General features: G+C 37.6%; 1 protein-coding gene across 1 annotated transcript; it reads right to left on the minus strand.

The window, feature by feature from the left end:
• Positions 1-12,063: 12,063 nt before the first annotated feature.
• SLC15A5 (solute carrier family 15 member 5) lies at positions 12,064-104,834 on the minus strand. Its single transcript, XM_036867045.1, has 9 exons — positions 104,474-104,834; positions 99,911-100,133; positions 87,678-87,847; positions 78,803-79,023; positions 66,794-66,980; positions 49,723-49,911; positions 40,266-40,397; positions 18,552-18,657; positions 12,064-12,196 (listed from the first exon to the last, which is right to left on the minus strand). The coding sequence occupies exons 1-9, from the start codon at positions 104,832-104,834 to the stop codon at positions 12,064-12,066; spliced, it is 1,722 nt and encodes a 573-aa protein (XP_036722940.1).
• Between the last annotated feature and the right edge of the window lie 39,345 nt (positions 104,835-144,179).

The following is a 144,179-nucleotide window of genomic DNA, read 5'->3' on the forward strand; positions in this document are numbered from 1 at the left end:
CCTTCTGCAGTCTCTCCAGAAATGTAGTATTTCTTTTGGTTTACTGTTTTCCTATGTGGAGGCAGTTCTAATGTGTTCCACTGGCCTTTCCAACCATAATAATCCTCAATCTATAGGAGAGAGAGCCAATGTGGAAATTGTGCCAGCTGCTAAGTATGTCTATTCCAATTATGCATTCTGGAACTGGGTAAATAACCACAGGGTGGGTTTGGGAACACACTGGACCCACTGTGAATTAGACTTGAGCTAAAACTCCATTGATCACCTGGCCTTCATAAGTCCCTACTCTGACTTGTGGGCCATAGTGATGTTTTGGGTCTCCTGGAATCAGTGTCAGTTCAGAGCCTGTATTCAGTAGTTCCCAAAAGGTTTGATCATTTCCTTATCCCCAGTGTACAAGTACTCTGATAAAAGGCAGTAGGTACCTTTTGGGGGGACCTAGGAGGAAAATTAACAGTATATTTCTGTAGTGTACTGGGGTCCTTTCTCAAGGGGACCTGCCCCGCACCCACTTAATCCAAGTGGTCTGGGTCTGTAAGGTGGCTCAAGCCTGAAAATTGTTCAGATGGCTGTGACTCTCTGTTTTTATGATTCAGATTAAATTTGTGTCCACTTGACCTAGAACTTTTCTGCCGATACACATTAAGTAAGAATTTAGCATCTTATGTCTGGGAACACAATGATCAACTAACCAGTGCCATAGGTCTGCATGAGTCAAGCTATGCTGATTGCTACTTTGACTCTGCTGTCCATTATGGTAAGAAGGCTCACCCTGCCTTTGGTGGTGGAGTGCTGTCGCTTGGCCTCTGTCACCCTGGGATCCAATCACTCCCATTGCATTTAGGTTTCCCAATTCAGTGACTGCAGTTCCCAGTGTAAGGTCTGGCCTACACAGAAGAGTGATCACAGAGTTCTTCAAGGATGCTGGGGCTCCATCACTAACTTATTTCTCATAGTATTGGTGAAAGGTATGTCTTCCGGGCCCTTCTAGTGTGGGTGAGTAGGTCTTAAATGACAAATCCACACTAACATTCCAACCTCTCTAAGCCTTTGAATCCCTTCCTATACTTTAAACCAAGGCAGGTTGGGATTTTCCAGTTTGCTCACTGTGGGCCACTCTTTGGTCCATGTTTCAGCCAACCAACTGAACAAACTGTTAGAACCCTTTCTAACTCCCTTAGCTGTAATATTTAATGTATAATCTTGATTTAGTGAAACCATATTAATAAATTCTGCCTGATCCAACTTTGTATTTCTTCTACCTTTATCTCATATTCCTAATATTCATACCCACCCATGTTCCCTGTTTTCCTGACTGTATAAATGAGAAAACTCATGTCGTTCTTCTAGAGTGTAGTCCATCACCTCCCCTTTAGGAGTCTACTAGGACTTGAGTCCAGTTACAGGTCTAGAGGCGAAGAAGGATGTAGGGGTGGGTCCTGAGGATACTCAGCATTGTCTTGCTTGGCAGCTGCCTCAGGGAAAGACTCTAACAGTTTCCTCAGGCTATGCAGGGTGAATCCCCTCAGACCGAGATGGAAAGGTCTGGAGAGGCTAGTTCCACTGGGGGGGGTGGGGAGACCTCTTCCACTGACAAAGATTCATCAGAATTTAGAGGCTCCATGTCTCCAGCTCCCTCAGGGTCTTCCCACATGACTCCACCCCAGCTTCCAGGATCAATGCCCTGACGTTAACAGTAGACACCGTGAGAGGCTTGGAGTTCAACTTGCATTGTAATTCATTCACAGGATGGTCCTGCATTGATTTTCAAATTTTCAGCCCTGCAGCTACAGGAAACAAGAGTCTCCTTCAGGGCGCACAAAGAAACTCTTAGGTTATTTATGTGGTGCTTGAACTGGGAATTCAGACCCCTGAGTTCATCCTTTTCTTACACTACTTTGTCCAGCAACATTAGAAGCAACCAGTCATTCATCCTTTTCTTACACTGCTTTGTCCAGCAACATTAGAAGCAACCAGTCAGTGTCATTATATTCATTCGCTTTTAAAAAATGAAAGTATCATATGTAGTACACAGAGTTACCTAGCTTCTTGATTCTTATAAGTGGTTGATTAGGAGTGCCCAATGAAGATGTTTTGCATATGTCTATTGCCAGATCATGCTATGGATTGTCAGCCCTCTCTTTACTACCAGAAAGAGTCATTAGCAACTTTAAATCTAATCACATTAGAGAGCCAATTCCGTAAACTCCGGAACCAATTCAGAAAACTCATTTTTTTTTTATTTTTTTTTATTTTATTTTATTTTTTTAATTTTTTTTAATAAATTTTTTTTTTAAAGCACTTTTCTTTTTTATAGCTACTTTATTTATTTATTTTATTATTTTTATTTTTGGCTGTGTTGGGTCCTCGGTTCAGAAAACTCATTTTTAATATTCTGTTCTTCTAGAACCACACTCAGTACCAAAACCTGTATTAGTCAGGGTTCTCCAGAGAAAAAGAACCATTAAGATACACATGTGAAGATTTATTATGAAGAATTGGCTCACACAATTATGAAGGCTGAGAAGTCCCATGACCTACTGTTTGCAAGTTGGAGACCCAGGAAAGCCAGTGGTATAATTCCAGTCCAAGTCTGAAGGCCCGATAACCAGGGGAGCAATGATGTAAGTCTCAGTCCAAGGGCAGGAGACCAGTGTCCCAGATCAGTAGGCAGGTAGGGAGGGAATGAATCATCCCTTCTTCTACTTTTTGTTCTATTCAGGCCCTCAGTAGATTGAATGATGTCCACCCCCATCGTGGGGGGACAATCTACTGAGTCTACTGATTCAAATACTAATCTCATCTGGAAACATCCTCATAGACATCCATAGAAATAATGTTTAATCTGGGCACCCCATGGCCCAGTCAAGTTGACATATAAAATTAACCATCACAGTTTCTTTCCATCTTATATAGTGTTTATCTGTATGAAGCTCTAACTCATTTATAATTCAATTATGAGTACCAAGGAAGAGGAAACTTGTTAACTGCGTATCTGGAGAAATTCCAAATTCCATGAAGACTTGTTACGATGAATCAAGGGTCTTTTTCTTCTCATAAATGAGATTTCTACTTCTCCATCTCTTCTAGTGCCCAAATTGGAAGAATTTAGGGTCTGGCATCAAGGTGATTGGTATTAATGCATAAACATTTTATTTAGAGTAAAACAAATAGGAAAGACTAGATGCTTTTTATTTTTCTAAGAGTGAGAAATAGAATATTAAATAATATATATTTGAGAGTAGTTTGGGGAATATAGAAGATATCCAATGAGTATTTGCTGATTGAAGAGGAGGTAAAAATAGCAGGTGACTAATTTACATTGACTATCATCATGTCTCAGGGTTTTTGCCACATGCATTATATATGTTGATGTACAAAGTCCTGTGAAGTATATGTTCTTACTCTATTTTGCAGATGTAGAAACTAACCCTCAAGGAGATTAAATAGTATGTCAAAGGCTGCCCAGTTACTGCCTGATGGATACTTAGTTCAAATCCAATTTTGCTTGATCTCAAAGCCTATGTATTTTCTACCCTACCAGCATCTCCAACATATAGCAAAGAATACCAGTGCTGAGAAGTATTCTCTGAGCAAAGGACTGAGTGGCCACATGAATTTAGAAAACACTAAATAGCAAATCCATTTCTTAGCAATTCCCAATATATATAATAAAGCTTCTGAGAAGTCATGAAGACATTGAACTAAATTGTTTGTTAAATCCAGCATTTGACTACGGAGGCTTCTTCCCTAATAATTCTTTGGCGAATCCATACTCCACTGAGCCAGAGTGAGTGTCAGAACTCCTGGAAGCTTTACCAGCTAAATAGGTGTTTCTCTGTGGGCAAATTGCATCACCTCTCTGGGCCTAGATTTCCTCATTTATAAAATAAAAATTTGGTTAGAAGTTCCTTAAGGTCCTTTTAAGTATAAATGTTTGATGACTTAGATTCATTTCTTTTTTTAAAAAATAGAACAGTAATAAACATTTACTGGTGCTTACTATGTTCTTGTTGCTTTACATATATTATCTTACTTAATCCTCATAAAAACCTTGAGGTTGTAACTGAAATACCCATTTTACAGTCGGGGTCACTGAGACTCAGTGAGGCAGCATATCTTGCCCCTCAGATTAGAACTCTGGCATTCTGGTGTCGATTTCCTATATTGCCTTCGAAGCTTTCCCTTGTAAAATACTTGCACTGTGGGCTATGAGTTTTTCTCTGGCTTCTTCCAAAACCTTTGTATTATTCCATTTTCTCTTTTCTTTGTCCAAATCCTTGTCCATTTTTGAAGATCCAGGTTATACCTCCTCAGTAAAACATTGTCCTATCACCCCAACCTATCAAGATTTCTTCCTCTTCTGGATCCTTATTTTACTTTCAATTAAGATGGAAATTAATTGTGTGCTGACCTATGACATCTTTCATAGTATTGTGTCGAGTTGCTATTAAAATATTTGTTTAATTTTACTTGTTCACATCTAATGTCTCCAACTAGATTCTTAAACATTGGATTCATTTCTATATGAACAAAACCATCATGCCTTGTGTAGATCACCAACAGGGTGTTAGAAATCTCCACTTAACTCCCTACAGACACCTCAAATTCATTATGTACAAACATGTTTACAGCCTTTCCACCATCCCAGTCCCCCATCCTCCTGTATTTCTTTCTTTAGTCGAGTGGCATTAACAGTCACTTTGTTGCTTGACTCAGAAACCTGGTGATGATCTTGGGCACTTTTTCCTTTGTCAACACCACATGCAATCAGTACAGCTTAGTGATTAAATGTGTGGGATTCCACGTTGGACTCTATGAATCCTAGTTCAAATTGTGGGGGAAATGGGTAAGTACCTTGCCTTCTCTCTGTTTCAGTTTCCTAACGTACAAAATAAAGACAATAATAATTCCCAGATCATAGAGTTACTGTGAGAGCTACCTGAGATAATTAAATGCCCAGTGGAAATCCAATAAATGGTTTCTTCCTATTATTCTGCCTTTGAAGCTCCTATGTTCTTCCCCTTCCCATCCCCATCCTGCTATCCTAACCTCAGACCTCATTATCTCTTACCAATATTCACTTACACACAGTCACCATCCTGAGCTAACTTCTGTCTAGCCCCTACCAATGTATCCTCTACATTTTTAAACTGAGTGTTCTTTTTGAAACACAAATCTGTCATATTATTCTGCCCTTGAATCTTGTGCTCCAGTCAAACAACTGCTCCTGTCAAAAGTCCAAACAACTTGCAGTTTGCAGAATAAGCTGTTCTGTTTCACACTTTGCCATGTTGCCTGTGCTCCTTCCTAACGTTACCTGAAATGCTGCTGCCTCTGCCCTTTGTTTGTCTAACAGACATCTGTTCCTCTTTAGACTAAAAATGTCCACAGCAACATTTGGGGTCCCAAGTGAATTTCTAGAACCTTGCTATTTCTCACGAAGAGATGGAGCCGGTTTCCCCTCTTTAAATCTAAACAGGACTCTCTGACTGCCTCAACAGATAGAATGCAGTAGAAGTGATTCTGCATAGCCCCTGGCTAGGTCACAAAAGACAGTATTGTTTCTGCCTGGCTTTATTTCTTTTGGGGGATACTTGCCCTGGGGTACCAGCCGTCAAGCTTCCAAGAAGCCCAGAGTAGCCCATATAGAGAGACAACATGAAGAAGTGTTTATGGAGAAGCACATGGAGAAGCACAGTAGCATCAGCTACTGACTCTCCTTCTGTACATGTAAGTATACGTATATGTATATGTAAGTACATATGTGGAGATGTAGATCTCCACAAAAATCTCTGTCTTCATGGACCACATATTCTCTATTACCTTGTGGCCACATGTAGGAAATAAAGATCCTGTAGTAAAAGAGGTATCTTCAGTGAAGCAAGAAGAGAGGAAAGTATCCTTGTAGCTAGACTAACTCATCAATGTGAAAAATCATTTACGATGTAGCGTGAATCAGCAGAGAAAGCTGGAAGGAGAGAACCCCTTGGATTTTTTCCACCTGCTCATCTAGCCAGTGATCTTCGGGGACAGTTATGCAGTCAAGCGTCCTGGTAATTTAAGCCTTCTCTTGTGAGCTGCATATGGTGATCTGGGCCGGCCGTCTGGGATGTGACTCCTGCTTCGAGAGTAACGATAAAGTTTCCAGCACTCACTGTCATTGTGAGAGGCAGACTGTTGTCGAAGTGTTATTATTAATGAGAATTACTACTGGACAGCTTGAGCTAGAGGATAATTTATTCTCCGTGAACTTCCAATTGCAGTAAAATGGTTCATTCACTGCCACACTTGTCCGTCTTGTTTGTTCCTGTCTTTCAGGCGTGATTGGCTGCAAAGAAGTAAGGCAGAACTGTACAAGCTGCATGAAGACAGAAGTCTGCATTTCTGGAGATACCGTAGAAACTGGTCAGGAAGGTTTCACTCGTGTAAGAGAAGCGTGGGAATGTGGTAAGAAGCATAGGGTCTGCTCTAGGGGGGTCCTAATCAATTCATGGGAATCCAGGCACCTACGCTGTGCCGTGTATCACACCAAAATGGGAAATCAGTGTTTCCAGATGGCCTCTCACTGCTCTGGCTTCTGAAGCTCACACTTCCTCTCTGGCATTTCTGACAGAGAGCTCTTTCTCTTATTTTAAAATTTAGCATATTCTCTCGACTTGCCTTCTCGTTTTGCTTCCAGAGATTGCTTTGGGCAAATGAAAACTGACATGATGACGACATGTGTGCTTTCTTGGTAGTTTCTTCAATGTTATGGTGACTTCCCCCTGATTTTTGCCAAATTTCTGCCTCCCGTTGATTCCATTTTTCTCCTTCTTTTATCCCTGGTAGGAGTGTTACCTTGCTCTTTGCGTAAATGTCATTAAATGTGCTCCTGACTTGCTGCTACCATGGTAATAGACACTTGTCATAGGCTCTTGACTCATTACTGTATTTATATGAGACTTGGTCACTTGTGGTTTAGCAAGCTTAAGCAACAACCGGATTCCCAGCCAGTAAATGGATTCAAGCCTGTCTAAGATGGGTGATAGATTAAGGTTTGGTTGCTATTATTATTTAATAATTAGTAAAGTCTCTGAGTAGACTAGTGACGATGTATCACTTGGGGAAAAGATCTTGGCTGTCAAATAGCATCCATTCTACTGTAGACTACCTCAGTGGGACACAGAGCCAGAGAGAGAGCGCACGAGAGAAAAAGAGAATGAGACAGAGAGACAGAGATAGGCAGAGAGAGACAGAGAGACTGGTGTTGTCATCACGATCCTTGATTATCTTTGACACTTCCACTAAGCTCACTGGAGAACAAGGCTGGAGGAATCCCAGGAATGTCTGTGGAGAGGCTAAGGAAGTGGAGAGACTAGTTGACCTACGGTTCCATCTTGATCTAATGATGACTGTCATTTGAGGAACAGACAGCTTACGTTGTGATTTAAGGAACACCCTACAAGGATTCCTACAACAGCTTTGAGATAGAAGTACCCACTCACTACCATAGAGTCTGAAATTCTGCCCTTAGAGTCATGACTTTGGGTGAAAGCAGGAGAACAATAATTATTCACAAAAAGAGAGGGAGGAGGCACTACCTAGGGGTGTTAAAAGTACCTGTTGTTTCCATCAGCAACAACTGATGGAAGAAGTCACGTTCTTTTTTGTTGGGACAGAAAGAGACTGAAATCCCTTGGGCTAAGGCATTGTCTTCCATGGAATTGCCGTGAGAATATGTAAAAATCTATTGTAGACAACAGCTTTACTGAGAGGCAGTTGTATAGAGAGTGCTAGCCCCTGGAATTTGTAATCAGGATCCCTAGGTCCAAATTTTTACTCTGTCCATGCTGCATGTATAACCTTTGGAAAATTATTTATTTTTTATTTTTTTATTTTTTGGCCACACCGCATGGCATGTGGGATCTTAGTTCCCCGACCAGGGATAGAACCCGTGCCCCTGGCACTGGAAGCACAGAGTCTCAATCACTGGACCACCAGGGAAGTCCTGGAAAGTTATTAACTCCTTTGTGCTTCATGTTTCGTATCTGTAAAATGGGGTCTACAATTGTACTTATAGAGTTACTGTGATGATTAATGAGTTAATATTAAATAAAAACACTTAGAACAGTGTCTTGTACTCAGCAAGTACTATAGGAGTCTTCACAAATATTAGTCACATTTTGGGGGGTGAATGTGTTTTTCTTAACCCGTTCTTTCCTAAGCAGTTTGGAATTGACTATAGTACATCTGAGGGTATTTTGTTGAAAGGGGAAGGAAAGGATGCTTTTGAGCCCAAGACCCTCCTTCCCAACCCCAGTGTGGTCAGTCTGCGCAGGTCTTTTCAGTTTGGTGCTTCTGACAGCCTAAAGTCCACATGAGGTTAGTGCCTGGCAACACAGAGGAAGCTGAGGGCAGGGGAAGAGATGTTAGAAACATGCTGTTTTGGGTAACCATTTTGTCAGAGTCTCTGACCCCAACGTGGTCTTTCTTTTCATTCTTGTTCCCTTGTGGATTATTTAGAGAGCATTTCACCTAAGTGGCTGGGGATGATCCAGTGTTGGTGACATTATGAGTGTCATTTGTAGAAGGGGCTGGCTCTTTAGAGACAGAGGGACCAAGCTTCTAGTCCTGTGACATCCAGTATCTCTGTGACTCTTGATAACTCAATGTCTCAGAGCTGCAATGTCTCATGTACAAAATGGGCATGCCAAAATGTGTCTACTTCCCAGGAGTGGTGCCAACCACTCAGATGACGATCAATGTGACAGCAACTTGTAAACTGTAAAGGGTTGTTATTATGAGTGGGTCCTTTCATTTCCCTGTTCTCTACAAGCAGACCTGAATGTTAGCAGCACCTGTGTGCTGTCATCACTTGGCTGTTGATTTCACTTAAGAACCTTACCCATAAGCCTGTGACCGGTAATTGTATGTCAGCTTCTCTAGCAGTGGCGAGGGGCTATGCCCACCGCCAGACTGGTTCACGGTCCTAATGCTGAAGCTCTTTGCTCATCCAACAAGGGATCCTGACAGTTTTCAGAAGGGGTGATTCTCCCTCCTTCAATTTGTAAATCACATAATATTAGTAGGAGACTTTTTGGAATCATGAGCTGTATTTTGGTGATACTGTTACTCTGATAGTCGACAAAACACTTTCAGAAACCAAGAGAATTAGAGGTGGGCCAGAGTGGAATGAATGCTGTGGAATGAATGCTATATATCAAGATTACCTAAAGGAGATATGAGAGAGAAGGGATTAAGCCAAGTCAAGAGATGAGGGGTAATATCCCAGAAGCTTGAAAAAATTTACCAACTCCCAGGAGCAGATTTCTGAGTGTTACTAAAAAAAGTCCCTCTGATGGAAACATTTTCACTAGCAAATTTACATAATAAGAATATGGTTTTCTTGGGGCTTCCCTGGTGGTGCAGTGGTTGAGAATCAGCCTGCCAATGCAGGGGACACGGGTTCGAGCCCTGGTCTGCGAGGATCCCACATGCTGCGGAGCAACTGGGCCCGTGAGCCACAACTACTGAGCCTGCGCCTCTGGAGCCTGTGCTCCGCAACAAGAGAGGCCGTGATAGTGAGAGGCCTGCGCACCGCGATGAAGAGTGGCCCCCACTCGCCACAACTAGAGAAAGCCCTCGCACAGAAACGAAGACCCAACACAGCCAAAAATAAATAAATTAATTAATTTTAAAAAATATATATATATGGTTTTCTTAATTTTGTATACAGGCTCAATGCAGTGACTTTTGGCTGCATTGGATTGAAGCGTTACAAGAAAAAAAGAAAGAGGAAAGAGATGTGGACATCAGTTATGGGCAGAATCAGCTGGGGTCAGATCTGTGCTCTGCAGGTCACAGAAAACATTTTCAAGTGCCTTGCCTTTCAGGTCTCCACCGTGGACAGAAATAGAGCACAGAAGATGCTTCTTAGGGAAGACTTCATTTTCCCAATCTTTTACAACTGAAAAATGGAGCAAATGAGTGGCTGGGTACAGACCCTTGACACCAAGTGACTGGGAGTCAATGGAACACTGCAGGGACACAGAACTTCGCCAGCCAGTGAGCACATTACTGGAGAAATACAGTACAGAACCCAGCAGTCTCCGGCAAACAACGCATCCCTTTAAGTTAATTGGTGTTAGAGAGAAGCTGAAATGCTCCGCTTATTTACAAAGCTACAGATTTATGTAAAGCAAAACCAATTACACTTAATGCCTAAACTATTCCAGGTGCTCAGTGATAATGTTGCTAAGCACTAGACAAGAAACTAGTGCGTGAATGCATCCTGTTTCCAGTGGAAGCGCGTGTAGTTCCTGCAATTCAGCTAATCATGAGCGTCAGCCCCGATGTGAGAATTCTAAGCTCTTTTGGTGTTCGCTTAGGGTCATCTTTATAATTCTGTAGCTCTCTTATCATCTCTAAGGACGAGTGAAAGCGTAATGAGCACCTTTTTCTATTATGATGTAGAAATTAAGGAGAGGAAGGCAAATTTGGGGCAGGGGGGAGACAACCAGATAAGGCAAACCCTTTTTCTAATGGTGAGAGGGACCGTTGGAGCTTCTGACTTGTACTGCGACGAGATGTTTAAAGGTTTCTTGCTCTTTGGGGTGTTCATTAAACCCAAATCGCAAACTTGGCATTTAACGTTTTGCAGCAAAGAAGGATTCTAAAGCAGATCAAGGATTGGCCTCACTGTTTCATCAGAGAACAAATGCTGAAAAAAGAAGGATTTGAAAAAGTTACAGGGCAAGAATTTTTGTCTATAAGAGTTTGTCTTTTCATTTGTCCTCAGAACAAACAAACAAAAAATAGTTTGAGTAAGAGAAACACCTGGTGCTTTACAGCTGTTCTTTTGCAATTAAAAATGCATATCACACCTAATCAAGATGTGTAAATCTTTTATTCTACAGATCTAAAATATTTTAGGTCACAAGGGAGGTGCTTAACTTCAGAATCATTTGCAATCAGCTGATTAAACTCCCCTCTCCTATCCAGTTTGAACTGTCCCGGAAAGCAGCGGTACTGAGATTTCAGGGAGAGTAAGAAGACTTGGGAAGGTTTGTTAGAACTGCCGATTCCTGGAAAAAGGTTTGGGTTAAAGCAGTCTGTGGTAGGGGCCAGAAAGAGTTGCCTGAAGCAGGGGGTCTTTAGCAAAACTTTGACAAGCACTGCTACAAAGATTTGGGACACTAGTTGTATTTGACTTTTTTTTTTTTTTTTGGTTTAAATGAGTTTTTTCACATTTCTTTGCTTATACGGGAAAAATCTCTTTTGGAAGATAATTTTCTGAGTGCGTCTGAACTGGGAGCAGTGGAGACTAAAAGACGTCCTTTGGACTAGGGAATCTCTTTAAGCATCTCTGACTGATTTGATCACTTGCCCTTCCCCCAACACTCATTTAACCTTCCTTAATTTTCTTCTTTCCTTCAATCGCGATAACTCCATCATTTACATTTATTTTACAGTTTCTTCAGTATGTGAATATTCTCTTTTTGTTAAGGACCTCTATTTTAGTAATGCTGCTGTTTGATTCAGAGAAAATTTCCTTAATTCATAACTTGATAGTGTAGTAGCAAGATGAAGTATAGTGAAATTGTGTATAGGTTTATTATTTACTCTGACATAGACAATATATGATCACTATGGCTGGCATGCAGTAAGTACTCAATAAATGCATTGAAAGAAAGAATGTTAACATACTGTTATTTTGATTCTAAGGACACATGAAAACTAAAAAATGTCATATAGGTTGCTTTTAACGGCCAAACCATTGTAAAAAGTTATAAAATATTGTAATGTATAGGAAATATTAACTTTTTGTTGTCATAATTACTTAGACTTTGAAATTACTTCATTAATTCAAAGGCACAACATGTTAATGCAAAAGTGTAATAGTCATAATTATGACTAGAAGAGTCATCGTTAGTCTTTGTAAAGTACACAGATAATATTCATAAGGCCACTCTCATACATATTAGCTCTAAAACTAAAATGCATAGTGTCTAGCCGAAGAAAACAGTGAATACTCTGCTCATAAGACAGGTTGAGTCAAACAGAGTTTCATAGGGCTGTTTCTCAAAGATCAATACTCGAAGAAAATTCCTGTGTACTGCCATAAAATTTCAGAGACTTTTCATGGAGGGGAAGTGTTTCTTCAAGATTACTTCCACTGATGTTCTGGGCATTAAAATGATTTAGATTACAATATCTAAAAAAGAAAGAAAGAAAGCTTCTTTTAGGACCAGATGTAGACGACTTGATAAATCATTTGCCTTCCCCCTGTGTTTGTCTTCCTTTTATTATAGGCCCATAGATACTGGCACAACAGTGATGATTATTTAAGAGCACTGCTCACCAGAACAGTCTTTATAAAACGACAAAAGGAGCTTTAGGACATACTCAGGTGTCTCATGAGGACCTTTAGATGGCGCTCTTTTACAACCTGCAGTGAGTCTGACAGTGAGAGAACTGGAAAGTCTGGAATTATCAACCTTGTAGATTTCATGGCGGCAGGACTCGAAAGATTTATCAGATGCACTGAGGGTTTGTAACTTCGGTGCTGAGACTGTGTGGAAAACACCACTGTCAAAGAAAAAATCCATGAACATATTTCTAAAATGTGTGCCCTCTCTCCTTGACTCAAGAAAAATCTGGATTTCCCATCTTCTAAGTGCCAGGCAGCATGCTAGGGCCTAGTGCTTACCCTAACTTACCGAATTCTCACTGTAACCCTGGAAGGGTGGAACCATCCCCATTTCACAGACAGAAATACTGAACTTCTAGGAGGTTAAATAAGTTGCTTAAGGTTTGTATGAGTAATAGTTGGCAGAGCCTGGGTTTGAAACCAGAACTCTCTTATTCAAAGTCCTGGCCTTTTCCCTCTATGGCATGCTGCCTCTAAAGGCAACTTATTTCTTAAACATTTTTGAAGAAGTTCCAGGAAGAGAGGAATTTCAGACTGCTTTATTTACTGCTGTATTCCTAGTACCTTGACCAGTGCCTGGTACATAGCAGATGTACAATAAATATTGGTTAAATGAACAAATGGTCAAGGGCCATAAGTTCAATTTTATCAAATGCACCTAAGTCTCTGAGGTCAGACGTTGTTTCTTTTTTCTGATTTGTGAAAGTTTCCAATGCTAGAGAGTTTTACCTTCTTTTCCTTCTTAATATATTGCTAGAGATAACTGTAAGAAAAGGATATGCTTGAATGACTGGTCATTTTTCTCTGATTTATGTCTCTTTCAGTAATCATTGCAGGTTGTGCACAAAAGATTACTGGTATCATTAACAAAATAAGCACAATGATATCAACTTTATAAGATGTGTTTTACAACATTGGAGGGACAGTGGTGTCAAGTTGTAATAACAAATACGCTTCTGCTCTCTCCCCCCATAAACATCTGTAATATCCTTTATTTTAGCATTTGATGTAGGATGCGTAGTTATAGTAAGGACTGTAGAGGTGTTTGTATAATACTTTTCAGCAAGGAAAGACATTTCATCCACCTACTTCCTTCACCCCCAACCTGGAGAACCTCAGGTGTGTCATGTCACCATTGCCCTATTTCAGATTTGATTGAGGAGGACTCTAATACAGACAGAGGCAGAGGCAGGGGATTGTTTGCCTTTTTTTTTTTTTTTTTTGTAGTAATGGAAGGTACATCTGGACTGACATTCATGGAATATTCCTAATTATACTCAGTTAAGTGATATCCTACTGACCCCTACAAGATTAGTTTGGTTCTAGGTCTTACACCAGGATTGTCACACACTAATATAAACTTGATGGTAGGGTGCCCTCAGGTGCTAACACAAACCTAATTCCACGTGTATGTTAGTGAGGCTGCTGCTTCATCATTAATCCACTGGTCTCAAGATCTTGGGGACAGGAATAACTTGGGACTGTCCTATTCTTGATAGATTTGTCACCAGTATCTGGCTCTGAACAAATACACCTTTGGGTTTGGTAAAAATTGGATTGTGATTGGAAGTATATTAAGATCAAACACCATCTGCCTCATAAATAATATGTTTCAATAATGCTGTCCCTGGGATGTCTGTGTTTTCTCCTGTTTCTTTGCATCCTTATTGTTCGTTAGTGTTTGACAGAAACAATCAGTATAGAAATAAGCTGGAATCATGCACTTCTCACTGCAGTGATCCGATGCCTTGGATTCCAGAGAGTTTCTTGGTTAACCCTTTTGGTTTGGCCCCTTGGATCCCAGTGGGAAATAGCTACCCAAGGTAATGTGTGCCTTTGAACTAATGTAGTTGGTTCTAGCTACTTAATCTCTGCAGGCAAATTTTCCAGATTCTCCTTTCTTCTGAAACATGACACACATTCTTTTCTTGTGAAGGCTGATCAACAGGTGGTGGTGGGTATAGTTAGTTGACCTGAAGGGACTGGGTTCCTCCCCCACGAGAGTTAAGGGGCCGTCAGGGAGCAGGAAAAGGGCTCCTCTATGGCACTTAGAAGCAGCATAGTCTAGGAGAAAGTGTATGGGCTTTGGAGACAAACAAACTAGGATTTGAATCCTACTTGTGTGAACTTAGTCAATTTACTTAGATTTTCACTTTAGTTTTCTTACTTATAAAGTGGAATGGTATGATCTCCATAACAGGGAGGGGGACAAACCTGCTGCTTAAGACAGAAATGCTCAACACATGGAAAATTAATTTCTTTCCTTCCTGCTTTGTTTCACCCTCTCTTTTTTACCTTCCCTCAAAAAGTATGCAGGAGAAAAGAAAGTATACAGGAGATGGAGAAGGTTTGGTAAGAATCCAATTTCTTTCGGAATAAACCCTACATTATCCCTTAGTTCCTTTCATCTTTGGTTCCTCCAATCTCTGGTTCTTTATATTTTTTATTTTTGCCTCCTTCTCTGAACCCCAACTCCACCATCTCTCACTTTACAGTAACTCACTTGCTCGACAATCACAGAAGAACCATACTTAAATATTTTGAGTACTAGATGCCAGCTCCATGTAGACCAGTACTTTGTTTCCTTTGGTTTTATTTTTCTAGTGCTTGGAACAATGCTTAACATGTTGGTTAAATGAATGGATAAATGAATAAATGAATCAGTCCCTGAGCTAGTAGGTTTTTGGTTCCAGCACTAGTTCTACCTGAATTCAGCCCACAATCATGGTCATATTAGCCATATCTCAGCATGAGTCTAGGTAAAGAATAAAAAGAAGGGAGCATAAGACAACATATGAGGCCATTATTACTGCTAACACTTTGGCCATTTACTCATCCTCACAGCAACCTTATGACACAGTTACCATTCTTATTATTTCCTTTTTACAAAGTAGAAATTGAGGCTTAGCAAGGTTAAACAGCTTAAAGTTTGTGCAGCTAAGTTGTAGGACTGGATTCAACTGGGTTGCCTCTGGAGACTGCCTTTTAAACTACTTCATGAAAGACAGGGTCAACTCTTACAGTGGGAGAGTAACTGAAATTGAGAAACAACGCAGTTTTGTGAGAATTAGTGGATGGGCACCACTCGTGTTTGGAGGCGATGGACAGAGGGGAGAAAGGTCTTGCCTTCAATTTCAGTTTTTGTTGCCGACACTTTTTGCTGCAAAGCTGGGGACATTTCTGTTGAATCCTTCTGCAAGAATTGACTTTCTAATTTGGTTTTCAATCTAAGAATGAGACAGGCATTTTAGGGAAATTATGCATCCTGGAGGGTCACTTCGATAATATACACTTTGGAAGGTAAGAAACTTTAAAATTCAGGGAGCCATTAAGACTTTTGATTTTGTCATTAATTCTGTCTTGCATGAGGTTTAAGTGCCTCTCTTATATTGGACCATAAGCTCCATGAAAGCAGGGACATCGGTGACACTAAATATTTACTGATACTGACTTTATGTCCTTCTAACTTATTACAGTGCCTATCACATGACTGATGTTCCAAAAGAGATTTATTAGATGAACAAAAGAATGATTCAGGCAAGGACTAAGTGGCAATAGATGAGATACTAAATAGATAAATGAATGACAAGAAGTGAGGAAGATAAAAATCTGTTTAGTTCCTGCTATGTGGCAGACATCGCACTTGGTCCTTTATCAAAATTCATCTCCCTACAAAGCCCACAGAAGGTTGGAATTACTGTCCTTATTTTACATGTGTGAAAACAGAGGCTCAGAGAGGTTAGAGAATTTGCTCAAAAGAACACAGCCATCCAAGAATACGTCAGTGAGAGGGAGACAGGCTGGCAATGGATGGATGGTAGATAATACATATTAAGCCACTGAATGGTCTCAGGTGACTGACTGGCTAAATGATTTTGCATAGTTTGTTATTGACCTTGAAATGGTCACTGCTGATTTAAAGGCCTGAATGGAATCCAAATCTTAAGCATCATTAGATTTCTAGCTATTTGTTTAATGATATTTGCTTTTAATGATAATGACTCATTCGTTCTTATTATCGATATGGTTATTTCTAATTCTAAAATGGTACTATATGGTGGAGAAAAAAATCTTGTTTTAGAATTGAGCAAAGAACTATTTTATTATAAGGACCAAAGGAAAAAATAAAGTCTGTACTGGCACAGAAACAGAAATATAGATCAATGGAACAGGATAGAAAGCCCAGAGATAAACCCACACACATATGGTCACCTTATTTTTGATAAAGGTCGCAAAAATATACAATGGAGAAAAGACAGCCTCTTCAATAAGTGGTGCTGGGAAAACTGGACAGCTACCTGTAAAAGAATGGAATTAGAACACTCCCTAACACCATACACAAAAATAAACCCCAAATGGATTAAAGACCTAAATGTCAGGCCAGACACTATAAAACTCTTAGAGGAAAACATACGCACATCACTCTATGACTTAAATCACAGCAAGATCCTTTTTGACCCACCTCCTAGACAAATGGAAATAAAAACAAAAATAAACAAATGGGACCTAATGAAACCTAAAAGCTTTTGCACAGCAAAGGAAACCATAAACAAGACCAAAAGACAACCCTCAGAATGGGAGAAAATATTTGCAAATGAAGCAACTGACAGAGGATTAATCTCCAAAATTTACAAGCAGCTCATGCAGCTCAATATCAAAAAAACGAACAACCCAATCCAAAAATGGGCAGAAGACCTAAATAGACATCTCTCCAAAGAAGATATATAGATTGCCAACAAACACATGAAAGGATGCTCAACATCACTAATCATTAGAGAAATGAAAATCAAAACTACAATGAGGTATATCACCTCATACCAGTCAGAATGGCCATCCTCAAAAAATCTACAAACGATATATGCTGGAGAGGGTGTGGAGAAAAGGGAACCCCCTTGCACTGTTGGTGGGAATGTAAATTGATACAGCCACTATGGAGAACAGTATGGAGGTTCCTTAAAAAACTAAAAATAGAACTACCATACGACCCAGCAATCCCACTACTGAGCATATACCCTGAGAAAACCATAATTCAAAAGGAGACATGTACTGCAATGTTCATTTCAGCTCTATTTGCCATAGCCAGGACATGGAAGCAACCTAAGTGTCCATTGACAGATGAATGGATAAAGAAGATGTGACACATATATACAATGGACTATTACTCAGCCATAAGAAGAAACAAAATTGAGTTATTTGTAGTGAGGTGGATGGACCTAGAGTCTGTCATACAGAGTGAAGTGAGTCAGAAAGAGAAAAACAAGGGCTTCCCTGGTGGCGCAGTGGTTAAGAATCTGTCTGCCAGCGCAGGGGTTCGAGCCCTGGTCTGGGAAGATCCCACATGCCGTGGAGCAGCTAAGCCCATGAACCACAACTACTGAGCCTGCGCGTCTGGAGCCTGTGCTCCGCAACGGGAGAGGCCGCGATAGTGAGAGGCCCGCTCACCGCGATGAAGAGTGGCCCCCGCTCGCCACAGCTGGAGAAAGCCCTTGCACAGAAACGAAGACCCAACACAGCCAAAAATAAATAAATAAATAAACAAATATAAATTTAAAAAAAGAAAAAGAAAGAGAAAAACAAATACCGTATGCTAACACATATATATGGAATTAAAAAAAAAAAAAGGTTCTGAAGAACCTAGGGGCAGGACAGGAATAAAGACGCAGACGTAGAGAATGGACTTGAGGACACGGGGAGGGGGAAGGGTAAGCTGGGACGAAGTGAGAGAGTGGCATGGACATATATACACTACCAAATGTAAAATAGCTAGTGGGAAGCAGCTGCATAGCACAGGGAGATCAGCTCGGTGCTTTGTGACCACCTAGAGGGGTGGGATAGGGAGGGTGGGAGGGAGATGCAAGACGGAGGAGATATGGGGATATATGTATACGTATAGCTGATTCACTTTGTTATACAGCAGAAACTAACACACCAATGTAAAGCAATTATGCTCCAATAAAGATGTTAAAAAAGAAAAAGTGAAGTCTAAATGGAAATTTCGTGCTCTGAATATCTGTTAAATTTCTCTAATATGCTAATTGGTCCAGTCATGGAATACAGGATTCCCATTGGCTCAGTGATGGCTCCCAGATCACTGTTTCATGGACTCAGAAATTGTTCATCTTACCACACACTTACTTACCTTTGTGAAACACTCCAGAATCCCAGGACGTTCAACAACGTTAATGATGCCAAGAAGAAGAAGCTTTCTAAATTGCCTTTGTTTAATGTGTTTGGAAACCAATTGCCTGTTTGGAACAAATGTAATTGTTATTCAACTGTGGAGTTATAAGTTTCTGTGAATATTTTATCATGCCACAATTCATAGAGCTTTATTCGCTTGAATAATATCTACAAAGCAAAAAAGCACATCTGAAACTCATAGTTAAAATTCATTTAATTCTGTAATTAACAGTAAAATAATAAGCAAGGCAGGCCAAATGTTTTGAAGGTCAAAAAAACTTGATTTGCATAACACAACATAGGTGTCAGAAGAACTGGGTTATAAAAGTAACCCTGATTATGCTATTAATTTGCAGGAACCACATTTGTCTTTTTCATCCTTATATGTCTAATCTCTAGAACAGTGCTTGGCACCCCCATAGGGATTGTTTGATAAACATACATTCAATGTATGAAAAGTATTTACCATCACCGGATAGCTGGTTGCATGTGCTAATTGTAAGGCTAGTGAGATAATAATATATGTAGATGTCAGATATTACTTTATTTTGATAACTTAGATAAGATAATCCAGTGTTACCTTATTATAATATCACAGACCCTATCGGTCAAATACTTGCAGTCTCTGGTTGATGTGAAGATTTTCTTTTAACCTGATGAGTAATCCCTTCAGTTTAATACCCCTAAGTAAGGAATCCTCACTTCCTTTTGATGTCCAACTGAGTATATATGAAACTATTAGGATTCAGGTAATTTCTTTTACTTTACTCCTAAATTGTGACTTTTGCTTTGATCTTTGCTAGAATTCTCTTTTCATATCTACACCTATGTATCTATATCCATATTATCTCTATGTGTTACACACACATTCAATTTTTCTTCAGTTGGGTTTGAGATATTATTAAATACATTATATGAAATACGATGTATTATATCATATATATTATACATGCAGCACTTATTTTTTACACAATACTTTAGAAACAGCAATGGAATCTTAGTATTAACAAATATATCACACATATATAGCATTACAGAAGTTTAAAAGATTGATTAAAAGGTAAAATCTATCTTCAGAGAGAGAACTTACATTCAATTGCTGTTCTGAATGGGCAGAATATTTCCCCTCAAAATGTTATGCGTTATGAGAGCAGGAATGGATCATATGTGAGCAGTCAGATGCCAAGGTTCTTGGCATTTCCTTGCTTTTTTACAGGAGCAGCTCCTACATTGGGTTGTGAGCAATCCGTCTACATTCCAATAGACTTGATCTTCAGTGTCATCTTTTGCACATGGGTTATGGGTTGCTTCCTGGACTAGAATATGGTTCTTGGCCTCTCCCTTGACAGTGTATACTTTTAAATGGGGTTTGAATTAAATGCTCTGTTCAAGGTTGATAGTCAGCAAGTGCATAAGCATGACAGCTGTGAATAATTGTGCCATTTCCCATTTAAAGCTGCTTCTCTTCTGTCATTTAACTTCCCAATGACTATTATTATGGACAACCATGAAAATTAGCTTGTGTCCATTATAGTCTGGGACCTATAATGAAATCTGGTATTGAGTTTAAAGCTATTTTGTAAGTTCTACTTCCCCATTTTATTAATTTGTGTTCCACTACAATAGAAATTTATGGTTTTATTGCTATATTGACATGCTGCCTTTATCTGATATTTAGGAGAAATTTCCCTGAATGTTTCCCTCTATGTCCGTCTGTCGGGTATTGTGTAACCCTCTTAATGTGTGTGTGTGTGTACAGAAACTAAACATTTGATTGTACTTGAGCGGGGGAGTCAGGGTAGAAAGGTCAAGGTAAGGTGAGATAGCGTCACACTTATTTTCAGGAAGAACTAAGCCATCCTGCTAAGCCTATTCAAACAGTCCTGTTTCCTTATTTCTCTTGAATTAATATCCCACTCATATTTTTGTCCTTTTCATTTCACATAAGCACTTTGCATGTCATGCAATTATACCATTTTATCACCGTGTTTCTCTGGCTAGAGTAAGAGGAGTTTGCACAGAGTATGCAAAGCCTCAGAATTAACATGGCATTAATTCTTCCCAGAGCATGCATTTTGGTCCATAACAAGTAATTGGAAAGACTATCTTTATTCTATAACAAAGTCAGCTGAGGGAGAAGAATATCAATTTTGTAAGATCTTTAAAGGTAAAACATAATATTTCCAAGAAATTGTGCAATTACAGCGAATACCAGCCTATCAGGAGATGGTGCTAGATCCCCCGGGCATGCCGGTGTGCTTGTGTCTCTGTCACTGGGGATGCTGGGGTGGGCACACATGAGAAGCACTGTGACTTGGCATTATGTGCATGTGGGGTGACAGGAGGATGTCCTACTAGAAAAGTTAAAGGCAGTGGAAATTTACGAGTAACACAAGATATTTTGTGAGCGGAATTATTTTAAAAATAAAATGAAAGAGTGCCATACCACCTGGTCAGACTCCTGATAATACTCCTCTATTTTTTCTTTATTTCCTTTTTAAAAATTTCTATTGGGGTATAGTTGATTTACAATGTTGCATTAGTTTCAGGTGTACAGCAAAGTGAATGTTATACATATAGCCACTCTTTTTTAGATTCTTTTCCCATGTAGGCCATTACAGAGTATCAAGTAGAGTTCCCTGTGCTATACAGTAGATCCTTATTAGCTATCTATTTTATATATAGTAGTATTCTTTCTTAAATACCATTTTTGTGTTCGGCTTTCTTCCTAATGCTGAGCTCATTCCAGCCCCATATTTTGGCCTCTTTGCTATAATTTAATATTGACTGTATAGCTAATTTACATGGTGAGCTTTGTGGTAAAGAGAACCGCCACCTAAATTGATAACATGGAACAAACACTAGCATCAAGTTGGAGAGAGAGATTCTTCATGAAGCTTAAATTTGTTTTATATGTATAGAGAGATTGTGTCTATGTAAAGAGATAGCATTGGGTATAAAAAGATATACCCAATGGAAATAGTATGGGCTTTGGAATCAGAGAGACTTTTGAAGTCTCTATTATTTAATAGTTTTGTTGTTGGGCATTTGCTCCACTGGACCCCTTCAACCTTGGTTTCTCCTCTCTAAAATGACAGCAGTACCTCTCTCACTGAGCTGTTATGAGAAGTAAAAGAGATAATAGAAGTCAAGGGTTAGGCACAAAGGAGGCACCCATAAGCATTAGGCTATCACCTCTCCCCTCTTTAGAGATGCTCATATAAAATCACGTAGCCTGAGCTTGATCTTGGGCCCATTTCCTGTTAGATATTTCTTCATGTTCTGTGTGCCTTTTCTTTTTTTTTTTTTTTTAATCATTATCCCAGGACTGGTTGTAAAATGTTCCATTTAACATTGTCAGTTGACTCAGCTCTTAGGTACTATAACTTTATTTTAGGAGCTTATAAACTTTTATTGTCATAATTCACATTTGTGCCAGTTTTCATCTGACGTTTCTAGTACCTGATTGAAATCAGGAGTATCCTTGCAAAAGGAGACAAAGTGAAGACTTTAGGTCTCGAATGGGACTAACTAGACTTCTCTAGATCTTAGCTGGGGTGGGCGGGAAGGTGAACAACATGAGAAGAAAATAGCCACGTAAAGAGTCCAAGGAATGACAAAGTGCTATTTGTTAATGCTGACAGTGAGCCCTAGTTACGTACTTTAATTGTATAACCAGCTAGTTAGTAATGAGTGTTAGGCTGTTGAGGTAATAGAACACTCACAAAATGTTTGGCATTGTTCACAGTTTCCTCAAATATCTCTTGCTCAGCTAGATTTATTTGTTCATTTGAAAATCATTTGTTAAGAAATTTTTATGTGCCAGGAAATGGGCATTCCAAATTGCTTAAGAAAAGGAGCTCATGGATTCGTAAGGGAGACACGCACACCTTGTTTTATTGCACTTCACAGATACTTCATGTTTTACAAACTGAAGGTTTGTGGCCACTCTTGTCAAGCAAGCCTATCAGTGCCATTTTCCCAACGGAATTATTTTTTAATTACCGTATGTACATTGTTTTTTTAGACATAATGCTATTGCGCACTTAATAGACTACAGTACAAGGAATGTACAGTGTAAACATAACTTTTATATGCACTCGAAACCAAAAAAATTCACATGACTTGTTATTGCTTTATTTGCTTTACGAACCTGCAGTGTCTCCGAGGTATGCCTGTAATTATTCTCAAGCATTAGACTTTATAGATACTAAATAAAATGTTTCTATTTATCTTAAATGATCACGGTCATTTTAGAGATAAACAGACTATAGACTTATCTAAGCTAGTTCTTGTATGTTATTGACTAAAGGGTGAAGGCACAGAGCGGTAAAGGGAATCATCACTCAGCAGAACCCTCATTTCTTACCCTCACCACTGCACGAATACAGCGCCCTACTGGCGCTAACAGAGCTACTAATTTTAGGACTTTCCTCAGCATCTCAACAGTTTAAAAACGTCTGGACAGCAGTCTTTGACATAGCTTACCCCAAATACCGTTTAAAATTCCTAAGACGACATTTCCACCTAAATCCTGGGATTGACCTATCGTGAGACTCAACCTATCGTGAGACTCTTGGGGTAATTTACACTAAATTTAAGGCTTTTGGAACGGGATTGAGAAATACATACGGTGACCCACACATGCTCTGAGGCTATAAACAGCACAAAGCTGCTGATGTAAAAGAGGAACATACTTTATTCCTGTCCCATCTTATGCCCTGTATTATAAGGCCTAACATTTCATGTGCTGCCTTTATGTCTTGAGTGTCACAGGGCCCCAAAGGCCTGACCGCACATTCCCCTGCTTCCTTTGTCAGATATGTTCCCCACAGGGGGATATTGTCCTCCTGGCTAATTCCCTATTAGCCAGACCAGCTGCACTCTGCCCGGTCCTCAACCTAACAGATTTCACTTCCTTACTAGCTTTCAACATTATTCAGACCAGCAATCACATCCTCCTGTAGGAACCAGAGATCACCTCACTGCTTTGTTGCTACAGACCCTGCTTGTTCCCTCTCTTCCTCAGTGCAACCCCACAGGGCCAGGCATGGCATGCTCTGGTCCCCTGGGCTGTGAGCACAGGTGATGACTAAACTGCTGTCCGTCTCATCTGCCCACGTATTCAGCCTTCTTATGCTATTTAGGGGGAGGATTCTTCCCGCCCCAATGGGGTGAATAAGAGGTGATCAGGAAGTGCCCCGACCACAGAAATCAAGGTCAATTCTAGACAGAATTATAGTATTTGCTGTTGACCTAATGCATAAGTACTGTTTTGGGGAGGAGAAGTCCTCCCCTACATGCCTCTAACCAGTACCCAGCGCCAAGTATCTCTGCTGCTAAACTATTGATACATCGGGGAGTGGAACTTCCGTAAACCCTGAGACAAGAAGTAATGGGAGCACAGTATTGTAGTTCTCAGAAGGAAAGCATTACAGATGAACGTGAGCGAGTCAAGTATGCTTGAGACTGCAAATTATAATCACACTGTCTGATCAGAGTGTTGGAGAACCAGAAAATGGTATAGATAACGTTCTCACTTTAGCTCAGCAGTCTGCTTGTTGCAGTAACTTGGGTTTTAATGGGGCACCTTAACAGAAGATTTTGGCAAAAATATGGAATGTGACCAGAGGTAAGGAAATCCATATACATTCTCAGTTAGTAGATACTACCTCTCAGTAAATCTCTGCCTTGGAGATGAGTAATTAGATCCATGTGAGGGAGGAAATGTGATGATAATATATATTATTACTGTTGCTTACAAAACACCCCAACACAAAATGACAAAGGTTAAAATAATAATAATAATAAAAGTGAGAAACTCATAAGGCAAAGATGAAAATAAAATAGCAGAAAATACTGATTTCAGGAAAAATTGAATTCAAAGGAAAAACTTTGTCAAAGGGACATCAAGGATCTTTTTATATTGGTAAAAAGCACAATTCAAATTGAAGATATGTCAATGAATATCCCTTAGGTAATGAAACATAACAAAATCTGTTGGAAACACAGAAATAAATAACAGGTAGATAATTCTTGTGAATGATTACATACATCACACTGTGATCAATTTTTGATAGAATAGGCAAAAAGGAAAATAATGTAGAGAATTAGAATAATGTGATTGGCACTTTGCTGTACACCCAAAACTAACACAATATTGTAAATCAACTATACTTGAATAAAAAAAGAATAATACAATCGGTAAGAATTTAATTAAGACCACCACATTGTTTAGTAGAAAGAAAAAAGTTATAGAACTTACAGAAGTTTAGGTAACATCAACAACAAACCAAATTCCTATAAATTGAAGATTCTGCTCCCAAATAACTAGCTGGTCAAAGAGTAAATGAAAACCACAATCACAATGTATTTAGAAAATAAAGAAAATGAGAAAATTGCATTTACAAATTTAGGCATACAGATTTAAATCCTGTTAAGAGACAGATTTAAAGGCACACTGTTTTCATTTTTAGAGTAAGAATGAGCATACATGAATTAAACATTCAACACACAAAAAAATCAGAAAATAAATTTTTAAAAATCTACGGAAAGTAAGAGGAAGGAAATAGAACAGAAAGTCAATATCTTAAAGTATATTAAATAGTTCTAAGAGCTGATTCATTGCAGGAAAATGTAACAACAGTAACAACAAAAACCCTGACAAATCCAATCAAAATACACAACAAAAGAATCAAAAGAGATAACAATGTTTAGTTATGAGTATGCTATGTTAGTGTCAAAAAATCTTATGCAAGGAGGATGATTATCTAGGAAAACATTAATTGCCAAAATAGAACTAAGAAGAGATGAAAAATCTTAATGGCAGCAAATAGCAGGAAAACATTACAAAGAATGATTCTCAAAAGAGATATTAGGTCCTGAATGCACCTTTTAATTTTCATGGAAGAAGTGAATCTTTCCCCTGGATCTTCCAGAGCAAAAGATCATCAAGTATTGATGTTATTGAGGATTGTTTATCCCATGTATGTTAAGATGACTTCATGTTGAAAAATCTATTAATTAAATATACCATAATGTCAGGAGCAGTAAGAAAAATCAAAAGGTGATCTCAAGAGCTGTTTAACAAGCATTCAATAAAATTTAACCTGATTTATTTAAATCTTAGAGAACAAGAAATAGAAATTTTCTTATGATAAAAAACATCATTTAAGATTATCTTTATAAACCTACAAATATGCTTAATAGAAAACTGAGAAAAATTCATATTAAGATCATGAGCAAGATAAAATGTGACTGTCTTCTGGTATTAACATTGCCCTGGAAGTTCTGTGTCCTGATGAGGATGCAAAGCATAGGAGTTAATATTGAAAATAAGGATAAAAATTATATTTATCTTAAGATTAGAGAATACTGCTGTAAACTTAAAAGGATCAACTAAAATATTCTCATAAATTTACTAAGAAAGTTTAAGAAGTTGGATGCAAGATGAAGACATAAACATTAATAATCTCCCTATATAATAGTGATTATCTCAGTGAGCTGTAATGAGGGAAAATGATTCAGTTCATAACAGCAAAAAGATAAAGAGCATAAAATGCCTACAATAACTCTAACAAGAAATGTTAAGGATATATATGAAGAAAATCTTACTGAACTAAATTTTTAAACATTGAATAAATTAAAAATGTTATACACTTAGACGGACCACTATTGTAAAAGCTTTTATTTTTTCCCCTAAAATTAGCTAACAACTTCTACTTATTTTATTAAATAAAAACAGGAATTGGGGAAAACTAAAAGAATGATTTTAAAATTCATATGGAGGTATAAACCATAGGGAATATGATTCTTATATTTATTATATTTTTATAAATGAAGAATGACCATAAGAAGTATGATTAGTAATACCTAATATGTATTATATATCATAAAACTGTAATAATTGAAAAGAGGGTGATACTAAGCTAAAATCAAGAGGCAGCTAAAAGGAACAAGATGCAAAGATAGCCCTGAAACAGTCCTAAGATCACCTGAGCACTAAGGCTATATTAAAGTACACATCACGGGACTTCCCTGGCGGTCCAGTGGTTAAGACTTCACCTTCCAATGTAGGGGGTGCAGCTTTGATCCCTGATTGGGGAGCTAAGATCCCACATGCCTCGTGGCCAAAAAACCAAAACATAAAACACAAGCAATATTGTAAGGAAAATTCAATAAAGACTTTAAAAATGGTCCACATCAAAAAATATCTAAAAAAAAAAAAAAAACAAATAAAAATAAAGTACACATCATTGACTAACCAGAATCATTTCACTTATCCTATGGTTGTGGAATATTTCTGGTTTAACTAACCTTTCTCAACATATATCAAACTATGTTGTGCAATTTTTTTATTTGAATCAAATAAGTGTTATTTTACTTAACACGAAAATTAAGTCCACATGAATGAGAAAATTCTATTCAAACTATTAATCTACTGAAATTCCATAACTATAGCTAAATGCAATGAAATTAATCACAGTGATAAAGGTTGATAGACTTGATTACATATATCAGCAAAACACATGTAAAAAAAACTCATCTATAAAATTAAATGTTTCGTTAAAACCGGGAAAATATTAGCAATAAATGACGATAATAATATCTCTAAAGTTTCAAAGACATAGAAAGCAATAAGAAAAAACACAAATAGACCAAAAGAAGAATGGGCAAAGAATATATGTCATTTTATGAATGAAGAAAAGATAGCAATGTTCATAACATTAAAAATTTCAATTTCCTGTTCTTAAAAACACAAATTAAAGTAACAATGGAATATGATTTTTGCTAATCAGATTAACAAAGATTAAAATAGTAATATTCTCAGGGCTGAAATTAATACATTGAGACAAGTAATATCCTACCACACTGGCAGCATAATTGATGTAGCCTTTTAGAAAACAATTTGGCTTTACTTCTCAGGAGTCTTTAAAATATTTAACTTCATTGAAAGCAATCACATTTCCAGGATTCTATTCCACGGAGACAATAAGTTGATGTACTTTAATATTATATAAAAGATGCTCACCTTAGTAATATTTGTAGCATTAGAAAATGGGAAACAACCTAAACATTCCTCAAGAAGGGAAAGGCAAATTAAATTAAGATATATATTCATCCATGCAATGAAATATATCAAGTAATTGTTAAAAGTGAGCTTTTATTCTTTTGGAGAGACATGGAAGTATGCTCTCAATATTTTTAAAGAAAGAACAAAAGGTGGGTGCTTGATACATATTTATTTATTGAGCTTTCAGCAGGATTAATTTGGACACTAATTTTGCTTAAAATATATACCCATATAAATTTAATACCTACACACACAAATAAAAATAAATTTGGAAGAAAATTTACCCAAATAATAATTGCTATTATCTTTTCAAAGTCTTTTTTTCTCCCTTCTTATATACTTTGGATTTATTTCATCATTTATTACCTTTATGGCAGAAAAATAATATTTTAAAACCACTTCATCAAGCATACTTTTGAAAAACTTTGACTTCTAAAAATCATTTCTGATTTATTATAAAAGATCAGAATTGGCTGGGTTTCAATCACAACCAACTCTTCTTCAGCAGTCAAAGTACAGGATAACAGCCTCAATATTGTAACCTGCAAGTTACGTGCTATTTACGAACCTGTCCTAAGATTTTATTTTGGAAATTATAATACCCCAAGTGACAAAAACTGGTCGATTCTGAACCCTTCAGTGACATTTCACTGTATTCTCTATTGAAATCCTAGATTTACCCAATACCTCAAGTATACATGGCATTATTTTAAGTGCTAAAGCATATTGTTTTTGATTCAAGGCGGACTTTGGCTGTCTCTTTTTGGAGGAAGAGGCAGTATTTCCCCTTTTTACTAACTACTGTTTTATTCTGAAGGTAATGGAACTGTGAGAAATCTTTATTTTTTTATTTTTAAATTTTTTTATTGAAGTATAATTGATTTACAATGTTGCGTTAATGACTGCTGTGCAGCAAAGTGATTCAGTTATACATATGTATACATTCTTTTTTTAATATTCTTTTCCATTATGGTTTATCATAGGATAGTGAACATAGTTCCCTGTGCTCTACAGTAGGACCTTGTTGCTTATCCATTCTATGTATAAAAGCCTACATCTGCTAACCCCAGCCTCCCACTCCATCCCTCCCCCAAACCCCTCCCCCTTGGCAACCACAAGTCTGTTCTCAATGTCCATGATTCTGTTTCTGTTTCATAGATAGGTTCATGTGTGTCATATTTTAGCTTCCACATGTAAGTTGTATGGTATTTGTCCTTCTCCTTCTGACTTACTTCACTTAGTATGATAATCTCTAGTTGCATCCATGTTGCTGCAAATGGCATTATTTCATTCTTTTTTATGGCTGAGTAGTATTCCATTGTATATATGTATCACATCTTCTTTATCCATTCATCTGTCATTGGACATTTAGGTTGTTTCCATGTCTTGGCTATTGTGAATAGTGCTACTATGAACATAGAGGTGCAGGTATCTTTTTGAATTATAGTTTTGTCTGGATATATGCCCAGGAGTGGGATTGCTGGATCATATGGTAATTCTATTTTTAGTTTTCTGAGGAACCTCCACACTGTTTTTCACAGTGGCTGCACCAATTTACATTCCTACCAACAGTGTAGGAGGGTTCCCTTTTCTCTACACCCCCTCCAGCATTTATTATTTGTAGACTTTTTAATGATGGCCATTCTGACCGGTGTGAGGTGGTACCTCATTGTAGTTTTGATTTGCATTTCTCTAATAATTAGCAGTGTTGATCAACTTTTCACGTGCCTATTGGCCATCTGTATGTCTTCTTCGGAGAAATGTCTGTTTAGGTCTTCTGCCCATTTTTCAATTGGGGTTGTTTGTTTTTTTGTTGTTGAGTTGTATGAGCTTTGTATATTTTGGAAATTAAGCCCTTGTCAGTCACATCATTTGCAAATATTTTCTCCCATTCTGCAGGTTGTCTTTTCGTTTTGTTTATGGTTTCCTTTGCTGTGCAAAAGCTAAGTTTGATTAGGTCCCATTTGTTTATTTTTGTTTTTATTGAAACTTTGAAAATCTTAAAATGTGCCTTTTGCAATTTTTCAAATGATAGTTGGACACAGGGAGCAATTATTTACCTCAAACTTTGTTAGACTTTTTTAAAAGTTATTTTATAATGGGGGTCATCTAGCAAACATCCAAAATTGTTGAGACAAAACTGAAATGGGTTTTACACCTTACTTTATTTTAGGCACATCTATCACTTCACTATGTGCTTTTTGCTTGGGAGCCAAGAAGTATGCAATTAAAAAGATGTACCCATCATTTTCCAGGGTGGACGTGCTTCTGTGTCCAGGGAAATAAACCCTGTGCGATGAAAAGAGCTTTGGAATCAGGGATCCACCTTGGCTTTATGATTTGGGCAACTTGTATAGTTTTCTGAGCTCATTTTCTTCTTATTCATGGTGGGGCTACAAATATCTACCCCCAAAGAATTGTTGTGAAGATTTAATGAAATAATATCTTTGTGAAATGCATACAGCAAGGTCTGCATATAACTGACACTTAATAAATGTTAATTTCTTTCCTTCCTCCTTTCAGTAACCTGATTTAAATGCTTCATTTGAGATTCATAGCTCTCCTACCTGAGTTAATTTTTAAAACACATTAATTTTCATGATACCTGAAGGAAAAAATGCCTAACAACTATATTCTAACTTTGGCTTTTCTACCACTTTTTCATATTGATCTAATAACTACTCAAATTATTATTACCCTCAAATTACAGACAAGGAAACAGAGACACAGAGAGGCTGAACTGTTTGCATAAAGTCATGTAAAGGAGACAGAATAAATATTTGTTGAATGAATGGGTGATTGGAGATTGGGCCCCGGATCTGCACATGCTCAATACTTTGTTCTCATAACAATGTCTGCATCGAGACAGAAATTTGCATTTCTACTTCTTGGGAATTGTGGATAAAAATGAAATCAACTTGCTGTTTCCAGGAAAGGACACAGTGTCTTTCAAAATTGTTGAGAAATCTCTATGCATTGTTCACCTGAACTGCAGGAGAACGGGCCTGGGTGATATTTGGGATAACAAGCTTTCTTATAAGGGTGATTTCATTCTCTTGAAGAGCATTGGGAGGTAAAAACCCATCAAGATAGTGTGTTCTCATGATGATTTCAATGAATTATCATGGAAATGAGTTTTAGAAGAGAGGCAATGCTTTGTGATAATAGCCCGATAATGCCATTAGCTCTGAACTGTAATTGTAATAGCATTAGTCAAATGAATATATCTGATATTAATTTGAGTGTCAAATATTTCTATAAGGTTCTTCTTGTTAATTAAACATCAGCCATGGTATTATTAATTCAGTATTAGCCAGTTCTTGCACATAGTAGGAACCTAATGTGTTTTTGTGGACTGAATTAATAAATCAAGCTCTAAGTGGAGCTATTTCAAAGAGTGAAATATTGAATTTAAATAACATCATGGATATAGCAGGAACTGATTTTTGCCCCAAATCTGCTTGCTTGTACAGTCTGTCCTTTCATTTGCACCTCCAATTAGCTAATGGTGTAGACTTATTAATATCAAAATTTGAGAAGAAAACTTTTCTCATTTTTTGCATATTTATAGGGAAATAGCCTATAAGATTTACCCTAAATTACTTAAAATCAAGAATAGAGTTTGTGCCTTTCTTCTTGTTTCTTATGGTCTTTAGACCATTTTAAAATCTACCAGACAGTTTCATGCCTGCCTTGAGCACCTGAATAGCACTGGGCAAAATCATGCTTTAGGTGGTTTGAAATCACCCTTCATGATCACCAGTGTCAACTGGGTACTCAACACTGCCACCCTTCTTAACATTTCTCTTCTAAATCATCTTTTCTAGCTCTCGAAATAACAAATTCCTATCCCCCTGTCTTTCCTACTCTTTATTCTCATCTTAAGCCACTTTTGCTTTCATGAATAGTTTGCTGCCTACTTTATAAAGAAAGTTGGGAGCCTTGAAAGGAAGGCTCCAGGATATTTCTGACACCAGAACTACACATCTGCTTGCACCTGCACCCACGCTCTCCTTTCTTCTGTTTCAGTGCAGGAAAGAAGTATCCACCCTCTCTAAGAAGTCAACCTCCCTTTGTCTCTTGCATTTTTAACTTCTCCATTTGTGCCAGATAATTTCATCAGTTAAACATGATCAAGTATCTCTCAAAATTAAAAAAAAAATGTATCTCGAACCCACATCTCAGTTTCCCAGATAAAACACAGGACTCACAGTTAAATTTGAGTTTCAGAGCAACCATGAATTATTTTTTTAGAATAAGCATGTCCTAAATATCACACACATAATTTTGTAAAGTATAATTTATGCAAAGTACATCCATAATATTGCATGGGACATACTTACTCTAAAACAAATTTAGTTTACCTGAAATTGAAACATAATTGGGTGTCTTATATTTTTAAGTGCTAAATCTGGTAAATCTACCCACAGCTTCCTCCAAACCACCACTTTATTTCTTAAATCTTCAGAGAAAGTTCTTCAAAAGAGTTGTTTAGATGTGATGCCTTTATTTCCTCACTTACTAGATATTTTTGACCCTACTCCAATCTGGTTTTCTTTCCCTTCTCACTGCTGAAACGACTCTTGCTAAAGTTACCAGTGATGATCTCTTGTTAAATCTATGGATACTTTCCATTCCTCACTCTACTTGATCCCACAGTAGCATTTTACACAATTTATCATCTCCTGTTTGAATCAGTCCTCTCTCTTATCTTCAGTACACACACACACACACACACACGCACACACATGTATGTATGTATATATTTCCCTCCACCCTCTGGCTGGCCTTTTCCTTCTCCGGCTGGCCATTTCTCCTCCATTTAACCTCTATTATTGAGGCTTTTCAGGTCTAGTTCCTGGGGTCCTTTCTCTCCTCGTTCTTAATATTCACACTAGATAATTTTATTCACTTCCATGGGCTCAAATGCTATTTTTGTGCCAAAGATTCTCATATTTATATATCTAACCCAGATCCTTTTTCTGAGATCCAGCTATTTCCATTCAGATGTCTCACAGGTAGGTCAAACTTAATGTGTTAAAAAATGAATGGCTGAAAAGTTTTTCAACCTCTTTGTCTTCTAGTGTTCTCCATTTAGTAAATAGAATCTTTGCCCACCCAGTTGCTTTTGGCAGAATCTGGGATGCTTCCTTGATACCACTCCTCTCTTCTGCATCCTACCACCTCCTGACTTTATCAAAACCATCACTAAGCACTATTGATTCTACCTCTGAAATCAAGCTTATATCTATCCATTTCTCTCCATCTGCCTACTTCCTCACTAGTTCATCACCACTAGACTTGCCTGAGTTACTTCATTTGAACCCTTCCGGCTTCTCCCAAGCCATTCTTCTTTCCTTTTCAAATTACATTGCATCCACAGTGATCTTAAAACACAAATAGCTCATGTCACTTGCTTGATGCCTTTATAATTTCTTATTGCATACAGGTTTAAAAAAAAAAAATCCCTGTAAGCCAAAGGTCCTGCATGATTTTACTTCTACTTTCTCAACCTGACTTCATGTGATACTCCCTGAATATTTTCAGGTTACTGATCTTCTCTGAGTTCCTCTGATGCACCAGGTGATTCCTTACTTCCAGGCTTTGGTATATGTTCTTTCTACCAGAAATTCTTCACTCTTATGCTCACCAAGCCAAATACCACTCATCTTTCTAGTGTCAACTTCAACACCGTTTGCAGGCACTCTTAGCATGAACATGGATGTGAATCTAACTCTATCTAGACATGTAAGTTTGCCATGCAAAGGGAGCACCACTAACGGCATGGGTCCATGAGGCCAAGAAGAATCTCAGAACGTGGCTTTATTTCATCTCATCCCAATCTGGTCCTGGAATTGAAGCTGATAGGATACCTGAGCTCTGCATTTATGGGACACATTCTTTTCTGAAGAATTATAAAAATGCCAAACCAGAACATCGTGCCCATGATAATCCTAGCCCACTTGGAAAATGTTGAGATCCCACTCAAATTACAATAACAATACAAATCATTATTTTTGTGCACCTTTACTGATCTGGTGCTTTATATCTATTTCCTCTGGTCCTCATAGATATCTTAGAAATTGTTAGTGATACCATTTTAGAGAAGGAGAAATTAAGACTCAGACAGGTTAAGTAATGTGCAGTCAGGGGTGAAAAAAACTTTCTTCTGTCCTTCTAGGTTCTTCTGGCTGGTCTAAGAATGAAATTGACATGAGACAGATTGACAGGAGAAAATCAAATTTAATTTTGTACTTACGGGGAACCCCACATACATGAGAGGTTCAAAAAAAGAAAGATAAAATGAGGTATATACGCCATCCTGATGTAAGAAATGGGATAAGGGCCTGGAGCTTCCAAAGAAAGAGGGTAATTCACAGAATAATAAGAAAAAGAGCAGATGTTTGGTAATTAGATGTTTGCCCTGCCATAGAGATGGGGCCACTTCGGTAAAATTTATCTCTGGTGAAAACTCTTTTTCCGTGAAAAATTCCCAGTTTAAATTTTTCTAGGAAGTTAAGGGAGGGGCAGTAAAGTCTCCACTGACTTTAGCTCAAAATAATGCAAACTTTAGCTCAAATAAATAATAGGCCAAACTAGCACATCTTGGGGAGGGCTGTTCTGAACCCCTAGTGCTCAAGACCTCACAGTTTATCAAGGGCTGAGTTGACTTTGAACTCAGATTGGTCTGACTCCAAGTTCCTCCATTTCTACCTCTCATGAGCCAACAGCAATGGATGCTCCTGTCCCCATCTGAAAAGTATTTTGGGCTTTGCCCTGATACTGTTATGAACCCTAAGGCCTCCGAGCAGCTCTGAGGGTCTCTCTGGAGCCAAAGGTTGAGGGTGTAGAATAAGTTGTTTCTGGGATATGTAACCCTATTGGACGAGGGGGACTCTGCACCTGATTCTGACGGAGGGTCAAGAGCAGCTTTGCCCGTGGAGCACTGGGGGCATGCCATGTTAGCCACGGGAAGAGTGGCACGAAGCCAGTTGACGGTCAAGTAGAATATGGGCTGGCTAAAGGTGAAATACCGGGTAGCAGGCCACTTCTTTTCCCTTCTGGGTCTAAAAATCTGTCATCTCGAAACCCATTTGTAGTTAGACCTGAGGCATTGATGTGAATTTGAAGAAACACATCTCTAAGAAAATAGGCACGGACCTGTGAAATCCAGTTGAATAGCCTTCCAGATGCATAAATACTTTCTTCTTTCAAGTTTACTGCAACTGCAAATTCCTGTTTCAAGAACGACTCCTTGATTCATGCTGAGATGGCTGTCAGTGGTCTCAATAATCATAGATATTTAAATGAGAATTTTTAAAGATCACTATTCTAATTTAAAATTCTCTTGGTGGGAATTAAACAGCTAAATTCTCTGCTTCTTTCCTGAACTCTGAAGAGGAAGGACTAACAGGGGCAAGAAGATGTATACCTTGACCTCTTGATTCTGCCCAATTATCCAGTTTCTCTGAGGCATTTTGCTTTGGATCTTTCAATCACCTACACATCCATAACTAAGATGTCACTTTTCACTGAATTCTATTTTGTTATTTTTGTCAAAAGGTAAGCTCGCGCTCATGTGTGTGAGAAAATTGATCTGGTTGCTAATGGCATAGAGTCGAAATAAGCAGTTTGACTGACTTCTTCACTCCCTTTTATTAGCATTGCTACTTTTAGATAAACTATTCCTGAAATGATTAGTGTAGGAGGATGGGTTTAGTCTTGTATCTTCTTTAAAACACTCAGAGTTAGAGATCCCAGAAGGATCAGTTTTCTCACTTGTACTGAAAATGTCATTCTAACAGTTGTCTGTCTGCACAGTCAAGTTTTGAGAAATCTTTTGAATTTACCGCATTCACACCATTCTCCATCATGGTGCTAAAAATGACTAATGCAGCTTGGAGACTGTGATCGCTGATCATCTTTTCCAATCATACGCTAACACTCACACACGCGCTCACATACACACATGCTCTGCTGACATGAATCCTTAAAGGTTTAAAATATCCTATATTCTAAATGGAATGTGGAGGCTTGTGGGATGCTTAAGCATAGAGCTATAGTGTTCTTTTCACTATGGTCGGTTCTGTCAAAGAAATTGGTCTGGTTGTTTGATTAAATAGACCCATCTTATTTCTAACCAAATGTGCGACTATGGCTTTATCTTATATTTAAAATAATCTCTGGCATTAAAATTTCAAATACATTACTTAACTTTATCCTCCCATCGTCTCTGAGAAAACTGAAGTGCAGCATTCTCTTTTTTTACGTAGGAGGAAACAGTCTTAGAGTGATGACGACCTACCCAAAGTCATGCAAAAAGTCAAAGGATCACCCTCTCTTAGGGGTCCTAATTAGTCACCATACGCCAGTTTAGGGTCACTAAAACAAATCATCTAGATGAACTTCATTTCCTTTCTTGACGAATGCTAATCTGATGGTTAAAGGGACTGTCACAAACTCAGATATATCCTATTCCTAGAAAAACATGTGACAAAAGTCTCCTGTGATGTCATTCTGGGGATGATGGAGAAGTGTGTGGGCTGAATGATAGTAATTAGGTGAAGTGGGAGATGATTATATCCAAAAGGGGAGGATTAGTTGATTGTCATTAACTTGCAGTGAGATCTCTAGGAATTTTCCACAAGGCTTTGGTTTTGGTCCTGTCCAGTTCAACAATTTTATCAGTTACCTGGAAGAAGTCTAGGAACTTGCTTACTAAATTTGCAGATGACACAAAGCTGGTAAAAAAGTGAAGATTAGTAATTCACTGGATGACAGAATCAAGTTTTTTAAATGTCTGTTATTTAGAATGATGGGTTGACATTTATTAAGGATAGAGATAAAGTCCCCCATTTAATTAGGAAAAGAAATTGTGATAAGATGACTGGAACTGAATTGAGAGAAACTGCCAAAAATAAAAAAAAGCCTCGGGTTTTAATTTACCATAGGTGTGATGCAACTACTGAAAAAGTCACCACAGTCTCTGTTGGCATTAAGAAAGAGAGAGAAAGAAAGAGAGAGAGAAGGTTGATAAAAGTAACATATCTATCTTGATGTACCCATTTTGAGTATTGCGATTGATTCTGGAAACCATATTTTAAGAAAGATACAGACAAGTTGTTATTTGTCTAACGGATGGAGGGGTTTTGTTAGTGAAAAATCAGGGAATCATGTAACATGAAAAAAACTGGAGTGGTTTGTCTATAAAATAGAAGGGGATCATAATAGCTGTCTTTATTGAGCACTTATTGTGCATATTAATTACTTAATCCTCTCAGAAACATGATGAATTATTTATTGTTGTTGTTTCTGGCATGAAAACTGAGGACACACAGCTAGACTACCTGGATTGGAATTCATATAGTTTGACTACAGGACCTACTCTTTTAAACATTGTACCACATTACTTCTCCAAATATTTATCAAATGTCTGAAGAGTTGCTATGTGGATAGAAAACTAAGCTTATCCTGTGGAATACAGTTATCAACAGATGAGTAGACTCAGGTTACTTCTCAAAGTAGAGAATTTTTCTGGGCACTGGAAGATGATGGTACATCTTCTAGTTTTTGGTACAGTGTTAGACAAGATTACCTCTAAGGTGACATCCAACTGTAAGATTCTAATTTATTGGGATGTGATTTGATGTAACACGGTATTACTATGAACAGAAAAAAAATTTTTCAGAAGTAAATCAAATCAATCATCAGCAATTTAAATGGTGTTCTTTTGAACATAAGTTTAGAGAATCTCCCCTGCACGTCCCATGTTGCTAAGATGTCCTCACCATGTGTTCTTGGTAAACCTCCTTGCATGGGCACCAAACTGCCAAAATTATATAAACTTTTAAAAATCTATCTTTTACTATGTCTAGAATATTATCAATAATATCCTATATGCAGACCTCCATCCAAGGAGATTGTATTGCAGAAGTAAAAAGCCCTTACACTGTGTGACTCTTAGTAGCTGTTTGATGTACTAAAATCAACATTGGTTGCAAATAAAGATCCTATATGCTGCAATGAAGACCCCATGTGCCACAACTGAGACCCGGCATAGCCAAAATAAAATTAAATAAGTAAATAAATATTGAAGAAAAACATTGGCAGTGGTTTCAGAATGCTGGGAGGGTCAGAGCTCTGTCAGATACTAGTGGTGGTGACTGGAGCACTTCATTTTTCTTATTTCTGTCTTAATTATTAAATTTCAAAAATGAGGATAGTAATATCAACTTTATAAGATTGCTGTAATAAACCCAGTAATGTATATAACAGGTCCTACCACACTATGCAGATTCTCAATAAAAATTTAGGTTTTCAGTGAAATGTATTTGCAAGAATAGTTGTGCGTGATAAAGAAATTGCCTGGTCTTTCTTCCTGGTTCCTGGGAGATAAACTCTAAAACCATTGAATTTCCTAAGTGATTGAAGTATGTTTGTTATTCATGGTTGGCCTCTTAAGCCCCACCTGATGGTTTATGTTAATGACATGACTCAGAATGGGAGCTGGCCAGCCAGGAAGACCAACCGTATGATTAGAGGGTTGGGGTTTTGAGCCACAGGATATCAGCCCGATCTCTTCAGAGAGAAAAGAGGCTGGAGATTGAGTTCAACCACAATGGCCAATGTTTCAGTCAATCTGCCTACCTAATAAAGCCTCAATAAAAAGTCTGCACACCAAAGCTCAGGTAAGCTTACCAGGGTGATAATACTCTGCGTATGGTCACACACTGATGTGCCAGTTGGGTACCAGATCTCTGAGGGTGAAAGAAGCTTCACTTTTGGAACCCTCCCAGACCTTGTTTTATGCCTCTCTCCCTTTATCACATGCCCATTTGTATTCTTTTGCTATAATAAAGCTGTAATCCTAAGTATTGTGCTTTCTAGCAAATTATCAGTTCTGAGGGGGAGTCTGTGGGGAATCTCCATATTTATAGCCAGCTTATCAGAAGTGATGGCAGCCCTGGGGACCTTCAAACTTGTGGCTGATGACTAAAGTGAGAACTGCCTTGTGGAGAACTTAACTTGAAGTTTGGACAGACTCTGGTTCATTTGCTTAAGCACGTATATGAAAAATTTAGACTTATATAAAAGGTAAACTGATAGTAATGTTTGACCTTGCAGTCTTTCTAGAATATGTCAAATGTAATTTGATTATAGACCTTTTTTTTAAGCAAATTTTCAGAAACATTTTCACTGAGTAATGTTGAAGAAAATAAACATGTTCAACAACTAAGATGTTGAGGTAGAGATATAGGTAAGAATTTTCCAAGTTATCTTATAAAATCCTAATACCAGTGCTTTGTTCTTTGTTTGCATTTAAAGAATCTAATCATCAGAGATGTCAACAACTCCTGTAGTTCACACTTAATTGTGACAGTTTGGATTTGAGCCCTTTGAAAACTGGAACCATATCTCACATAATTCCATGTAGCACAGGGCCTGGCACATGGTAAGTATTCAATATATACTTTGGCTTAACTTTCTCAGTCAACTAAGAAAAGAACAGGGTTTGATTTTAACAATCAAGGATTGTAGATTTGTTCCCTAGAACTCTACTATACCTATCATTTAATTCTTCACTCAATTTTATTGCTTCCCTACACCCCTGGAAATTTTGTGATGGTTTGGAAGTTTATTTTGCTTGCCATGGTGTTTCTAGTGCCCAATATGGTAATTGGAACAGAGTGGATCCTCCATAAATATTTTTTGAATGGAAACCCTAGTGTTACAAGGAGTTTCTCATTCATAGAATTTATGTTTTCCATAATGTGAACGTAGGTAAGTAAAATTTATTTGTAGAGAATACAAATGAATATTTCTTTACATTATTTTAAAAGTATAACAATAAGTATTTTTGAAAGCAGAGAAGAATAGGCATGCAGTATTTCCCATAAAATAAGCACAAGCAAATTTAATAAATTTTAAGCTGTATTAACCTCTCAGAACAAATAAAAGAAAAAGTCTGTAGATTTAAAAAACAGCCAAAGACATTTCACTGTGACAACTAATCTTTAATGTTACCCTGTTTGATTTTTCTACCAGCCCATATAAGAGTAGTACTTTTTATGTTGCATGTGAATTTTTCAGATTGATTATTTCTCCTTACCAAACTGTCTATAGGGAAAATTTTCCAAGATCAGTTGTCATTCAACTCACAATTTCTCTTTGGTTGCACAGACACTATTTCTGGATAAAGGATCATCCAGATACCCTGTCCTCTTATATTTACACAGGACTTACCTTTTCTGAGGGTTACCTATGCCAGCTATGACACATTATGGAATACAGCCCTGTTGAAAGACCTAGTAAGAATATAAGGACCAGTTTGTTTTAAAATACACGAAAGAAAGACAGCAGACAGGGTCTCATGAGAAGTGACATTCTGTAATTACCTCCCCCTATCAAAAGAAAAACAATTCCTAGAAATTAATGAATACAGCAAGAGTCTATTTCCTATCTTAATTCTATCTTAATTGCAAAAGTGGATCAATTTAAAAAAAGACTACACTAGCAAAGCCCCTCTCTTAAGGTTTTGTCTCTCAGTTCTCTAGTCATCAAATCAATATATATATAAGCATACCATGAAACTGTTTTAACCTTCTGAGATGAGGTAAACCAACTCCACCATCAGAGCCCCCATGAAACAACCAAATACATTGAACAGTGTCAAACAATTCATAAAGTTTCCTCTGATGGTACTTGGAACAAATCTGTGTGATATTACAGAGACTGAGAAGAAAAAAGGTCAGAATTTAGAACATTCTCTTTAAAATACTTTCATAGATATTCTTCAAATTAGTATTGATCATATCTCAAAGAAAGTTTACCAAAACAGGCAAAATTTCTGTTGGACTTTGTTAAAGTTACTATAGTAAGCTATATTATGATGTTACAATTTACAGATGTCTACAAGGAATAAAAAATGGCAAAATATATTGCTGTAATGGTACAAGGAAAATTTGATTACTGGTGGTTGAGTGTCCCAATATATTCACCCAAATTTCACCTCAATTTGTGTATTTCTTATGAATTTTGGATTGAGCTAAGGCTTGTACTGGATAGTATCATGACAATCTATCAATAAGGTCTATGATTCTGTACTTCTATATACATCATTAGGTTCCCTATAGAAATCTTGAATTTACCATAGAAAACTAGCATGGAGGTTAACAGCATAGGCTCTGGAGTTAGATAAGCTTATACTAAAATCCCGGGTCAACTGTTTACTACCTCTGTGATTTTAGGTATGTTACTTAAACTTCCCAAGCCTCAGTGTTCTTCTCTATAAAATGAGAGTAAGACCATTACTCACTTGCTGGGGTGCTGTGACTGTTACTTGCTATAATATATGTAAAGTGCTTATTACAATGCTGAATAAGGTTAGCTATTTTTAACAGTATTAATTTTACCAAATCAAATAGCCCCTAACTACTTGTGTAAGGCACTGTGCAAAGCCCTTTATATGCATTTAAATTATACCATTTAAGGAGAGACAATAGCTTAAGCATCGGGTCTCCAAAATGGTTATCTTTTTCCCCCCAAGTCATCGTTGGAGTAATAGTAATAATGGTGGTAAAAGGTTGAACGAAAATCACGGAGCAAAGTTTTTTTAAATTTTCACTTAAAAATAATTTTTTCAATATCAGAAATAAATGAAATAAGTATATATAATTTTGTACATTCCAAATCAACATAACTATGTTAAAATATGCATGGCAATCTAAGGGATAAAGCTAAAATATTTATAGTATTTATTATGATATGATATCTGCGATTTGCTTCATAATTATACCACAAAGAGGAAGAAAGTATGTGAAAGAAGGTACAAATGAGACAAGTTTGGCCATGTGTGGAAGATTATTGAAGCTGGAACATGAATACATGGGAGTTTATTGTACTCATCTCTCTCTTTTGTATATGAGTGGCAAAATATTGTAAGTAAACACATTAAATAACATGAACAGTTTTAGCTTTGACTGGCTGAATTATTGGATTTTTACTCTTTTGAACTTTGCAAATTTTTCTACCGTGAGAGCTAGTAAATAAACACTAAAGCTCTTTTAAAAAAGAAATGTGGTGATAGAAAACCGATATACCGTAAACACTAAACTTTTAGTTTCCCTCTCTCTAAGAAGAATGAGATTTTATTACCTTCTCCCTTCCCTCTCAGGAAGACTTCACCCCTGATTTCTCTGTACTTTTACCTCAGTAAAACTCTGCATTTGTCCAGCACTTTTAAATGAACTTACTAACACCTAATGTCAATGTATTCATGTTCCTTCCTGTATTCATTGAACATTTCTGTTTTGCTTTCTGTGTGTTCTTCATGTGTTTTTATTTATCATTTGATAAACATTTAAAGGAGGCTCTGTGCTCCAGATGTGCTGAGTGCTGGGGCTGAGGGTGGGAAAAAGCATCAGTACATCTTTCCTGGATTTTAAGCTCTGGGAGGGCAGAAAGCAGAGATATGCACAATACTAAGGGCGGTGCTCACTGGGCACTTAATACCACAAATAGTTACTGGAGATGAAGGTAATGATGGTGAGAAATAAAATACTGTGAAGAAGGGCTTCAAATATCATCACCAGGAGGCCGTGGGTACCAGAGCTCTCTTGTGCAGTGCAAACCACCAGCAGGAGCCCGAGGCCAAGCTCGCAAGGTTTGTTCAGGAAGATCCAAAGGAGAGTACGAGGAAAATGCTGAAGAGGCTTTGGGAAGAAATGATTCATGGTTATAAAAAGGATGTGGCTTATGAACTTTCCTCTTTATAAATATGAGGAGACAAACAATGGGCAGAAAGACGAAGTAGGCCGATTTCTTTCACTGAGAAAAAGCAGAAACTCTACAAGCCCATTATTACTTTGCTAGTTAATTATTAATCCTGTGCTTTTCTCTTGCTAGAACTTCTGGTGTGGTATATAATTCATGAACACACTTTGCCAGCTCTCTCTGCTGGTGAATCTCTCTTTGGTGTCATTTTCATCGTTTTGAAAGTCTCCGGTTCCCTTTTATAGGACTTAGCACTTCAAGTCCTCCGATCTCCAATTCCAGGTGTCTACTTGCATGTTCTGATCTTTTTCAACTTTGGTGATCATCAGCTTGATTTTTTAGGCTCCATGATACTTCTTTCGGCATGTTGTAGTATAGATATGATCAACAAGTCTGCCACTATTCTAAAATTCTCATTTTACTGTGAAGACACTGTAAAAAATATTCAGTGCATGGGAAAGCTGGTCTTCTTGCCAAAGAGAGCTGAAATGTGTCTCCAGGTGGAGGGTGATTAGTGTTTTGCAAAGACGCCCCATCACAGCATATGCAGAATATGCAAACTCTAGGGCCAGAACTGCCTTCCTGAGGCACCTGGTACTAGGGACTCGTTGCTGGAAATTTCTTTTACTCCAGTTGTTCTTAAACAGTTAAAATGTGTTTATTGCATTTGGTGAGGGGTTATTTTGAACATGTGGAGAAGACCACAGACCTAGAAAATGGAACTTTGTACTATTTCCATTTTCAGGTCATTTTTCCTTCCTCATCCCTAAAAAGCTTCAGCTTTGAATCTCATGTTACCCAGTTATATCACCTAATATTTCTCTTTTGTGCTGTCAGCCACCAATCTCTAAGACGTTTTCCTCTGTTTTTCAAAGTCATCAGCTCCCCTCTAATGGTCACGCTCTCCAGTTCCACTTCTGCCTTAATTCTCGGCAATTTTAACACACACATACATATAGATCATCCTCCCAACCTTCCATCCTGCCATCTCTTGGTTTCCCAGTTCCTTGACCTCCTTTCCAATGTCCTTGTCCTCCACTTGACATCAGCCACTCACACCCATGGTCACACCCTGAATCTTGCACCCCAGACCAGGGTTGTTGAACTACAGTCAGGTAAGGTCCAGCCTGCCACCTATTTATAAATAAAGTTTTATTGGAACATAGCCACACCCATTCACTGTATATTGTCTCCGATTGCTTATACACCACAATGACAGAGTTGAGTAGTTGTAACAGAGAGTAGAGTGTAAAACCTAACCATTTACTATCTGACACTTTTAAGAAAAAGTTTGCCAACCCATGCCCCAGAGTAATACTTGTCACCACTCCATAATCTCAACTTTGTGCCTTCCCCTCTGACTACCACCTTCCATCTTCCCAGCTTACTCTTGACCACCAGAATGCTTGTCCTCCTTCAAGGCCTCCACTCCATTACTCCTTTTATTATTTTCACCCCTTTCATGCCCTTCATGTTCTCACTACTCTTTTTACTCAAGTTAAGTTCCACTGGATGAGTTAAGTTCAACTGTCAGAATCATATTCTTCCACATTCCCTCATTCCTTTGACTGTCTCTTGCTTTCTGGAAATTGATTGGCAAAACAATTCTTTATCTGCTGTCTCTGCTCCTATATCCGTGCAGTCTAATGTGGCTGGAGAAAACCTTATAACCCCATTGACCAACCCGTTTTAAATTCCTGCCCACAAACCTCAAATGACCTCCTTATGCTCCGTGGTAACTTCTATATTATCTCCCTGGTTCCTTCACTCCCTGTTGTTCTAGACAACGACTACACACCTTTCCCCTCTCTTCCAACCCCCAAAATGTCCTCCTTCATCCTCAGCTCATGGCTTGGCATCCTACTTCACTAAAGATATCGAATCAGCTGGAAGAGAATTCCCGTCGAATCTCCACACCATATTTACATACCCGTGAGTTTCTGCATCCATACACTCTGCCTTCCAGACTGTTCCCATTGAGGAACTATGCTTGCTACTATCAAAGCCAAATTCTCAACTTGTATTTTCCTGACACCATCAACTTTCCTTCTCTGTTGAATCATCCCCACCAGAGTAATCTGTGATGCCATCATTTTTCTTCCTTAAAAGCAATACAAATAAAAAACCCTTTCTTAACCCCATTCCTTTGTCAGCTACTATTTCATTTCTCTGTTTCCCTTTGTAGCAAAGTTTTTCAAATGAATCGTCTCCAATTCCTCTTGTCCCGTTATCCCTTAAACTTATTCTGGTCAGGCTTTTGAACGTTCCCACTCTGGGCATACAAAAAGCTCTTGCCAAAATCACCCATAACACACAGATTGTTTAATCCAATAGTCAATTCTCAGTCCTCAGCTTGTTTGATCCATCAGCAGCATTTGACACAGTTGATCATTCCCTCCTCCTGGATACCTTTTCTTCACTTGACTTCTAAGATGTTGCATTCTTGGTTTTCTTCTTTTCTCAGGTTCTTTTCTATCTCCTTTGCAAATTTCTCATCTTCTCCTGAATGCCTTCATAATGGAGTGCCTCAGGGCTCTCAGTTCTTGAATCCTCTTCTCTGTCTACACCGACTTCCTATGTACCCTGACTCCCTTGGTGATCTCAACTAGTCCCATTACTTTAAATACCACTGAAATGCTTATGACTGTCAAATTGCATCTGCCCCTACTTCAGTACCAAATCATAGGCTTGGATATCCAATGCCCTATTTGATATCTCTGTTTGAAAGCTCATCCTCAGCATGTCCAACATGAAACTCGTGATCTTCTCCTCAAAGCTTGCTCCACCGGTAGCCTGTTATCTCTCCATAGATGTCAACTCCATCCTTCCAATTGCTCGGGTCAACAACTTTGATGTCATCGCTAACTCCCCTCTTTCTCTCTCACTCTAGTGGTCTGTCTTCAAATATGACTGAACTTTGACTATTTCTCACTACCTATACTGCTTCTTCCTGTTCTGAGACACTCATTTGTCTTCCTTAGATTATTACCTCCATGCATCTATCCTTTTCCTCACTATAGTATATTCTCTACAGCAGAGAGAGGGTTTTTTTTTTTTTAAGTGTGAGTAATATCATGTCACTCCTTTTCCCCTGTCACTCAGAGCCCAAGTTGTAGTCTTTACAATGGCCACTTTGACTCATCTCTTACCAGTTTCTCTCTTCCTCATTCCTCCAACTGCATGAGACCCCTTGCACTTTCTTGCCGGACACACCTCCCATCTTTGCATTTACTGACTGCTTTTCCAGCAATGATGTTCTTTACATATATCCATGTGGATGACTCCCTCAACTCTTTCAAGTCTCTGCTCAAATGTCACCTCTCACTGGGGTCTATCCTGACCAATCTCTTAATGCTGCAACCTGCTCCCTCCCTACTTGGCATTTCTGATCCCCCTTTTCCTTTTCTATCTTTTCTTCTTTAGCACTCATCAACTTCTAACATGCTCTATGATTTATTTATTACATTTATTGTGTATTACCTTTCTCCCCTTGGTAGAATATAAGTTCTACAATGGCAGAAATATTTTCTTTCTTTCTTTTTTTAAAGCTGATGTGTCTTAAGTTCCTAGAGCAGTGTCAGGCATATTGTAGACACCCACACAGTATTATTTGAATAAACAAAAACAAGTTATGAGATAGCTGGGGTATACACTGCCATGATTAAGACATAATTTGAAGTGTTTTCTATTTTTTTTTTTTCTTGCAGATCATCTTCAATGTTCAACATGACTTTTAGTGGGGTAAAAAATGTCCACTGAAATTTGGGTAGTGATCCACTGTGCTTGCTTTCTCAGTGCTAACAATGTAGGACACTGTCAGTAATTTGAATAATATATTTTTATTATACTCAAATAGAAATGGCTATAGAGTTCATTCATTCATTAGTTTATTCAATCAAAATATACTTATTTATCACCTACCATGTATGTGTACTTTTCAGGAGGGAAGAACACAGAAGAATACATAGATGAACAAGAAAGATCAGAATATGTACTTCAAGGCTGTACATTCTCATGGTGAGAGGCAGGCAATAAACATACACTTATAAATAAGAAAATTTTTGATTCTCACAAGTGTTATTTTAAAAAAATGGAACAGGGTAATGGACTGGAAAATGATGGGATGACCAGGGAATCCTCTCTGACGAGATGATCTTTGAGAAAACTCAATAATGAGGAGAAGCCAGCTGCTTGAAGAGGAAAGAAAAGAGATTCTAGACAGAGAGAAGCAGTTCAAAGGCCTTGGGGCAAAAATAAGTTTGACACCTTAGAAACAGAATGAAGATCATCAAATTTCTAGTGAAGTGGTCAGGGGAAAGAATGTTATAGAATGTGGTTGGAGCAATACACGGAGGCTGAATCATGTGGAGTCTTACTCACCATTTAAGGAATTTATCTCCAAATTCCTATTGTGGAATTTTAAGCAGGGGAACGATAGGACTGATGTTTTAGAAAGAGCAGGATAGCTCTTAAGAGAATGGGCTCGGGCAGGAGAGGAAGCAGGGAGACAAGTTAGGAGGCTCAGAAAGAATTGGGATTAGAGGACTTCCCTGGCGGTCCAGTGGTTAAGACTCCATGCTCCCAATGCAGGGGGGATGGGTTCAATCCCTGGTTGGGGAAGAATTTGCATGCCTCGTAGCGTGGCCAAAAAAAAAAAAAAAGAATTGGGATTAGAGACCAGGTGGATAGCAAAGGAGATAGTGAGACAGAGCCAGATTGATTTGTCATTTTTTCATGTTTTAAAATTTTATTTTTAGTAAAGTACAGTTGATTTACAATGTTGTATTAATTTCTGCCGTGCAGCAAAGTTTATTCAGTTATACATATAAAGACATTTTTTAATGGTTTTTCTTCCATTATGGTTTATCTCAGGATATTGAATATAGTTGCCTGTGCTATACAGTAGGACCTTGTTGTGTATCCATCCTATATGTAATAATTTGTATCTGCTAACCCCAAACTTCCAGTCCGTCCCTCCCCCACCCCCTCCCCCCCGGCAACCACAAATCTGTTCTCTAGGTCTCTGAGTCTGTTTGTATTTCATAGATCAATTCATTTGGAGACAGGGCCAGATTTAGATTATATTTCAGAGTAAAGACAAAGACTTGCTGTTGGATTGGAGGTGAGAAGTAAGGAGAAGAAAGGGACCCAGGATGACTGGTGAGAAAGACACGATTCTGCTCACTTTCCCAGGTCTCCTGGTGCTCACATTGTGGAAGGTGTGGTAGAAAGAGTTATAAGCCGGACATCTGTGCTTGAGCCCTGAGTCTTGGACTATTAATTTATGTGAAAGATAGTAACAATAATAGCACACGTTACTGCTGCTAATACTGAGTGCTGTCTATATATTCGACACTCTGCTTTTTTCCTCTATGTGAAATATTTCACTTGGTCCTTACAATATCCCTTCCCCATTTTATAGATGATGAGAAAGGCTCAGAAATGCAGAATAATTTTTTCAAGGTCACACAACCAGTCAGTGGCTGAAGTGGGTTTGAATTCAGATCTGCCTGACTTTAAGACCATAGATATTAACAGCTATGCTGTACTGCCTTCCAGAAGAATGATTCTTGATTTTACAGTTCAAAACACCCTTTCACATTTTATGTCATTTAATTCTCAAGAAATAGGCTTCATTTCCATTGACTGTTACACTGATGCTGTGATATAAGGAAGAATTACAATTATTTCCATTTTAAAGATCTAAAAGGTGAAGCTTAGTGGTTAAATGAATTTTTAAGGTCACATATGTAGTAAGTGACAAAGCTGTAAATCAAAACAAAGTCTTCTGGTCCCTACCCCATGAGCTCTATAGAGGATAAGTCAGTTGACTTAGTTTGACCTCAGTTTCCAGATGGGTAAATCAGGGATGGGTGGACTAAATGATTTATACTATATGATCTGCCTTTTTAAGTCCATGGTTGTAAGTGCCTCTCTGGCTTTTGTGTGTTGAACCACAATTGCTTAGCTGGTTGGGGATTTCCTGACTGTGTTCACTCATCACCTTCATACATTACCTTTCTTCACATCTAGCCCATAAAATTCTGGCTGACTACTTCCAACAATTTTCTGGAAATATCAGGGAAGTCACAAATATTTGTGTGGTGGCATTCTTTTATACTTCTTTTGTATTCCTTGTAGTGTTAAACAGTGATAGCCACATTTTAGAAGCTCATAAAACCTTTTATTTCATGTGGAATGAAATGATTTAAAAGTATAAAAAAGAAGTCTAACACATATATGACTGTAATGACACAATTTTATTTTGACTTTTTTCAAAGAACTGCCTTAGTATCATATATAAGTATGTGTATGTGTGCATGTATATATATAAAATATATATTTCTTTAAGGAATTTAAGAATAACTGAAGATAATAGAATCATTGAAGATTTTAAACAAGTGAAATGGTTAGAATTGTCATTTAGGATAATTACTCAAAAGGTTGTGAATTGAGTAGCTAGAATGGGAGAGATGTTAAAGGTAGGAAGAGTTAGGAAGTTATAAAAATAATCTTGGTAAAGTATAATTGGTGCTTGAGTTACAATCAGGATTCCCCGTACAGGGAACTATAAGGAAGATAGAAATATAGGATGCAGTAGATCACACTGATAAATACACACACACACATATTTCTGTGCAAGAAGTCACAGAAATATTTTGATGAATTTTAAAGTGGCTAGTTTAATTAATATCAGCCATCTAGATATGCCAGAAAACGCTTGATTTTTAATAAAGTTACTTTGAACCTGTCTTATGAAACACTAGTGATCCCACTTAATTTAGTGTAATTTAATTTAAAGACATTGAGTTGTCTGGAAAATTGACTCAAATTTTCATTGCATTTGCATGCTTATATACTCTCAAAGTACATTAGAAATGTCATTTTTGGACGGAGTATATATGTGAGTTTATCTATGAATGAGAGGGAACGGGGTGGGAAGAGGGAAGGGAGAAGAGGAGAGTTTGCATCTGCATATATCAGCTGTGTCTTCTAGATTTTAGCAAAGTTTTTTCCTCCTGTCGTGTATCGGACCAAATGATTACTGCCTTTAACCAGGTTAGTAAATCTTCTGTTCCATTCTATCTATATTCAGGTAGAATTAATCATAGTCTGTATGTAGTAAAGGAAGGAAGAGTAATTATACATTTTTTAAAAATGAGGGTGATGCATAGGCTTGTTCTGAAGCATTGCAGGAAATCTCCAGGGTGGGACTAGATCTCCAGCTGCCTGAGGTGATGTGTTCTGTGTGAAGACTCAGTATGGTGAAAAAATTGTTACTCACGGGCTGGGTTGACCAGAGTTTCACCCACTCCAAGTAAAACATATTGAAGAACGAGGTGGAAACAGGGCATGGAGGAAACGGTGACAACTTTGCCTGAAAGAGGCTGCTCGAGTGGATGGAAGTGCTTTCTGTGTATTTCAAAGAAGCCAGCTACCATCACAGACAATGCAGCAGAAAGATTGCCAGCAACTGAAGAAAAAGAATGAAAAAGAAAAAAAAATTTAAAAGAGCCCCCAAATCAGTGTAATAGGCTATAGCATTTCTTACACATGGACAGTAGAGGATGTATCCTCAACATCTGTTGTTTTTGCTGTTGTTCTGGGGATATCCAGATGCCAGCTAACTGTGTTGTGTGATTTTCCTGTGCTCAGGCTCTGGTCTCTCAGAAATGGCTACATTAGTTCCCTATTTCCTGACTTACTGGTTACACGGCCTCAGTTATTTAACCTCATTATTTCTTTCCTCAGCTCTAAGATGGGGTTAAAGACACTTAACTTTGTAGGATGGCTATGAGATTTAAAGACAATGTACAGTTGTTATTGTAACGGTTCCTGGTAGCAATTAATAGCAATTATTATTGAAGCTAAAGTAATGGTTTTGGACTTTTATCCTCAGATAAGTTATATTATTCTGATAACTTTTTTAGATATATCTGAATCAAAAATGATTTGGAAAATTTTAAATAAAATGATCTCTTTATAAGATTTTAATTATTATTGAAAAACAGTTTTGAAATAACCTGTAAGCATTATCAGTCCTCAGTTTTCTGACATTTCTCTAATCTTTTCAGAAAAAGTAAAGCAGCTATTACAGAATTAAAGACTAGAAACTTTTGCTTAGGAAAAAAATATTAAAGGTGAATTAACTAGGAAACAAATATAAATGGAAGCAATTATTCAGATAGTGGGTCAACTTTTCTCTTTTACTTTTAAGGAATTATCTAGGAAATTTTGGTTGAAAATGAGTAGAGATTTTGTTACAATTTTGTTACAGTTTATATCTACTGCAACCATTCCATTTCTCAATTTATCATTCATATTACTGGACTTAATCCCATTGTTAGAGCAGAGGCAAACTTTAGCTTGATGGAATTTACTTGAAATTTAGAGATAGTCACCTTTTGCTAACTTGCATAAAATTTCAGATAAGGCAAAGCTTTCAATTCAGAAAAATCAATCTAATGTTTAAATAGCTTAGTGTTTGTTTTGGTTGATAGAGAAACTGGTAGGTAGATTTTTTGATTGTATCTCAGCATTTAAATGTATCCATAAAATCTGCTCTTTACTGAGACCTCAAGAAATAGAAGGTGTAAAAAAGGAGGAAATATGAATAACAGAAAATTTGAGGAATTTTAAAATTTATTCCTACTTTAAATTAGACTCCATGAAGGCCCATTCATAATGAAGTAGAGATTTTGGTTCTGTTAACAGTTCATATTTAAAAAAGGAATTTTAATATTATCTACCTTTAAGATAAAATTCATCACAGGATTTATCTAGATTACTTGGCACATTAAGACTCACCAGAAAGAGACCTAAAATGTCAATTCAATTTAATATTTACTCTGTTACTGCTATATGTAAAGCAGTTTGCTAGGGCAGTTGGGGGGTGTAAGATAAAAAATACTTGTTCTCAGTCATTGCAGACTCAGATTCAATTCTATAAGAAGAAGAATTTACTTCTAGCTGCAGAAGTGAGATAAATCATTTCATGCTTGAAAGAAAGAAGTGTTTCAATAGGAGGTGAAGGCAGTACAAATGGCCTGAGCAAAAGCACAGAGTTGTGAGGGTGTCAGAAAAATTTTCAGAATGGTGAGAAACTCAAGTTATTTGGGCATCGGGGAGAAGATAGATTGGGGTCAGATCATAAGAGGCATTTAATATATTTTTAGGAATTTGGAAATTACTCTGAAGATAATGGAACCATTGAAGATATTAGACACAAGTGAAATGATTAGAATTGGAATTTAGGGTGATTACACTAAAGGCCATGTGTGCTGGTTGACAGAATGGGAGTGATATTGAAGGTAGGAAGATAAGGAATTAAAAAATAATCTTAATAAAGTATAAAGGAGTTTTGAGTTACAATCAGGGGTCCCACTTCTAGGAAATATAGATGGCAGAAACATAAGATGCAATAGATTCCACTGATAAAAACCATAGCAACTGAAGCAGGGATCAAGGAGGAAGCAGATTTCAATGTTGACTATGAGTCTAGGGGACTGGAGAGATGCTAGTAACAATAATAAAAATAAGACTCACAGTAGATACGGAGAAAATAAATTTGATTTTGGGTTGAGTGAGAGGTGCAAAGAGATAATCTAAAGAGAAGTGGCCAGAAAACAACCAAAAGTGTGAGTTATAGGTCACATTGGTTGAGTCAAGAGAGGAAGATTTATGAAACCATCTACACAAAGTTGGAATTTAGGGTCAAGTGAAACTGAAAGATAATTGGGGAGAGAAAGAAGAGAACATCTAAGCAATGTCTTCATATTTGCATTTGGGGGCAAGAAAGAGAAGTAAAACCACTGAAAGAAAAGTCAGAAAGATAGGTCACTACACTTTGAAACAAACACAACATCGTAAATCAACTATACTTCAATGAAAAGAAATAAAATTTTAAAAATCACAAAAAAAGAAAGATAGTTCACATCTAAGGGAAGGTTTCAAAGAGGATACTCAAAACAGACCTTTTTATCTTTTCCCCTAATTCTTCTCCTTCATTCTTCTTCAACTCCTCCAGTACCTTCATGTACTCAGAGCAGAAATCTGGGGTCCCTTCTCTTTCCCCCAGCCTCTAAATATATTATTAAGGTCTCTGAAAATTATTTCCAGAATATATTGTGATTCAACCTGCTTCTCTCCATAGCCACTGCTATCATTCTAACCTAGGTTATTAACCTTTTTAACCAGACTGTATGCAATACCATATTAGCTGGTCTTTCTGTTCCCACTTTTGCCCATCTGTAACCTACTAAGCACCTAACAGTCGGTGATCTTAGATAAATGCAAATTCAATGTTACTCTTCTGCTTGACTTCCTTCTATAGATTTCCATGCCCTTAGGATGAAATCCAAAATCCTTAACATAGCTTGTATGTTCTTGCCTGTGCTCATCCCTGCACTTTAACTGCTTGCTGCTTTCTCATCTCTGAGCACATTTCAACCACATCCATCTTCTTTGTTTTTCTTGACCACCTTAAACTTTCTCAACTTAGAGCCCCTGCTTTGTTCTTCTCTCTGAAACATTTTCCCCTACTCTTCACCTGCCTATTTATCCTTCAGGTGTGCATTTCATAATCTAAATTAGACCCTGCCTGTTAATCTCTCTATAATACCCATTTAATTCACCACACTTACCACAATCCGAATTTAAATAATTTTGGTGGGTCCATTTGTACCATGATTGTTTCAATGACTTTACTGGAAGCTTCATGAAACTAAGAACCAAGTTTGTTTTTCTTACCAATTTCTTGCTACCGAGAAAAGTGCCCTGATTCACAGTAAGTAACATACATATATACACTCACACACAGATACATATGGATGCACATGTGAATAAATAAATGACCATACTGTTAAATATGTTGAGATATAGAGGATAATAAAACATGTGACAAGTCAACTGTATTTTTAAATGGATTATTGGTTATCTTTTAACTCAACAGAACTCCTATGATGGAATCAGAAAGCAAGGACTTGAAGAATCAATGGGTAGTAAATATGTGTAAATGGTGCCATCCATTCTTTTAGGAAGTTTGGTGTGCAAGAAAGGAGAAAGCTAAATAAGTTGCTGGAGAAGTTAGCAGGATCACAGGGAGCTGTTTCATAAGACATGGAAGGCTTGACCATGTTTGTATGCAGAGGGAAGGAGCCACTGGGGGTGGGAAAAATTAAAGCTATAAAAGCAAGAAATAAATAATATAAAAATGTCCTGAAGTAAATGAGAGAGGAAAAAAGGATCATGGGACCAAAAAGTTTCATAGCAAGGAGAAAAAAGAATCATCCTTTAAAAGAAAAGAGAAAATGTATAGAATATTTAGAATACAGAGAATGTTGAGAACTAGAAAGGTGAATTCGAGGATATATATGTACCATATGACTTTAAGATTGCAACTTAGGGGGCCAATCACTTGCTAAGAGTAAGTGGATGAGGATGAAGTTGAGGGAATAGAGGGGAAATGTTTTCAATAACCACTGTTGATGGATTTAGCTGAAGATGGAATGTCTATGGCATGAAAATGAAAGTTGGTGGTTGTGATTTGCAGCTTATATTAGTGAGCCTTTTTTGAGATGTAAGCTTAGGTTATTTGATCTTTTTTCTTTTTAATGTAGGTGTTTATCACTATAAACTTCCCTCTTAGTACTACTTTTACTGTGTCCCACAAGTTTTAGCATGTTGTGTTTTCCTTTTCATTTGTCTTGAGACACTTAAAATTCCCCTTTGATTTCTTCTTTGACCCAATGGTTTTCCAAGAGTGTGTTAATTTTCATATATTTGTGAGTTTTCCCATTTTCCTTGTGTTATTCTTTCTAGTTTTATTCCACTGTGGTAAAAAAGATACTTAGAATGATTTCAACCTTCTTAAATTTCACCTCTCAAGGAGCTAGAAAAAGAAGAGTAAACTAAGCCTAAAGTTAGAAGAGAGAAATAATAGATTACAGCAGAAATAAATGAAATGGAGAATAGAATATTCAATAGAACAGACTGATAAAACTGGGTTGTTCTTTTCTTTTGAAAAGATAAACAAAATTGAAAAACCCTCAGCTAGACCAACCAAGAAAATAAGAGAAAAGACTCAATTAAATCAAATCAGATATGAAAGAGATGTTACAACTGATATCACAGAAATATAAATGATCATAAGGCACTATTATGAACAATTATACTCCAACAAAGTGGACAACCTAGAGGAAATGAATACATTTCTAGATAATGACAACTTACCAAGACTGACTCAAGAAGAAATAGAAGGCCTTACAGATGAACCAGTTTGCAAGGCAGAAATAGAGACACAGATGTAGAGAACAAATGTATGGACACCAAGGGGGGAAAGCGGGGGTGGTGCGATGAATTGGGAGATTGGGATTGACATATATACACAATATGTATAAAATAGATGACTAATAAGAACCTGCTGTATAAAAAAAATAAAATAAAATTCAAAAAAAAAAAAAGCATTCTTTGCCCCTACTTCTAAATAGACATCCAGGCGTATTAATTCTTTTGATGCATATTGCTAAATTGCTCTAGAAAGGATTATACCATTTTGATATCCTGTCAGTACTGTCGGAGGGTGTATATTTATCTTCTTCATCACATTTAAATTGTCATCATTTTTAAAAGTAAAACTTGTTTTTTAATAAAATGCAATACTTTATTATAAATAAATTAGAAAACTATAGATTAAAAATAAAGAAGAAATAGAAGGCCTGAATAGACCAATATTAGTAAGGAGTAAGGTAATAAGAAACCTCCCAACAAAGAGAAGCCCAGGACCAGATGATTTCACTGGTAAACGCTACCGAACATTTAAATTCTTCTTAAACTCTTACAAAAAATAGAAGAGGAAGGGTTACTCCCAAACTCATTTTATGAGTCCAGTATCACCACAGTACCAAAGCCAGATGAAGACACTACAAGAAAAACTTCAGGCCAATATCCCTGATGAATATGGATGAAAAACTCCTCAACAAAACGTTAACAAACCAAATTCAATAGCACATTAAAAGGATCATACACTGTGATTAAATAGAATTTATCCCTGGGATGCAAGGATAGTTCAACATCCATAAATAAGTAAATGTGATACACCACATTAACAGAAAAATAAAAATCACATGATCATCTCAAAAGATGCAGAAAAGACATTTGACAAAATTCCACACCTTTTACGATAAAAACTATCAACAAAATAGGTATGGAAGGATTTTACCTCAATATAATAAAGACCATGTAAGAAAAGCCCACTGCTAGCATAATACTCAATGGTGAAAAACTGAAAGCTTTTTTTCTAAGATTTGGAACAAAGCAAGGATACCCACTCTGGCCACTTATATTCAGCATATTCCTGGAAGCCCTAGCCAGAACAATTATTCAAGAAGAAGAAATAAAAGACATCCAAAGTGGAAGGAAAGAAGTAAAATCATGCAGATGACATGACCATATATGTAGAAAATCCTAAAGAATTCACCCACAAAATTTATTAGAACTAATAAACGAATTCAGAAAGGTTTCAGGATTCAAAACTAACATACAAAAATCACTGTGTTTCTATTCACTAACGACACACTATCTGAAAAAGAAATTAAGAATATAATCCCATTTACAATAGCAACAAAAAGAATAAATACTTAGGAATGAACTGGACCAAGATGGCGAAAGACTTGTACACTGAAAGCTCTAAAACACTGATTGAAGAAATTAAAGCATATATAAATAAATAGAAAGACATGACATACTCATGGATTGGAAGAACTAATATTGTTAAAATGTCCATATTATTTAAAGTGGTGTATAGATTCAATGCAATCTCTATTAAACCCCCAGTGGCACTTTTTACAGACAGAAAAAAATAATTGTAAAATGCACATAGAGTCATGGAAGACCCTGAGAGCCAAAACAATTTTGAGCAAGAAGAACAGAGCTGAAGGCATCATACTTCCTAATTTCAAAATATATTACAAAGGTACAGTAATTAAAACAGTATGATACTGCATAAAGGCAGACATAAAGACCAATGAAACAGAATAGAGAGCCCAGAAATAAACTCACACATTTATTATCAACTGATCTTTGACAAAGGTGCTAAAAATACAATGGGGAAGGATAGTATCTTCAAAAAGTAACGTTGGGTAAATTGGCTATCCTCATGCAAAAGAATGAAATTAGATCACTATCTTATACCATTCACAAAAATTAACCAAAAATGGATCAAAGATTCAATTGTTAAGACCTGCAACTGCAAAACTCCTAGAAGAAAACATAGGGTAAAAGCTTTGGTCTTGGCAATGCTTTCTTTGATATGACACCAAAAGCACAAGCAACAAAAGCAAAAATAGACAAGTGTGACATCAAACTAAAAAGATTCTGCACACAAAGGAAATAATCAATAAAATGAAAAGGAAACCCACAGAACAAGTGCAAATGTTTGCAGGCCATATATCTGATAAAGAGAACTCCTACAACTCAGTAGCCAAAACAAACAAACAAAATAATCTGATTAAAAATGAGCAAAGGAACTAAATAGACACTTCTCCAAAGAAGACATACAGATGGTCAACAGGTATGTGAAAAGGTGTTCAACATCACTAATCATGGACTTCCCTAGTGGTGCAGTGGTTAAGAATCCACCAGACAAGGCAGGGGACACAGGTTCGATCTCTGGTCCGGGAAGATCCCACATGCCGCGAAGCAACTAAGCCCATGCACCACAACTACTGAGCCTGCACTCTAGAGCACACACGCAACTACTGAAGCCTGCATGCTCTAGGGCCCACATGCTGCAACTACTGAGCCCACGTGCTGCAACTACTGAAGCCCTCACACCTAAAGCCTGTGCTCCACAACAAGAGAAGCCACTGCAATGAGAAGCCCGCACACTGCAACGAAGAGTAGCCCCCACTCGCCGCAGCTAGAGAAAGCCCGCGTGCAGCAACGAAGACCCAACAGAGCCAAAAATAAATAAAAATTTTAAAAAACTCACTAATGATCACAGAAATGCTAATCAAAACCACAATGAGATATCACCTCACTCCTGTCAGAATGGCTATTATCAAAAAGACAAGAGATAATAAGGGTGGTAAGGATGTGGAGTGAAGAACTCTTATACACTCCTGGTGGGAATATAAAATGGTGAGCCATTATGGAAAACAGTATGGAAGTTCCCTCAAAAAATTAAAAATAGAACTATTATATGATCCAGCAATCTGGGTATGTATCTAAAGGAAATGAAATCAGAATTTTGAAGAAATATCTCCATTTACATGTTCATTGCAGCATTAGTTACAATAGCCAAGACATGCAAACAACATAATGTCCATCAATGGATAAATAGATAAAGAAAAATGTGGCGTATACACACAATGGAGTATTATTCAGCCTTAAAACAGAAAGAAATCAAGCGATTTGTGACAACATGGATGAACTTGGAGAACATTTTGCTAAGTGGAGTAAGCCAGACATGGAAGGACAAATACTACATGATATCACTTTTATATGGAATATAAAATAATCAAGCTCATTGAAACAGAGAGTAGAATGGTAGTTGCCAGGGGCAGGAGGAGGGAGAAATGAGGAGGTATTCATCAAAGTATACAAAGTTTCTGTTATACTAGATGAATAAGTCCTAGAGATCTACCGTACAGCACAGTACCTATAGTTAATAATATTCTACTATATACTTAAAAAATTTGCTAAGAGGGTAGATCTTATGTTGTGTTCTTTTTTTTTTATAAATTTATTTATTTTATTTTTGGCTGCGTTGGGTCTTTGTTGCTTGCACACAGACTTTCTCTAGTTGCGGTGAGCGGGGGCTACTCTTTCGTTGCAGTGCGCGGGCTTCTCACTGCGGTGGCTTCTCTTGTTGCAGAGCACGGGCTCTAGGCATGCAGACTTCAGTAGTTGCAGCACACAGGTTCGGTAGTTGTGGTTTGCGGGCTCTAGAGCACAGGCTCAGTAGTTGTGGTGCACGGGCTTAGTTGCTCTGTGGCATGTAGGATCTTCCTGGACCAAGGCTTGAACCCATGTCCCCTGCACTGGCAGGTGGATTCTTAACCCCTGCACCACCAGGGAAGCCCTATGTTGTGTTCTTATCACACACAAAAAATTATAAACTATTTGTAGGTCAATCATACCTCAATAAAGGTTTATTGTTGTTGTTTTTTAAAGAGACTTATTGGATTATTTTAGGAGGGTTCAACAGCTGATCAATAGGAATTGACAAAAGAAATACAGAGAAAATGAAGGAGAGGAAATTATTTTTAAAAAATAACAGAACATTTCTCTGAATGAAAGAGTCCACCTGGTGAAGAGTACAGTGGTTGAAAAGACCTTCACCAGGGCACAATAATATGACATTTTGGAATATCATAGGTAGGGAGAAGAGTGTTCCAGTTAGGAAAAGAGGTCATAAACATAGGAATGAACATCAGAAGGGCACTGGGCTTCTCAATAGTCATTCAAGTCCCTGATGACGATAGAGTGATGGTTTTAAAATTCTGAAGAAAGGTGATTTCAACCAATTAATCAAGTATGAGGGTAAAGAAGACTTTGTAGTCACATAAGTACTTGGAAATTTTACCTCCACATACCCTTTCTTAGAAAGCTGCTTAGAGATAAAGGGTAATAAAAGAGGGAGTAAACCAAGAAAGTGGAAGCGAGGTAAGCAAGAGACCTAACAGAGGCAAGCACCAGCAGCAGATCTAGAGTCGAGATAGAGAACAAAGACGTGGAAGTCTGCAAGATTTCCGGAAGAAAAGGGGCCATTAGTACATTACCCTATATGTGTTAGTACTGGGAAAAAGCTAGTGGTAACTGGTAGAGCAGTTTGCAAATTTAAGGAAACTTTTAAATTAAATAACTGGTGGGAATTTCCTGGCAGTTCAATGGTTAGGACTTCATGCTCTCACTGCCAAGGGCCCAGGTTCAATCCCTGGTCAGGGAACTAAGATCCCACAAGCTGTGTGGTGAGGTCAAGAAAAAAAAATTGGGGAAAATCACCTACTTATTAAGTGCAGAAAAATAAATTCTTTCTTTGGTTTTGCAATGATATATATATGATTATTGTTTAAAAATATTTTATAATCATATTCTTTAGCAATATTAACTTAGACAAATAACACCTAAAATTTAAAAATGATTTACCTCTGGAAATTATGACTGGATGTAGAGAAAGCAGGGGCCAGACACTGTTACTTATTGTTAAAAAACTTTCAGTACTATTTGTTTTCTGACCTACCACACTTCCCTGAATCTCACATTAATTTAACTATATGAGGAAACGTTCTTATGTACCACTGAAAAAGGAAAAAATGCTGCCAATCTAGCATAATATGCAACCCAATTTCATACACACAGACACACACACACACACACACAATTGACTGAATTGTGTTCCTTCAAAATTCATATGTTGAAGCCCTAACCCCCAAAGTGATTATTTGGAGACAGAGCCTTTAAAGAGGTAATTAAGGTTAAGTGAGGTCATAAGTGTGGGGCCCTAAGGCAATATGACTGGTATCTTTGTAAGCAGAGGAAAAGATACCAAGTCTGTGCATACACAGAAGAAAGGAAGGGTGACAACACAGCAAGAAGGCAGGCCATCTGCAAGGCAAGGGGAGAGGCCTCAGGAGAAATTAAACCTGCCAACACATTAATCTTGGATTTCTAGCCTCCAGAACTGTAAATAAATTTCTGTTGTGAAAGCCACCTAGTTTATGGTATCTTGTTCTGATAGCACTAGCAAACTGATCACAGGTATGTTCAGATATTACATACAAATTAAATTGTTCAAATTGTGCAATTAAATTGTAGGCTAGTCCCATGAACTTTAAAGAAGGTGTTAAGGTAGATAGAAATAAGTTTTCAAAATTTCTTGGCTTTCTTGTTTCAGAATTTGAATTCTATGAGTATCTTCTATGATACCTCTCATTCTAACTAATTTAGTGTAAATCTAGATAAAAAATATCATGTCCACCCCCCCCCCTTTTTTTTTTGGTTATCACCTGTCCTATGTAAAATGGCTTATATTGATATTTTATCCAGGAATGTTTAAAGCATTAGAGACATTAGTTTAGACAAGAGATAAGCACATTTTGTAAAAGGCCAGTAATAAATATTTTAGTTTTTGTGGGACAAAAGGCAATATTTTGAAGATATGTAGGTACTTATGTTACAAGAGATAGAATAAATTTCTACAAATTTTTTATTGATGAAATTCAAAATAATAATTCTTTTTTGGGGGGATGCAATTTCACTTCATTGGTATGCAAAGTTATCATTTCTTATCAAATCAATTGCAAATGTTCATCTGTGAAAATAATTCTTAGTTTGCACACAGTGCAAAAGCAAATCGTGGGCCAGATTTGGCCCATGAGTGTAGTGGTTTGGCCAAACCTTGGTTTAATCATCAGTTTTTATTGCCTACTGAGGAATTTTAGCTCTGACTTGATGCGGAATTGTGGCATTTTTACCTGGGCCTCTGTTTCCTGTACATAGACGTGGAATGTGAGAGAGAAGTCTCTTGGCCTCTTGCTCTGTCCTTGAAACTCAAAGTATTGTCCCTGATCAACAGCTTAGGGATCGCCTGGAAGCTTGCTAGACATACAGAATCTCAAGCTTCATCCTAGAAGGACTGAATCAGATCTGCATTCAACAAGATCCAAGAAGATTTCTACACACATTAAACTTCTCTAGAGCACTATGAGACCTGGTCTAGGAAAATCCAATGAAAGATAGTTCTCCAGACAATTTCAAGCAAAGCACAAATATTTAACTCATTTACCTAGATATTTTAGGGCAAAGTGTATTTTACCTGAAGCATCTAGGTAACTACATTTGCTTTTTATTTGCTTCTGCACTCTGGTGCAAGTGAAAAATGGCTTTTTAAAAATTCATAACAAAGTTGGATTCCAACCTAAATTTAATCTGCTCCATTTTTATTCCTAACTTCTATTAGATCATAACTCGTCCAAAGCAGAGTGCAGTTTATCAGAATGTACACATTTTACACCTCTAGCAGATCTGTATTTACAAGATAAAGCACATGGTTCCAAAGGAGATATTATATTCAGATAAATAATGTATGTTTTAATATTGGCTGTGTGATTGTAGACAGGTCTATAAAAGTCTTAAAGCTCTTATACTTTATTCTATTATCCCACCATGTAATAATTTTCCAAACTAGACCACAATGAAATTTTTAAAAGTCAGAATTTATTCAAACATTTCGGTTGTACTTGCCATTTCCTATTGAAGCAGAATCTAATACTACAATATAGATATGTTAAGATTCTTCCATTATTGGCTAAATTTACCTCACTGAGAAAACTATGGGTTTTTTATGTGCAGTTTGATGTATGAGTCTCTGATATGTAACATAACAGTAAGTATGGAATTCTATTGAGTCCTTGAGAAATTGCCCTTGGATCCATGATTTTGGAAAATTCTGAGAATATGAAATTAGCTAATGTAAGAATATACTGGTGTCCATAAAACATTCTTATAGAGACAGCTGTGATTTTATCATCATACATATCTGCTGCCTTTGTGGAAGATCTTTCTCACCCACTATTAGAATGGCATATGTTTTTTGCTTTATTGTTTCTCCTACTAGTGGTATGTTCCTGTATTTGAATTGAGCTTTCCATATTCTGTCTTTCGTTTCTCTTTAGACCACTGGGAACTCATTTCCGGAGATTCAGCTTCAGTTTGTGTTTTAACTTCTGAATCTGGAACAGGTAACTCATTTACATGGAGATCAGTTATACAAATGTATCTGTAAGCATAAATTATTGCTTCAGATGGCTTACTAGATGGTCTACTTCACCTCAAATTTAATTCCAGTGTTCATGTCAACTTTAAAAGTAAGAACCTGAGAACATTAACGTGCTTTTATTAAACAAGTGAACAACCGAATGAACGAGTTATTCAGGCTAGATATTTGCATGTTACTCCTTTTAGTGTTTATACACTTCCTCTTGCCAGGTATTTTGCGATGGGTATACACTGTGATGTTTCTTGGAAAAATGTCACAGTTCTAAAAACTATAATAGAGAAAAGGTAGTTTTGATGAAATAATCCTACTTTCAATTAAGGTGATTGGATCTCTGACTTGGTTTTTAATTTATCAAGCATTTTGATTCCAACCAAAAAGAAATTTTATATTACTGCCAATTATTAGAACTAGTAGAAGTTAATGGTTATACAAAAAGGAACCAACACCTTGGCTGTACCTATATCATAAAAGACTTTAAGTTAGAATTTGAATTTTCAAGTTTTATTCTAAAGAGGAAGGTCTGGCAGATATTTGAATGTACTTCATCTGCATTTCAATATCAGTGCTACTTAAAAGCCAAGATAATTGCTACCTACTGTGTTGTACACTTCTGCTTTGTATAAGGCTTAATAACAATCTTAATTAGGCTAATTTTAGTCAGATTAATGCTTGTGTGTGTCAGCACTAGCTACTAAATGCCACATACTCCAGGGCTTTAATTAATGGCAAGGAAAGGAAATACTCATGGTGTAAACATTTTTGAACTGAAAAAGCCTAAAACAAAGGATATCCAACGATGACAGAGGATAAATCACAATATCACTAATTCTAGATTTGTAGTATATTAAGGTTGACTTTTAAACAGACAAATCTGTCACATGTAACATTAGGAAAATAGAGTCTTGATGAAACACTCTGAGCGTATCAAACCTTTGCCTTTCACAGTTCTGGAAGGTTTGGAGATTTTTTATTGTTGGTACTTTGGTACACTTGTTCATTTCTTTAGCTGATAAACTCAAGAATGTCCTATCTTGAATAAGAAACTCCTCTTTCGTTGCATTGTTTATGAGCTAGATGAAGGAAAGTGAGCTCATTTTTTTCCCTTTATTAAATTTCTAGTTTGACCAACTGAATGAGATTTCTCTATCCCTCACTCTTGGCCTGGGCTGTGATTATCCATGTCAAACACTAGGCATCGTCATTGTCTATACCATCTTCCTCCTTAAACATGATGGGGAACGACTGAATGTGAAAGGGAGTGGGAGACTCCAGGAGCAACTACTCATTGTGATGACAAAAGAATTTTTCATTCACTTCATAGCCTTAATTGGAAATAGCAGTCAGGTTTCCAAATTAACACTGATAACTTCTATAATCTAAGAACTATGTATGGCTGGTAAGTGGAATAATGATAATGATGATTATGATGATGATGCAATGGGCTTAGAATTAGAAGGTCTGAATTCAAATAAGACATTATCTTTGAGACCCTTGACCTAGTAAATGATGAATCATCATGAAGTTAAGTGGGGTATGTATATGAAGGTGCCTAGGTTCCAATTAGGAATTCATAAATATTTGTATGTTCATAATTTATATATTTATATACTTCACTCACATTTTCAAGGCACTTGGGTTCAAAGTGAAAGTAAATTTTAATGTTAGGTTAATTCAGTTATGTAAATTACTATCAAAAAGTACCCTAGGTTTATGTTTATATGTCCTGATAAAACTTATTAATCTTCCATAATCACAAGCAGAATATGGAAAACTTAAGCAAACATTTAGTTAAAAAGATGCATACCTCTTTATATTCCCATAGCAAAATATTATGCAAATAAGTGAACAAATATGTAAATGAACAAATGAATGGAGTCTGGCTTAGAAACAACTGAATTCAGTATTCTGTATGCAGAAGAATATAGCTCAGTTTTTTTAGATGAATCTAGTTTTTTTCTTTTTCCTGCCCAATAAGTCTGTTACCAATCTTCACAGGGAATATTTAGTTCATTAACATCAAACAATATGTTAGATAACTCTGTCTAACTTTCCTCTATCCAGAAAAGCACACACACTTCTTTAAGAATAGATATAATTTCAAATATGCAAGAGTAGAGAATTGTCCAAGAGAAAGTTGCTCATATTTCAAGTGAATTTAAGATTTCTTATTCTCAGGATTTTTTTTTGGCTGCACAGCATGGCTTTCGGGATCTTAGTTCTCCAACCAGTGATTGAACCCGAGCCCTCACTTGGTCAGCAGTGAAAATGTGGAGTCCTAACCACTGAACTGCCAGGGAATTCCCAGGAAGGATTTTTAAAGTAGTTCTTTCAGCCATGTTGTATACCATATTTCTCTAAAGTAGCCCAATTAAAAATTTTTTTTAGTACTAAAGCATAATTTGGAAGCTTAGACTGAATTTTCATGATTCTGGACAAGACTGCCAAAGTTTCTGGGATTTTGCAATGTAAATTTACCCCCATTTTTTTTCTGCATTCAATATATTAATAGTACACTTGCTGTGGGTAGGTACGATGTCTTACTTTTCTTTTGTATCCTCAAATACTGCCGGGCATTCACTAATACTGTTTTGGATTTCACTGGCAGACAAAAAAAGCACTTTTTAAGATTTAAGAACTGTCAAAACCTATTAAGATTTATAGTTTGCCTAAACCTATGACAATAAAGAATGTCAGGGTTACTGGCTTCTGGAATAAATCAAAACAGAATATACACTAAAGACCTCTACAGTTGAAGATAACAAAATAAACTAGGGAGAGTTTAGTCACTTTGAGTTCTTTCCAAAAACAAATCTACTTTGTGATGTGATCTGGAGTGATCTTGTTGATGGCTTTGGTAAATAGGAAGCACATACCCTAAAATGTAACTTATAAACAGAGAAACAGCAAAATATATAATAATGGATTACTAGAAGACTGCTTGGTCTTCACAGATCTCTACAAAGGAGGAATTAAGAATAACAACTGGTTAACCAAGAGAAAAGAATCTTTCAGTTGCTTGACCTTGGCTATTTCAATGAAATTATTTCTCAAGTAGACAATAAGACATAAGGTTGCCATTGCGTGCTATTTCTTAAGCGTTTCAAACTCCCTTTGTTTTGTGTTTATACTCACCAAACAATGAGACCTGCCCCTTGCAAATGATGACTCAATATTAGTTAACATTTATAGAGCTTTCACTCTGTGTCCCAGCTGGGCTCCAGGTACTGATGTCACCCTGAATTATTTCAAAAGTCTTACAGAACAAAGGAACCCAAAATTTATCTCGGGCATTCCCCTCAATAAAAAGAATAAGTGAACTAGAAGACAAAAAAGGTTAAGTGGCTTTTCCAATTCACCCAGGAGCAGCTCAGTAGCTGAGCAGGGGCTGAGACCCCCCATCTCTGGTCGTTAGAGTGAGCCTGGTTTTCCTGTACCATCGTTTGTCCTCTTGTTCCATGGCAGCACCTGAGGGACCACAGCAAGGCAGAAGAGGGTGTGACCTGAATGCTCCTCCTCTCCCATTTCACTGGCAGAAATTTTATTTTACAGTCTATTGATTGTGTTCTGAGTAAGAAGTCCTACATTTTTTTTCACTTTAAAAAATGGGAGTAGACCAAAGAATCCGCCTGCCAATGCAGGGGACACAGGTTTGATCCCTGGTCCAGGAAGATCCCGCGTGCCGCAGAGCAACTAAGCCCATGTGCCACAACTACTGAGCCTGTGCTCTAGATCCCACGTGCCACAACTATTGAAGCCCGCGCTCCTAGAGCCCGTGCTCCACAACGAGAGAAGCCACCACAATGAGAAGCCCGCGCACCGCAACGAAGAGTAGCCCCTGCTCGCTGCAACTAGAGAAAGCCCACAAGCAGCAATGAAGACCCAATGCAGCCAAAAATAAATAAAATAAATTAAATTAATTAAAAAAAATAGGAGTAGACCATAACAACAACAAAGCTGTAATTATGTGAGGTAAAGGATGTGTTAACTAACCTTATTGTGATAAATATTTTGCAATATAGACTTGCATCAATTCATGACACTGTGCACCTTAAACTTATACAGTGTGTCAATTATATCTCAATAAAGCTGGAAAAAATGTTTGAAAATTATTGTTATACACTTTACTATTGGAAGAAGTACTATATTAAAGCTGTGAATACAACTAACTTTTAATAAATTTTTCTGCTGGTTCAGAAGTTAAAGCCTCCCAAGTATAGCCCAGCATTATTTTTTAGGTCCATTACCTGTGTTAATTTTTAAGAACATTCTCAGCATCGACTTAGGAGTAGAGACTGCTTTACTTGAAGAAGAAGAGGCCATTTGGTGGCACTGGAAGTTGCACCAAGTCTTTATGTGTGTCTTCTGAGGAAGCATAAAAGGATGAGAAGAAAATGGGACACTGATGTCTAGGTAGAGATTTGAGAAGATGGACATAATCACTCTCAAATTCACCTTCTTCCCAATTTGTCAAAATCAGACTCTACTCCGGAACATATAGCTAGCTTAGATCCTAGTACAGTGTTTTTTTATTTTAAAAGTTGTAAACCATTCACTTGAAATGGTAAGTTGTACTTACTAATGCATGCCAACAGAAATGGGCCATCTCTCTTAGAGGGAAATAGGCAGGTGCTGAAATACTCCATGAAAGGAGCTAGAATTAGTAGTGGTAGGATGCTGGTGACATTCATTACTGCAACTGGCAGAAGAAATCCACCCAAATTCAGGTTGGAATTCATGGTCTGCAGATAATATCCTGAAGGAATCTGTATTTGAAGGGGGAAAGAGCCATTCAGTAAGACAATGGTTAAAGTAACTTTGGAGGAAGTGTCCTGTGGCAGATGCCTTGTCCCTTGCCAGTACTCTGTGACAGATGAGCTGGATGTTCCCCAGGTCTTCAAGGTCATGATTATGAACTGACAAAGGAGAGTAGGAACTGTGTTTAGTCTATTGACAATTCTACTGATTCTTTATGGACGAATATTTTGTCATCTAGTCTATCTTCTTAATTTTCCTTGGAAAAGTAAAAGTGACCCTAATTTTGTGCTTGGGATGACACATAAGAAAGCAAGTAACAAATTTTGCATATAAGCAAATAAGCTTTTTGTTTTTCCCAACAATAAAGCAAAAGCCAGTAGAAAGTATTAAGACTTTCATTTTCACCTGGATTAAAAAATAGTTTGGGGCTAGACTAGATCCTTTAAATAGCATCGAGTTTGATGGCAAAATAGGTAAGAATGATTTTTCTCTAAGAAGAGGGGACCCAGTGAGGAAACACATTACTTGTTGTAGGCTGTCTTTATAGGCTCCCTGGATTGGCCTTGTTTTTAACATAAGCCAAGTAAAACGAGAAAAGGGAGAGAAAACATACTTGTGTCTATACTCTCCTTTTAAACTAATTGTGTGGCACTAGAGGACCAAAAAGGGAACTCCATGAAAAGAGTTGCACAATAAAGTAGCAGAAATGAAAAAAAAAAAACCAAAAACAAAACACCAACAACACCTCTACCTCACTGGAAACCCTCAAGGTAGTGTTAGAATTTCTTCATTTTTAAAAAAACCCTAATACTAACTAAAACTCTAACATTAACTTGGAGTCTCTTCAAGTATTCCTAACCTCTCATTAGGTCACAACATCAGAACTAAAGCACAATGTCACAGGAAAAGGGGCATCTCCTCACTTTTCTAGTTCATGAGCTGTGTTGCAATAATCACATCTTTGTCATTATCTTTAGTAGCACAGAGTATTTCTTTAATTCCCAGGGGCACACAAAGCTACTGAGTGGCTTGGCGAGAAAGTCAACCCAAGTCTTGTCCTTGAGGAATGGATTCTCCATTTTTTCTTACAGTGTGTGAACTACATTAGGATTCCTGCCTTACCTCCATCCTGGGAGAGCAACCCGGCTCAAACATCCAGATGACAACTTCTTGTTTGAAACCTTCACTAACTCCTTCTCTATTATCAATTGTGCAATTCGAGAAGGTATAAGGAGAAGCAGAGTCATAACCAGCCCACCAGTTGTAAAATGAGCCTATTGCTATGTTAACTGCCTAAACCCAGGAATGGACCACATTTTCACTGAGCTTCTTTCTATCTGTATAAAATATGTCCTGGTGATAATTTATCTTCCAATCTTTAATTTGACCCTTGGGATTGTAAACAGGATTGTTTTGGCTGGGTACAGATGGCAAGAGGGAAGGGAGTATTGGCTAGTTCTGCCCTAGTTCAATCAAAATATTAAGCATGTATCCCCAGTCAGAGGAAAATGAAGGATGGTTTTTAAAATAGTGCTGGCAGCAGAACTACTCTAAGTCTGAAAGGATCTCAGCACAACTTGGAAGTTTCTGTTACTGATTTCAAGCGAGAATTATTGTTAACAGGAATAAAGTTATTATCGGCATGAATCACAGACACAGAAACCTGTTAACTTAATAATGTGGCAAATGTACTATTAATCTTTAGTGAAGCAATATTAATATATTGCATAATCTAAAAAAAGGCCCCGATGTCTTGAAAGCTTGAAATCATTTCTGCTTCTGCCTCAAGTTCTGAAATCATCTCCTTTTAAAATTTTAAATACTTTTATTTCATACAAGCCTCTGAGAATTCAGGAATAACTGCTGTCAATATAGATTCATTTTCACCTTTGAACGGCCAGTAATGTCAAATGGCAACATCATTGGCCTTAATATCAACATATTTTAAATGTATGTCTTGGAACTGAAGATCAATAATGGCTACTAAATTTAAAATATGGAATTCAATGATGTTTTATTCTTGGTATTTTGATCGCCTTTATACTGGTGATTATTTCATTTGGGGGCAAAAATCTTATTCCAACCTATCCCAATGGAAGTTTCCTCTGCCTCCCTTGAGCAGTACATTCTAACCATTTTCTTTGAAGTTTCTGGTATAACATTACTGTATATGATTTTGGAACCTGTATAGTCTGTACCAGGGATTTTTAACCCAGCTGCAAGAGAGGCATAGTGGGTAACAGCAAAGTGTGTGCATTGATACCAGCCTGGGGTAGGAATAGTCACTCTGCCATATGCTAGTAGGGTAACCAAGAACAAATTGCAAGTCACTTAATGTCTCTGAGACTCAAATTTAGAATAATAAAATCTGCCCTCTAGGTTTGCTTTGGGGGTTAAATTAAACACTGTGAAGTCATCTTTTAGAGGCTCTGACACATATAGGTGGTAAATAAGTATTAGTATTTGTTCTTTGCAATAAACTAGGCATCTAGGTTTGGTGATATGCTTAAAAATTAGCTTATCAAAATTTATTCTAATTTATGTTGAATTTAAAAATATGTAACAGTTTGCAGAGAAGACTCGAACTTAGTAAAAAAAAAATCAGGTGTCACTACATTATGAAGGTAAGAATCAGTAATTTGTGCTATTTGCACAGAAGGTTCGAGGCGTCCCACGGAACCATTAGTAATTTTGTACTCATGATTAATTTCTCCATTCTAAGATGTTTTCATGATATTTTTAAAAATTTTAATACATTTATTTAACCCAATAAAGTAAAAATATTTTAGCATGATCAATATAAAAATTATTAATGAGATATTTACATGGGTTTTTTTTCATATTGAGTCTTCAAAATCTGGTATTTTACACATATAGTATGTTTCATTTTGGACAAGGCACATTCCAAATGCTCAAGAGCAACAAGTGGCTACCATATTGAATAGTACAGTTCTAGAACAATATGGGAGACAGTGATTAAAGTATGTGGGATGCAAATGGTGATATGTTTTAAAAGTTCACCTGTAGATATGCACACCTTATCTGCTCACCTACACTACCCTAGAACTAAATAGGCATCATGCTTTTACTTGTGTGTCAAAGCTGTGGCTTAGAGTGTCTATCCAAGCTTACAAAACTACCATCTTTCTCCTCCCCTTCTGAGGTTAAAAGAATACACCCACTACCAAAGCTTGAAGTCTAACCATCAACAGTTAGCAAAAGACCTTAGCTGGTTGAGGGCTCTTATGATTAAAAGTTAGGGAAGCCCATCACAACTCCAGCATTATGTAGCAGCTAATAAATAGCAGTTGTTACATTTACTTATTGCAGGAACAAGCACCCAAAGTTTAATGTGGATTCTCTTAGTTCAGTTATGTTAAAATAATCCAAATAACTTCCAAGCAGTTACTCTATCATCTGAAATCGCTGTGTTTGAATACTCCTGGCATATGTTAGAAACAGCTAACCTGGATTTACAAACTGTTTCTACCCTGTAGTGATAAATATGTTTAAATGAGTTTCTTGGAATGGAAGGTGGACGTTAACATGAGAATAGAGGCCACCGGATCAGACTTCAGCCTCAGTGAAAGTATTTCCCAACACCAAGTCTCTCTGATACCATTGCTGAAAGTTTGTTTTGTTTGGCAACATGAAGTGAAATATTAACTCCTGTGAAGAAAGAGTTTTTGGAGTTGAGGTTTTAGAAAAAGCTGATTCATTCGGCTTGGCTTTACTTATATTTTCTGTGTGAATATAATGTAATATTTTCTGCGGCCTTTTTCTTTAAGAATCTGAAAACCCCCTTAGTAGTAGAGGATGGATGTTGGTTTCTAGCATGGGTGACAAACCAGTCTCCAGCACGTGAGGCAGACTGCTTACTTGGAAGAAGTCAGAGGAGCACATCCCCAGCTTCTTTCAGAATCTTCGATGTAGCCCCTCTAGATTTTTATTTTTTTTATACAGCAGGTTCTTATTAGTCATCAATTTTATACACATCAGTGTCTACATATCAATCCCAATCTCCCAATTCGTCACACCACCACCACCACCACCCCGCCGCTTCCCCCCTTGGTGTCCATACGTTTGTTCTCTACATCTGTGTCTCTATTTCTACCTTGCAAACAGGTTCATCTGTACCATTTTTCTAGATTCCACATATATGCGTTAATATACAATATTTGTTTTTCTCTTTCTGACTTACTTCACTCTGTATGACAGTCTCTAGATCCATCCACGTCTCTACAAATGACCCAATTTTGTTCCTTTTTATGGCCGAGTAATATTCCATTGTATATATGTACCACTTCTTCTTTATCCATTTGTCTGTTGATGGACATTTAGGTTGCTTCCATGACCTGGCTATTGTAAATAGTGCTGCAATGAACATTGGGGTGCATGTGTCTTTTTGAATTATGGTTTTCTCTGGGTATATGCCTAGTAGTGGGATTGCTGGGTCATATGGTAATTCTATTTTTAGTTTTTTAAGGAACTTCCATACTGTTCTCCATAGTGGCTGTATCAATTTACATTCCCACCAGCAGTGTAGGAGGGTTCCCTTTTCTCCACACTCTCTCCAGCATTTGTTGTTTGTAGATTTTCTGATGATGCTCATTCTAACTGGTGTGAGGTGATACCTCATTGTAGTTTTGATTTGCATTTCTCTAATAATTAGTGATGTTGAGCAGCTTTTCATGTGCCTCTTGGCCATTTGTATGTCTTCTTTGGAGAAATGTCTATTTAGGTCTTCTGCCCATTTTTTGATTGGGTTGTTTGTTTTAATATTGAGCTGCACGAGCTGTTTATATATTTGGAGATTAATCCTTTGTCCATTCATTCCTTTGCAAATATTTTCTCCTATACTGAGGGTTGTCTTTTCATCTTGTATACAGTTGCCTTTGCTGTGCAAAAACCTTTAAGTTTCATTAGGCCCATTTGTTTATTTCTGTTTTTATTTCCATTACTCTAGGAGGTGGGACAAAAAAGATCTTGCTGTGATTTATGTCGAAGAGTGTTCTTCCTATGTTTTCCTCTAAGAATTTTATAGTGTCCAGTCTTACATTTAGGTCTTTAATCTATTTTGAGTTTATTTTTGTGTATGGTGTTAGGGAGTGTTCTAATTTCATTCTTTTACATGTATCTGTCCAGTTTTCCCAGCACCACTTATTGAAGAGGCTGTCTTTTCTCCACTGTATATCCTTACCTCCTTTGTCATAGATTAGTTGACCATAGGTGCGTGGGTTTATCTCTGGGCTTTCTATCCTGTTCCATTGATTTATATTTTGGTTTTTGTGCCAGTACCATATTGTCTTGATTACTGTAGCTTTATAGTATAGTCTGAAGTCAGGGAGTCTGATTCCTCCAGCTCCATTTTTTTCCCTCAAGATTGCTTTGGCTATTTGGGGTCTTTTGTGTCTCCATACAAATTTTAAGATTGTTTGTTCTAGTTCTGTAAAAAATGTCACTGGTAATTTGCTAGGGATTGCACTGAATCTGTAGATTGCTTTGGGTAGTATAGTCATTTTCACAATATTGAGTCTTCCAATCCAAGAACATGGTATATCTCTCCATCTGTTTGTGTCATCTTTGATTTCTTTCATCAGTGTCTTACAGTTTTTCTGAGTACAGGTATTTTACATCCTTAGGTATGTTTATTCCTAGGTATTTTATTCTTTTTGTTGCAATGGTGAATGGGATTGTTTCCTTTATTTCTCTTTCTGATCTTTCATTGTTAGTGTATAGGAATGCAAGAGATTTCTGTGCATTAATTTTGTATCCTGCTACTTTACCAAATTCATTGATTACCTCTAGTAATTTTCTGCTGGCGTCTTTAGGCTTATCTACGTATAGTATCATGTCATCTGCAAACAGTGACAGTTTTACTTCTTCTTTTCCAATTTGTATTCCTTTTATTTCCTTTTCTTCTCTGATTGCCGTGGCTAGGACTTCCAAAACTGTGTTGAATAATAGTGGCAAGAGTGGACATCCTTGTCTTGTTCCTGATCTTAGAGGGAATGCTTTCAGTTTTTCACCATTGAGAATGATGTTTGCTGTGGGTTTGTCTTTTATGGTTTGTCATATATGTTTATTATGTTGAGGTAGGTTCCCTCTATGCCCACTGTCTGGAGAGTCTTTATCATAAATGGGTGTAGAATTTTGTCAAAACCTTTTTCTACATCTATTGAGATGAACATATGGTTTTTATTCTTCAGTTTGTTAATATGGTGTATCACATTGATTGATTTGCGTATATTGAAGAATCCTTGCATCCCTGGGATAAATCACACTTGATCATGGTGTGTGATCCTTTTGATGTGTTGTTGGATTCTGTTTGCTAGTATTTTGTTGAGGATTTTTGCATCTATATTCATCAGTGATATAGGTCTGTAATTTTCTTTTTTTGTAGTATCTTTGTCTGATTTTGGTATCAGGGTGGTGGTGGCCTCATAGAATGAGTTTGGGAGTGTTCCTTCCTCTGCAATTTTTTAGAAGAGTTTGAGAAGGATGGGTGTTAGCTCTTCTCTAAATGTTTGATAGAATTCACCTGTGAAGCCATCAGGTCCTGGACTTTTGTTTGTTGGAAGATTTTTAATCACAGTTTCAACTTCATTACTTGTGATTGGTCTGTTATATTTTCTGTTTCTTCTTGGTTCAGTCTTGGAAGGTTATACCTTTCTAAGACTGTGTCCATTTCTTCCAGGTTGTCCATTTTATTAGCACAGAGTTGCTTGTAGTAGTCTCTCATGATGCTTTATATTTCTGCGGTGTCCATTGTAACTTCTTTTTCATTTCTAATTTTATTGATTTGAGTCCTCCCCCTCTTTTTCTTGATGAGTCTGGCTAAAGGTTTGTCAATTTTGTTTATCTTCTCAAAGAACAAACTTTTAGTTTTATTGATCTTTGCTATTGTTTTCTTCGTTTCTATTTCATTTATTTCTGCTCTGATCTTTATGATTTCTTACCTTCTATGGACTTTGGGTTTTCTTTGTTTTTCTTTCTCTAGTCCCTTTAAGTGTAAGGTTAGATTGTTTATTTGAGATTTTTGTTGTTTCTCGAGGTAGGATTGTATTGCTGTAAACTTCCCTCTTAGAACTGCTTTTGCTGAATCCCATAGGTTTTGGATCATCATGTTTTTGTTGTCATTTGTCTCTAGGTATTTTCTGATTTCTTCTTTGATTTCTTCAGTGATCTCTTGGTTATTTAGTAACACATTGTTTAGCCTCCATGTTTTTGTATTTTTTACGTTTTTTCCCCTGTAATTGATTTCTAATCTCATAGCGCTGTGGTCAGAAAAGATGCTTAATATGATTTCAGTTTTCTTAAATTTACCGAGGCTTGATTTGTGACCCAAGATGTGATCTATCCTGGAGAATGTTCTGTGGGCACTTGAGAAGAAAGTGTAATCTGCTGTTTTTGGATGGAATGTCCTATAAATATCAATTAAATCTATCTGGTCTATTGTGTCATTTAACGCTTGTGTTTCCTTATTAATTTTCTGTTTGGGTGATCTGTCCATTGGTGTAAGTGAGGTGTTAAAGTCCCCCACTATTTTTGTGTTACTGTGGATTTCCTCTTTTAGAGCTGTTAGCATTTGCCTTATGTATTGAGGTGCTCCTACGTTGGGTGCATATATATTTATAATTGGTATATCTTCTTCTTGGATTGATCCCTTGATCATTATGTAGTGTCCTTGCTTGCCTCTTGTAACATTCTTTATTTTAAAGTCTATTTTATCTGATATGAGTATAGCTACTCCAGCTTTCTTTTGATTTCCATTTGCATGGAATATTTTTTTCCACCCCCTCACTTTCAGTCTGTATGTGTCCCTAGGTCTAAAGTGCATCTCTTGTAGACAGAATACATATGGGTCTTGTTTTTGTATCCGTTCAGCGAACCTGTGTCTTTTGGTTGGAGCACTTAATCCATTCACATTTAAGGTAATTATTGATATGTATGTTCTTATTACCATTTTCTTAATTGTTTTAGGTTTGTTTTTGTAGGTCCTTTTCTTCTCTTGTGTTTCCCATTTAGAGACATTCCTTTAGCATTTGTTGTAGAGCTGGTTTGGTGGTGCTGAATTTTCTTAGCTTTTGCTTGTCTGTAAAGCTTTTGATTTCTCAGTGGAATCTGAATGAGATCCTTGCGGGGTAGAGTAATCTTGGTTGTACGTTCTTCCCTTTCATCACTTTAAGTATATCGTGTGACACCCTTCTGGCTTGTAGAGTTTCTGCTGAGGAATCAGCTCTTAACCTTATGGGAGTTCTCTTGTATTTGTCATTTTTCCCTTGTTTCTTTTAATAATTTTTCTTTGTCTTTAATTTTTGTCAATTTGATTACTATGTGTTTCGGTGTGTTTCTCCTTGGGTTTATCCTGCCTGGGACTCTCTGCACTTCCTGGAATTGGGTGGCAATTTCCTTTCCCATGTTAGGGAAATTTTTGACTATAATCTCTTCAAATATTTTCTTGGGTTTTTTCTCTCGCCCTTCTCCTTTTGGGACCCCTATAATGCGAACGTTGGTGCGTTTAATGTTGTCCCAGAGGTCTCTTAGGCTGTCTTCATTTCTTTTCATTCTTTTTTCTTTATTCTGTTCTGCAGCAGTGAATTCTACCATTCTGTCTTCCAAGTTACTTATCCGTTCTTCTGCCTCAGTTATTCTGCTATTGATTCCTTCTAGTGTATTTTTCAATTCAGTTATTGTATTGTTCATTTCTGTTTGTTTGTTCTTTAATTCTTCTAGATGTTTGTTCTTTAATTCTTCTAGGTCTTTGTTAAACATTTCTTGCATCTTCTCCATCTTTGCCTCCATTCTTTTTCCGAAGTCCTGGATCATCTTCACTATAATTATTCTGAATTCTTTTTTGCTTTTTTTTTTTTTTAATTTAATTAATTAATTTATTTATTTTTGGCTGTGTTGGGTCTTCGCTTCTGTGCGAGGGCTCCCTCCAGTTGCAGCAAGCGGGGGCCACCCTTCATCGTGGTGCGTGGGCCTCTCACCATCGTGGCCTCTCCTGTTGCGGAGCACAGGCTCCAGACGCGCAGGCTCAGCAGCTGTGGCTCACGGGCCCAGCTGCTTCATGGCATGTGGGATCCTCCCAGACCAGGGCTCAAACCCGTGTCCCCTGCATCGGCAGGCAGACTCTCAACCACTGTGCCACCAGGGAAGCCCCTATTCTGAATTCTTTTTCTGAACGTTTGCCTGCCTCCACTTCATTTAGTTGTTTTTCTGGGGTTTTATCATGTTCCTTCATCTTGTACATAGTCCTCTGCCTTTTCATTTTGTCTATCTTTCTGTGAATGTGGTTTTTGTTCCACAGGTTGCAGGATTGTAGTTTTTCTTGCTTCTGCTGTCTGCCCTCTGGTGGATGAGGCTATCTAAGAGGCTTGTGCAAGCTTCCTGATTGGAGGGACTGGTGGTGGGTAGAGCTGGGTGTTGCTCTGGTGGGCAGAGCTCAGAAAAACTTTAATCCACTTCTCTGCTGATGGGTGAGGCTGCGTTCCCTCCCTGTTGGTTGTTTGGCCTGAGGCAACCCAGCACTCGGGCCTACAGTTTCTTTGGTGGGGCTAATGGTGGATTCCGGGAGGGCTCACGCCAAGGAGTACTTCCCAGAACTTCTGCTGCCAGTTTCCCTGTCCCCTCAGTGAGTCACAGCCACCCCCCGCCTCTTCAGGAGACCCTCCAACACTAGCAGGTAGGTCTGGTTCAGTCTCCTATGGGGTCACTGCTCCTTCCCCCGGGTCCTGATGCACACACTATTTTGTGTGTGCCCTCCAAGAGTGGAACCTCTGTTTCCTCTAGTCCTGTGGAAGTTCTGCAATCAAATCCCACTAGCCTTCAAAGTCTGATTCTCTGGGAATTCTTCCTCCTGTTGCCAGACCCCCAGGTTGGGAAGCCTGACGTGGGGCTCAGAACCTTCACTCCAGTGGGTGGACTTCTGTGGTATAAGTGTTCTCCAGTTTGTGACTCACCCACCCAGCGGTTATGGGATTTTATTTTATTGTTGATTGTGCCCCTCCTACCATCTCACTGAGACTTCTCCTTTGTCTTTGGATGTGGGGTATCTTTTTTGGTGAGTTCCAGTGTCTTCCTGTTGATGATTATTCAGCAGTTAGTTGTGATTCTGGTGCGCTCGCAAGAGGGAGTGTGTTTTCATGCTATTAATGACATGTATACAGGTAATAATTTTGTGTTTTTGTTCCATTTACTATTGTGGAGTCAAGAGAGAGGTTGAATCTGCTAAATGAGCCTAGGTTTCATGCATTGTTTACAACAAGGGTCAGCAAACTTTTGTGTAAAAGGCCAGATAGACAATATTTCCACGTGTGGATTCTGTTGCAACTACTCAGCTCTGCTGTTTTCATGCATAAGCAGACATACTATGACAAACAAACAGGAGTGGTTGTGTTCCAATAACACATTGTTTATTTTTGGCTGCACTGGGTCTTTGTTGTTGTGCACGGGCTACTTTCTTTTTTTTAATTGAAGTATAGTTGATTTACATTGTTGTGTTAGTTTCAGATGTGCCGCAAAGTGATTCATATATTCGTATATATATATATATATATATATATTCTTTTTCAGATTCTTTTCCCTTAAAGCTATTACAAAATATTGAGTATAGTTCCTTGTGCTATACAGTAGGTCCTTGTTGGTTACCTATTTTATATATAGTAGTGTGTATATGTTAATCTCAAACTCCTAATTTATCCTCCCCACCCCCCCTTCCCCTTTGGTAGTCATAAATTTGTTTTCTATGTCTGTGGGTACAGACACTGAATTTTGAATTTCATATAATTGTCTTTTGCTACAAAACATTTTTCTTCTTTTGATTTTTTTAAACCATAGAAAAATGTAAAAACCTTCTTACCTGGCAGGACATATGAAAAAGGCAGTGGGCTGATTTGGCCTGCAGGTAATAATTTGCTGACCCCTGGTTTAGAGAAGCAAACATTGTACTAAGAATAAGAAGGTAGATTCTGCTTTTCCTTCACTACTATTCACTGTATGACCTCCTTATCCCCTTCAAAATCACTTAATTTTTCTGAGCCTCAGTTTCCTCTTCAACAAATGAAGTAGTTGAATAAGTTAATCTCTAAGTTTTTTCCCAGCTCTATTATTCTATGATTTAAGAATATAACTCACTCATTAGCCATCTAATTCCAAGGTAGAGGTTAGTAATGAAGAGTCCCAAATTTCTTCTATTTCTTATAATCATTTATATTTCTTCATAAGTAAGTGAATCTTTGACCATTACTACATTAAAATTGTATTAAAATCACATATATTTATAAAGAGTACTTTGGACTTAGTATTTTCCCCCTGATTTCCTCATAGCATAGGGACTGATTCACCAAGGGAACTAAGAATTGGTAGGGAAAGAATCATTTGCTGATTAGTATTTATACTTAAGAGTACAGTGGGGGGTGGTACTCAAATCAGCCAGTTTAGCTACTTGTTAGTACCAGTTTTTAAAGGCTTGGTCAAGGAGGAAAGCAAAACCTTTGGAAGGAAGTAGTTGGGTAATTATCCATAGATCTCATATTTTTGTGCATTACTCTTAGGCCTTATGACAAATTCTCTGAAGTATTGTCTGCACCTACTGACAGACATTCATAGTTCTATAGGGGAAACATTACACCCAGGTCCTCCTCAGGTATGCCTCTGTCTGACCCCACTTAGCTCTTAAAATTAGAGCCTGTAATGTATTTATATGATAACAGCCTAATGAAGTATATGGGAAGCGCTTGTTGGGGTGAAAAGAAACGTTTACTTGTTATGTTAACATGCAATCATTTGGTTGTTGGTAGGGGTAGTATTAATTACCTTTCCTCACCTGCATAATGCACATTCTGTAGAGGAGCTGAAAAATGAAGAGAGGGAGAAGGGTGAAGAAAAATTTTGTGTCTTCCACATGGAGCTCACTATAGCGGCTGCCATTTTTTTCCTTGGCATGGTCTAACCAGCTTGTCACACCTCCGCCAAGGTGGCAGTGCTGCAGACAGCATGTTTTTAGTGCATTAACAAACATCCCAAAGGTTGTCAGGAGGGAGCAACCTGCAAGCAATTGGAAATATTACATATTAGTGAAGGAACTGTTCTTCAAGTTTCCAAAATGTCAATCAGAAAGATGACAATTGTAAGGATGAAAAGCAGTAAAGTGATTGAGAAGATTTTAGCACCCAAGGGGTTGAATTCAAAGGAGTAAGCTTCTGACAAGGGTTCTGGCATCCTGGTGACCAGCCCAAGGTGGTGCCTGACAGATGATGTAAAAAATGAAAAAGCTAAGATCAGTGGAAGCATATTAAAAAGGGAAGAAAGGTGACAAAATAAAGCACCAAAGTAAAAGATTTCAGAATCTCTCAGAAGCCTCTAACTTGAACACATTAATGAATAAGACAACCTGAAGTTTCATTTACAGCCTTAACACAAAGAACTGGTACTATTTTTTAATATAAATTGCCATATAAATAATCCTCACTTTCCTTGTTAGGTAGAAGGTGGTTTCTTATTTTGACATGTAGATGAAAGGAAATATTTTCTCTGCTTTGACTTTATCCTTGAATTTCAGACATAAGGTTAAACTTTGAACTCTTCAAATGACTTTATGTATGTTGATAGTGTCACTAAAAGTTCAGATTAGATTAGTTGGCTTTTGACTTTTCCAGTAGTTTCCTCTGGGTTTATATGGCTGTTGCTTTAGCATCAGAAGTATTTTATTGCTTTAGATGTTTGCAATCACTTACTGCTAGTGATTTGCAATCTCATTGTTGCTTCTTTTATGATCTTTCAGATTTCACCTTTTCTTTGACTCCATTAGGACTTCCTGATACAATGACAGATAAGAGATCCCGGTTTGGTTAGCAGTTCAGCTGCGCCATCATGATACAACTTTTCATAGCACTCCTTTTGACCAGATAAACCCTTTCACAAATTACCAAGACACTAAACCATGGTTGCAGGATAAACGATAAAATAAATATTAAAATGTTTGAGTTTCTCCAAAGAAAGCTGCTGTAGAAACTCAGATAATAGTTTGATCATCATTTTAATTATGTTCAAGTTTCCTATAGTAAAATGCTAGGTGAAATGCCTTCTAACCAAGTTCATTTAAACGCCACAGAGTATTGGTTTTTATATTTAAATAAAGGATATTTATTAATATTTCTTTTTATGGTTATAGAGTGATGATAGTGATTTGATCTGGTCTTTTCTTTAAGAGTTGTAATAGACCTATTATGTCAGTCTTTGATTAATTGAGGAAGCTGGGAGCCTGGTAATTGAATATGGAGCCTTTCACCTCTAAGTCACTGAATCCAATCCAGCCCAAATTGGTAATGACCAAGAGTGATTACAGCAGAGGCCTCTGTGAAGTGTGTTGAGGTCAAGTGGAAGTATGTCGGGATAATTGCTGGCAGGAGATATGCTCATATCTACAGTCACTACTGCCTCTTAGTCACTGTGGCCAGACCGGAACTGAGAAGGCCAAGGGAACAGAAGCACCTGTGAGTGACCAAGGTCTGCGTCTCTTAACAAGAAAGTAATTGGGACATCTCTTTACTACTGGAGAAAGAACTTCTCTATTAGGAGAGTATTCCCAGCTATTTCAATTAGTTTACTTAAGATTTTGGTAAGATGAAAGCTGAGAATGTCTTGATGAACAGTCTAGAGACTGAATTTGAACAGGTCTGGGCTAGGAGGCTTAACTTCCTGACATTTTCTTCTCATCTTATCTCTGTTGCTCATCAACCTGTTCTCTGCTCAACTCTTGTGAAACAGTACCATGTAGACAGGAGGGTCATTACTGGCATTGATCCAACTTACTCTGTGCTTTCAAATAGACTTTATTATTAAACGATAACTATTTGCAGGATGAAGGGTTATTTCAAGAGGCATTCTCCCCAATTTCCTTCCTATGTTTTAAATTCAGGACTTTATTGAATGTAATATGTTTTAAGCTCACTAGTTCTTTTCCGTATAAACAAATCACTATTTGTCACAAGGTAAATTTGGATCTGCTTTTATGCATGATAAATTGATACCTCCAGTCTTATTAAGTAGTTAAATACCACTATCATATTATTTCTAAAGAAAGGTAGTTCGGATTAGCGCTTCTGAAACTAGCTGTGTTAAAAGATAAGTTTTTAAAAAAAATTTTTCAACTATCATGGTCAATACATTTGTGAAATATGATAAAATAGAATACCTAAAAAATAAAATAAAAACAAAGATACAAAATATAAAACCTGATCTTTTGATTATTAGATTCAACAGACATATGATGTAACTTTCCATAATATTTCTACATGTTTTCTCTCAGTGTCTTTATTTCCTATGTTGCACACCAGTAACAAACAGCACTACCCCATGGACCAAGATTTGAGTAGCACTGCCTTGAATACACACTTTGAAAAATTAATTTATTTAAACAAGTAAAATTGTATCTGATATGGTGATATGAAGCAACAAAAACAAAATGGTTAAGAACAAGAAGTGATTAGGTCTAAATGAGGTCTAAAATTTTAGCCCTCCAAGTGTGCATAATTGATGCCAAACAAATGTGAATGCAATCATTCATTCATTTAACATATTTATTATGTACTTACTATGTGTCAGGGACTTTTCTAGGCCTTAACAATATAGTAGTGAGCAAGATCTAGAGATCCCTGAGAAGACACTAAACAATCAGGGAAATACTAGGTGAGTTCAATGATGAAAACAAAATGAGGTAATAAGATAGAGACTGATTGTGGGTAGGGTATAGAGGACACCTAAAGAGTTGAAATTTGAACTGAGGATTGAATAGACTGGAAATAGGCAAAAAGACCTGGAGGAAGCATATATCAGGCATGTCATGAAGTAGAAATGAGTGGGGAGAAGCTCAGGAACAGGAAAGGCCAATGAGGCAGTAGCTCAGGTAGAATGTTGGAAGGAGATGAGGTCTAAGATTTGGTCAGGATCAGACTTTACAGGCCAAAAGTAAGGAGCTTGGAGTTTATTCTCCATGTTATGGGAAACCATTAAGAAATTTTATGCAGAGTGGACATATGATGTATATTTTTAAAAAGTTACTCTGGAACTCTGGTAGTTGTGTGCATAATGGATTTTAAGGAACAAGAGGGGAAGCTGGAATACAGGTAAGAAGTCGTGGTGACTTGGACATAAAACAGCAAGAAGAGAAGTGAACAGAATGGGATGTGTTTTTAGAGAATCAATAGGATCTTCCAATGTGGGGAGAGGTTGAAGAAATGAGAAGATTTGAGGATGCTACTTTCCTTCCCCTTAAACCACTGGGTTTCAGTGACTTACATGAAGATGGAGAAGACAAGAATGGAATCCGTTTGCGGTTGGGTAAATCAAGAGTTGAGTTTTGGTCAGGTTAAATTTAAGATGACCGCTAGATAACAAAATCAAAATGTTGAATAGGAAGTCGGATATATGAGTTTCAAGGTGAGGAGAGAGGTCAAATGAAATTGAGCGTTTGGTGTATAGTTGGCATTAGAAGCTGTGGGACTAGAGGTTACTTAATGAAAGAGGGTGAGAAGAGTGGGGTCCCTAGAATAAATCGGAGGGCTCCCCATTAGGAGACTGTGAGAGGAGAAAAGGGACCCAAGAGTGGACAATGAACTACATGGGTTGTACGTCAGAGAGAAGAGGAAGTAATAAACCTAAATTGATCAGCTGGACTGAGAGGGAGCCAGTAAGTTAGAGCGGTCAGGAAAAGGAGCTATATGGTAATCTGTCTACCCAAAGGGAGCACCCATTGTCCCATCCAAAGGTAGTTATCCCGAGTGTTAGGAGGGATGTCCCCGTGAAAACATCTACATCTAAACATCACACCACCTTCCTGGATTAATCTATTAGACTTAATAGAAAACTCATGCCTTCTGTACAAATAATTTTGTGTGTCTTGTAGACTCAGCCTTAAAAAGAAAAAAATCCATTGTCATTATAATCCCCGAATTGGTTTTCTGCATCAGGAGCAGAAATGGGAAGTTGAAAAAAAACCTGAAGTGAAAATGCAACCGAAACTTCAAGCTCCAGTTTAAACATGCGTGGCAAACACACCAGGCGTGCACATTTTAAAATAAAACAGATGAGCTATTTTAAATGCTTTATTGAAAAACTTAAAGATTGTAGCCATTACTATTTAAAAAAAAAAAACTTTAGAAAGCAATTTTTCTATTCTTTGTACCTTTAAGTTCTTAGCTCTGATGTTCTGCTCCTCTGACCTTGATCTAATCATGAATATCTATGCTACCTAATTATAATAAAAAAAAGCCTACATTGCACTCTAGATGGTAGATGCACATTTTTTTCTTCTTTGGTCACCTGCCAGTTCTCAAAATTATAGCGGTGGGAAGAAATGCAAATGAAGGCCATGCTTGACAGCTAAACATAATGGAATGCATGGTCCACATTTGAAAAGTTACCTTAAAATAAAAGGTAGCATATAAAAAATCATTTCTTTAAGGTCACCTATGGCTTTGAATTACAGCTTTGAGGAATTTCCAATTTAGTCATCAGAGAGGAAGAAGCCAAAATAAGGATTATATACTTTTCTAGAGGCAAGACAGAGTTTTACTTCATCATAATTGGGTGATCGTATAACTTGGAAATAGAAAACAAAACAAAGCAAAACAACTCCAAAATATTCATTTGATATAGTATTGTGTAAAGTAAACCACTGGTGAACATTTTATATTATAATTTTACTTGCAGCGAATACAGTTTCTTTCTTGTAAATGTCCAAAGGAAAGTTACCTTATCACATGTTAAAATATGTAACATATGGGCTAGAGTAGGCTGGCAGTAAACAGAGGTGATCAGATAGATTTGTATTACTTGAAGAATTGTAATTCTTTATTCAGATGAATATATTTTCAAATAGGAGATTAGGAAGCAAATGGTTGGATGCCAAATAGTTATTTAGAAAATTTGAATATGAAAATTATGTATACATAATTAGTCACAAAAAAATCAGAATTATTTGATAATTACACACTTTAGAATACGTCAAAACTTTGATAAAAGTTTGATAAACTTTGATAAAAGTTTATACTTCCTTTACATTTTCCTCTTTTTTGCCTTTTTGGGGCGGACAGAGAGGATCTCTCAGACCCTTTTTGCATAATGAACCCATTCCGCAGACTGCCAGGGGGCTGTGTACAGGAGGCTGTGTACTGCCTAGCTGTGACCCACAGAACACAAAGCTCTGAGAAACAAGGCAGAGGCTTCTGGGGATGATGTTTTCCCTGTTTCACTGCTTCACTATGTGGTGTAATAAAACGAGCTCTAGCCTGAGAAAAGGTAGGCCTGGGTTCTGGTTCCACTTCAGCCACTGCCTGTGACATCTTGGGCAAGTCATTTAATTCAAGTATGTCTCATTTTCTGTACTCAGTTTAACAATAACAAACACTGAGAATTTACCATATTCCAAGTATGTACACAACACAGGAATTTGTAACTATATTCAGAAATAGATCATTTCAACACAACATGGTAGGTGAAATGCTAAAGATAGCTCAGGCTGGTACAGGAGCAGAGGCATAGGACATGGAGTCTAGTCTGTAAAAGGAAATATGGGGCCCTTCTTGCCTACCTCACTGGTATGTGGAGAAATGAAGTAACAACAGTGAATTTTTAAAAATATAATTTATTGCATTGCTATTAGTGGTAGTTGTAGAGGTAAGTGGTAGAAACAGTGGTAGCAGTCAAAGTACTACTAAAAGTAAAATGTGTTATTTAGAAATAAAGGTCAGAGTTAAACAAGATAGATGAATATGAATATAGGTAGACTGACTAACCAAAGGAACAGAACAGAAACTCTAGATATGCAAGTGGCAATATACGAGGAAGGTGGCATCTCAAATTAGTGGGGAAAATAGAAACTTTGTAATAAGTGAGGTTGGATAATGTGACAGTCATATGGGAAAAAGATAAAATTGAGTTCACTCATAAAACTTATTCTAATATAATTTCCAAATGGGTCACAGATGTAAAGGTAAATATATATACCAAAAGAAAATATGAATGAATTCCTTTATAATCTGGGAATGAGGAAAACTTTTTCACCATGAATCAAAATCTAGAAGCAATAACGGAGAAGACTGATAAATTTGATTACAAACAAAAACCACACAAAAGACAAAACGAATAAACAAACAATAAGTGTTGTGCATGGATAACAACACAAGAAGCAAAATTAAAAGATATATGACAAATGGGGAATAATATTCGCAACTTTTATCGTAAACAAAGAATATCTTCAGTGTATAGAAATCTAGAAATTGAAAAAAATTGGAGAGACTGTAGGGAAATAGTCATTGTCATACATTTTTGGTGGAAATACAATATGGTACAACTACTATAGAAGGGAATTTGGTGATATATAGCAAAATTATCTGTGGATTTACTTTTTGATTTAGTAATCCAATTTGTAGGAATCTATCCTAAAGATCTGCTGGGGAAAAAATGCTAAGAGAGGTATGCACCAAGCTATTCTTTAGAACCTATTTAATGTGGCAGAAGTAAAGAAACGAACCAAACATCCATCAATATAAGACTGGTAAAATAAACAATGGAGTACTATCCAGCTAGAAAAAAGTCTATACTTTCTCTATACAATGAGGAATATTGTTATATACAGTTATGAAGCAATTCCTAGGTTATATTAAATGAAAAAAGCAGGTGAGAAAAGTGTGAATAAAATGCTACTGTTATAGGAGAAGGGGGGAAATACATACATATACATAGAGATACATACACATATATACAATTTTAGTATTTTCCTTTATTTAAAAAATGGAAGGATGATTCTTTAAAAATATGCAAATGGACACCTAAAGGAATAGAGGGGATATAGGAATATAAGTAGACCTTGTTTGTACATGAATTTTAGATCCATGAAATTATTTATGATTTAAAACAAAATTAAATTTTAAAAATGCTTCCAGGTATTTAAAATTTTCAAATTTTAAAAATACCTCAGGATTTTTAAAGGATGAATGAAATAGATGAAGGAAATTAAGAGGTATAAACTTCCAGTTACAAAATAAATGAGTCACAGGGATGAAATATACAGTATGGACAATGTAATCAATAACAATGTAATATCTTTGTATGGTGACAAAAATGGTCAAAGGGTATAAACTTCCAGTTATAAGATAACTAAGTACAAGGGATGTAATGTACAACATGATTAATATAATGAACACAACTGTATGTTATAGATGAAAGTTGTTAAGAGAGTCAATCCTAAGAGTTCTTATCACAAGGAAAAAATTTTTAAATTTTTTTCTTGTATTTTGTATCTATATGAGGTGATGTATCATCACTAAAATTGTGGTGATCACTTCATAACATATGGAAGTCAAATCATTATGTTGTACACTTTAAATTTATATAGTGCTGTATGCCAATTATATCTCACTAAAACTGGAAGAAGGAAAAACCTGATTTATGCAGATATGTAATTGAAAAGTCCAACATGCAAGGCTTCACAGTGTAGCTCAATAAGGTCTCCAAAGACCTGTGGGTCCTTCAAAGATATAGGAAGTATTGTTACTATGATTTAAGGGGGATCAGTGCTGGATGTTAAACAATATATGCCTATGACAGGTTTATATGAGTTATTTGACAGTTTTCACATTTAGCTTTGAGTGGGCTAGACTGAGTATAATATAATATAGAAATACTTTGGATAGGAGACTTGTGGGTTCAGAGCTACTAAGATTCTGTGCTTTTTCCCAATTTATTAGGAATGGTCTGGGTCCAGATTTTAGTAACTATTGTCTAAATCTTTACATGCAAAAAGTGAATTTTAACACTATTTCCTATTGTTGATATGGTATTAAATGAGATACAGGATGTAAAGTGCTTAGCACAAAATAAGAATCATATTACACTCTATCAACAACTAAAAAAAAACCTAACCTCACAAATGGAACAAATGAGCTTAATTGTATTTAATGTTAGTGGCATAACCAAACAGAGAGGAACTATACCAAGTGACTTTAAAACATAATCATCTTAGTGTACATTCCCAGGGATTATAACATAAAGAAAAAAACTGTAAGAAGAATTTTGAGACTGTCAATAATCATTGTGAACTGGGATTTTGGCATGGGAAGAAGTAGAAAAAAACTTGAGTTTGATAAGGTTAAGTAAAAATCCTGTAGTTCCAGTTTTGATTAGGGTATTCGTATAGTCCAAAATGTATGTTATCTTAGAGAAAAAAAAAGGACATTTTCTAGGTCTGTGCATTGAAAAGACCGAGAAACCGTGATGGACTAAGTAGCGATGAGCATCTCCATCACCAAGACTGTGGTCTCTAAGTACCAGTATATATACAAGAAAAGGAAACAGTTCTTTAAGAAAGAGATGATTCAAAGTTCAGGGAAGAGAATGATGACCATAGAATATCTTGGCATACCAGAAAGCAAGGAAACATTCAAAGACAACACAGGCTTGTCTGAAGGACTCAGGGCCAGCATGAAGAGGACCTCACTGCCCAAACATGGAACAATTTGATCAAAGAAGATAGAGATTATTGATATTCTTGAAGAATCTGTTGCTCTCAAGTATAATAACTGACAGACTCTACAAATTCTCTGAGTTGAAAGAGAAGTTATAGGGAATCCGAGAGGAAGAAGATGTGTTGAAAAAACCATAAGAACCAAAAAAATCAATGTAAAGTGTGATTTGCTTACATTTTTCTGGCTGATAAATCAGGTTATAGTGCATCATATGAAGGGTTATCAGAGCCGTAAGTGTAGACATAAAAGGAGTAAGTAAGACCAGGGCCCAGGCCGCCGAGTGCTGGATATAAGACAGTCCCAGAAAGACAACAGTTGCATTTACGCTCATGATCCAATAAAACCTGGGGTACCAAAACAAAAATAAAATTACCATTGAGTTACTTAGTATAACAATTGCTAATTTTAATGATTTTAATAAATATAAGCTACAACTTAGCAGCATGTTAGCTGAACTAGATTTTGCAAATGTTGTTTATCAGCTTTCTTTTTTTAAATTTCATTTAAAAAATTTTTATACAATTTTTAAAGGTTACTCTCCATTTATAGTTATTACAAAATATTGGCTATGTTCCCCATGTTGTACAACTCATCCTTGAGCCTATCTTACACTCAGTAGTTTATACCTCCCACTCCCCTACCCCTATATTCCCCCAACCCCACAAGTACTAGTTTGTTCTCTATATCTGTGAGTCTGCTTCTTTTTTGTCATATTCATTAGTTTGTTGTAATTTTTAGATTCTACATATAAGTGATATCATACAGTATTTGTGTTCCTGTATCTGACTTATTTCACTTGACAAAATACCCTCCAAGTCCATCCATGTTGCTGCAAATGGCAAAGTTTCATTCTTTTTTATGGCTGTGTAGTATTCCATTGTGTGTGTGTGTGTGTGTGTGTGTGTGTGTGTGTGTGTGTGTGTGTCACATCTCCTTTATTCATTCCTCTGTTGATGGACACTTAGGTTGTTTCCATATCTTGGCAACTGTAAATAATGCTGCTATGAATATTGGGGTACATGAATCTTTTCAAATTAGTGGGGTGTTTTTTTTTTTTCAGATATATACTCAGGAGTGGGATTGCCGGGTCATATGGTAGTTCTATTTTTAGTTTTTTGAGAAACCTCCATACTGTTTTCCACAGTGGCTGCACCAATTTACATTCCCACCTGCAGTGCACAGGGGTTCCCTTTTCTCCACACCCTCACCAACATTTATTTGTGTTCTGTTTGATGATAGCCATTCTGACAGGTGTGAGGTGATATCTCATTGTGGTTTTGATTTGCATTTCCTTGATGATTAGCGATGTTGAGCATCTTTTCATATGCCTGTTGGCCATCTACATTTCTGTTTTTAGCTTTCTTAATTAGCGCATACACGTCAGCTATGTCTTATCAGTTTCATTATCTATGTTTCCTTTCTATTTAGAACAGCTGTAGGAAGAATGTGTTCTCTTTTCTCTAAAGCAGAAGTTGACAAACTTTTCTGTAAAGCGTCTGATAATAAATATTTTAGGCTTTGCAAATCATATGGTCTATACAGCAACAAGTCAACTCTGTTGTGACTCTAGAGAAGCCATAAATAATACCTCATTGACTATGCCTAATGAACCTAGAAAAGATTACACGGTTAAAGAATTGAAACTTATTTATTCCACTTTTCAAAGTATGGGAAAACTCAGGAATACTCAGGTTATACCTAGACCATGGCATGGGTAAAACCAAAGAAATTAGTGTCATTTGAATAAAACTTCCAGTGTCTCCTCCTAATAAACAATATTAAAAATAAGTACCTAAGTAGTACCTAAGTACCTAAGTACCAGTAGTACGGTTTGCAAGTTCTGGGGAAATAATCTCTACCGCTCAACCTTTCATTGGGTCTAAATTCTGCTGCTGGAATCCCATTGCAAAGGGGGTGTCTTACAGCTACTGAAAGTGGGGTCTGGCTGCTCACCGCTCCAAAGCCAATAAAGAGGCAAGTTTGGTGAAAAGGAAAGTTTGCTTTATTTTGGATGCCTGCAACTGGGGCAGGAGAGGGCGGACTCCCGTCCAAAGGCTTACTCCCCTCCACTGACAACCAGTGGGCAAGAGCTCTTATTGGCGGAGGGAGGGGACTACGTGTAGAAACAGTACAGTTAGTTCTGACAGTCATCTTGAAATTGGTCATATGGTGGTCTGACGAGCATCATCTTGATTGTGTTAAGTACAGTTAATCTTCAGTTCTGGGGTCAGTTTGTTCCCATTTCCTTGAGGCCAATTCTTGGAATTGTGGCAGCTTATGTCACGGCTACAGTCTGGTCATCATGTAGTTAACTTCTTCCACCTGGTGCGGGGTTTCAATATCTACAAGACAGCTCACAGGATGTGGCTCAGAATATTATCTACAGCCCTTGAGAAGGAACTAAAGGTCCTTGACTTTGCTTAGTGACTAAACGATTATTGTTTTGTCCTGTTTGACTGATTTTCTTTGCTTCTGCATTTTCTTACTTCCCTGATTAAATTCATCTTTGGCTAAAGTTTTTCCACAGACAAAGGGCAGGCTGAGGACATAGGGAGCAAGGACCAAAGGGTCCTACTCCATTTCATTAACATTAGCTTAAAAAATTATCGAAGTAATATTGAATATAATAAAATTTACCCATTTAAGAATATGGTTTTATGGACTACTATATTTAAAATAGATAACCAACAAGGACCTCCTGCATAGCACAGGGAACTCTGCTCAATATTCTGTGATAACCTAAATGGGAAAAGAATTTGAAAAAGAATAGATACATATATATGTATAACTGAATCACTTTGCTGTACACCTGAAACTAACACAACACTGTTAATCAACTATGCTCCAATGTAAAATAAAAATTAAAAACAAATAAAAATTTTTAAAATATGGTTTTATGAGTTTTGGTCAATGTTTCAGTTGTGCAAACACTAATAGATCTACATTAGAACACTTATATTATCACTAAAATATGAAGGGCTTACCTAATTAGATGAGGCCCACCCAGGATACCAGGATAATCTCCCCTTTGATTAACTCAAAAGCAACTGATTGGAGAACTTAATTACATTGCAAAATCCCTTAACCTTTGCCATATAACATAAGGAGGGGGTGATATATCCTATCATCTTTGCCATGTTCTATTCAGTAGAGTCAGGTCACAGGTTGTTCCCATACTCGGGGACATGGATCTGCCAAGAGTGTGACCCACTGGGGGTCATCCTATAGCATTTCCCATACGTCTCCCTCCCTCCCTCCCTCCCTCTCTCCCTCCCTCCCTCCCACTCTCCTTTCTTTCTTCCTTCCTTTCTTCCTTTCTTTCTTTCTTTCTTTCTTTCTTTCTTTCTTTCTTTCTTTCTTTCTTTCTTTCTTTCTTTCTCTCTCTCTCTCTCTTTTTCTTTCTTTCTTCCTTTAAGTAAAAGAAGCAGAGTGAACAGGTAAGACTGGCTATGAGAAGGGGATATTGAAGGTTTGAGAAGAAAGGAAAAGGTTAGAAACAGTCATTTGAAGGAGGAGGAGAGAGAATGATTGCATACTGTACACCTGAAGGGTGATGGTAAGGGTTCACTTGAGGTTGGCCATGTATTTAGTGCGAGCATAGCATGATTTTACATTTTCCTCCAGACCTGTTTGGCTCTGTGAGTACAGTAATAGAACAAGTAAAGAGTTGAATTTTAACCAGGATTGCTTCCTTCATTCCTCAGGAGAGTACTGCAAAGTGTGGGGAAAGAGAGAGAGGAACTGTGGATGTGGAATTAGATTGTTAATTGAAGACCAGCCTCCTGACTCTACTAATTCCACTTGCTGATTTATGGCGGGGTTTGGCTCCCTGCTGTGCTCAGCTGACATTACCCAGGAGGGTGGATTGGTGCACGACCTGCTTCTGCTGGGCAGAGGATTGAAGACCAGTTCCTTACTTGGTCCCACCAACATACCACTCAAGCTGGGGAATCAGAGTGTCCCTGCCTGCTTTGTGTGTGTGTGTGTGTGTGTGTGTGTGTGTGTGTGTGTGTGTGTGTGTGTACGTACATTAGATTCCTCTTTCCTGCTGAAACTATGGAGCCAGAGTAGGAGGGTGGGGCAGTTTTTCCACAGTGTTTGCCTGAAATAGGGCAGGTATTATCAAAAAGATATTTTATGTTAGGCTACCCTTTCCCTGGTACTTTACCTGAGGGCAGCAGTCTTTTCTTGGAGCTGCCCTCTCCCCACCATCCCTGTGGACAGTTCCAGGCTTCTCCACTGTTGGCAAAAAGAAAACCCAGAAAACTCATTGCTCTCCTCTCTCAAGTTCCAAGATCTCTAGCTAGAGTCTGTCTTCTTTCCACCTTTCAGAATCTTCCTATGTTTGTTTGTTGTGTTATGTCCAGGGTTTTTTAGATGTAAAAAAAGGAGGACCTGGAAGGAATGGGGCTACTGTCATGGCCTGTCCTGGAATCCCACTATGATTTTTCAACTGGGTAGTTTATCTTCCTATTATTGATTTGTAAAAGTTCTTTATATATTCAGGCTGCATGTCTTTTGTCAGATATATGTTCTACAAATGTTTTCTCCCAATCTGTGGTTTGCCTCGTCATTTTCTTAGTTAAATCTTTTGATAACAGCAACTGTTTTTAATTTTAATAAATTTCATCAGTGTTTTTAATTGGTTCATGCTTCTTGTGTCCTATGTAAAGAATACTTCCTAAATGTAGGTAACAAGTATTTTCTCCTTTTTTAAAAAGCAGTTTTATGCCTTTAGATCTCTATGTTAGGTCAATGATCGGCTTTGAATTAATTTTTTAGTCAGGTGTCATGAGTAACTTTTTCTATTTGATATCCAGTTATTCTAGCACAATTTATTGAAAAGATGATCCTTTCCCCATTGAATTTTTTGGCACCTTTGTTGAAAATCAATTGACGTTATAAACGTGGTTCTTTTTTCTGAATTTCCATTCTGTTCTACTAATCTATCCTTATGCCAAAACCATACTATCTTTATTACTGTTGCTTTTCCTCTTGTTTTTTAAAACAATTTTATTGAGATATAAGTGAGATACAATAAACTGCATGTGCTTAAAATGTGCAATTTAAGTTTTGAATATGTATGCACCCAATAAATGATCACCCCTTTCAAAATCATGAACATCCACTCTCCATAACTGACCTAGAAGAGTAATCAAATGTCAAACATGGCCATGCTGAGCAAACTGATTGACTGTAATCCACTGATAGCAATTTATTTATCACAGTGCGGGGGGTGGGTACAAAGTTAGAATTTTCTAGGACAATGGGGTAGAGTCCCTAGGCTCAGCCTCAGGTCATCCCTTCGTGCAGTTGCAAGCTGCACACTTGAACTGTGGCTGTAACAACCAAGAGAGGCTGGAACTGCAGAGCAATGTTATGGTCCTTTCCATCTTTAAGAAACCCTTTTTTCAAATGCTAAGTATTGCTGAGAAAAAAATCCAAGAGGACACTGTGTGACTCTTCAGTACACCACAGGGGGATGTAAACGGAATTGCTCTAAAGAGGGTCAAGGAAAATTACAATTCTTCCAAGACTTACATCTTGTGAAATATAGTTATAAACCAAAGAATTATAGTGCTGAATATCTCTGTATCGGGAGAGATTTCACATAAAGTACTAAATGTGTTTTAACAAATGCCACCCAACCTATTTGATTGCGTAATTTTCTGAAAGAATGACCTAGTACAATCATGTTTTATATAATCTTTGTTGATCCATGGACAGGACAAGCCATAGATAATTAAGGGTGAAACTGTATAAGTATCAACTGTAAAAAAATAAAAGAAATAAAAATCCACAGTCTTCAAACTCACCATTAAGACTCCTTTCATCTCATAGCTCACCAGCAAGTTGAATATATAAAGCAACTCTCACACAGAAAGTCAGAGAGCAAAGCACTAAAGCAAAACAAATACCAGTGATTAAGGAAAATTGAAAGCAGCAGTAAAAATATGTTTCTTTAGTCTACTTCTAAATACAGACTGGGAACTGCAAATAATTGGGGGTATATATAAGTGGTAATTTTTTTTTTTTTTTTTGGTCTTCATGATTCTATGGTGTTGAATACAAATAAGGGGGTAAAACCCCTATTGCTGCAAAATTCAGAAAACCTTTTGAGATTATTTATTTTAAACATTCACCTTAATTTATTTAGTAATAGTTTTTATAGTCACTCAAATATTCTGTCACTTCTTAGACTGACCAATTTTGACATGCCTCAGACTTATTTTAAGTGATTATAAGAGAAATAGTTTGAAATGGGCTTTCCAACCTACTTGAGAAGGTATTGAAGAGGGAAGAAAAACTTCTGGGTCTTCATAGCCTTAATGGACAATTTTAAGAGTTCAGACAGAATATTTTATTCTGCCTCGAACAATATTGAGATAATTCAGCAGGGGATTTGTGGTTCTTCAATGGGCTAAAATTGAACTGTTTAGAAGAGTCAATGAAACACTGGGGCGCTGATTTCATGGTGGATGGCTGTTGTCAATCATTGCTTCTTTTAGCATAACCACTGGCCCACTGAAGTACTTCAAAGAATATTCTAGCTGACATGAATTTGGAGAAAGAAGGACCAGAACGAAATTTTGCATTTCCTACATTTTAAAAAAAATCTTATTGGAGTATAATGATTGCGTTAGTTTCAGGTGTACAGCATAGTGATTCAGTTATACATGTGCTTATACTCATTCTTTTTGAGAGTCTTTTCCCATATAGGTTATTACAGAGTATTGAGTAGAGTTCCCTGTGCTATACAGTAGGCCCTTGTTGATGGTTTTTTATATAGTAGTGTGTGTATGTTAATCCCAAGCTCCTAATTTATCCCTCCCTCCACATTTCCACTTTGGCAACCATAAGTTTATTTTCGAAATCTGTGAGTCTGTTTCCGTTTTGTAAATCAGTTCATTTATATCATTTTTTCCTACTTTTTATCTATAAATATTTTCTAACAATGCTATTAAAGAAAAGATGGCTTAATAAAGGAAGATCATTGATTTTGGTGAATCGACAGCACGATTAAAGTAAAAGGTTTATTTTTAATTAAGAAATTGGGGGGGAATGCTTCACTCTCTTTCTCCTGCCCTCCCTGCCTCTCTCACTCTTTTAACTTGCTCTCGTTCCCTTTCTGTCTTTGTTCCCCTGTCTTCTGCCAAATCCCAATTTTAACAGTTGTTTATGTTGTTGAAGAGAAAACCACAGGCCCCAAATGGCGTCACTTGTGCTAAAGTCCATGATACCAAACCTAGACTTAGATACAGGACTTAATTGCAGTTTCGAGCTTCTCCAGAAATGTAATCTTAATCAACCAGTCTGGAATTTTCTGGTCAGCATCAATGAGGTCATCTGTCATGTGGGCCCTCTCCATCCCCCAGAAGAAGAGGCAATCTACGTGGTAAAACCCTTGCCATTCCCTCCCCACCCCACCTCCCTAAAAAGAAGATACCCTGGCCTAAAAATAATGCTTCCTTTTCTTTTGCGAATAGCTCCCTTGCCCTACCCTTCTTCCTATAAAAACCTTCCATTTTGTACAACCCCTCAGATCACCCTTGTAGTTGCTGGATGGGATGCTGACCAGTTCATGAATCGCTTAATAAAGCCCATTAGGTCTTCAAATTTCTGCCGTTGAATTTTGTTTTTTTAACAATGTGTATCATTTTCTCATTTCCTGAGTTTAAGATCTTTGAACCACTGTGTGTTTATTGATAAAAATAAGTCCCTGCTGATGCACCTACCAAGCTTAAAAGCGACCAAGCAGGGCTTAAGAAAAAGCAGCAGGCTGCAGGATCAGTAGGAAATGTAAGAAATATATTTTTTTCTTTCCTCAATACATTTTAGTTTACATGGTTATATGGTGGAGAGGTATTCTGAGTGTATTTTCTGAAAGTTTACAATTCTGGCCAAGATAATGAAGGAGGTGCCTGTTGTAATTGGGGTGAATGGGTAGCATTTGTTAAACTGGGCTAGAGCCCATGAAAATAGAATTTTGGAAGGTCTAGTGATTTTTTAGAAAGCTACTTACAAGCTATTCCTCAGTATGAAACTTAGAGGATATTCTGAGCGCAAGCATACCTCAGAGATACTACGGGTCCGGTTCTAGACCACCGAGATATAACAGGTTGCACAAAGTTTTTGGTTTCCCAGTATATATAAAAGTTATGTTTACACTCTATTGTAATGTACTAAATGTGCAATAGCATTATGTCTAAAAAGATAACGTGCATGTCTTAATTAAAAATACTTTATTGCAAAAAATGCTAACCATCATCTGAGCCTTCAGCGCACGGTGGTAGTAACATCAAAGATCACTGATCACAAATCACCATGATAAATATAATAATAATGAAGTTTGCATAGTGTGAGAATTACCAAATGCTTCACAGAGACACGAAGTGAGCAAATGCTGTTGGAAAAATGGCGCTGATAGACTTGCTGGACACGGAGTTGCCACAAACTTTCTGTAAATTTTACAAAATTTAAAATTTATAAAAATTTATAAATTTATAAAATTAAAAAATTTTATCACTGTGAAGCACAATAAAGCAAAGCAATAAAACAAGATATGCCTGTATTAATGAGTACTAATAAGACTATTCCATGAACTGTTTTGATTTTGTTAGCTGAAATTATGATTTTACTATGGCAGAATTATGTAAATTCATATTTTGTTTCTCTTCTCAAGGATTAGGTAGAATTTCTCAAACAGGTAGATTTCTAAGTGTGGCAAAAAATTGTGAGGAATCATCAAAAATTTCTGAAGCATCCTGGTACGAAATAGGTGCTTCCCTCAATGTTTAGCTCCATTTCTTTTCAAGAATATTTCTAGACCACGTTTGGAATCCACTTTCCTTATGTCTCTGGAACTGTTTTCAAAATTCTGAAGCACTTGCTAAAAATGCACGTTTGTTCCGCAGCTATGCTCCCAGGAAATTCTGATCTAGGAGGTTGGGGGTAGGGCATGGGAAACGTTTTATAACAAAGCCCTCAAGTGATTCTTAAAATCATGCAATGCTGCTTGAGAGCAGTGGTTCTCAAACCTGACTACTTAGGCAGCTTAAAAAAAAAATCCTAGTCTCTGGTGCCCACGTCAAATCAACATAATCAGAACTTCTGGTGGTAGGGCCCAGGCATCAGTATTTTTTAAGGGTCCTCAGGTGGCTTTCTTGGACATCTAGGATTGAGAATCACTGCTCTCAAACAACACTCAAGTAAATATTAAAACAGCTTTGGAAAAAAGGCTGTGGGATAATAATTTTTTTACTTCTAGTGTTTTCCCAAGATAAAAGATATTAAATTTGAGTAAGTATTTTAAAATCAGAACACTTTAGTATGAAACAGATATTATGTAGAGTCAAACTGAGTACCAGATAATCAAAATTTCTGGGATGGAATAAGTCAATCTCTAGACTTTTTCAAGAAATTTACCAATCTACTATTTGAGCCTTTAAATCATGTATAATTCACTCTGGTAACTGGTTAGCGACAGACTATGATATGCAGATGGGATGCAAATTATCAGGTGAAAAAAGTAGAGACATGAGGAAGCAAGATTTAAGGTTAATTGTGGTAGGATTTAAAATTATGATCATGAACAGACTTAATTATTCACCATTCATTTTGTTTCCAGAAAAGATTCTGCACAGGTGTATTTACCTAGATGATCTCCAGTATGGTAACTCTTATTGTACACATCAGATTTTGGAAAATGCTGAAAGAGCCAGGTTCCGATCTGGATGATGGCACAAAGAGATGTTGGCAGATTATTATGCCTCTTGATTTCAGGGAGCTTAGCTTTATTCTTTCAGTTAGGTACATAGTTGAGGAAGATCCAGTACCAGATGGTGATGTTGGCTGGGAGGGGTTTTCTCACCTACATTTGGCAGCTCTACTCGGAAGTGGTGCTTTCAGTGCTTTAGACTGCCAGTCTATACTGTTTCACATGATCATTGGGAAGCTTTAGGTGGTAGAGATGCAATGACACATCTCATTAAGGGTCCCGTAACTATGAACATCTGACATCTGTGCTGAAAACAGAACTGGAGGCAGCCTTCAAGTGGTTATAGCTTCAAGTGCTGTGTTGCTTTTTTAAAGACACTGCTGAAATTCATTATATTAACCAAGCTTGTAATTTCTAGAGGCATTTTTGACTTGGAGAAATAGATTATAAATCAATGGGCTGCTCATTTTAAAGATGGCCTTCTCCTAAATGGCCTTCCTCTTTCCCAGAAGTTGGACAATGATTTTAGCTGATGACTTATTCGTCATTTAATAATAACAGTCATAGTTACCCTGATTTGAATGCCTATAATGTGCTAGGGTACTTTGTGTAAAAACTCCACAACAGCCCTCCAAGGTATCCCCATTCTGTGCTTTGAGAGGTGAAGGAACTTGCCGAAAACCGTAAGACTCCTAAGTGACAGAGCCAGGATCCTGCCAGCTATCTGGCTGCCCAGCAGGGGCTCTGTCCATCTTGCCACCAACCCCTGTGATATGTACAAGAATAGAATGAACAGTCATTTCTATAAAGTGCAACAAGCAGCTCTTCATAAAAGTTTAGTATTTGAACTGAGAACAAAACCAACCATATTCAGCCTTCAAGGAGCTTATTATTTCTACAGTCTCTTATCACATTAAAGAATAACACCCTGGTTCTTTATACACATTTCTCGGTGCTTAACTTTAAAAAATATTGCATGATTCCTTTATCAGAGATTTTAATGAAATCAGGAAATTATAAGTAAGCAAATCGAAATGTGTTCATCCTAAATTTGGCCTGGCTACAGGAATTCATTTTCACCCCATTCCTCATCCCCGCCTTTCCAATGTCCTAAAGCACAAACCCATTGGGTGTCCCCTCCGTTTCCCCAAGGAAATATTTCATTCATATAATGTCTCCTTTGTAATCAACACTGAGAAATGTCACTTTGATTAAACACGACTCTGAATGACTAAGACCACAGTACAATAAATTCTCCAGAGCTATCTTTCAGAACAACTGATTGCTCTTTAGTCTTAATCCTCCAGAGTCTTATTTAATCAAAATGATGTTGCTAATTAAGGATTAAAACCTCCGAATAGAATAAAAAAGAAGGATTTTTCTTTCTCCTTTGGGCAGGTCAAGGAGGCAGAATTTGCTGTAAGGAAGTAAAAAGTCCCTTCCACCTTTGGTAAAACTGCATTATTCTCTGACGTTTGGACTTAATCCAAAATAGGCCTGAGTGCTTTGTAATATTAATATAATCGGGGGATGGGGGGAAGAAGGAAACAAAGAAGGGAAAAAAAGGAAGAAGAAAAGAAAGAAAGACGGAAAGAAAAAGGAACTGTCTTAGATAGCTCTATGTACCTAGATAATATTTATTCTAATTTTTTTTCATTTAATGCTTTTAATATGAATTTTCTTTAAACATTTTGTCTGATGCTGTCTGTGCATTGCTTTTATCCATTGCTAACATTGATGGAATGGCAGAATATTTTAGAAAAATGATGCTATCCCATTTCACAGAGAAGAGGAAGCAAAAGACAATATATCTCCAATATATTTGACGTCAACTGGTGAATGCCAATAACAACAACAGGATTCTCTACTAAATGCTGAAATACTCTATCTTAAGATCAAAATCTCAATTTTTCCTTGAATTTGCATTCGATAATAAAAATTGATTCCTTGAAAACACATAAAACTGTATAAGAACTCACTAAGAGAGACAAAGATGTATAGAAATGTAGTTTGATTTCCATGGAATACAAATTCTTTCAGGTGCTGGGGGTGAAGTGGATGTGAAATAGAGATGCTGGTTGATGTTTTAACGAATTGTAAAATACTTCTTCCATCCTTTTCATCTTCTCTCTGAATTTATAATCTCGGCCGTGTTAGTCTATTACAATGTAGACATAACTAATAATATCTACTGCTTATTGGTTACCACTATGTGCCACATTCTCTGCCAGTAATACACATATTATTACCTCTAATAAAACCCAGGAAGAGGTATTATTATAACCCTTCAGAAATGGTTAAATTCATAAAGAAGAAATGACTTGACCAAGGTCAGGCAACTGTGTGAAGTAGAATTGAGATTTCCACCAAGGCCTGTTCGGCTCCAAAGCCACATTCTATTCAATACGACATGCCATCTCACTTGTTTACTTGGAGGATAAAGTCATCAGTGTGTTTCAAGAAGGTGCTGGTAAACTGTGTTGGTCTATACCTGACTCATAGGCTCCCAGACTACTGGCTGAATCATTGTCAAAGGTATTGTCCCATTGTCACCCAGCCCAATCAATGACAAAGGCTGAACAACCATCATCAAAACGGGACCAGAGAGCAAACAATGAGAAATGCCCAAAGCGGGAGGAATGTCTGTTCCTGAGAATGCCTGTTTTCTCTCCTAGCCAGCGTTACTTACCAGTTAAAAAAGGACATTTGTTTCTGGGATCCACACTCCTGAAGGCTGTAAGCACCCAGTGGACAGACGATGGCCCTTATTCCTCCTGTGCCGAGGCAGATGGCCACCAGTGCTACGTGAAACAGCCTGGTCTGTTCCTTTTTTGGTATGTTGTTAATCATATGGTGAGTGCCAATGTAGAAACCCTCCAAGGGAAAAGCAGCGACAGATAACAAAGCAGAGCCTATAGATAGAGAGAAAAAAAAAGGAATAAATATGTATAGACCACTGACTCACCAAACCACATCAGAAATAAGGTTTTTCCTCTGAACGTAGCCTCGTTATGCAATTGTCTTATTAAAATATTAGTCATGGCAATTCTGGAGGTAATACGATTTTCCTAAATGTAACTATTTCCCTCAATATATGTTTTTTTTTTTTTTAATTTATTTATTTTTGGCTGTGTTGGGTCTTCGTTTCTGTGCGAGGGCTTTCTCTAGCTGCGGTGAGCGGGGGCCACTCTTCATCGCGGTGCGCGGGCCTCTCACTATCGCGGCCTCTCTTGTTGCGGAGCACAGGCTCCAGACGCGCAGGCTCAGTACTTGTGGCTCACGGGCCCAGTTGCTCCGCGGCATGTGGGATCCTCCCAGACCAGGGCTCGAACCCATGTTCCCTGCCCTAGCAGGCAGGATGTAAACCACTGTGCCACCAGGGAAGCCCTCAATACATGTTTTTAATGAATCCAAAGTCCTAGTTTTTTTTCCCCTCAGACTTGAACTGTCTCCCAGAGAACGTACAAGCAAATCGTGTCCATTTTAACGAAGTTAAAACAATTCAGAAATACCTGATGTGAGACACTAAAGATGTTTGCAGTCCCACCCCCAGAGAAAAACCACCGTTCACAAGGGTTATTTGTTCTTAATCAACAGAGTGAGAGAAACTGCGATGATCTCAGACATCTCGGAAGCCTGTTAAAGAAAACGTTTTAAGAAAAACGTTATTGTAGTTAGAGGAGAACATAGCCTCTCTTTTCCTTTTCTACTTCGTTTTTTCCTTTTAAATCCCTTTTATTTCTCTCATTTCTCCTGCACTGGCGTGGAGCCTCCTTTGCCACACACATAGGTGAGAAGGCTGGGGACGGGTGTGAGGTGAGTAATGCAGTGCCAGTGGGAAGGAGGGAGGAGAGAGTGACAAAGGAAGGTTGAAATCACTTTGCTGTACACCTGAAACTATCATGACATTGGAAATCAACTAGACTTCAATCAAAAACAAAAACAAACCAACAAAAAGAAGGTTGAGCCGCCTTCTCACTTCCATCTTGCAGGGACCAAACTTGAAGACTTTCCTTGTCTAATAATTACCACTCAATTCCATACTTTTGCGAAGCTATTTATAGTTTGCAAAACATTTTTGCATACTACATTGTTTGACCTTGGAAAAACTTTGTGATGTCAGAGGATAGATTTTTTTTTAATTCTGATTTTTCAAAAAAAAAGAAAAAGAAAAAGAAACAGGTTTGTTGAGGCTAAGTGACTTACCCAATGTTATGGAGTAAACCGGTTGTGATCTCCCTCTTCTTGAAATTCCTGTTATCACATGATCAAATCACCACTTTTTTTTTTGGATCAATTTGATTAGGGAAAAAAAGGCTTCTTCATGTTAGTTTTCACCTCTGTTTTATTAACTTGGCATTCACACTTTTTGGTATAAATTTTTATATAGTCATTTTATGTGGTTAGTTTTCTCAATTAGACTATAAGGGTATTAAAGGCAAAAATTGGGTCTAATGTTTCCATCTCCCATACAGTGGCTTTTGCAATGTGAAGAATGCATGCCCTTAATAGTTGTTTGGTAACAGATTGATTTGCCATGAGGGTGGGCCCTTTACTGAGTTTGAAATGTTTCCTGTTAAGGTGAGCCAGATGTGCAGGTAACTTCTCTCTCTCTCTCTCTGCCACTCAGTCTTTATCTCTGGAAGTGTCACGTGAGGCCTGGCTAGGCTAAGGGTTATCCCAAGAGGATGGACAGAAGAACTGCTTCTTGCAGCAGCCATCTATTTAAAGACAAATTCTTTTAGTGGTACCTTTGTGTAAATTTGAAAGGCACTTTACTTCCATCTTTTGAAAAACGTCATAATACACTGATTGCAATAGGTCAAAACTTTATTTCTATCTGCTGTAAAATTGATGTAATAAAAATACAAGTCATTGACATATAAGATAAAAAGATTCCTTGTTGATGTGTGCTATTGTGCAGTGCACGGTCCGCACACCTGTACTAGGTAGCTCTGTATAAAGCACCATGATGTGTCATATCCCTTGCTAGGTGGTGGGGGTCTGGTGGTTCCTCCCATCAGGAGCTAATGCATCCATCGGAGAAGGCACACATGCAGGTAGACAATTATAATGGGGCAAATGCAATCACTTGGGTATGATCAGAGTGGGGCTGAGCACGGAGGACCTAGCAACGAACACTACATGAATCTTGAAGGAAGGGCCAGGAGTTTTCATGTCTTGGATATGGGATGGAAAGATAAAGGAAGATGACAATTTCAGGCAGAGAAAAGAGCAGATGTAACATTAGAAAAGTAGGGAAGCCCGCAAGGAGAAGTTCTGCCTGATTGGGGTCGTGTACTGAGACAGAAGTCTGGAGAGGTAAATTTGGGACAGGTTCTAAAGGTTCTTATAAACTAAATTGGCTTTTACATTTTAGATAATAGAGCCAATGTATAGATTTATTCTTTTAGGAAGTCAGTGTTTTTGGTAGAAACAGCATTGGGGTCACACTGATGACTGACAGCCAGTAAGCAGGCCATTGTAATGGTCAAGAAGATGAAGGCTGCATTTTTGAGCTAAGGTTGTAGCCATACAGACCGAAGACACCTTTTTGATAGAACCTCTGATACTTAGTGACTGGTTGGAATTTTATGACAGCCATGAGTGGGGGACACCAGGAAACAACTTTGAGTAGGAAACTGAATGGTCGTGGAATCGACTTGCCTTTTCTTTGCCAAATTCTAAGTTGGGACTTCAGTCCTAGTCTGATGACTTACACAGGAATTTAGACTGATGGAAATCACCATGTTAAACAAGAAGTTACCTAATGCTACTGGCATGGCCTGTTACCAAGTGAAGAAGAGTAAATCACGCTTAAACATCTCCTCATCAGAAAACATTCCCTGACACAGAAGAGCCACCTTGTCACTCTCTAGCCTATCCTGTCCCCTTCCCCAGCTATTTTTTCATCATCACACATTACCACCCAACATAATAGCTATTTATTACTCGATTTTCTCTCTCCCCACATCAGAAAGTCAACTTCATAAGAAAAGAGACTGCTTTCTTCTCTGTTGCGTTACAGATCCTGGAACAACGTCTAGCACAGAGTAGTCAATGAGAAACACTTATGGAATGGTGAACAAATATTTGCCATGCAGTGACTTAGTTTTTATTTCATGGAACTGAAACAATGAAGAAGTTTACAAGTTTGAATCACGCTCTGATTGATTCAGTGAATGGTACTTTACCATCTGATTGGAATTGTGTGTAGGTTGAGTACCTGATACCCATCACTTCCTCATTCACCTCCCCTGTCCCCCAAAACTGCATTTCTGCTGCACTGGTCAGTTTTGATGAACTGCCTACCTAAGTTCCTCAGCTCAGAACTTGGAGTTAATTTCTGTCCTTCCATCATATTTGTGCCCTCACATAGTTGACAAGTTTTTATGGTTTTACGTTCTTTCCTGGATTGACACTTCTCCATCACCTAGACCAACATCCTGAGATTTTCTGTCCTCTCTCTAACCTCTCACTGTGATTGTCAATCCTGTTTATTGAAGCATTTCACAAATGTGTTCATAATATCTTCAGTAACTCCTTCTTGTCTAGAAGAGCAACCTGAACTTTCCAGCCTAAATTTCTAGACTGTTCATCAACTTGATCTCTATGCCATATCAAACAAATTTGATATTTCCCCAACATTGCTTGCAATCACGTCACTCCCAAACTTTTGTAGATCTATTTATTTTTTGTTATGTAAAGAAGCACAGTGTAGAGTTAAATCCATTCATTTTTTAGCATGTAGCCATACTTCATAATATGGAAATCATGTCTTCAAGTGCAATCTTAATTATTATATGACTAATTAAAAGACCACCTTTTGATGAAAACGTTTCTCAATTATTCTACATGAACTTCAAAACAACTTTTTAGCACATTTCACTTTAGTTGTGAAGCAAATGAACTTCATATTTCACATAGAATTTGTCACAAATTTTGGCTTGTGGTAGGAAGGGGGGAAAGGAGGGCATTCTTCAGAGTACAGAAAACAGACATTTAAAGAGATAATTATTATAAAATATGATCAGTGCAATGATAAAAGTATCAAAGCCTCCTCTAACACACACACACACACTTAGTAGTCTCCATCAAATAATACAGAGAATAAACTAAATTGAAACAACATTCTTAGCTCATTTATTACATCTTATGCTAAAAACAAAGTGGGTACAGCATAAATCAAACGTTCTAATAAAAATCCACTAAAATAAGTTGTAAAACAATCCAGTCAGAAGTGGACACTTACCTAGAAAATGCAGAAATAAGCAAACCTGTACCAGTTTGTTTCTTCCTAGACATGCATCAGCAAGCCATCCTGCAGACACCGGGGTAAGGATCGACGTTCCAATAAAACACAAGTTCAAAATGGCTGCCTGGTAATTGTGATAGCCAAGCTCGACCGTGCAAAAGGGGATCATATTGCAGACGACTTCAAAGAAAGTGGACCTCTCACACAGCTCCACCAGAAGCAAACAGATTCCAACTTGAATTTTTTTCACAGAGTGTGATGAAGACAAATAACCAATATGTCTTATGGTTTTCTCCTTCTCAATGCTGTGATTTAAGGGTACTTTCTCATCGGTGTTTTTAAAGCCTGTAACAGACATGACTACCCTCCTTGAAGACTACTTATGCTAGTGGTTTGAACTTGGTGATTTTTGCTCCCACTCCTCTAATGAAAAAAATAAGATCTTTGCTTTGAATTTCACAACTCCATGCTAAATTTCATATGGTTTTTTTGCACATTAATGTTCATTTTGATGATCCAAGAGCACAAAAGAGAAAAGACATGAGTATTTAAACCATGGTAGCTCAGTGTAGCCAAATCTGATTTGTTCGTCTAATTACTTAGAGGCTAAATTAGGCTCTTTCTCCAAAATTATATTGAATTACATGAATCCAGTTGCATACGTGTGGAAACTCATCTGCCTCACACTGATAAAGTTTAAATACAGAGGCAGAAGAAGCAGTTTTTCAGGAGAATTTGAGCACTAGATCAAGAAATAATTTGAGTCTAATAATTTCTGATACTTTAATTAAACAAGCCAGAACGGTACCAAGAGATAAAGCGCAAAAGGAAATCTGTTTTGAGGGGGCAGGATATCTTATCATTATTACATTTCTTGTTATTTTTGGTTGGAATTCTGATAAGAAAGCTAATTAGGTAACAAAAGTGCTAGTACATTTAGGTAACAAGCAGAGTTTGCAAGAAAGTAATTTAAGTGCACTAATGAAAAAAGAAAATATTAAACAAAACCCGTCTTCCTTTAAGTTGACCCCAGGCTTGTAGAACAGCCTCTCGGAGGAAATCAGAACCAAAGGCACTATTTGACTCATTATTAGTCAGCAACAGGGGTACAGCAACTATCCTACACATGCTTTGGGGAATATCGGATCTGGTATCACCCTGACCCTTCAGCTGGTGAATGGATGTTAACATTCTGTTTCGGAAAGCAGAAGAGCACGAATTAAGCTTAAAAAGCAGCCGTAAAAGGGAACATTTTAACAGTTAGGGGTTTAGCAGCAAGGACATAGGAAGACAAGGGAATGGAATTATTGGGTCAAAGTCATAATAATTCAAAACATAGGGGTTGAGTACAAGAATGTTATTTTCATGTTGGAGTCAAAAGCAAAAGACTGATAAAAGCTTTTGACTCTGATTCTTATCTTTAACCTGAGAGATTGGGTGCAAAACACTTTGTGTTGACCTCTTCTAAGAGTCTCATTGTAATGGCGGCTATTTTCATCCACTCAGCATCACTTCTCCCCCCTTTGGTAACAATGCCCTGTTTTTCCTTTGTATAGAGTGATCATGCAATTTATTATCCAAACTTGGACACGTTTGTGAGTGAAAGTGATGCTACTTACAGTTATTCCTAAAAAACAGATACACACTGGGATCGTCTAGGGCAAACCCCAACCTGTAGTCATCCTACCTTTGGGGAATGACATCCGTCTATACTTGAGACCCTGGTGGGACTTTCTACTGGCAAAGGGGATCAGCACATGGTCTAAGATAGTACTTTTGCTGTTTTTCCACAGGAATTTTAATCATAAGTGGAATGACAAGATTAGACATGGTAGAAGCTGAGTCAGATGGCCTTACCAAAAAGGGATTGTCCACGTGGCCCTGATGGAGAACTCAGTGCCGCCATGGTCCTTATCCTTTAAGGAGACATGATTAGTTTTTCCTTCTATAAAGGACTCAATTTCCAATCAATTTTGGTTTAACTTAGCCCTATTAGGTTTCTGTGACTTACAAAGAGTCGTCAGTGATACTTTGTTTTTATTTGCTGCAAATGGAAGGGAAAGTTGGTCCCCAGACACTGGTTGATATATTTAGCCAGTATCTGACGAAGGTCTCCTGCAGTGTGATTTCCCAAGCAGGGTAGCACCGCCTCTTCCTGGGGCCTGATGATGATTGTGTTTGAATCCTTGGCTCCTCTGTGCATCCTTGCCCAAGAACATGACACACGTGGTGGAGACCTGTCGTGTGAGGGTGGTTATTCAGGGACAGCAACAGTATTTGCTGAGTAGTGTTGAAACGATAGCAAAGCACCTCTTTCTTATTGGTATTTCTCAATACCAAGCTCAGAATGAGCTTAAAGGACAAGTTCCAACTTCACTTGAGAGTAACACTTGGCAGGATATATTGCATACCATCTTTATCAACACACTTGAGCCCTTAAGTGGGAACTTAGGCATACTTTAGCTTTAGGCAACCCTATCCTACCCCCAACACCCTCGGGCTTGTTCTCTGCCCCTCCCCCTCCGTGCCACCCTTAATAAAGTGACATTTTCCCTCCATTATAGAAACAGGTATGCACATTAGATACAATTTGGAAAATGTCTAAAAATAGAAAAAAAAAAACAAACAGTGAATGTTTTTGAAGCATTTCTTTTGATGTCCTCTCATGGCTACTTTTTATTAGTAGGCTTTAAATATTTAAATTGTATAATTGTATAAAATTACTGTATAATATGTTTTCTACCCCTTTTGTAAGTAATGTTATAAGCACTTTAACATGCCATTGTGAACTTTTTGTAAACATGAATTTTTATGGTTGCATTAATAGATAGATACATGGCTCACTTAACTATTCCTCCATTTTGGGTTAGTTACATTTGTCTCAGATTAGTTATAAGTCCGTCTTTCTTTAACTTTGGACCATGAAACCACATTTAAAAGAAAAGACAACTTTATCAGCAATACTTTAATGAATATTTGTGCTTAAAGCTTCCCATTCCCAGATTATATCTTTAGGCTAGTTTTTCAGAAACAATATTACTGGGTTAAAGTGTGGGAAAGTTTTTAGGCATCTTGATATATAATGTCAAATTACAATGCAAATTTCAGGCATTTTTTAAAAGTAAAAAGCCTGTATTATTTTTGGAATGTAAAAACTACACTTATCACTAGAATTTTTCATTGGAAAGACAGAAGTCATGTCAACATGTGGGGTAATAATGTTGACCTTACTTGTAGATATTGAAATATGTATCTTATTTATTAGAAAAAAATTAGTCAGAAGCTTATTTGATGACCTAATGACTACCCGTGATTTTTACTGAGCACCCAGAACCTGAATGCATCCGATCCCATAAGGGTTGCATTGGGATCATACCAGAAATGTAAGCCCTGCTTTTAAGAAGGCTACTTTTAACAATGCAGGATTAAAAAGCATTTCTATAAAATATCTCCAAGTTGATTATGAATTTTGAGAAAACTGTAGTGTCTTCCAAAATGATTTTACAGCGTGTTGCTGTAATACTTTCAAATTTTATGTGTACTTACCGGATAACTTTTCATAGGCCCTCTAAACACTTAATAAGTGTTTTTTTTTTTAGACAATTTTTTTCAAATAAATTTATTTATTTATTTATTTAGGCTGCATTGGGTCTTCGTTGCTGTGCATAGGCTTTCTCTCTAGTTGCGGCGAGCGGGGGCTACTCTTCGTTGCAGTGCGTGGGCTTCTCATTGCGGTGGCTTCTCTTGTGGTGGAGCACGGGCTCTAGGGACACAGGCTTCAGTAGTTGTGGCTCGTGGGCTCTAGAGCGCAGGCTCATTAGTTGTGGTGCACGGGCTTAGTTGCTCTGCGGCATGTGGGATCCTGGACAAGGGCTCAAATCCGTGTGCCTGCATTGGCAGGCGGATTCTTAACCATTGCACCACCAGGGAAGTCCCTTAATAAGTGTTTTTAAGGGAAGATTTTTCTAGCTCAATAATTCTCCGTAAATGGTATGCACAACGGTCAGTGGAAGATATTTTTTCTTTTAGGCCTATCGATTCCATTTAATTCCATTGACTATGAGGTTTCGTAGCTTATTTGAAAACAATGTCAAGAACATGGGGATTGGTCTTACTATAATTTAACTATTAAAAACTGTGCATCAAAGACTTGTTGGAGGGCAATTTGTGCTTCATCGTCAGGTTGTAAAGTGGAACTGGAAATGTACACATTGGGCTATGGATTCGTTTTGGGAAAAAGACATTCTCTGTGTTAACCCCTACTCCTCTATTATAAAGAGGCTCCGGCAGTTGTATAATATCTATACCTAGATCCTTCTGTCAAGTGTGAAGGAGGTTTACTTCTGCCCCCCCCAACAGATCATAGCTCATACAGTCCCAAGAACTTAGAAAATGTACCATCATTCTCCTTTCTCTGAGGATAACTAAGAATGAAGGCCACTGCACTCCTAAGGGGTTTTTCCTCTACTGTGCAATGATAATTATGAATCTTGCTGTTGCATTGAATTCTACATAGAAGGTGTATTTATATAAAGTAAGTAAGGTGGGAATGAGTTATCGCATGTACATTGTAATAGTTAATCTTCTGTGTCAACTTGGCTGAGCCACTTCTACCCAGATATTTGGTCAAACGTTATTCTGGATGTTTGTGTGAAGATGTTTTTGGATGCCATTTATTAATACATTTCAATCAGTAACTTTGAGTAAAGCATCTTGCTTCATCCAATCAACTGAAGACCTGAGTAGAGCAAAAGGCTAATTCCCCCAGAAGAAGAAGAATTCTCTAGCAGATTGCCTTTGAACTTCACCTGCAGCATTGGCTCTTCCAGATTTTCCAGCAGACTACCTATGAACTCGAACTCTAAATCTTTTCTGAGTCTCCAGCCTGCCAGCCCCCTCGATCAGATTTTAGACTCAACAAATCTCCATAATCATGTGAGCCAATTCCTTAAAATGAAACTCTTACTATATATTTGCACTGCCTATTGGTTCTGTTTCTCTGGAGAATCCTGACTTCTACAGACACCACCCATAGTGCCCCTATTTTTCTTCCTGCTTTGATCAAGCACGAAAGAGAAAGACAAACTTAAGAATAGGGAATTGATAGCTCTCAGTTCTGTATGTTTAACTGAGACATCTCTCCTGGGTTCCTGGTAAATGGGTGGACCTCTCCACTTGGATTTCTACTGAAAAGGCAAACTCATCACATCCTAAGCTTAACTCATTATCTTCTTTCCAGATCCTTCGTCTCTTGCTCTACTTTCTAGTTCATGACTCAAATATTCAAACTAGACTATGTCTTTGACTCTTTATTTCTTCCTTATCTATTATATCTACCTTTGTCCAGAAAGTTTTTATTGAGTACCTACCATGTGCCAGGAACTATCCTCGACTTTGTGGGCAGGGAGTGCTGTCAATCCAACCTGTTAAATATTTCACAAATCCATCTTTTTCCTTCACCATTTCTGCTTTATCTTAGCTTGAGCTCTTAACCTTTCTCCTTGCACCACTGCTCCAACATTGCCTCCTTCTACGTCAAACCTCAGTCATTTGTACATCACTGTCATCAATTTGTGTACTCTCTTGCCCCTCTGACTGTCCTGAGTTTTGCCATATTGATACTAATTACTTAATAGTCATTTAAAATGATTTACTTTCAAAAATAAAGTAAGCCTATTTAACAAGGAAATTTAAAATGATTACCATAAATGGAATCACTTGCCATAAATAGAATCACTTGCCATAAATAGAAGGTAAAAATAAATATTATAATGCTAATTTAAAATAACAGTTAACATTTATTAAGTGCTTTTTGGGTCATGCTCTGTTCTAAGCATTCATTCACTTATCTTTGAAACCGTCTTAGGCGGTAAATACTATTTTTATGAAACCTCTATTATAGTAATGGAAACTAAGGTACAGAATGTAAATAACTTATTCTAGATAATTAATATATAGGAGAGCAGGGACTTGAACCTATGTGACCTGACTCCAGAGCCTACAGTCATAAGATGCTTTTTCTTTTATGTGATAAAAAATATTGGAAGATAATGCATAAGCAACCACTTTTCACAGGATTCCATGTTATTTAATGCTCAATCCACATATCACCTAAAATCATTTCCAATTCCAAGATATTGGAAAACACTCCTGTATTTAAATCTCCATAAAGGCCCCGGAGATTTTTTTTAATCTGAATTTGATCAATTTGATCTTCTGCTTAAGGTTTGAGAACAACTCCTTTAGACTGTGGAATCACACTACAAATTCTTTGCTGGCGCATAGAGCCCTTTATGATCAAGTTCCTGGCTTGTAACAAGAATCTCCCCTTGCAGTTCTGCCACGGAGCTGGATCACATACTCACAGTTGCACAACTATGGCGTGCTCTTTTATCTCTTCATGCTTTTTCACATGCTATTTCTTATGCCTGGAATACTTTCATTTTCCATTCACACAGGGAACCTCTTCATTTTTTAAACCCCAGCATAAGTATCACGCTCTCAGTAAAAGTTCTTTTGATTCTCTGACCATCATTAAAATGTTGACAAATAACAAATGCTGGAGAGGGTGTGGAGAAAAGGGAACCCTCCTACACTGCTGGTGGGAATGTAAATTAGTGCAGCCACTGTGGAGAACAGTATGGAGGTTTCTTAAAAAACTAAAAATAGAACTACCATATGATCCAGCAATCCCACTCCTGGGCAGACAAAATACATATCCAGACAAAATTCTAATACGAAAAGATACATGCACCCCAATGTTCATAACAGCACTGTTTACAGTAGCCAAGATATGGAAGTAAACTAAATGTCCATTGACAGACAAATGAATAAAGATGTGGTATATATATACAATGGAATACTACTCAGCCATAAAAAAGAATGTAATAATGCCATTTGCAGCAACATGGATGGACCTAGAGATTATCATACTAAGTGAAGTTAAGTCAGAAAGAGAAAGACAAATACCATATGATATCACTCACATGTGGAATCTAAAATATGATTCAAATGAATTTATTTACAAAACAGAAACAGACTCATAGACATAGAAAACAAATTTATGGTTACCAAAGGGAAAAGGGGGAGGGATAAATTAGGAGTTTGGGATTAACAGACACAAACTACTATATATAAAATAGATAAACAACAAAGTCCTACTGTATAGCACAGGGAACTACATTCAATATCCTGTAATAAACCATAATGGAAAAGAATATGAAAAAGAATATTTGTGTGTATAACTGAATCAGTTTGCTCTATACCAGCAACTGACACAACATTGTGAATCAACTATACTTCAATAAAAACAAAATTTTCAAAGTTCTTTCGATTCTCAAAGATAGTCTTCTCTGTGTTCTTAAGACATTGTGTACATCTCTCTTAATACGTAGTTTCCAATTAGTTTACATTTTCTTCACTGACCATGTGTTGAGAGTAGGGGCGGTTTCACGTTTATCTTTATACCCCACTGACTAGAACAGTGCCTGGAATGTTATTTCAGTTTGTGTCTAGTGGCTGAGAGTGGCTGTGATATACTCAGACACAAATAACATTCACTCGCACAGAGTTCTACAAGAAGTGTTGGTCAGTTAGTTTTAGTTTTTTTTTTTTTAAATCTGCTACCAGGATCTTGACTCTACTACTTGGGTAGAAGCCACTTGATGCCTATATATGAAAACATTTTGAATGAATAAATGACTAATTGACTTCTTGAGTGAATAAATGAAAGATTAGTTTAGGATTAGATGTTCTCAGGAATATTGTGAAGGAAACAACAGCATTGTTATGCACCAAGTGGACCCTATCTGGCTACTAACAGTATTTATTGAGCACCTAGTAGCAGCCAGGCCCTGGGGAGCCCATGATGACAAAATAGCAACCTTGGCTGGATGGGGCTTACCACATAATGAGAAATAGCAACAATTAAGCAACAATTAAGCAAGAACTACAGTACAGTGAGTTACATGCTATGGTGGAGGAAGAAGAAAGTGCAGCAGAACTTATAACAGTGCCTGTTTCCCAACCTCAGAAAGTCTACAGAAAGATTTCCATGGAAGCAATACACATGCTTGGATCCCTTAGAGGGACAGAATTCAGCCTTGGGAAAATGTATAAGGTGAGGCTTCTTCCTAACAGAGGACATGCTCTCCATAATATAGAGCACTTTACCCTTTAAGGACCAAAAGAAGTTGTTTTTAATGGTTCAAGGCAGAAGCAGATTCAAAAGGCCTGGGTTGGGGAGCTCCAGGGGTGTGGGAGAAAAGAGTGAGGAAGCTAAAGAGATAAGAAAAAACCTAGATCATAAATGGCTTTATAAGATGGAAATTTAACTGAGTCCTGAAGTCATTCCTCTTTTATATGTTGGACCTGTCAAATAGAACAAATTTCTACAATAAAGCAGGGTATAAAGGACTAAAGTCTTTCATACCAAATCATTTTTTCCCACTCATGATCAGAAGTTTGGGCACAAGTTAAGAGGTATTGACAAGACTCAGTAATTCCTAGCTACTTCTTTTACTACCACCACTACCCAAAGTACTAGTGTAGTAATGTAGGCAAGAATGAATGGAAAAAATAAATGCTAGGATTTGCTAGAAAATTGGAGGCAGAGTCTTTAGGACTAATTGGATGTGTGGTACGAGGAAGTAAGAGTATCAAGGATGATGAGTAGGACCTAGAATAGACATTGCAGTGGATAGAGGTGCTATTCAACACTAAGGAACAGAGCTGGGGTCAGGTCATCTTTACCATTTGACATATTGAATTTGAGGCACCTGTGGAATATCCAATCGGTGATGAAAGAGGTGAATCAAATACCGTTTGAGTGTACGTGGGAAGAGTTACTTCCTGCTTTGAGTGGAAGTGAAACATAACCCCAATGACACTTTCTGTAACGATATTAAACATTCCAAGGCAAAAGCATCTTAGAACGTTACTATTTAATCGCCTCCACTGAATACCATGTGGATTTCATGATAATTATGGGGCGCTATGTAATACCTTTGAAAAGCACCTAGAGAAGACTATAGAAGACCAAAGTCTCTGCTAAACATACCCCAGAACAATAACCTTCAGAAAAGCTTAAAGTTTTTATTAAGGTAGCAAAATGGATTTGTTTTAGTTGTTTTGAAATTAATCACAAAACAGTAATCTATTTTGATTTTTTTAAATAGCTGAATGGCCTTTATGTTATTTTATTTTTGTATTTGTTCCACTCGCTCCATATCCTTTTATTTTATTTTTAAAAAATTTTATTGGAGTATAGTTGTTTTACAATGCTGTGTTAGTTTCTACTGTACAGATATGTGAATCAACTATACATATACATATATCTCCTCTTTTTTGGATTTCCTTCCCATTTAGGTCACCACAGAGCATTAAATAGAGTTCCTTGTGCTTTACAGTAAGTTCTCATTAGTTATCTATTTTATACATAGTATCAATAGTGTATATATGTCAGTCCCCATCTCCCAATTTATCCCACCCCCCTGCTTTCCTCCTTGGTATCCATACATTTGTTCTCTACATCTGTGTCTCTATTCCTGCTTTGCAAATAAGATCATCTATACCATTTTTTAAGATTCTACATATATGCGTTAACATACGATATTTGTTTTTCTCTTTCTGACTTACTTCACTCTGTATGACAGTCTCTAGGTCCATCCATGTATTTTGATTTTAATTTTAATGTTTTGAATCACTTCTTTTTTTATTTCGTGGAGTAAACTAAACAATTTGGCTGTTATTTTTAACACTAGATTATATCTTCACTAAAAGAAAAAAGTAAGCAGATGAATCACATACTATGTTAATCAGCATGACGGTAAAACTAATTTCTTGTCATTCACCTCAGTTTTGGGTTTTGCCTGCACCAATTTTAGGGAAGATACATAGAAGGAAATCATTAACCTCTATAGTACTGGCCTTGAAAACTTAAAATGTTGATGAATGTTAAAGCACCCACTTTTAAACCAATCATTCCCTTAGAATATGAGCTTGGTCATAAACTTACAGATGTGTTTTGAAAGAATGATGGCTTGCTTAAGGAAGGCATCTTACCATAGGGTGAAGGAGGATTGGAGATGTGGGTACAGGGGTAGGATTGGTGGCCTCTAATTTTTAAAATTCATCATTTTAGATCAACTAGCACCTAATGTCAAAATTATACAATTTTAAATCTGGAAGAGGGCATTTTGGCCAAGCTCCTTGTTTTACAGTGTTTTACAACTGAAGGTCTGAGAGGTGAAGTGATTTGTCTAAGCTAACTTAACTAATTAACAGCCTGTCCTGCACTAAAATTCATGCCCCTTTGTTGCCTGTCCAATTTTATTTCTATAGCATTGTAGTTGGGTAAAAAATCTGTCGTAGAGCTCTGAGGGTTGAGTAGCTTGAAAATTAGAAATTGACCTGGACCTGTTAAGTTTATGCTTAATCAAGTCCATAATATTGTAGAAATGCTTTTAGACCCAGTTCTCCTATTAACTACACACATTTGTACAATAAACTTAACTTCTCAGGACCTCAGTTTCCTTATATGGTGACCAATGGCTTTGGATTACATGATATTTAAGGCGCTTTCTAGTTTTCTGATTCTAATTTCCCTTGCTAAAGACCCTGGAAATTTATAAGAAATATATCTTTTTCACAGTAGTAATAGAATTGCCTTTCTATAAATTTTACTTTTCATATATGTAAACTCTGCACAGGGCATAAGTAAGATTTAACTATTATAAAAGATGCAATTACCATGGTTATGGCTAGATTTCTATCTTGGTAGTACTGTCCCTGTGGATCCAATTTGAGAGGTGGGAAGGTAAAAAGCAAAGGAAGAGCTACTTATCTCTCTCTCACTCCCTGGACCCAAGAATTAAAAAATTATCCCTGTCCTTTCAAAATTTATGCAGGAGAAAAACCAGAAAATTTAAAAATATATAATTATAAATGGCACTTTGATTCTGATTTCATTGTTTCTTCAAACTCTGCAAATTTTATTCTGGGGACTTTATTCGAACACATGTAATTACCTAAGCTAAGCAGTTTTTCATACTTTCAAAGCTCTTGCATTATTGCACCTGTATGACGGCTTTATAATTCAGTAGTAATTGAACAGCAATTATTTTTCATGATGCATGTACATTTTTATATCAGATTGTTGGCAGATATTCTTTATGATGATGTCGTTTTCACTAATGAGGAAATTAGAGCGAGTTATCTCATAGAGTGAGATGTCTTTTTCTGACTCTTTTCCTAGCTCTTGATATTGGATTTTAGAAAGTTTTTGAATTGCAAAGCAGCATATACAAATGGGAACGATGTTATCTCTGAATCCATGGAGCACAGGGGCTGTGGTGAAGTATTTTATGGGGCTAGTAAGATCCTGTCTATCTTGTCCATGTGATGGACTCGGTTATTAAGCTTATATATGCATCTATGTATGTGTTTAGATTGTAAAAATCTCAAGAGAACAAAGACCAAACCTTTTAAGCTTTTCACAGTGCTTTGCCCAATATACGTCCTCAAATGACAGACTGACAGCTAACCTACTCAGTAGTGTGCATAGGAAAAGAGAGCAGAGAGTTGGCATGATTTTCCAATGAACTGAGGCACCAAAATCAATCCATCTAGGCCATTTAGGACCAATAAAAATTCAACACTTATTAGGCACATGTTGTGTGTCAGGCACTCTGCTAGGATGTTAGGGAGTCAAAGGTGAATAAAGTCATCTTTAATTTTCAATTTCCTACAGTAAGTATATTATGTATTTTAGATATGCTTTATACATATACATATAGCTATGATAAGATTACTTCCTTCATTCAAAAAATATTTATTTTATATCTGTTGTGTGCTAGAAAGCTGTAATAAGTAGGGGGTGGCCAGAGAAAAAGGCAGAGATTTGGCCTTCAAGGAATTCATAGTCTGATGGTAGAGACCAAATAAAAATACAATTAGGAAACAGTGACAGTTATTTTTGTAGAAATATGCACAGGGCATCATGGGATAACAGGTGAAGTGCACCTGAAGGAGACTGTACAGAAGAGACTTTCTGGAAGAGGTAATGCCTCAGTGAAATCTCAAGGTGCAAAGGGTGATCCAGGTCAAGAAGGAAGGGAAGTACATTCTGGGAAGAGGGTGGAGTGGGCCACAGCAGTCCAGTGTGAAACCAAATTGAGAGTCTGAGAACTGCAGATATTTTGATAGTACGAGGGCACAGTGTGAAGAGAAGGAGGGGTGAGAGATGAGTGAGATGGGGCAAAATTGTGGAGGGTCTTTTGTCATGATACAGAGCTTAGATTTTATGCTGAACTCAGGAGAAAGCCATCGGAATTTCCAACTGTGGGTTGATGGAGTCAGAACTATATTCTAAAGAGCCACAAGGGGCATCTTTCCAGCAGCAATGGGAAGAATGGATAGGAAGCCATAGAAACCGGCTAGTAAAGGCGTAAACAGGGTGATAAATGATGACAGCCTATTTATGGGTGTTTTAATGAGGGTAGAAGGCAGGGTACAGATTAGTGAGTCATGAAGGAGGAAAACATTACAAAAATTTCTGACTGATTTAAATATCTGTGCTAGGGTAAGGAAAATCAATCTCGACTCCCAGGTTTCTGGATGGAGAAATTTCACAGTGCTATTTGCTGAGACACAGATGAGTGGAAGGGTTTTGTAGCGGGAGAGTATGGGGGGATGAAGAAGATAATGGACTAAGTTTTGATATATTGCTTTTGAGAACCCTGAGGGACATACTGAAATAGACGTCCAGAATATTCATATCTGAAGCTGAGGAGACAAACCTGGACCAGAGATACAGATTAAGAGTCATGTATTTACCGAGGCTAAAAGGAACCATAAGAGTGGTTGAAGCCATTCAAGGAGGGTGGGGAGAGTAAAACAAAGGCAGAATAAGGCAGGTAGAAGGATTTCAATATTTAAGTCAGAAAAAGAGTTGCTTATGTGGGAATGTAGGAAGGAAATGGGAGTGATGGCCGGGGTGGGATTGTCCAGGAGATTTTGGAAGAACTGAAGAGTCAAATGTCAAGTTAGATAAGAGATAAACTGTACCTGTGTAATTTAATAATAAACAAGGTATTGGTATCTTTGATGAGGGACCAGTTTCATTGGCACATTAAGTGCTGTACTGAACGTGTTTTCAAAGGGCTCAGAGCATGTTCCTTAATGCCCATATAAGACACCTGTATAAGAGGAGGGAGTTATTCCCCTGAGGTGAGGGGACAATCAGATGATATTTGAGTTGGCTGTGAAGAAAGTGGGAATTTGCCTTGTGGAAAAGGTGAAAAAGTGAACCCTACGTAGAGAAACAGTGTGAGCAAAACCCTGCAGCCTGGTAAACATGGAGTATTTGGGTCCCTGTGTGGCTGGGTATTCCTGGACTGTCACCTTTCTCAGGCCTCCAATTTTCCACATGTGCACAACCCCCATCCCCCAACTGATCAAACTGAGGTAGAATCCAATTGGTAAGGGAGCTTCAGAAACAGAGTTTTCAGAGGTCAATCTCCAGTGATACAGAGCAAAGTAGGCAAAAGGCCCGAATGAACCTGAGAAAAAGTAATACTGGAAATGGATAGGAAGAGATAAACGAATAGACATGTCCTAGATATTGATGCCTAAGTGTGCTGGTTGGATGGAGTGGGCCAGGGATACTGACCCCAGAGGGATGTATGGAAGGTGACTTCATCCCCTCCCTCCCCGGGTCCCCACACACACTTGGGAGAATGACACTTAACTGGGATGGAAAATACAGAAGAAAAAGTACATTTACCTTGAATTTGGGCATATGGTTGAAGTTACCAAGAAACATTCAGATATTCGGATATAGAAATATGGACCTGGGACATGAGAATATGAGCCATTATGATGGTGACCTGAGAATCATCAATGTGTGGATAATCATTGGAGCCAATAGCATAGATGAGGTCATCCAGAAAAGGTGTGTATGGTAGGAAGAGAAGACCACCAAAGACTCAACCCTGTGGGGACTTGACAATTCTGGATTAGATATTGATAATATCTGTTTTCCTCAATCTAAATTCTAATGTCAATTTCTCCAAGGGTATCTATGTTAAGGAGGCAAGTGAAGTGGAAAACTGAGCTTATTCTGAATATTGGTAAGTATTCTAATATTTCTTTTTAAAAAGAACTTCTACTACTGAGAAAAAAAAGAGTTTGGATGGTTTAATTCTTTGTTTCCTTTTGCATTTTTATTCTTTTTAACAACAACAAAAACCACACTGATGATTTGGGTTGACTCACTTCATTTCATCATCTAATTTCCAAATTCTTCCTTTTGGGGGTTTTGCTTATAGTCATACCCAGTTAATCTGCTTTAAAAAAAAACCCTACTTTGTACCTTACTTTGGCCACCTCTACTGAGAGAAATCAGTGACTATTTCCTGAATCTCTTTGTGCTGTGCCGACAGTCCTCATTTAACACCCAGATAGCACAGAACATTTAGTTGTTGCCTTCCCTTACATTTGCAATTCATTCTCTGTGTCAATTCATGTGGTGGATATTATAAAAATCATTTTAAACCTAGTTTAACTTTTCTTTTTTAACGTTTGGCTTATTCATAATTTTATGAGCTATAAATTTTATTGCATTGTGAATTGCCTTTCCCATCTGCAGATAACTCTGAGGAAGTCCTTGGAGAAATTGCTTAGGATGTAGTAAAAAATGAAAAGAAAGGGACTTCTGTTGTGATGTGGTACATGTTAGGCCAAAATGTATCCTTGAGTAGAAAATGACCAGGGGGGAAAGACTTGGGGTCTGTAAATCCGGTTTTATTTGAAGTGTTCACTCTGGCTGAACAGGTAAACTCTGCCCACGGCATGCAAAATGAATATGAAATTTAATGCAATTGCATGGTTTGCTGAAACAAGAGCTTTAATGAATCCATATAAAGTCCTTCTCAGCTAAAGATGTTCTTCAGTGTGAATTATCCAGATACGCTGTCAACAAGAACTAAAATAATGTGAACGTGCAAGTTCCTGTTTTTCTTGTGAAATACTGACTTAGTCTTGGTATGGAGAAAGGCTGGGGTTATTACGGTTGTACCAAATACTTATGGAATGTTTTAGGATTCCCACACTCATATTTGATTATTAAGGCAAAGGCAGAACTATGCAGAAGAAAAATTACATTGATTGGTTTCATGTTGGGCTTATTTATATTGACAAAGTCTAAATGACTCAAAGCATATTAAAGAACGGCCACAATGCATTGGGGGTTCAAGTTCTTCTGGTTTGTTGATTCAGCACAAATATAATGTTATCCATTCTCTACCTATTTAAACTTATTGTTTTTATATTTCCAATAATGTGAAAGTATTCCCCTTCAGAGTTTGGAGAGGTCAATATCAGAGTTAAGAAGTAGAAGATACTGCATTTGAGGACTGCTCTTTGGATTAAAACTTCACTCTTTTAATTTTGCTGTCTGGGGTCCATATTTTCACTATGTCCATACACACCAAACACGTCCTCATCGTAGGACCTTTTCCTCAGCCCTTTCCTCTGTCTAGAATGCTTTTCCCCCAGATAACCACGGATCCACCTCCCTCACCTCCATCAAGGCTTTGCTCTGATACCATCTTCTCAATTAGGCCTACGCTAAGCTTCCTCTTTAAAATTGCTTACTGGTCCCCGCTCTACACTCTGGGGACCAACTTGTCCTGGTTTGCCTGGGACCTTCCTGGTTTTAACATTGCAAGTCCCACAGCCCAGGAACCCCCTCATCTAATATGCCTTACTCTGCTCAAGTTGTTAATTTATCTATCTATCTATCTATCTATCCATCTATCCTCTCCTCTTCATATACACTACACACACACACACACACACACATATTTAATTGAACGTTTCCCTATAGTAGAATTAAATTTTATAACAGCAGGATTTTTTGCTCTTCTCCTCCCCCCCACAGAAACATTCAAGGGCCTCAAAATAGTGCTCAATAAATACTCATTAAATGAATGAAAAAATTTATATGTCAGAGCAGATTAGTAAAAATTAGAATAGAAAGGCCACGTTAGTGTCTCATCTGTCCGAACAGCTACCAAAATGATGTTTTGATTTTTATCATTTTTCTCTCTCATACTTACAGGTAAGCGCTGAATGAGTCAGAGATTCCAAATGGCAGGAAACGTAATGCCTTATACCCTGGTCATTTGAACGGAAAATTGAGATTTATATAATGAAAATGCTGATTCATTTCAGAATTGTGCTGCAGGATGATCAGATTGGATAGTAACTTTCAGTCATGCTTCAGTCTGTTAGAGACACTAATAGAAAAGTAAAGAAAAGAGGAAGAAATGATGGGCCTAACAGAGCATTCTAAAACTAGCTTGGCATCTTATTTGAAAGAAGGCAAGGCACAGTGGGTACTAGAACATTTAGATTCAAATTCAATCAACCAAAATGTGTGTAGGCACTTCTACGTGTAGCATACAGATATATGTTATCTAGTAAAAAAACAAAAAACAAAAACTGAAAACCAAATATAATAGATCTGGATGTGTTATTAAATGACATCAAACCAAGTACTACAAGTAGAAATAAGATATTAGCCCAGGAAGGTGGCGTGGTTTACCAGGATTACTTAGGAACTCAGGATGACTCCCTACAGGTCTTTATGATGGTTTCTTTCAGCTTCTGTCCTGGCTAAGTCTCTTGTTACCTTTCATTATCCTCCCTTCCCCTTTCTCATTTAAGCTTCTGAGGCTTCTTTCACTAGCCTTCACATCCAGTCAATGGCTGTACCCACTTTGTTTTCAGATATTTTTCAGATCGTCTCCTCTTTTCTACCCTTAATGTTCTTATTCAGTGTTCCCTCGTGATGCCTTGCCGTAATTACCATAGGAGACTTCCCACTGATCATCCCGTCTCCACTTTGGTGACGTTATAATCCCCTCTCTATTCAGCTGCCATAATCCTCTGTTTACTGTGTCACTCCCCAGAATGAAGCCCTTGCTCCTTGAGAAGACACAGTGCTCACCGTAATCTGCCCTCTCTCTGTTTCTCATCCTTCAGCAACTCTCTCTGCTTCATCGACACCAAACTGCATACACTTCCCATCACAACTCTGGCCTTAGTTTCTTTCCTCTGGCCCATGCTGTCTCCTATTTCATGAATACTAACTTCTCCAGTTGGCTAAGTTTTATTCGTATTTCAAGATTATGTCAGGTTTCCTGACCTCTAGGAAGATGTCCCTACACTTCATTCTATGGAAAGTGACATGTTCTTTCTCTGTGCTTCTATAACACTGTGCTTCAAGATATCACTTATCATTATCTATTCATATCTCTTTTCCCCACTTTGTCCTTCTATCTTGCAGACACGGATGGAGTATTATTCTTTTTCAATTTGACAGCATCTGGCAAAGTACTTGGTGATAAAACTGTTTTCTGAATGATTGAATGAATGAATGAACGAATGCTTATAGGACCTCACCGTTACCAGCATTGCAGCAGTGGACACACTCAAGTCATTTACTGATCAGCAGACAACTTCCTTTAACTCTCTTTTCAAGGTATCTCTTTTGTTTCTCTCATGGAGAATCCTCTTTTACTTCAACACCTGACAAACGAGTCATACCTCAGCTGTAATGAAATTTTCCTCCCACTGTCAATCCTCTGTTGCTGATGGAAGGATCCATGTTAAAACTTTTTATTTTATTCCCTTTGGACTATTGTAATGGTCTTTTGGCTGGTGTCCCGGCGCACGTAATTAACAGACTTCAGTTGATATGAAATGTTGCTGCTAGAATCCAACCCAACACTGGATCAAATAAGCACATAACTGTGGTTTTCGTGTCATCAAAATTAGAGATGGAAAATTATTATTAGCTCCACATAGACCCTGTTCCTCTGGGGAGTTGAGGCAAAATTGCTCCCCTCTGGTGTTTTGTCCACTGAGTTTAAGTGAATCAAGCAACAGGACGTCTACTATTTCCCTTGGGAGATTCTTTCACTGTCAAATAGAAGTGATTAAAAAAAAGAAAAAAAGAGAAGAAGAAAACCTCTTCAACCTATATTAGGTTTTCTTGACTGTTTTATTTCTAGCCTCTGCTCAGTGGAATTCTGAAGCATCTATACATGATGGAGTGTATTCTTTGGCCAAAAGGTTTATTTTCCTCTGTGATGCTCGTTGAAGGCATTGCCTTTATAATGACCCATTTAATCCCAGTCACTTGGAAATGAGTTAAATGCTACCTCCTTCACACAATCTAAATTGGTTTAACATCTTTCAATGCAAGTTATTTGTGTAATTCCCTGCACGTGCTAATGTATACACCTCAATCTGATGACATAGCTATCAGGTCCAAACAAATGATTTCAGGGGCCCAGGAGCGAATTACTGTATTGATCTATTAAACAGACCTAAAATGCTTGTTTGGATTTGGAAGTCACTTGCAATCAGCAGCATTTTAGTGAAAGGCATAGGCTGTGAATGACTTAGTAGGAGGAGGCAAAGCCATGTTGCCTGACTACCCCTAGGGACTGGTACTCCTGGAGGTTTTCCAAAAGGCTTTCACTACTGACAGGCTTTACTTAGGCTGGATGTCAGTTTCTCCATTAAGATCAACCTTGATATTAGATTATGGTGTCAGGGAGGAAGAAATTTTCCTCTACCTCTCTAGGTTCTTCTGATTGGTCTAAGGATTAAATTGATATGAGACAGATTAACAAGAGAAAATCAAAAGTTTAATAACATGTATACCTGAGAGAGACCCAAGAAAACTGACTAACTCACCAAAGTGGCAGAAGACTTCACCTTGAATACCATCTTCAGCTAAAGACAGAAGAGGATGTTGGGGGCAGTGGTTTGGGACCTCAAAGGGGAGGAAGACAATTTACATGGAGATGGAAAAGCAAGTGTTTTCAAGTGTTCCATGGGCCACGCAGAGATCATGGGACACAGAGAGGAATTTTAACAAACAGACTTTGTTAGGTTCCTCCCTGTCTATGCACTTAGTTCATACTATAGTTATCCACGGTGACATCTCCCTTCCTGGAACAGGTCCTCTGTTTGCATTCTTTCAGGCAGTTAGAGGGAAGGTCAACATTTCTTCCTGAGTCTTTTGGGCCTTAAAAATAATCGGCCTATATTAATCCTCATGCCAAAGAAACACAATTTGGGGTGCCAAAATTTCCTCCCCTACAGTGGGGAAAGGGGAAACTTTTCCTATTCTACCTCTTCACAGTTACATACTACATTGATTAGGGAGGATTTAACACAGGGGAAAGAAAGCTTGCTGGGATTTGAAGCCAGATGGACTTCCATTCAAATACCGATTCTTCTACCTTCTAGCTGTGAAACATTTAAAAAGTTATTTGCCTTTCTAAATCCCTGATTTCTCATTTATAAATTGGGAATAATAATACAATACTCATATGATTGCTGTGGGGATTAAATGAAATAATGTATGTAGTATGTGTTGGCATATGGTAGACACGCAATAAAATTTTGGTTTATGTCTCCCCTTCTCTTTTGTGAAGAAGACTATTCTACTACACAGATCAATGAGGGTGTGTTGGAAAATGTAGGTGAACATCTGGTATGAATTTAACATGCATTTTATGGAGATAGGAAATCAAGGTATACTGTATGCTTAATTATTAATAAAATACCATAAATGACATTAAATAAAAAGTTCTATATAAGTTCAAGATACTACTGCCACTAATATTTTTATCCACTTGGTGATTGGTCGCATCCCTTAACAGCTCTCCTTTGACCTATAAAATGCTTTAAACTTTTTTTCCAAAGTGTCTTTCTATATCCTCAAATATTATTCGGGGCACCTCAATCTTGCCTGTTTGTGTCAATAGTATACAAATGTATCATACTAAAAAGTTATTTCATATATTCTGGAAGCCTTTTTTCTTCCTCTTGTTTACAATCAATTGGTCAATAATATTAATGAAGTTCTTAGAGCAAGCAAAGTGTGATGTGTGTGTGTGTGTGTGTGTGTGTTACGTGTGGGCAGAAGTATTGAGCAAAAAGTGAAAGAAGCTTTATGCCATTTGAATGGATCCAGTCTCCCAAGCTTCCATCATTTTCCAGGCTAACTTTTGAGGTCCCAAAGCTTTATCATTTGTCTTGTATTACTGTATATCCTACTTTGTTGCCTAAGTAACAAAGGCAGTGGAGTCTTTGGATTCAGGATGTAGATGTGACACGAAGGTCGAACAGGATGGTGCCAGCCTCACGGGTGGATTTCTTGCTAGTCCTGGCTAAACCTGCAGGAAGCCAGCTTGATTGAGGTCCTGTAGGAACCCAGGAGAAGATGAGGTGCTACAAGAATTGCAGTCTTGAACAGATTAGCTGTAAAAAAGTTGGTGTTGACAAGGATTTCTAGATTGTGTTTCAAGCTATGTTATGATTCAGTAAAAATAATCCAATCTTTTTTACCCTCTGATTTGTTTTTCCAAAAACATGTTCTTTGTTGCCTTAGCATTTGAGCTGTGTATTATGTTTTGAGAGGTTTTCTAATTTTTAAAAATAACTCTTTATGAGACAGATCAAAATCAAACGTGGTTGAAAAAAATAGTTCCTAAAGGCAGATGTTTAATTTATTTCTATCTAAAACTAGGCTCTAGTCCCATTAAAAGAAGTGCCAGAGCAGTATTAATTTGGTTATTTTTACATAAATCTGCATTAATGTCCAAGAGACCCTACTCCAGGTATGCAAAATAAAGTAGCATTAATTAATTAGTGCTACATTTGTCAACTATATTCAAGCCCAAGATTCAAAGCAGGAAGTGGCTGGGACACAACAGGTATTTAAACCAATCAGTGCTGATTCATGCTTGGAGGAGACAAAAAAAAAATCTCCCAGATCTGCTCTTCTTTTTTTTTTTTAAATAGATCTTTATTGGAGTATAATTGCTTCACAATACTGTGTTAGTTTCTGTTGCACAACAAAGCGAATCAGCCATATGCATACACATGTCCCCATATCCCCTTCCTCTTGAGCCTCCCTCCCGCCCTCCCTATCCCACCCCTCTAAGTCCTCCCAAAGCACCGAGCCAATCTCCCTTTGCTATGCTGCTGCTTCCCACCAGCCAACTATTTTACATTCCGTAGTGTATATATGTCAATGCTACTCTCATTTCATCCCATCTTCGCCCTCCCATACCATGTCCTCAAGTCCATTCTCTATGTCTACCTCTTTATTCCTGCCCTGCAACTAGGTTCATCAGTACCATTTAAAAATTTTTTTTAGATTCCATATATATGCGTTAGCATATGGTATTTGTTTTTCTCTTTCTGACTTACTTCACTTTGTAAGACAAACTCTAGGTCCATCCACCTCACTACAAATAACTCAATTTCATTTCTTTTTATGGCTGAGTAACATTCCATTGTATATATGTGCCACAGATTCTTTATCCATTCATCTGTCAATGGACATTTAGTTAGGTTCCATGTCCTGGCTATTGTAAATAGTGCTGCAATGAACACTGTGGTACGTCTCTTTTTGAATTATGGTTTTCTCAGGGTATATGCCCAGTAGTGGGATTGCTGGGTCATATGGTAGTTCTATTTTTAGTTTTTTAAGGAAACTCCATACTGTTTTGCATAGTGGTTGTATCAATTTACATTCCCACCAACAGTGCAAAAGGGTTCCCTTTTCACCACACCCTTTCCAGCATTTATTGTTTCTAGATTTTTTGGTAATGACCATTCTGACCAGTGTGAGGTGATGCATCATTGTAATTTTGATTTGCATTTCTCTAATAATTAGTGATGTTGAGCATCTTTTCATGTGCCTCTTGGTCATCTGTATATCTTCCTTGGTGAAATGTCTGTTTAGGTCTTATGCCCATTTTTTAACTGGATTGTTTGTTTTTTTGATATTGAGCTGCATGGGCTGTTTGTATATTTCAGAGATTAATCCTTTGTCTGTTGTTTCATTTGAAATATTTTCTCCCATTCTGAGGGTTGTCTTTTGGTCTTGTTTATGGTTTCCTTTGCTGTGCAAAAGCTTTTAAGTTTCATTAGGTCTCATTTGTTTATTTTTGTTTTTATTTCCATTTCTCTAGGAGGTGGGTCAAAAAGGATCTTGTTGTGATTTATGCCATAGAGTGTTCTGCCTATGTTTTCCTCTAAGAGTTTTATAGTGTCCAGTCTTACATTTAGGTCTTTAATCCATTTTGAGTTTATTTTTGTGTATGGTGTTAGGGAGTGTTGTAATTTCATTCTTTTACATGTAGCTGTCCAGTTTTCCCAGCACCACTTATTGAAGAGGCTGTCTTTTCTCCACTGTATATCCTTGCCTCCTTTGTCATAGATTAGTTGACCATATGCATGTGGGTTTATCTCTGGGCTTTCGATCCTGTTCCATTGATTTATATTTCGGTTTTTGTGCCAGTACCTTATTGTCTTGATTACTGTAGCTTTGTAGTATAGTCTGAAGTCAGGGAGTCTGATTCTTCCAGCTCCATTTTTTTCCCTCAAGATTGCTTTGGCTATTCGGGGTCTTTTGTGTCTCCATACAAATTTTAAGATTGTTCTAGTTCTGTAAAAAATGTCACTGGTAATTTGCTAGGGAGTGCACTGAATCTGTAGATTGCTTTGGGTAGTATAGTCATTTTCACAATGTTGATTCTTCCAATCCAAGAACATGGTATATCTCTCCATCTATTGGTATCATCTTTGATTTCTTTCATCAGTGTCTTACAGTTTTTCTGAGTACAGGTATTTTACCTCCTAAGGTATGTTTATTCCTAGGTATTTTATTCTGTTCGTTGTAATGGTGAATGGGAATGTTTCCTTAATTTCTCTTTCTGATCTTTCATTGTTAGTGTATAGGAATGCGAAAGATTTCTGTGCATTAAATTTGTATCCTGCAACCTTACCAAATTCATTGATTAGTTCTAGTAGTTTTCTGGTGGCATCTTTAGGATTTTCTATGTAAGTGTCATGTCATTGGCAAACAGTGTCAGCTTTACTTCTTCTTTTCCAATTTGTATTCCTTTTATTTCTTTTTCTTCTCTGATTGCTGTGGCTAGGACTTCCAAAACTATGTTGAATAAGAGGGGCGAGAGTGGACATCCTTGTCTTGTTCCTGATCTTAGTGGAAATGCTTTCAGTTTTTCACCATTGAGTATGATGCTTGCTGTGGGTTTGTCATATATGGCCTTTATTATGTTGAGGTAGGTTCCCCCTATGCCTATTTTCTGGAGAATTCTTTTCATGAATGGGTGCTGAATTTTGTCAAAAGTTTTCTCTGCATCTACTGAGATGATCATATGGTTTTCATTCTTCAATTTGTTAGTATGGTGTATCACATTGACTGATTTGCATATATTGAAGAATCCTTGCATCCCTGGGATAAATCCCACTTGATCATGGTGTACGATCCATTTAATGTGCTGTTGGATTCTGTTTGCTAGCATTTTTTTCAGGATTTTTGCATCTATGTTTATCAGTTATATTGGTGTATAATTTTCTTTTTTTGTGATATCTTTGTCTGGTTTCGGTATCAGGGTGATGGTGGCTTTATAGAATGAATATTGGGAGTGTTTCTCCTTCTGCAATTTTTTGGAAGAGTTTGAGAAGGATAGGTGTTAGCTCTTCTCTAAATGTTTGATAGAATTCGCCTGTGAAGCCATCTGGTCCTGGACTTTTGTTTGTTGGAAGATTTTTAATTACAGTTTCAATTTCATTAATTGTGATAGGTTTGTTTATATTTTCTCATTCTTCCTAGTTCAGTCTTGGAAAATTGTACTTTTCCAAGAATTTGTCCATTTCTTCATGGTTGTCCATTTTATTGGCATATAGTTGTTTGTAGTAGTCTCTTATAATCCTTTGTATTTCTGCAGTGTCAGTTGTGATTTCTCCTTTTTCACTTCTAACTTTATTGATTTGTGTCTTCTCCCTTTTTTCTTGATGAGTCTGGCTAAGGGTTTATCAATTTTGTTTATCTTCTCAAAGAACAAACTTTTAGTTTTATTGATCTTTGCTATTGTTTTCTTCATTTCTATTTCATTTATTTCTGCTCTGGTCTTTATGATTTCTTTCCTTCTACTGACTTTGGGTTTTCTTTGTTCTTCTTTCTTTAGTTGTTTTAAGTGTAGGGTTAGATTGTTTATTTGAGATTTTTCTTGTTTCTTGAGGTGAGATTGTATTGCTATAAACTTCCCTCTTAAAACTTCTTTTGCTGCATTCCATAGGTTTTGGGTCGTCATGTTTTTGTTGTCATTTGTTTCTACATATTTTTAAATTTCTTCTTTGATTTCTGCAGTGATCTCTTGGTTATTTAGTAGCATACTGTTTAGCCTCCATGTATTTGTGTTTTTTACAGTTTTTTTTCCTGTATTTGATTTCCAATCTCATAGCATTGTGGTCAGAAAAGATGCTTGATATGATTTTAATTTTTTAAAATTTTCTGAGGCTTGATTCATGACCCAAGATGTGATTTATCCTGGAGAATGTTCCATGTGCAATTGAGAAGAAAGTATATTCTGCCACTTTTGGGTGGAATGTTCTATAAATATCAACGAGATCTATCTGGTCTATTGTGTCATTTAAAGCTTGTGTTTCCTTATTTATTTTCTGTTTGGATGATCTGTCCATTGGTGTAAGTGGGGTGTTAAAGTCTCTTACTATTATTGTGTTACTGTTGATTTCTCCTTTCATGGTTGTTAGCATTTGCCTTATGTGTTGAGGTACTCCTATGTTGGGTGCATAAACATTTATAATTGTTTTATCTTCTTCTTGGATTGATCCTTCGATCATTATGTAGTGTCCCTCCTTATCTCTTGTAAGAGTCTTTATTTTAAAATCTATTTTATCTGATACAAGTATTGTTACTCCGGCTTTCTTTTGATTTCCATTGGAATGGAATATCTTTTTCCATCCCTTCACTTTCAGTGTGTATGTGTCCCTAGGTCTGAAATGGGTCTCTTGTAGACAGCATGTATATGGGTCTTGCTTTTGTATCCATTCAGCCAGTCTGTGTCCTTTGGTTAGGTCATTTAATCCATTTACATTCAAGGTTATTATCGATATGTATGTTCCTATTACCATTTTGTTAATTGTTTTGGGTTTATTTTTGTGGGTCTTTTTCTTCTTTTGTGTTTCCCACTTAGAGAAGTTTCTTTAACATTTGTTGTAAAGCTGGTTTGGTGGTACTGAATTCTCTTAGCTTTTGTTTGTCTGAAAAGCTTTTGACTTCTCCATTGAATCTGAATGAGATCCTTGCTGGGTAGAGTAATCTTGGTTGTAGGTTTTTCTCTTTTATCACTTTAAGTATATCCTGCCACTCCCTTCTGGCCTGCATAGTTTCTGCTGAAAAATCAGCTGATAACCTTATGGGGATTCCTTTATATGTTATTTTTTGTTTTTCCCTTGCTGCTTTTAATATTTTTTCTTTGAATTTAATTTTTGTTAGGTTGATTAATATGTATCTTTGTGTGTTTTCCCTAGGGTTTATCCTGTATGGGACTCTCTGTGCTTCCTGGACTTGGGTGACTATTTACTTTCTCATGTTAGGTAAGTTTTCCACTATAATCTCTTCAAATATTTTCTCAGACCCTTTCTTTTTCTCTTCTTCTTCTGGGACCCCTGTAATTTGAATATTGGTGCATTTAGTGTCCCAGAAGTCTCTGAGATTGTCTTCAATTCTTTTCATTCTTTTTTCTTTATTCTGCTCCTCGGCAATTATTTCCACCATTTTGTCTTCCAGCTTGCTCTTTCGTTCTTCTGCCTCAGTTATTCTGTTATTGATTCATTCTAGTGTAATTTTCATTTCAGTTATTGTGTTGTTCATATGTGTGTTTGTTCTTTAGTTCTTCTATATTTTTGTTAAACATTTCTTGTATTTTCTCAATCTGTGCCTCCATTCTATTTCTGAGATTCTGGATCATCTTTACTATCATTACTCTGAATTCTTTTTCAGGTAGATTACCTATGTCCTCTTCATTTATTTGGCCTTGTAGGTTTACCTTGCTCCTTCATCTGTGACATATTTTTTTGCTGTCTCATTTTTTTTTTTTTAAATGAGTGGGGTTGTGTTCCTGTCTTACTGGTTGTTTGGCCTGAGGCTTCTAACACTGGGGTTTGTAGGCTATTGGGTAGAGCTGGGTCTTGGTGCTGAGATGAGGAACTCTGTGAGACCTCACTCTGTTGAATATTCCCTGGGATCTGAGGTTCTCTGTTAGTCTAGTGGTCCAGACTGGCAGCTCCCACTGCAGGAGCTTCGGCCTGACCTGGGGCTCATGAACCAAGATCCTGCAAGCCACCTGGGGGTGGCAAAAAAAACCCCAAAAACAAAAACACATCAATAACAAAGTAAAAAATAAAATTAGACTAGGAAACTAACAGATATGTTAGGAAGAATATAAAAATAAAAATATAGATGAATCAACAAACAGAAGGTACATCAGTACCACAATAGTAGAAAAGAGGAGGCGGGAAAAGAAAAAAAAAGGAGGGGGAAGGCCTTGGCTGTGGAGGGCGGGGCCTAAGCAAGGTCGAGGTTTGGGTGGTGAGTGGGGCCGATGCTCAGGACCCACAGGGCTGGAAAGGGCCCTGGGGGCTGTGGGGGGGTGGCCCTTAGGCTCAAGGAACAGAAGGGGCCCAGGCGTGCCCCCCACCCCTGGTCTCAGAGGGCAGGGGACCTCACCTGGGAGCCCATTAGGTTTCCTGGACTCAAGTGGGTGGGGCAAATGCTCCTCCCATCTGGGAGGGCCCCTCCTGCCTGCCTCTCCTGATCTCCCCAGCCTCCCTGCTATGCCCCCAAGGACCTTTGTGGCCTGCAGGGGGCTTTGGAGGGCAGGGGACCAGCCTGAGAGCTCAGCAGACTCCCCATGCCCGAGTGGGTGGGCAATCGCCCTCTCTGCTTCTCTCCCTCTCCTGATCTCCCTGGCCTCCCTCCTATGCCCCCAGGACCCACGTGGCCTGGATGGGCCTTTGTGGTGGGGGTACTGGCTTGGGAGCTCAGCAGCCTCCCCTGCCCAAGTGGGCCAGGCGATTGCCCTCCACTTCTCTCCTGCTCTTCCCGGAAAGTCCCTCCCACCTGCCTTTCCTGATCTCCCTGGCCTCAGGGGCGCCGATCCTGTCTGGTTTCCACTTCTCCTCCCCCCTCAGTCCCCCTATGTCCTACCAGTTCACTTTGGGGTTCCTCCCTTCTCCTTGGGCATCAGAGTCCCCTACAAGTGGCCCTAGTTGTGGGGAGATGCTAACTCCGTGTCTTCCCACACCGCCATCTTGACTCCCCTGTCTTCTTAATTTTCATAGTACAGACACAACACATAGCTCAGGACATGGGTATCTCCAACCTGGACTATCACTAACACCTTTCTCTGAGCTTTGGACTTTGGAGAAAAATTGAAAGCAACCTAATTTTCACCAACAGGAGAATTAATAAGTAGCTTGGATTACATTCACATATGATCACTTGACAGTGGGCAAACTGGGTGAACTAGAGCTACACGTATTAACAAGGAAAAATCTCAGAAATATAAGGACGTATGAGAAAAACATACAAAATGATACATCCAGGATGATACCATGCCTCTAAGGGTTAAAAACTAAAAAATCAATAATTGTTGTGGGTACACACATATGAATGGGGGTGATAAACAGCAAATTTAGGATAGAGGTTATCTCCAGGGAGAGAGTGAAGGGAATGAAATTGGGTAGATATTGATACAGGGGGCTACACCTCTACCTACAATATCATATTACTCCTTTTCTTTTCTGTAGGAATAGAACTTTCACCTGAGTTCAAAAGGGCACATGGAGGCCTAGCTAGAGATTATGTTTTCCAGTCTCCCTTGCAGCTGTTTTATAGTCATGTGACTAAATTCTTGCCAAGGTAGTATGATTAGAAGTGATGGGTGCGACTTCTTTGTCACTTCCTTAGAGGAAATTGCTTGTCTTTTCATCTTCTCCTTCCCCTTTCCCATGTGCTAGAATATGGTTGTAATACTGTTAATCCAGTCTTAACCTGGAAGACATGCACAGTACTCTGGGGCGCATGTCATGCTCTTTGGGCCAATAGCCTCATGTGATGCATGTAATAGTAATTCATAACTTTCACTCCTATGTCTTATTGTGTGAATACAGGATGGTTTATCCATGGTCTTACTGATGGACATTTAGGTCACTTCCTGTTTGGGACTATTAAGAATATTCTTATGCAATTCTCCTTGCCTCATAGATTAGCGTTTCCCTATGGTATTTTCTGTCTTAGTCTGTTTGGGCCACTATAACAAAAAATACAACAAACTGACTGGCTTATGAACAAACATTTATTTCTCACTGTTCTGAAGCCCGAGATCAAGCACCAGTTTATACCTGATGAGGTATCTAATGAGGATTCACCTCCCAGATGGCCACTTTTTCTCCATGTCCTCACATGGCAGAAGGGATAAAGGGAGCTTTTTCAGGCTGCTTTTATAAAGGCACTAATCCCTGAGGGCTCCACCCTCATGACCTACTCATCTGCCAAAGACCCCCCCACCACCTTTTAATATCATCACCTTAGGGGTTAGGTTTCAACGTATGAATTTGGGGGTGGACACAAACATTCAGCCTGTAACATAGGAATGGAATTGCTGAGTCATAGGATATGTCTATGTTCAATTTTCCTTACTACTGTCTGGATAAACTTTTTTCCAGGTGGCTGTTACACTTGAAATCATCACCAGCTGTATGTTAGAGTTTCACCTTGTTTTGATTGAATTTTAATTTTTAAATGTATCATTGTTTTAATTTTTAACAAAATTAATTACAGTAAATTGCCTACATACAAACCTTCAAGTTGCAAACTTTCAAAGATGCAAATGTGCCCCTGTATGCCAGCTGTTGTACTGTACTAGTGTACTTTTCAAGGTACTGTACTGTAAGATTAAAAATGTTTTCTTTATTTTTTGTGTTTGTTTTTTATGTATTATTTGTGTGAAAAGTATTATAAACCTATTACAGTACAGTACTATATAGCCAATTGTGTTAGTTGGGTACCTAGGCTAACTTTGTTGGACTTATGAACAAATTGGACTTACGAACTCCCTCTCGGAACAGAACTCGTTCATATGTAGGGAACTTACTGTAATCATTTCTCACTGTGGCTTTAATTTGTATTTTTCTGATTGCCAATAAGGATAGGCATCTTTTCATATGCTTAGGGCTATTTGTGTTGCCTTTGCTGTGAAATGCCCATTTACATTTTTGCTCATTTTTCTATTGGGTTATCTTTTTCTTATTGATTCTGCATCAATGATTTGTGATTTGTCTTTTTAACTTCTTATACTTTTTGATGAATGCAAGTTTTTAGTTTCAATATAATGATATACCTACCTTTTACTTTATGGTTTGCCAGTTTTATTACTGCTTAAGAAATCCTCTGTAGTCTGACTTTGTAAAGATATTCTATATTTTATTCTATAATATCTATAGTTTTTACCTTTCACATTTATTTTAAATTTATAACTGATAACTGATTTTTGGATATGACCTGGGTTAAAAAGCAAACATTCAATTTTCTGATAGATAACCAATTGTCTGAGACCCATTAATTGAATAATCATTACTCCCCACACTGATTTCAAATTTCTGCTTCATATTATTTATGTGGGATTATTTTAGACCTCTCTATTCTTTTCCTTATTCTGCCTACCTAACCCAATTCACGTGCCACATTGTCTTATTAGAGCTTTAATAAAAATGATGGTGGCAGGTAGTACACAAATCTCCCACTCCTCCTCGCTCTTTTTAACCAAGATTATCTTGGAGAGTCCTGTTTCTTTGCTAACATGTCTTAACTTCAGAATCAGGTTGTCATGTTGTTCCACCGTGTTTGTGTATTCCATTGTTTTTATAGATTAATCTGGGAGAAAATTTTGGCTTTATTTCTTTATTTGTTTTTAAGTTGACTTAAACATTTCTTTTATGTAGGTTTCTCATAAGCATGACTTTTAAACTTGTTTTCTATGAGTTGAAGTTCTGGTTCAAAATTAAACAGAGAGAGTAAAGATCCTAGGTAAAGAATTGTTTAAAAAAAGAAGAAAAGAAGAGAGTTTTTGTTGTGGCTTGAAGGAAAAATTAATACATTCAGAAAAAAGAATACCTTAGATGGAAACAATGAAAGTGGAAGTCATAAAAGATAAAGGTAGGAAGCAAAGCTTGTACCTGAACTTGAAGAGTGAAGTGGGTAAGTGGAGGCCAGGCTGGCTACCAGCTGGCCCACGTTGGCTTAGGATGGCTCAGCTGCTTTCTGGAGTGTTCCCTGAAGGAGAGAGCAGAGGATCCAGAGGTAAATATTGAGGGTGGGAAAGAATGAGTTCATTATGTAAATAATAGTTGCAAGCCAGATGTTCAGAGCTTGGGTATACCTTCCTTACCTGAGGCGGTTGTACAATGCATTTTGAGTGAGTTTTCATATCCTCAGGGACCTTGCTATCAAATTCCAAAATTACTCCCTCTCCTCAGGCAGCTTCCCTCACAACTGCTGAAAAAAGAAACTGTTAGGAAGATCTCATATTGAGGAAATTTTGGTAAAGTGTGTTACATGCAAACAGGAAGGGAGCGGGAATTAAACAATTCAGATAATTACTGTCCTGAATGCAGGACTGTATAAAAAAGAAAAGTTTCTGCTTTGCAGTGTTTATACCGAAGTACATAAAATGAAAAAAAGAATGCCATGGAGCTAATTTAAAAAAACAAAACGAAGCAGGCTTTTAGCTGCTCAGATCCTATAAAAATCAAAAGGACGGATATGACTTAAACTTGCTTTACTGAAGCAAATTTCCACAACCTGACATTTAAATTGAGCTGGGGGGCACTCAAATAATCCCACAAGTATGTAAAATCAGATACTGTATCTGCAACCAAGTATTCTGCTCTGGAATTTGGAGTCCCAATTGGCAACCTGGGAAAACCATGTTACTTACACTTGCTCAAATAGTCTCTAATTAGTTCTTCTGACCCTCTTGTATACTAATAAATGGCCCATTACGGAACATTAAAATGGAATTCTTTCCATTAAAAGTGATTTCCTTGCTAGTGAACATGAACTAGGTTTAATGGACAATGTTGGTTAACATTAGGTTGTCCTAATGTACAGTGGATGCTTTCCAGTAAGAAAGGATGTGAGCAGGCATTAGGCTTTCTGGTTCAGTCAGTGAGCTGAGAGGGGCAAGAGTCTTCCTACAGTGGTCAAAATATTGCTTATGTTCTTAGCTTGTTTTGGGTGGGTCTATTACTTTTTGATCTAAAGAGCTGAAAACTCTAATGTGAAATTGTATAATGAGCCTTGGAAAATTATGAGCCTAAAGAGACTTTTAGATCACCTCTTCAGGTCAATTTCCAAGTTTATTTTGTTAATGGGATAAATAGGCTGACGTGGTGGGAACTTCTTCTGGGATTCTGGCACACTCTTCATGCCATCCAAGGCTCCCTTGGCACCCAGTATGGTGTCACACATAGTAGGTGTCCGAGGGCTATCTGTTAGATTAATATTGTAAAATGCTTCTGAGGGACCGATAATTCAAATTTCTGAAATGCGTATTTAACAAATCAATAAACACATATTTATTGATTACCTAAATGTGCCCAGGACTGTGTCTGACCAGACCTAAGGAAAATTTAAAAGAGGCATTAAATGTGCTTCTAGGAGACAATATTATAAGGGAAATATTAAATACGTCTCTGAAATTCTTGTTTTTACCCCCATCCACACCAGGAGGAAGCATCTTTGCTGCTTAGTTGGTTTTGGAGAGGAACATTGGATAAGCCGAGAGGGGCTGAATTACTTTACTTAAGAAGAGGGAAAACCCCTGTAGGAAAACTTTCTAAACAAGGGGTAGGAGGCTGGGAAAAATGGTCAGAGAATGGAGTGAGAAAACCCAGCATGACTGAGTCTCATATGAGAGGGTTGTGGGTGGGGTAGAAAAGAGAGAAGTTGCTCTAAGGGGTGGATCTTTGGGGTGGAAAAGAAACACTTAATAAATTTTTCAAAACTCCTGCTCTGTAATGTGTAAGGTAACAAATCTCCTTGTTTTTCCAATAGACCTTCAGTAAAAATATCTTTCTTCAAAGCTTTTAGAGCCAAATTTGTTGGGAGATTTGCAAACGGGGCTTAGACTGGTCTTAAGAGCTAGAACTAGTTGCATTCACATTTCAGGAATGTTGAAAGAAACATAACACTCGGTATCTAAGTGCTTATTTATCTAGAATAAATTATAAATACAGTAGTTGTTTTTGACACGAAAGTAGGACACATGGTTTGAAAAATATAACGTACTTATTTGGTTGATTGGTAATTAAAGTTCCTGAAATGTTTACCTAATCAATCAATAAACATATTATTGGGCACCTATATGTGACCAGAATTGCATTTGATAAGCCCTAAGGAAAATTGAAAAAATGCATGAAATATGGTTCTATGAAATGATATCATAGGGATTAAATTTTTTCAGAAAATTATAAACTATTTTGGTTTGAAGATAGCCCAGAAAACCCAGGCCATAAGGCTCACAAACTATTGGCATGCTATTCAGAATGTTGAGTAGGTCATGGAAGGTTTTAATATAGCCACCAATTTTTTTCCCTAAGTTGATATGGTGGGAAATTTACTCACTGAACTATATTTATGGAGCATCTGGTATGTGCCAGATGCCCTGCTAGGCCCTAGGTACATACATAATGCATTACGATTGCCCTTCAGATGAGCATGATGAAATGGGAAAGTGAGAGACATGCAAACAGATATGACGGTAGAATGGAATAAGCATCATGATAGCTGTTACTGCAAGTTCAGACAGATGGACCCTATCTTCCTGCTGAGCTGAGCTTTGCCTAACCAGGTAAAGAGGCAAGAATACTTATGACTTGACAGGGATAGAAGGTGAGGCCAAAGGAACTGGTGAAGGATGTTGACTAAATAGGAATGTACAGGGGATAGAAAGTAGGTGCAGGAAAGAGGAGATATTTATTGAATGGCATGAATTCTGGTGGAGCTTTGGCTTAGTTGGTACCCAGTATTGCAAGAGCTTCACGACTGCTCTTCCTATTTTCAGCTTAAGCTGAAATTATCAAGCAAATCTTCTTTAAAATAGTGCACATTTATGCTCTCCTCTCAAAGGTCTCCCAATTTTTTGAGAAAATAAACTCAGACTCCTTATTTTGACATTTGAGATCTCCTATAGCTTGGCCCCAACATAAAATTTTGACTTATAAAAATAGCATTTTGTATGTTTCAACCACATAACTTCACCTCTCCCTACTCCACAAATATACTCAACTTAATCAAGCTTGACTTCTTTATTGTTTCTGTATCTTTTCTAAAAATACTGCTCATTGCTAAAAGCCCTTTTCGAAAGCTGCTCCTCTATGAAGGTGTTCCTTGTCCTCCTTCACTCTTCCACAGTAGGATTTTTTACTCATCTGAATACACACCATAATTTATTTCTCTCTATGGTGTCTTCTGTCTTATAATTATTTATGTACATATATGTTTTCAATCTCTTTGATTATAAGAGATTCAAGAAATTCTTATTGTATTCAACTTTTGGTCTTTCCTCTCCCTCCTCTTACAGCAACTAGCATAATCTAAGACCATAAATAATGATTACAAAGAACAAAACTGAGTGCTTCGTGGAGTTGATTGTGAGAGACTTGAAAATCCAAGGGGAAAATGAAGTGTAGAGAGATGTTGAGTTGTGATCCCCTGGAGGACTGTTGGAAGAATCTCTCTCTCCTATTCTCTCTGTCGTGTGTGTGTGTGTGTGTATGTGTGTGTGTGTGCACACGCATGCGCACATTTGAAGGTCTTCTAAATATTTAAATCAAGATTAGGAAATCTCTGCCAAAAGCTTTAGTAGCTGCGACTATGCAAAACCATTATAACCTCCTTATTTATTGTGTGGTGAGATTGACAGCCTCATTTAAACATTGTGAATAATGCAAAATGCCTTTGTTGGGGATTCCAATGTACAATTTTTCCAACAGTTTCAATGAATGAATACAAAGTATTTTCAATGCCAGCGATTTCTGAGAACGAATTTGACTCTCAAGATTTTTGTCTCCTACTTCCATAATAAAAATTTTACAAAGAAATACTATTTGTTTTTTAAAAAAGAAAATTATTTAGGAGTAGAGAAGAATATCTGTGGATACAGGTAGAAAGTTTGAATTCAGTACTTGTATAGTGAAAAATAAGTATGAAAAAAATAGAAAGATGAGTATGAAAGAAACAGCACATGCATTTGAATAATGGTGCTAATCTACATTTGCTGACATATTTCCAGCAATAGTTTCCCTTTCAAGGTGCTCTTCTCATATCTGTGGGGGGATAAGCATTTTTTCAGATGTGGAAACTGAGACGCAGAAAGATCATGTGATGTGCTCTAATTTTCTTACTTTGTTGCTCTAGATTTTGCATTCTCTCCCCTCACTATTTAAAGAAACACTCCTTATGAATGAGGAACTCATTACTCTGAACTCTTCATGTATCTCATACTCTTGCTCTATTTTTTGCTGACTAATCTTTTAACCCCAGATCCTACTCTAAAATGGTGAGTTGTCCAGATGCAGACACTCTTTTCTAATAATTAAGCAAAATTCCTTTTGTTTTGTTCCCTTCTCTTTCTCTGATATTCCATCTAGCAGCTTTTATTTATTTATTTTAATTAATTAAATTTATTTATTTTTGGCTGTGTTGGGTCTTCGTTGCAGTATGCGGGTTTCTCATTGCAGTAGATTCCCTTGTTATGGAACACGGGCTCTAGGCACGAGGGCTTCAGTAGTTGTGGCTTACGGGCTTAGTTGCTCGGCAGCATGTGGGATCTTCCTGGACCAGGGCTCGAACCCGTGTCCCCTGCATTGGCAGGCGGATTCTTAACCACTGCACCACCAGGGAAGCCCCTAGCAGCTTTTAAATATTGCCATTGGTCTTCATTTAATCTAAGTCTCATATCTGTATTGTTATTCCTATTTTTTTAATAAAAAGAATGAGGCCCAGAAAATGTGTGAGACTTCCCTAAAGTCCCTGGGATTCTGTTACAGGTTGAACTGTGTCCCCCCAATGTCGTATGCTGCAGTCCCCACTCCCAGGAACTCAGAATATGACCCTCTGGAAAGAGGATTATGTCAGATGTAATTAGTTAAGATGAGGTCATACTGGAGTAGGATGGGCCCTTAATCTAGCATGATAGGTTTCCTTACAAAAGGGAAATTTGGAGACAGGCACACACATAGGGAAGATGCCTTGTGGAGAAGGCAGAGATCGAGGTCATGCTTCTACAAGCCAAGGAATTCCCAAGATTGCCAGCAAACCACCAGAATTGAGGTGAGGGCATGGCACAGAGCCTTTCTCACAGGAACCAGCCCTATGGACACCTTGAGTTTGGACTTCTAGCTTCCAGAACTATGAGACAACAAATTTCTGTTGTTTAAGCCACCCAGTTGATGGCAAACCAATACAGATTCCAACCCAAACCACCCAGGTCCTATGCCCTTTCTACTAAGTCACAGCTACCTTTTTCTGAATAAATGCCACTTGACTTGGGTCTTAAGGTCTAGGCTAAGTTACTAGGAAACACAGAATAGGAAATGATGTCTTCTGCCTGGGTGTCCCAGAAGATTTTATTGGGAAGCTATCATTTGTTAGGGGCCTTGATCAAAGTGTTGGAATCCATCAGATACAGGCAGGTTGGTGAGGGGGAGGAATTCCTGGTGGAAGGAACAACACCTTGCGCTCAAAAAAGTAGATTACAAAAAAGATTGGGGAAAATTGATAGATTAGGGAAAAGTCTTGAGCACGCTGCAAGGCATAAAGAAGTTTTAATATAGTTAATTGGAAAAAGGATGCATCTGCAAAGCAAGGTATTGGGAAAGGAAGTGGCTGTTACATTGGAGCATTGATAGTTATAAGGACTGTTGTGTAAGATAGCTACCATTGAGAGGCTTAGGGCACCTACTTGCCAAGCTAAAACCCACTGTTAAAGCCACAGGCAGCTTTAAAGGAGATTCTTACCTCATGTAGCCACATGACAGACTGTGCTGTAAATCAGGCCTAGGATCTTATTATAAAGCAGTGCTGCAAAGAAGAAAACTAAATAAACAGCCTTGTCAGGGGTCCCAGTCAAAGTTAGATGTCCGATAGGGAAAGAGTGGGCCCGTGAGATATTTGAGTGGACAAGCTTGAGAACAGTAAGCCCAACAGTTCCTCTAAACGCTTCTGGGTGGCAGAAGAAGCTCCTTCTTTCTTTTTTAGAGGAGAACAGCCTCCGTTTGTCCAAAGACCATTCAGTGACCTCAGTTAAAAAGTTGCCATGTGGGGCTTCCCTGGTGGCGCAGTGGTTGAGAATCTGCCTGCCAATGCAGGGCACACGGGTTCGAGCCCTGGTCTGGGAGGATCCCACATGCCGCGGAGCGGCTAGGCCCGTGAGCCACAACTGCTGAGCCTGCGCGTCTGGAGCCTGTGCTCCGCAACAGGAGAGGCCGCGATAGTGAGAGGCCCGCGCATCGCGATGAAGAGTGGCCCCCGCTTGCCACAACTAGAGGAAGCCCTCGCACAGAAACGAAGACCCACCACAGCCATAAATAAATAAATAAATAAATTTTAAAAAAAAATTTGCCATGTGAAAGAATGCTTGCTCTTCTCAAGATGTGCGATCACCACCCCTCTAATGCTGGTAGCCCAATACCCGGATAGAGTCTCAACACAGCCTTGGTGGGGAAGTAAGAGTCCTATTTCAGAAAGACAAAGACTACAAGAACTTGTTACTATTATCTAGCAGGGATTAGGATAATATAAATGACTTGGAGATATGGAATAGATATCTGAATATGGAAAAAAATCCATTGACTTGGTGGGCAGTCAGCAGTGACTCAGGATTCAATGTTGGACCAAGACCACCTGAGGTTGGTTCTGGGATTTTGCCAGGATGACTCCTAGAAGCTTGGACATGATAATGGACTATAGTGAATGAAGTGGAGAGGCCAGAACTTCCTTGGCATTTTGAGGAGAGTGAGGGAAGGCTGAGGGAGGTGGATTGTTAGAGTAGTTTTGTTAGGTAAGATCCAACATTTGACTTCGGTCCCTGGGAAGGACTGGGCAGGGGAGTAAACGTGAGGATATTCCCATCACTAAGGTAATAAGGACTTCATTGGAGAGGACACCAAAATCTTGGAGAAACTTACTGGTGGCTGTTCTCTGCAAGCTGGGGGTTGACAGTAAAATAGGTCATGGAACTAGATTCCCTGCTATCTGTAAGGATGCTGAGATTCCAGAATGTCAGGAGCCAAGTGACAGTGCTTAACAATCAGAGATAAAATGAATTTAATTACAGAATAGGAAGTAAATGTAGCAAATCAGTCGTGACAATCAGGGTTCATTTACCTGCAGGGATCTGTGGTAAAGGCAAATAGGTCACGGTAATCCTGAAAATGAGATATAGGAACAGCTAACAGAGGTATTACTCAATTTATGTAGTAAAAAATAAAAATAAGATAGAGCCGGCAAGTAGAAGTTAGTTGTTATAATGGAAGATTGAAACCCTCATTCAGTTTCCAAATCTAAGTCATTTTATAGACATGGATCCCATTGATTGAAGTGGAGACTGCATCACCTTGAGGAAAGACCTCACAACACCACCAAGAGTATATCCAGTAAATACTCCTCTGAACCTTCCGAAAAGATCGTGTGCCCATTTATCAGAGAACAGTGCAAGGGGAATACAAAACGTTTTCAAGGATCTTAGATTTGTGATGTGATGTGAAGTTCGTTTATAATCCCTTAGTTTGAATGGGGGTTTATGGAAGGCAGGTGAAAATTGAATTGCTGGTTTCCTAGTAGGTTTTGTGGGTCCGTGAGTAAAACCTGTGGTTGTTTCCCCACCCCGCTAAGGTATAATTGGGATAGATATGCTTAGCTGTTGGCAGAACCCTCTCATTGGTTCTCTGATATGTGGAGTAAGGTCCATTATGATAGGGAGGACCAAATGGAAGTCCCTATAATCAGAAGCAACATTGCATCCCAGGAGGGACTGCAGAGTTTAGAGCTTTCATTCAAGAGTTGAAGGATACAGGGATAGTGGAATTATGTCCTAACCCCTGCCTGCTCAATTCCCTCGTCTGGCTTCTGCAATAACCTGATAGATCATGACAGGATTGCCATGAACTGGGAGCCCCAAGAGCAGTGGCTCCACATGAAAGTTCTTTACTGCAATAGGTCAGCATAGCCTCTGGTACGTAGCATGCAGCTATTGATTTGATGAATGCTTTTAGATCCCCACTGATATATACCCTTCATTGTTTTCTACAGGGCTTCACAACTCTCCCCTTTTCTGTTATAACACAGGGAACTGGATTATCGTAACATTCTTTCAGGCTGTCATGCGGCTCATCTATGTTGATGATGTCATGTTAACTGCACCTGGTGAACAAGAGGTGGCAAGTGGCCTGGATGCTTTCATAAAGCACGTATGTGACAAAGGGAAGAAGATAAACCCCAGGAAGATTCAGGGGCTTGACACATCACTGAAGCATTTAGGGACCTACTGGTTTGGGACATGTTGGGAGAACTATTAATAAAGGACTTGTACCTCTTATCACTAAGAAGAATGTACCTTGTACCTTGTACCTCTTATCACTAAGAAAGAGACCCAGTACTTGATGGGTCTTTTTGGATTTGGAATGCAGCATATATTACTTATTTATCAAGGCGATTTGGAAATCTGCCAGTTCATGTCTGGGCACAGTACGAGGATGGCATGTCAGAGGTGCAGGCTGCAGACAAGCTACCCTGCCATTGAGACCATCTGACCCACTATTTTCAACAGTGCTAGAGGTAAATATCATGGTGAATAAGGATTCCACAGGAGAAGAGTAGCAGTGCAGACCTTTAGGGTTCTGGAATGAGGCTACTCTCTCTTTTTAAAAATAGCTCCCTGGATGTTTCAGAGCCCTCATAGAGACTGAGTTGCTGATCACGGGACAGCAAATGAGAATGGGACCAGAGCTACCTCTCATGAATTGAGTGTTTCTGGATCTCATGCATCAAAGTGTTAAATGGACACAGCAGCGAATCATCATAGGATGGAAGTGATACAGTTAGGACCAGACCTGAGCACCGGCACTGTGGAACGTACAATCCACTAGCAGCAATGACTAACAGCCCTTGTAGGCCACTGTTTTTTTGGAGAGAAGAGTCAGCCACATGGTGGCAGGTCAATGACATCGAACCTCTTTCATCTTGGAGGAGGCAGTAATTTATCCTTACCAGAATGGATGATAGATTGAAGCAGATGAATTTGTCAATATATGACCATTTTTGTCTTACACAAATGACAATTTCATGTGGTTCAACCAAGTACATTATTCTGGATGTAGGTATGGAGGCAGAACAATGCTATGCCTTCCCCCAAACACGTCTATACCCTAATCCCTGAAACCTCTGAATATGTTAGGTTACATGGCAAATGAGAATTAAAGTTGCAGGTGGAATTAAAGTTGCTAATGAGCTGATCTTAAGATAGAGAGATTTTCCTGGGTTTTCTAGGTGGGCCCAATGTTAATTCTAATAGTCTGTAGAAGTAGAAGAGAAGCTTAGAAGAGAGAACCAGAGAGATGATGGTGTAAGGACTTGGCTCGACATTGATGGCTTGGAAGATGGAGGAAGGCAGCCATGAACAAAGGACTGTAGGTAGCCTCTAGAAACTGGAAAAGGCAA

Source organism: Balaenoptera musculus, chromosome 10 (assembly GCF_009873245.2).
Source record: "Balaenoptera musculus isolate JJ_BM4_2016_0621 chromosome 10, mBalMus1.pri.v3, whole genome shotgun sequence".
Lineage (NCBI taxonomy): Eukaryota > Metazoa > Chordata > Mammalia > Artiodactyla > Balaenopteridae > Balaenoptera > Balaenoptera musculus.

Bases quoted from the DNA above. Each gene is read 5' to 3' on its own strand.
- SLC15A5 (XM_036867045.1), bottom strand. From the start codon at position 104,834: ATGTCTGTTACAGGCTTTAAAAACACCGATGAGAAAGTACCCTTAAAT. The intron at 100,134-104,473 runs GTAAGTGTCCAC...CTCTATCTATAG, and splicing joins CTTATTTCTGCATTTTCTAG to GCTCTGCTTTGTTATCTGTC. The intron at 18,658-40,265 runs GTTAAAACAGTT...TGTTCCAAACAG, and splicing joins GGTTTACCTCATCTCAGAAG to GCAATTGGTTTCCAAACACA.